This window comes from Crocodylus siamensis, chromosome 5 (genome assembly GCF_052110815.1).
Source record: "Crocodylus siamensis isolate JL-2025a chromosome 5, ASM5211081v1, whole genome shotgun sequence".
Taxonomy (NCBI): Eukaryota; Metazoa; Chordata; order Crocodylia; family Crocodylidae; genus Crocodylus; species Crocodylus siamensis.
Window position 1 is genome coordinate 121,675,431 of NC_143399.1, and position 144,179 is coordinate 121,819,609.

The 144,179-nt window shown below is 41.8% G+C and overlaps 2 protein-coding genes across 7 annotated transcripts; one reads left to right on the forward strand and one right to left on the reverse strand.

Moving 5' to 3' along the window:
- Nucleotides 1–7,401: 7,401 nt before the first annotated feature.
- LOC149864504 (uncharacterized) lies at nucleotides 7,402–39,622 on the forward strand. Its single transcript, XM_090049787.1, has 10 exons — nucleotides 7,402–7,471; nucleotides 7,592–7,939; nucleotides 12,638–12,892; nucleotides 14,443–14,538; nucleotides 23,113–23,121; nucleotides 23,524–23,582; nucleotides 31,198–31,360; nucleotides 37,535–37,840; nucleotides 38,699–38,752; nucleotides 39,106–39,622. Exons 1-10 carry the CDS (start codon nucleotides 7,429–7,431, stop codon nucleotides 39,237–39,239), a joined length of 1,467 nt encoding a protein of 488 aa, XP_089905913.1. The 5' UTR covers nucleotides 7,402–7,428; the 3' UTR covers nucleotides 39,240–39,622.
- An 8,640-nt stretch (nucleotides 39,623–48,262) lies between these two features.
- STARD3NL (STARD3 N-terminal like) lies at nucleotides 48,263–93,803 on the reverse strand. Of its 6 annotated transcripts, none has more exons than XM_090050110.1 (10): nucleotides 93,513–93,803; nucleotides 90,630–90,724; nucleotides 67,514–67,808; nucleotides 63,983–64,060; nucleotides 62,081–62,158; nucleotides 60,090–60,143; nucleotides 59,888–60,005; nucleotides 56,680–56,778; nucleotides 51,091–51,160; nucleotides 48,263–48,680 (listed from the first exon to the last, which is right to left on the reverse strand). In XM_090050110.1, exons 3-9 carry the CDS (start codon nucleotides 67,736–67,738, stop codon nucleotides 51,108–51,110), a joined length of 705 nt encoding a protein of 234 aa, XP_089906236.1. In that variant the 5' UTR covers nucleotides 67,739–67,808; nucleotides 90,630–90,724; nucleotides 93,513–93,803; the 3' UTR covers nucleotides 48,263–48,680; nucleotides 51,091–51,107. The 6 variants fall into 6 exon arrangements, with proteins under 6 accessions (XP_089906236.1, XP_089906232.1, XP_089906231.1 ...); XM_090050106.1 differs by lacking the exon at nucleotides 48,263–48,680 and adding an exon at nucleotides 49,535–50,036 and having other exon boundaries at nucleotides 93,513–93,802; XM_090050105.1 differs by lacking the exon at nucleotides 48,263–48,680 and adding an exon at nucleotides 92,916–93,062 and having other exon boundaries at nucleotides 49,535–51,160; nucleotides 93,513–93,802.
- Nucleotides 93,804–144,179: the final 50,376 nt, after the last annotated feature.

Sequence of the window (144,179 nt, forward strand, 5' to 3'; positions counted from 1 at the left end):
TATCTGTCCCTAGCCAAGCCCTAACGATGGACACATCAGCTTAAAGTTATGCCCGTTATTTTTACTGACGTCATAAAAAATAACATCAACACAAAGGGCATTTCTGTCGTGTTCTTGCATTGTTTCTGAAAGCTACACAAAAGTATGTTTAGCTTAAAAGCACACTTGTTACACTAGACACTGCTGATGTTTCCATTATTACCAGGCAAAGAGGAAAAATCGAAGGCCAGTATTATAAAAAATGTCTATTAATTGTGGTACCTCAAAGAGACTCACTGACCCTTGTCATGACCCCTTCACACTTCTGCCAATCTGAACCAGCTGTGGCCAGCTGTGAATATTTTAAGTGACTTGCTCTTGCTGACTTTGGAACTCTGTATCAGAAGAAAGGTTTTGCTCACACTTCCTCTAAAACAGTTTCTCCAACTCCTGCCTCCCTCCTCTTGTTCCTGTCCCCTCAGTTCCCTCATTTCTTCTAGTCATATCCCCCACATCCTCTAACTGCTGTTCCCCATTCATTTGTATATGTTCTGCTTTCCCGCACTCTTGCATTTCTTCCCATACCACTGGAGGCCATGGCTGTATCCCACGCCTTTTAACAACTCCCTCACTCCTATCCTCTGGGTTCTGCCATGCCCCCAACCCAAACCTTCACTCCCTTGCATTCTGAGACTGATTCTCCTTAACACTGGAGGACTGAAATGTGGTTACCTATGTGGTCCCGTCACTGGGAATGGGGGGGCACCAAGAGCACAGGCGAGAGTGGCTCCCTTCTCTCAGCTCTAGTGCCTGGCACTTCTGCTGTCCCTTGCACCAATTAGAGAGAAATTCCAGATCTATCTTGGCAGCTGCCAGTTGCAAAGAATTGGAAATCAAAATGGCAATTTTGCAGCATATTTTTTATACCCGCTGTGGACATAAGAATACAATACGTTTGTCTGGCTTACTCTTCAGCTATATCATGATCTCCAGAACAATGTATGGGCAGTCTTCTGCTTTTAACAATGGGATTCTGATCTGAAAAACCTCTCTCTATCTTTAACCTCTGATACCAGATCATTGGGAGAAACCTGGTGTGAAAGCAGGTAACACACACATCAGTGAACATTAGGTTACCTCAGAAGAATAACTTAAAAGTTCTTGATTCTATTCTATTAGACAATTATAAGTCTTGCCTATGAGGTGTCTAATTCTGAAAGCCTAATTTCATTTACCCACATGACTCTAAAGAACTGGCAGAAAAAGCTGTGTGGTTGCAAATACTTGAAAGAAGGCAGGAGGCAGAGGCATGGCTAATAGAGTAAAGGCAGAAAAACATGTAAGCAAACTAATACAATACAAAGGAAAATAATGGGACAGAAGTGGAAGAGTTCTCATCACAAAGAAATCAAAAATAACACTAAAGAAAAAGGAAAAAACGTAATTTTGCAAAGCATCTCATTGAATAATTGGTCCTTTTCAGGACAAAATAGCTTAGGTCTATGCTGTTTCAGCAGAGGGCACCAGAACACAGATTTAGACCACTGAGGGCCTTGTCATGTTACTTTTAGATTGGACAGAGAGCTCTTAATAATTGATTATCCACACATTAAAACATGAAAACTAGCTTTAAGCACCCTTTAGTTATCTTAAAGTTATTCAACTCTGGGGTAGGTGTATCTGTGATCTGTGTTACCTGGCTCACGTCATAGTAACATGTGGCCACTATGCAGAGATAAGGTAACCACATTTCAGTCCTCCAGAATCCCAGTGTCCCTTCCTCCTGCCTTCCTGTGGACAAACTTTCCACCCCCTGAACACTATTGCCTAGGGGGTGTTAGCACCAAGCTAACTTCCACTTCCACCCCCAGTGATGTGACCGTCTCACCTCCAGGGATGCAACACTATGCAACCAGTGCAACCAGTCTGCAGAGTACACGGTGCTAGTAGGTTGCCAGCTAGCAACAACTTTTTTACCTCCAACCTAAATACTTTTGCCAAAGAAAGGATGTTTCAACGGATGTCTCCCCTGAACCCCATCTAGTTGCAACTCACAATTGTGGCTCCTGGTCACAACCCTGTACACCATCTTTCTAGTGTCAAATCATACTTGAGCAGGTCAGGGATAGTCAGAGATGGGTTTTAGCCTTAATGCATGTATGACTGCTCTAAATTTGATCTCAGACCAATCAATATTGCACACCACTTAGTATAGCCTAAGGTTAATATGTAACAAGGTACTGAGATCCTTCCATTCCTGTTAATACGTAACAAGGTACGGAGATCCTTCCATTCCTGCCTTTAAAGTATACTTGCCAGATGAGAAACTTGCTAGAAGCTGGTTCTGGTGAGAAGTCACTACTCTGGGTGTCAGTTCTCACATCTACAGCACAGGGAGAATGTTGATAACCTAGAGGAAGTTCAGAGATGAAGGAGCATTGGAAAGCATACCATCCACTGACAGATAGAAAGAACTCAATCCAAGACAGACTAAACAGGGATTTGAGCACAGTCTGAAAGAACATACAGATGACAAAAACTTTAGGAAGACCCTTTAGAGAGACCCTAAAGAGACCCCTTAATGTAGTATGCAGAAGTATACCAACTTCTAATTGCTAGAAGTTGAAATTAAATAACTTTAGACCTGATATAAAGTATAAGATTTTCACAGTAAGGCTCATGAATCACTGGAAAAACATGCCATATCTGGCAGTGCATTCTCCAGAGCTGGCCATTTCCCAATGAATCCAAAGGGTTTCCTTTATTTCCCTCAGGAATTAATTTAGGAAATAATTTAGGAAAACCCTATGGTCTGTGTCATGCAGAAGGTCAGACAACTTGTACGTAATGGTCCCTTCTGGCATTATAATAATGGAATTGGTGAAGTGTCCCTTCCGGCCTTCTGAACTCTTCCTGAAAGGAAGAGTTGCCTTGCAATAGCTTTTGTAAGGCCAGGAAAGTTACCATTGGGTATACGTAGCATGAGTCACTTGTTTCCTTTCCTTGAATGCATTGCTTCTTCCATCTTAGATCAAGAGTCCTCTTCCTCTGGTTCTCAGAAGCAGGTGTGCCATACCATAGTCATCATGTTTTTACTGTTCTTTCTTCTTCTTTCAGTTATTTATTCTTGTAAGTTGGCCCCTGACAAGGGGGAACATTACTAAACAATAATTTGAGATTCTCCAACTTCATTCAGTTTTATACTCATTGTACCTTTTTCTCTTCTTTTTCTAGATGGAGATGCTCAAGTACAATCTCAACCATCCATCATGAAGGTAGTAAGTAGAACAGTACAAATTGAATGCCACACTCTTGTCACAGACTTTAGCAATGTTTATATACACTGGTATAGACAGAAGCCTGATATAACGCTTCAGAGAGAATTCTCTACTTTTTGTCATCAAGATAACCTGCTTTTGACAAAGTGTCTGAGAAAGAAATATGGAGGCAAGAAAGGATCTCACTGAGTCTAGATCTTTTCTGACAGCCTGTAAAATAACCAGGGATGACACAGCTATGTATTATTATGCTCATTGGCATGGCATAGTGTTAACAAAGCACTGAGCAGCTGCCTTCTGTGTATTCTGAACCACAGCCTGTCAAATATTCAACACTATATTAATGTCTCAGAATGAGCCCTCAGCTTGGAACCAGGTGCACAAGCTCCTTCCCAACTTGTCCAATGAGACAGAAAAGCAACAGAAATGTTCTACAGTAAAGGGAATCATGTACAAAGTTTTTATGTGCATCCTTGTACAATTCCCTCTAGTGGACAGATCCAGGTTTGCTCATCTTTTGGGAATGCACCCTTTATGCTGCTAAGAACCAAAGTACAGGCAGTCCTTGACTTACAACATTTCGAGTTATGTTTTGCACTTACAACGTTTATAAATTGACACCCTGTTTCAACTATATGACATCAGTTTCAACTTTATAATGCTTGATCTGATGTGACACCATGCCAGTGAACAAGTTTGCTGTGTCACACATCTCCCTGGAGAACATCTGCCCAAACTTCATTGGATACTTTCTTTAAGAAAGTAGATGAGACTCCAGAAAAACCTGCAGCCAAGACTCCTGAGAAGACTCTAGCCAGGAACCCTGCAAAAAGTCCAATCAAGAGCCCTTCAAAAAGTCTGGCAAAGTCACCTCAAAGAAGTCCTTCCAAATCAATATGATTGCTATTTACAATATAAATACATCAATGTATTATCTTATATATACAATATATATAATGTACAATATAAATATATTACTCATCTATAAATGATTAAGTACAAAATTCTGGGGTATTTTTGGTGAAAATAGGGTATCAGGCCTTGGTTCAGGAACCAATCCCCCATTTATAACATTGTTTCTTATGAGAAAAATGGTTCCAAGTTACAAAGTTTCAACTTAAGACCAGTTTTCAGGAACCAATTGTAAGGTCTTTGTGTGGCACCAAGCAGTTTTATATTGCAACATTACTGTGTTTGCAGCAGGGAAATGCATCATTTGCTTACTACCAGAGTATCTTGGAAAATACAGCACATCTCCTGGTTGGAAACAAAAACTTAAAAGGGAATCTTCCAGGAGCATCTACATGTGCTACTATGGTGCATGACTAAACTGCAGAGCTTACTGCTCCAGAGTTTATTGCTCTCAGGCACACCATTTGAATGTGCTCCTGGGAGCAATTAACTCTGAAGCAACAAGCACCAGTTTATTGATGCGCAGCAGGTGGAGCGGCAGAGAAGGAAGGAAGGGAGAGAAGTGGTGATGGTAGGGGGGAGCACCCCACCTGGCAGAGGGTTCCAGGGGTCAGCCTGCCAGGCAAGAGCTGATCCCCCTGGCTCAATGTGCTGCAGACAAGCTGGGCAGGGCATGAGGGTGCTTCAGTGTGGGTCTAACCAGCAGGCAGCCCCTGCACTGAAGTACGCTGATGCCCCAGCCAGCCCCTTCAGTGTCCACACTTGCGCAGCTGCAGAATTTTTCACTCCACAGCAGGATAGTACTTGTAAATCAGTAAGTAAGTAAATTAGTTTGCACCAGCCTAAAAGGGGCATGTGTTGATGCAAGATGTTTACTGCACAGCTAATTAGTAACTGTGCAGTAAATGTCTCGTATAGATGTGCCTCCCTGTTGCTCAAGTGGAAGCATTATCTGCAATGGGATGTTTCTTGTGAAAAGGCAATGAAGTCTAATATTGAAAAATGCACCAAGAAATTACTTAAAAATATGTTCTACAAAACTCTCCTTGTGTACTCCATATGTAGCCTTTTCAGAGCTGGAACATAATTTAGTGTAAACACCTAATTTTTCAATTTGTTTTTGCATCAGACCTCACCCAAAATCACCTTCATCAGACCAAAGTGCACACATTGCCTCTCCCAAACTTCAAATCTCCTTCTATGCAAGGCCATTCCTCACATTCTTTTCCTGGAAACCAACAAGATAAGAAAGAAGGTCTCTGCTGGGACTTTTACTTGGTCACTAGTTTGTTCATGTTACTGGTTGGCTACTAGTTCTGCATTAGATGGCTTTCTGGTTCCTTAGTCAGTTGAACGTTAAGAATGTCCACTTTTGTTCTTCTTTATATCTCCCATTCTTTTCTCTACAAATGTCATCATACAAATCCTGAAACAAATTTAACTGTCCATCATCAAGGCAGTAAGAATTTTTGAGTTTGATGTGTAAGTAGGATTGGTGTTTTCAAGGGAGGTTCTGGGAGTACAAAAGATGTAGGGTAGACACATCTCCAATCTGCGAATCCCAGCAGCAAAACGTCTTTCTATTACTCCACAGAACATTAAAAAGCATTTCAGATGCAAAAGGGTTATGGGACATTGGAAATCTGTAGATGAGTTCTGGCCACTGCATTAAAATAATTGTGCTTACATCAAAATCCACACAAATGATAATATTCCATTGGTTCCCCACCTCGGGGCATGACCTGAATCAGGGTCGCAGGGGCTCCTCAGTAGGGTCGTGAAGGGTCCACACACACATTCATGCCTGCAGCTTGGGAGCAGAGGTTAGGTGGGCAGGGCAGGGCCACCATGCACAAAGGGGGCAATGGTGACTCCCCTGCCCCCAGGCTACTGCCGTTACCGCACTCCACTCCCAGCAGCTCCCATGACACTGGGTGGGGAGGTCCTGTTGGTGGCCAATTTAGGGTTGCAACAAAAAAATGTTGGGATCCATTGTAATATATGGTACACTATGATTTGTCCACAGATGGATATTGTGATCTAGTGACAAGATTCTTCCTGATCCCTCAGAGACAATATGGCATTCAAGTAGCTAGTGAATGCACAGCCTGTTTTTTGAAAGGGAGAATAAGATCAGTGTGTGCACTGCCCTCAGTACTGCCCTCTTCTGAAATCAGCATTTCAGAAGAGGGCAGTAGTAGTACAGAACGCATCTGCCAACAGGAAGCAGAGTACTTCTGCGCCTGAGACAAGACGGCAGACTCATATCTCTAGTCAGAAACTGAGATCCTGCTTACGTTGCCAGTTGCTCAATGAGAGTGCTTTTGGGGTAGGAAAGTGCTAACAATCAAAAGACATATTCTCCTCATTTCTCTACACCTACAACCAAAACTAAGAGATTCCCTAGTAGAAAAAATATTAGTTTGCAGTCTACCCCCCAGTAGTAGGCACCTATATAAATTTCGCTGCATTTGCTTTTCCCCTAGTTTAAGTGTCTGTGGGTAAAATTTGAGAGGTCTCAAATTGGATTTAGAAAAATATTTTTGTAATCTGTTACATTTCCCCTCTATTTAGCACTAGTGAGGCCACATCTGGAATACTGTGTTCAGTTTTGGGCCCCGCCACTACAGAAAGATGTGGACAAATTGGAGAGAGTTCAACAGAGGGCAACAAAAAATGGTGAGGGTGCTGGGGCACATGACTTATGAGGAAAGACTAAGGGAGCTGGACTTATTTAGTCTAGAGAAGAGAAGACTGATATAAAAGCACCTTCAACTACCTGAAGTGGGGTTCGAAAGAGGATACAACTAAACTGTTCTCAGTGGTGGCAGATGACAGAACAAGGAGCAGTGATCTCAAGTTGCAGCAAGGGATGTTTAGGTTACATATTAGGAAGAATTTTTTCATTGGAAGAGGTTACCTAGAGAGGTGGTGGAAGCTCCATCCTTGGAGGTATTCAAAACATAGATAAAGCTTTGGCTGGGATGATCTAGTTGGGGATGATCCTGCTTTGAGCAGGGGGTTGGACTAGATAACCTCCTGAGGTCCCTTCCAACCATAACTTTCTATGATTGCATGTTTTCTCAAAAACATTTTAATTTGCAATTTTTTCCCAGTTCGCTCAGTGGATTAGCGAAGAACTGTCATTGGATGCTGTTTATATGAGTCACTTCCTCTCTACTACTTTACCACCCTTTCCATTTGACACTTGGTTTCACATTCCTGTTTCTCCCTTACAGATTCAGTTCCATTACTCAAGATGTTACTGCTACAGGTTCTTTTAGTGACTTCAGTTTGGTCTTGTAAGTCATTTTTCCTTTCTGTGTTTTTTTTAACTGGAGCTCATTATTGAGCAGAGAAGGCAAATTTCCAAGTCATTCAGCTTTAGTTTTATGATGCCATTTCTTCTCTTTCTTTTCTAGATGGATCTATAGGAGTAACTCTCACCCAAAGTCCATCATCTACCACCAGAATTGTAGGCACTACTGCACGTATGAAGTGCGTTTTTACTAACTTTACAGGAGCTTTTGCTTCAGCTGCAATTCACTGGTATCAACAAAGCCCTGGTGAAGCTCCAAAGAGAGTTTTGTACTTCATATCAGGAGACGCTGCTGTTGATGACCAATCTCAGAAAAGCAGGTTTACAGTTGAGAAAGATTCTTCAAAGCACACCTGTACTTTCAATATAAATAGTGCAACAAAAACTGATACCGGTGTCTACTACTGTGCTTACTGGGATAGCCACAGTGTTAGAAAACCACGAATAACCTGTACAAATACTCACTTTGCATTTTCAACCACAGCCCTTTAACTGCATGATACCAGACACTTTTCCTCTCAGCCAGGAACCTGCTACAGAAACTCCTCTTGACACCTGACATAAAAGATAACTTAACTTCTGCTTTGCTGCATATATTACTAATAAATTCTAAGGCCCCAAAACAGTAAATGCAGCAGATCTTACATACTTATTTGAATCCATGAATACTGCCCAGTAGGAGTTTATATTTGATTACTGCAACTAGCATTATAAAAACCCAAGTGTGATAGACTGAAATATTCTAGTTTGGGCAAATATTCACTCCTGAAGGCTTTGCAAGCCAGAACAGGGTTCAGAAGATAATGTCATGTTGATATAACTTTCACACTTACCATTTCTTAGTCACATCAAGGAAACATGTCTGTGTCCTCTAAAACAATCCAATCTCCATATTTTCTTTCCAATGAGCAATATTCTAGAGTATTCCTGTAGTCTTCTAACAGCAGTGGTAGCAATACAACAGCATTAAAGCAAAGTTGGGGACCCAGATTCTGGCACACATGGGAACATGGATGTCACAACACCTATTTTGCCAGTAATTCTGTAAGACAGACAAGTAATATTCAGGGGATTCAGAAGAAAAAGTATACATTCAAATTAGAAAAACTCACATGAAAAAATAGCCAAAAGCATTGTAATTCTAAGAAGCCTTTAACAAGAACAATTTTTATGAACGAATTTGTTTAGGAAAGGAATGAAGAAGCACATAGTTGGCCTATTGAGTATGTATGTGTGTGATAACTTAGATGATTATATTTAAAGTGTTAAGTGTATCTATTGTAAAATATAAATAAGGACAAGGTAACACAGAAGGACAAAATCCTAACAGAAGTGATGCACAAGCTTAATGCTATCCCTGTTGATTTTTATTGAGGTAACTGAAAATCCAACACTGTTACTCAAGGATATAAAAGTGAACAACTATATAATTGTCTGCAAGGTTGAGGGCATTTATATTATTGTTACAATACGGCATACAACATTTTACGTAATAATTACGTACAGGAATTACTCCATAAGGACGTTCAGGTTGTAGCACTAAGTTGTAATTGCCCTGCTGTACGTGGATACAATCTGATATTGTTCTTAATTATTTGATCACAGACTACTTTCCACAGAACCTCTATCTCATGCAGTGAATGGTTGTTTATTGACTATTTCTTTATACACCCCAAATTCAGCGCCTTGCTTGAGCCTTTACTGAACTCTCATAATCCAAACCCAACATTGAATACAATAGGCATTTCTGTTGTTCTCTTTCTATAGCATCTGAATGCTTCACAAGCAGTAGTAAATTTATCTTAAAGCACCCCTGTGAAATCAGCCACAAATTTTATCCTCACTGGGCACATCCACACGTCACTGTGCTTTAACACTTCCTTTTGGAAGTACTAAAGCATGGCACTATGTCGCCATGGGGTGCTATGTTGCCATAGGGTGATGCGTAGATGCACCCATTATTACCATAAAAAAACTGAGGCCAAGGAGCAAAATGAAGGACCACATTGTCAAGAATGTCCATGAGTTGTAGCACTTCCAGGACACATATCAACCTTTCTTGTGAGCACTCAGCTCTTCTGTAATCTGAACCAGGAGATAACCCCAGTAAAGAGGAATCTCCAATTGGTGGCTGGCTATAAATATTTTAAGTGACTTGCCCAGCTAACAGAGGAACTCTGTGACAGAGGGAAGGATCTGCCCATACTCCCCATGACATGACTTCCCCAACTCCTGCCTTCCTGCCGTTCAGCTTCTATTTCCTGGTCCTTTGTCTCCCTCTCCATATCCTCTAGTTCCTTCAGTTCCTTTTAGATCACCCCAACCTACCATTTCCTGCCACACCATTCCCTGTCTACAACTGCTTCCCCTAAATTCCAGCGACTGTCCCCCTTCCCATTCTCCCGCCTCTTTCCTTCTGCCTCCTGTAGTACCCCCAGCCGAATGACTCACTGTTTTGCATTCTAAGTCTGTCTCTTTCTTGCTTCTTGGACCCCAGGGCCTGAAATGAGGCCACTGAGAGCACAGAAGACAGAATGGTTCTCTTCTGTTAAATCTGGTGCCTGGTGCTTCTGCAGTCCAGCGTTTACAAAGTCCTGCTCTACCATCACAACTGTGGATACTGGATACTAGAGCACTATAGACTAGAATACCAACTTGACAGCACACTTTTATATGACTGTTAGAGGAAAGATGGGGAACCTAACCATCCCAGCAACACTGCAGCAGGAGAAACGGGTAGTTGCGTCTGGGCAGGACTCCTGTGTTAACCCTTTAACTGCATGTGGCCCATGGGCTGCCAGTTGGACAGCCCTAAACTAGAATATTGAGGATCCTCAGAGTGTCTTACCTATGAGAAGTCTTCAGCGCTTAATTCCATTTATCCATATGGTAATAAAGAACTGGCAGAAGATTTGCGTGGCTACAAATACCTGTAAGAAGGCAGAGTATAGAGACCTGGCTGATTGACTAAAGGCAGAAAAACACATAAGCAAACTAATGACACTGCACTACAGGAAAAAACATGGTAGAGAAAAGGTATTCTCATCACAAAGATATAAAAAATACCACTGAAGAGGAAGGAAAAGAGTAATTTTGCAAAATATCTTGTTGCATAATTGGCCCTTCTGAGGAATAGGATGAAAAAGGATATTTACAAGTTGAGTCTACACTCTTTCAGCAGAGGGCACCACAACACAGAATAGTTAGCCCACTGACATCACTCGATTCATAGAATAAAGAAGTAGACTTGGAAGGGACTTCAGGAGGTCATGTAACCCAGCCCCCTTCTCAAGGCAGCATTGTCCCTATCCAAACCCTCCTAGGCAAGGGTTCTCTAATATATTCGCAAAACCTTCCAAGGGTGGAGATTCCACCACCTTTGTAGGCAACCTATTTTGCTGCTTTACCATTCTTATAGCGAAGAATTTCTTCCCAATATCCAATCTAAAATTCCTTTGCTGTAAGTTGAGGTCATTGCTCTTCATCTTTTCCCCTGTGAACACAAAGAATAAATAGGCTATCACTGTCCTCTTATGAAGATTAGTATTATGCCAAACACATTCAAGCTTTCATCTGAGTTCTACACACCAAGCCAGTTTAGCAAAGTATTTGTCAATGGCTCTTGGGTCCTTGGGGTGAATACAAGGAAGCAGAAGCCTCCCTCTCCCACCACATGCAGGATGTACAATGGCTAATTAGGATGTTCCTGAAAAACAAACAAACAAAAATTCATTATTTTAAGCCATCCAGTATTCCTTTACCAGCTTCTACCCTAGCCTCTCAACTCCCCTGCAGAAGCAACTCTGGTATGTCCTCCTCCCTGAATATATTTCAAGCACACCAGAGACACTTCAGAGTCATTGAATGGGATGTTTCTAAAGTGGCTTCAGTGATGAATCGCCAGCTTTGGCATGCATGAGAGGGAGGAGAAGGGGCCATGTCCCTCTTCCGTCTCTTGAGCAAATCTTAACAATTCTTGGAATAGCAGGACATTGGCCACTGTTGTCCTCTTTTTTTACCTGTGGCAGATTAGGGCACTATGCTTTATGGTTGTGTGGCATGGCTGACTGTGTAATTTTGATCATAGGTTAGATGACAGATTTATATAGCACGATTTGGATAGGGGTGATCCTGCCTCAAGCAGGTGGTTGGACTACATGATCTCTAGAGGTCCCTTCCAGCCCTTCTTCTCTATGATTCTATGATTCTGCTGCAAGTGTGTAGAGTGGAGCGGGGAATTCCTCAGCTTCCAACTATTACTCTTTACAGAACACTTCAGGCATAGCTACTCCTAAATTATCTACGACTAATGATTATCCAATCTCTTCTTGAAAACCTCTAGTGATAGAGATTCTACAAATTCTCTAGGTCTAGGCAATCTAAAACTTACCAGGTATGGCGTGGCATTCTCTAGTGCCGGCCATTTTCCAATCAAGAATGAATGTTTCTTTCCCCAAAAGTTCTGCTTTATTTCCATCAAAAATTAATTCATGGAAATCTTATGGTCATGTAGGAAGTGAGATTAGATGACAAACAACTGTCCCTTGTGGTATTCTAATCATATTTATTTTTATAAAAAATAAAGTAAATCTCTATATATAGTTATTTGGTTGTACAGTTTGACAGTGACCAAACAGTTCCCAAACATTTCACTGAGTTACATTTACAGTCACATTACCACTTGCCACATCCCTTTTTTCCTCCTTCCCCCACATAATTCCCAAATCCACACCTGGACCCTAACCTACAGCCAAACCGTCCCCTTTCCCTTCAAAACATAATTAAATCAATGAAAAGTCCCACCTTCTAAATTCTTACACAGAGCAAGAATACATCTAAATTGCCTTTCAATAGCTCATACAAGGCCAGGAGAGCTACCATTGGCTACTTAGCACATGAGTCACTCACTTCCTCTCTCCAAGTGCACCATTCTGTTTCAGATTAGGAATCCTCTTCTTCTGGGTCTCAGAGCCAGGAGCACCATAATTTAGCTGTCATGTTTCCACTGCAGGTTATTTTTCTTGCTTCGCTAATTTGCTCTTGTAAGTTGGACCTTTGCAGGAGAAACACCAACGGACAGTAATTTGAAATCCTTCAACTTCATTCAGTTTCATACTCATGACATCTTTGTTTCTTCCTCTTTTTGTAGATGGAGATGCTCTGGAGCTGACACAATCAGAACCCTTCAAAACCAGGGGAAAGACTAGATCTGCTTCTATTAAATGCCAGGTTACTGGGACTACCGCTGTTATACACTGGTATCGACACAAGCCTGGGGAAGGTCCAGAGCGGATTCTGTACTGGTCAGCAGGAAAAGTTGTCTATGACAAGGAGTATGATAAAAAGTTTTCAGCAAGACAGGAGTCTAATAAGAACTTTTATTTTCTGACAATAAATGACATAAGTACAGATGATGCAGCTATGTATTATTGTGCCGCTTGGGACGATGCACATTGTTAGCAAAGCATTGAGCAGCTGTACAAAAACCTTCTTTGTATTCTAAACCATGGGCTGTCAAATATTTGAAACCATGCCTGCATCCCTTATTAAGCTCTTCAGCTTGGAATCAGCTCCACATATTCCTCCCTAGCTTGTCCCATCAGACAGGAAAAGACAACATCCCATATAGCTCCTTTGGCAGACAATTACTAAATAAACAATGGGATCCCACCTGCCTACACCATAAAAGGAGAATAATAGTTCAATTGGGCAGCAATGTTCAGTTACTCTGTCTGGGGAACTGAGGCTTGCTACGTGTGCACACTTACCAGTTTATCAACAGACAAGAACCTCTAGGGCTGATAATAGTGGATGTGTGCTCAGAAAAGCAGTCACAGGAAGAAAACTAAAGAAAGTTCTTCCATTTTGCTCAAGTAGAAAAATTCTCTGCAGTGAGTAGTTCTGACTAGAACACAATAAAAGATCACATTGACATTTCTAATACAAAAGTGTTGTGGGATCCTGTCAATCTACAGATGAATTCTGGACATGGCATTATAATCATTCTTACAAAGACCAATATGTACTTATACCAAACCTTACCTTAAGTGATAACAATATATTATATGATGATATGATGTGTTTGATGGATGGAAACTGCAATCTGGTGACAATGTTTTACCTGACCCAATTGAAGCAATATGTTGTGCAATGAGTTAGCAAATAGATGGCGTTTATAGAAAGGCAAAATAAGATCAGTGCACAGCGTATCATTAGGGGGCTATACTAGCACAGGGTACACTAGACACTTGGCAGCAGACCTGTTCTAGATCTGAGACAGGGCAGTGGAATCAGATCTGTCATCTATACAGTTTAACCTTGCCGCAAATGTACCCTACATGCTTGCAGCCAGAACCACCATTGGATGCTGCTTAAAGGAGTCACTTCCTTCCTCTTTCTGTCTAAGGCTTTGTTTCACATTCCTGTTTCTCCCTTATAGATTCTACCCAATTACTCAAGATGTTACTGCTGCAGGCTCTTTTAGTGACTACAGTTTGGTCTTGTAAGTCATTTTTTCCATTCTGCCCTTTTCAACTGGTGCTCATTACTGAGCAAAGAAGTTCTCGTTCCAGTCTAGAATGAAATCAGTGCTAGACTCCTGCAGCAGGGACTGCGGTGGTAATAGTGATTGAGGGAATATTAGCCTGATGACCCAGTTTGGCTGGATGGAGCACTAGCCTGGGACTCAAAAACCTGTGCTCTGTTCCCAGTTTTGCCCCTGTGGAAGTGGGGGTCACTTGCTTCTCTTTGTGCAATGCTTTCCTTTTTGCAGTGCCAGCAATCTATTTTCCCCACTGTAAAAGGGGGATAAGGATCCTTTTCCTTTATTAAGGGCTTTGGAAACCTCTGCTTGGAAAGCACTAAGTACCCCTGTTGTTACACAGGCTATGTATCACAGTGCCTCACTCATTCTCTTTCAGTTTTGTGGTGTAATCTCTGTTCTCTTGTTTCTAGATAAACATGCAGAAGTTACTGTCACCCAAAGTCCAGAGTTCAGAGGAGAAGGCAAGAGTGCATGTATGAACTGTGATATTACTGGCAACTCTCGAGGTATTGACAATACTATACACTGGTATCATTAGAGCCCTACTGGAACTCCAAAGCTCTGTACTTCACATTGGGAGAAACTTCTGTGGAGGCCCTATCTCTGCAAAACAGGTCTGCCCTTAGGGAAAGATTCTCAAAAGTCCTGATATATTTTCCAAACAGTGCAAAGAAAATGGATGCCAGCATTACTGCTGTGCATACTGGGACATGCATAGTAACAGAGTGAGAAAATCATAGGCAATTTGCACACACACGCAAAAAATCACATTGCAATAGGTGCTTGAAACCACAATCACCTCTCTAATCCTTCCTCTCAGATGGGAAACTGCTACAGAAACTCTGTATTGTTTTTTGCCACCTGAGAAGAACAATATTTTAAAACTGATGTTCTGACATACGATTTGCTAATAATATCTAAAGCCATGATAGCATAAACACTGACTTCAGTATGTGAATGGTCAACCCCCTGAGATCAGTTGTGCACTCCTGGAAGTGCCAGCTGTGAAACTGGAAGTGCACTTCTGGTTTTGCCAGTTTTGCTGCTGGCTCAGCAATCAGCCACTGGGGGGGATCTCAGGGGCTACCCCCACCCCATCAGCAATCTGGTGCCCCCCCAGACTTGGGAGGCACCAGTCACCCATGGCAACCAGGGTGACCAAGGGAATAGAAAGGCTTCCATACAAGGAGAGATTAAATAGGCGAGAGACATTTTTTAGAGAAAATACAACTGAGAGGGAAGTAGATATAACAGAAGTTTACAAACTAATGAATGGTGAGAAGAATCACAGAATTGAAGGACTGGAAGGGACCTGTAAGATCATCAAGCCCTGTCCCCTGCCATGGGCAGGAGGTAATTGGGCTCAAATGAGCTCAATGAAGTGGTTGTCCAGCCTCCTCTTGAACACCGCCTGGGATGGCGACTGCACCACCTCTGTTGGAAGTGTGTTCAAGTTTCAAGTTACCTTTACAGAAAAGAAGTTTTTCTTATGTTCAGCCTAAATTTTTCCTTGACTAGCTTGTGCCTATTGGACCTCATCCTCCCCAGGGGTGCTTTTCTGAAAAGTTGCTCTCCTAGATCCTGGTGTTCTCCCCTGACATATTTGTAGGTGGCTATCAAGTCACCCCTCAGCCTTCTTTTACTCAGACTGAACAAACCCAGGTCCTGAAGTCTCTCCTCATTGGGCCTATCCCTCAGGCCTTTGATTATGTGGGTGCCCCTTCTTTGCACCCTTTCAAGCTTGTCTACATCCTTTTTGAAGTGCAGTGCCCAGAACTGGACACAGTACTCCAGCTGTGCCCTCACCAATGCTGAATAGAGGGGAAGGAGCACCTCTCTGGATCTGTTAGCAACACATCGGCTGATGCACACCAGAGTTCTGTTTGTCCTGCTGGAAGCTTAATTGCACTGTTGGCTCGTGTTCATCTTGTGGTCAATTGTCACCCCCAGGTCCCATTCAGATGCAGTGCCAGCCAATGCACCATCATCATTATATAGACATAATGAGAGTTCTTCCTACCCAGATGAAGGACCTGGCACTTGTTCCTGTTGATCCTCATCTGATTGTGTTCAGTGCAGAGGACCAGTCTGTCAAGGTTGTCCTGGATCCTTGTTCTGTCTTCAGATGTGCCTGCTTGTCCCCACAGCTTGGGGTCAACCGCAAACTTAATCACTGCACTTTTCACTCCCTCATCCAGGTCACTGATAAAGATGTTAAAGAGCACGGGCCCAAGCACTGATCCCTGGGAGACGCCCTGGAGATGGCCCTCCAGAATGAGGCCACCCCATCAATTACCACTCACTGGGATCGGCTGCTGAGCCAGTTGCCAACCTACCTCACTGTAGCCTGATCTAGGCCTGTACTCTCCAACTTAACTGAGAGGATTTCATGGGAAACAGTATCAAAGGCCTTGCTGAAATCTAGGTAGAAGACATCCACCTCCTGTCTCATGGCTAGCTGGTTAGTTACTTGGTCATAAAAGGACATCAGGTTTGTTAGGCATGACCTCCCCTTGACAAAGTCATGCTGGTTGTTTCTCAGTACTCCACCAGTTGTGAGCTTGTGGTTGATGCCCTCCTTAACAATTTTTTCAAATATTTTTCCTAAGACCAAAATCAGACTACTGGTCTATAGTTAGCAGGCTCATCCCTCTTTCCTTTCTTAAAGATGGGCACTCTGTTAACCTTCTTCCAGTCATTCGAGACTACTCCTGAATTCCATGACTCTTCGACCAGCCTCTCCAGAGGCACTGCTATGAGCTTGGCCAGTTCTTTCAGCACTCTTGGATGCAGGTTTTCTGGCCCAGCCAACTTGAAAACACCCAAATGATCTAAGAGTATCTTCACCTGTTTGGGCCTGATTTTCTGTAGAATGCTGTAGAATCACCATATTCTCTGCACCTCTGGATAGGTGACAAGTTCTTGCTTGGTTTCAGGAATACTGATGCAAAGTAAGAATTAAAGGGCTCTGCCTTTTCACATGGGGCAACTGTGGGCTTCTCCTCCATATTCAGTAGGGGGACCACAGTAGAGCTTGATTTTTTTCTTGCTCCCTATGTACCTATAGAAGGATTTCTTGTCTTTAATTTCAGTTGCCAGCTTGACTTCCATGCATGCCTTGGCTTTCATAGAATCATATGAGTCAGAAGGAACCTAGACAGATCATCTAGTCTGACCCCCTGTCATGGACAGGAAGGAACACTGGGGGTGGCAGAGGTCATAAGACCCCAACCAGGTGCCTATCCAGTCTCCTCTTGAAGATTTCCAGGGAAGGTGAGAGCACCACCTCTATGGGAAGCCTATTCTAGGCTCTGGCCACCCTTACAGTGAAGTAGTTCTTCCTAATATCCAACCTAAACCTATCCTCCCTCAGCTTGTGGCCATTGTTCCTGGTGAATCCAAGGGGGGCCCTGGTGAACAGACTTTCCCTGAGTCCCTGCTGGTGGCCCCTGATAAAGTTGTAGGCAGTGACAAGATCCCCCTAGTCTCCTCTTGTGGAGACTGAAGAGATTCAGGTCCCTCAGCCTCTCTTCATAGGGCTGGCCACAGAGGCCCTCAACCATACGAGTGGCCCTCCTCTGGACCCTCTCCAGGTTCTCCACGTCCTTCTTGAAGTGCAGCGCCCAGAACTGGACAAAGTACTCCAGCACCACATAGAGGGGGAGCAAGACCTCTCTGGACCTGTTAGTGATGCCCCTGTTGATGCATGACAGGGTGTGGTTGGCACTACCTATTGCTTTGTCACATTGGCGACTCATATTGATCCTGGAGTCACTCCTGACTCCAAGATCCCTCTCTGCCTCTGTGCTGCCGAGAGGGTCAGCCCCTAACCTATAACCATAATGCTGGTTCCCTCTCCTCGGGTGCAGCACTCTACACTTGTCCCTGTTGAACCGCATCCTGTTCAGATCCACCCACTTCTCTAACCTATCCAGGTCTGCCTGGATGCGGTCCCTGACTGCTGGTGTATTCACTTTACCCCACAGCTTGGTGTCATCAGCAAACTTGAACAGGGTGCTCTCTACACCCTCGTCCAGGTCGCTAATGAAGATGTTGAACAGCACCGGCCCAAGGACCGAGCCCTGGGGGACTCCGCTGCCCACACCCTCCCAGGTCGACATCGACCCATCCATCACCAGCCTCTGGGTTCACCCCTGGAGCCAGTTTGCCACCCATGTGACCGTGCATTTGGCAATGCCGCAGTCCCTCAGCTTGCCCACCAGAATTGGGCGGGACACTGTATCGAAGGCCTTCTGGAAGTCCAAGAAGATGACATCGACTTCCTCCTTCACATCTAAGCTCTTTGTTACCTGGTCATAGAAAGAGACCAGGTTTCTAGGCCAGGTTAGTCAGGCAGGATCGGCCTGACACAAACCCATGTTGGTTACCCCTCAACATCACTTCCCCTAAAGGGCTCTCACAAATGTGGCCCTTGATAATTTTTTCAAAGACCTTCCCCAGGATAGAAGTGAGGCTGACTGGCCTGTAGTTGCCAGGCTTTTCCTTCCTCCCCTTCTTGAAAATAGGGACCACATTGGCCCTTTTGCAGTCCTCGGGGACTTGGCCCGAGCACCAGGAGTCCTCGAACAGCCGTGCCAATGGCTCCACAATGACACCAGCCAATTCCCTCAGCACCCGTGGATGAAGGTCATCCTGGCCCACTGACTTGGACACATCTAAGCCCTCCAGGTAATCCTTAACTAGGTCTGAACTAACAGTCGGGGGACTCGCATCCTTCCTGGGCCTCTCTACACTATCACCCAAGAGCACCCCATTGTCAGCAGACAGGAACACGGAAGCAAGAACTTGTTGAAGAGTTCTGCCTTCTCTCGCGCATCCATCACCTACTGCCCTGCAACTGCCCTTTCTTTGTCTCATGTCTGCAGGGATTTACTATTTACTTTCTCTCACAATACCAGATCTAGAACACATGAGGAAATTATTAAGAAGTGGGTTTCAAACTAAAAGGAAGGGTTTTTTTGTGGGGGGAGGGAGGGAGTTGTTTTTTTTCCTCCCAGACAGCCTGTAAAAAACCTGTGGGACTACTTTCCGTAAGACATTGTGGAGGCTGACAGTATAACTGGGTTCAAAAGAGGATTAGATAAATTCATGCAGGATAGGTCCTTCAGTGAGGATTAAACATTATAGTAATACATGCAAGTTCCAAATTAGGACTTCCTGGGTCTCTAAATGCCGAAAGCTGTAAGGAAAAAGGAGCAGAGGACAGATCAGTTTAGATAAGCCCTATCTAAATATTTTCTCCTGAGCATTCACTTTGTGACACTGTAAGATACAGAATACAGGCCAGATGAACCTGTGATCTGACCCAGGTAGCACCTCTTGTTCTTATGATTTATAGTCTATCTAGATAAATTGGGTAAATTATTATCATATGGCTTTTTCACTTCATTTAATCATTTCATTCAACAACTTCTGTAAAAGATCTTCACATAAGTGAGGAGGCCTAATGCATAAAAGAACACTAAGTTTCTGGATGAGACTGTTATACACTGATGATTACTATAATAGTAGTATTATAGTGAATTTATAAGGTATATATATACACATGTGTGTAGTGGTGAATATATACAGTGTGCTTGCTGCTTATTACAGGACAGCATGCAAAGGAAACAATTTTGTTTCTTTCCCAGCTACCAAATGAAACGATGCCAGTAAATTAGTATTACTTAACTTGGAAAAATCCCAAGACAGCTACTTAGCAAAATATTATTTAAGAAGAGAAAAAAAATGTTATTTGCTAAGTAGCAGCTCTGCAGAAAAGAATCTGGGGCTTACAGTGGACAATAAGGTTAATATGACCCAACACTGTGCCCTTGTTGCTGAAGGCTAACAGCATCCTGGGCTGCATTAGTAGGAGTGTTGGCAGCAGATCAAGGGAAGTGATTATTGCCTTCTATTCAGCCCTTGTGAGGCCACATCTGGAGTACTGTATCCAGTTTTGGGCTCCCCACTACAGAAAGGATGTAGACAAATTGAAGAGAGACCAGCGGAAGACAATAAAAATGGTTCAGGAACTGGGGCACATGACTTGTGAGGAGAGGCTGAGGGAACTGGGCTTATTCAGTTTAGAGAAGAGAAGACTGAGGGAGGATTTAATAGCAGCTTTCAACTACATGAAGGGTGGTTCTGAAGAGGATGGAGCTAAACTGTTCTCAATAGTGGCAGAAGACAGAACAAGGAACAGTGGTCTGAAGTTGCACCAAGGGAAGTTTAGGTTTAGATATTAGGACAAACGTTCTCATTAGGGGGATAGTAAAACACTGGAACAGGTTAGCTAGAGAGTTTGTGAAATCTCCATCCTTGGAAGTTTTTAAGACCCAGCTAGACAAAGCCTTGGCTGGGATGATTTAGTTGGGGATCGTCCTGCTTTGACCAGGAGGTTGGACTAGATGATCTCTTGAGGTCACTTTCAACCTGGATATCTTCAAGAGGAGACTAGACAGTCACTTTGCTGGGGTCACCTGACCCCCAGTTATCTAGGTGCAGCGGGCTGGACTTAATGATCTTCTGAGGTCTCTTCCAGCCTTACAATCTATGAACGCTAATAATATTCTCTGATTTCATTATCCTAAGAGACAGCCAAAATATGCTGCCTATAGGACTCTTTGTAGTGGTCTGTACAGAACTGGCTTTTTTCCAGAATGCTGCTTCATTTCCTTCTGCTTAACTGTAGTAAGACAACTAAAAACAAATCATTCTTTTACAATTATTTTCCCATGTAAACAGTTGCTACAGCTGCAACAGAGAATTTATCTGATTGCCAACTGCAGGAAAGGTGGCCATGCTATTGTGCCTGAAAAGGCTTGTGATCCAAGTCAAATTCTCTTTTAATAGGTGATCACATGTTGAAAACACATTAAATCCATCTGACCTACCAGTCTCATAAAAATTCAAAACAGCAGTCCCCACCTGGTTCCCATTTGAGGAAAATAGGTTGATGGGTTATTTAATGGAAAAGTCACAAAGATCTCAAAATAGATCTGAATGAAGGCATGAAAAATCAGAAGTTAATTTTTAAAACCCCAAGGAACCAACATTATTTCTTGTGAAGTATTCTCCCAGTGATTGGCTGGAGGGCTCAGTTTTTTCAAGCATGAACCACCAGCTTCAATAAAGTATGGTAACTTCTTGTACAAAGAAAAACCACTGTGATACTACAACGTGGATCAAATACTTTGGCACGGGAACCAAACTCGTGGTTTCTGGTAAGTATTTTGATTCTTGTTTTGTTTAGTTGAGGGTTTTGGGGTAAACTGTAGCAAGGGCAATTATTAGAAAGATAGACATAAATCAACTGAAGAAAATGAATTTGCAAGATAAACCCAATATTATCAATGATTAGTGCATGGAGTTCCCATTGCCATTAGAGGATGAACTTAAGGAAATACATTATCCTAATGAGCATTATAGGGAAATATATTACCTTAATCTTAATAATATAATTTCTGGGATGTTTATTGAAAACTTAATAAGGACTGAGGATGTGGGCAATGAAGACATTGAAAATAGTGGTCCCAATTCATCCCTGGTGCAATGATGTTGATAAGATAAAAACACCTGAATATTTACAGAATAAGTTACAAGTGAAAAAGCAGATGGAAAACAGAAAAGTTTATTATAGGCAAGGTGGTAGCAGGTCTGCATCCCATAATGACTGGGATTGAAATTAGCTAGGAAGTGAAATGTCCCATAGTTCGTGTTATACTGAAAGGACCATTTCCCTCTTGCGTATATAAGTATGTTTACAGTATATAAAAATGTTAGAAACAATAATATAGGCTGTAATTTCAAGGTTGATTACATATAATGATGTTCATATTATATTCTTTAGAAAATATGCACTACTATCAAAATAATATCTCATAAGCAAATAAAATAAAGTGACACTGTGAATTTTTACGTTGTCACAAGTTGAAGTTAATGAAAGGACTTGATTGAACTTTGGGTGAATTGCTGGTCATTCTTTTGAAACATTCTACACACTTGTATTGCCGTGAAGTCATGTAAGTCAAGGAGTTGAAAGCATTTTAGCAGAAAGAACTACATTAAAATGTAAAAAGTGCTTGAATTCAGTTGAATATGCAATGGCGTTTCTAGTGACTCTTGTCTAGATTGTGTTTTTTTAAAATATTGATCTCAGATGTTGGTTAGTTGAAATTCATACCTTGAAGATTCATTAGTTTTTGTAGACATTACAATAATGTGCATCAGAAGTAAAGCACTTTGGCAAAGGCACCAAATTGATGGTTTCAAGTAAGTCTCAAAAGATGTTTCTCCTTAAAGCCTGCTCTTGCTGTCTGATAAAAATGTCAGATTCAAGCACTGTGGGCCCTTATTTTATTCACAAGCCAGTTTAGCCCTGTGAGAAGTATTCAAAAAATTTTAAGGTACCTTTAAAGATCTATTTCTAAATATTAGGTTGAGATTCTGTAATGAGTTGCTCATTCATTTTACCTTTTAAGAAAGGTAGAGGCAGTGTTAGTAAACAAATCTATTCTGAACCAATAATACTGGAAATTAGTTAAAAAATTCCAAAGGCTAAAAGCTTTAGACCATGTTTATAAAACAAATATAACACAGTCTTTTTTTTTCTCAAACTCACTGTAGTTAACCATCCGTATAAATTATCCACAGCAAAATTGTGATGTCAGTGACAAAACTCCCAGTGATTCTGTTAAAACTCTAGGATTACACTTATAGTGGGATACTATACTAATAAAAACCTTGGTTCAGGAAGGCCTTTAAGTATGTGTTTAAAAGCTACTTATATTAAGCAAAATACTTAAGCATGTGCTTAAATGTAAGGTCAGATCAGAACTAAACTGAGTAAGATCTTACAGATTCCATACAGCAACAGGGGAAAATAAGATGGTTACTTAGCTGATAACTTATTCCTGTTAGGGTAACTAATTCCTGAAGATATTTGTAAGGAAAACATATTTTCTACCTGGAACTTATCTGTTTATATAAATGGAAGAAATAACCTAAAATTATTTCCAAAATCAATCCCATTGTAGCAGCTATATTTTACTCTTAATCTTTATAACAATCTTCTTTAGATTCTTTAGGTGAGTGGTTATTCATTATGGAATTAAAGCAGAACAGACTAATTTTTTAACCACAGCCTTGGGACCCCAATTTAAAAAGAAACGTATTCCTTTCTATGAATATTTAAAATTAAATATTTATAATATTAATCGTGCTGGGTCCAGATTAGGGAGAGATTTAACAAGGCATTGTGACATTTAAACTATGATTGAAATTCAATTATTAGGTATCATTTATATTCTTGAAAATCTCCCCCCACTGGTTTTTCACCTTACAAGTATTCTCTTTACTTAATATTTTTGAAGGTGGGAAAGAAATGTAAATAGTAATTTTTTTTCTTTTAAAAGTGATCCCTACTAGTTATCACCATAAAAAAGATTAGGCTGTATAGATATTTGTAAAGGATTTACCCACTGTGACAGATCTAGGGATGGCTATTCTTTCAAAGTATTTGGCTCCGGTACAAGACTTGTTGTATCAGGTAAGTTGCCTGCTAATTACTGTCTTCCACAGATAAAAAAGATTTTTGTGATCATAGAATAATGTTTTGATCCACAGTATTTTTAAAAATTTAAATCACAATCTTTTCTGTGGGGCTGGGCAAAATCATTTCTTGTTGACTTCAATGGGCACTGAGGGCTAGCTGTACAATTTTGAATCTGAAACCAGATGTGGCCATTTATACTAATACAAAGTTGAAGGAAAATGCTTTCACCCCACCACATGCTGGTGTAAAAGAGTGCACAAATACAGGTCACATCAGGTTGTTCCTCTTTAAAAATCACTCTAGGCACATTTATAAAATAAAAAAGACTAGAAATGTCACAGTCAAGTACTCTAAAATGTATTCATTTCATAGGCAAGATATCTTAGTTCATTACTGATTTCAAGACAAGGTAACATTTTGTAATGCTGCCTGTTAAAAACAAAATATCAATATAATTAATTCTCAATATATCAGATCATCATGTTGCTTTAAGTCACTAATCTCTGAGATAAAGTATATATATAAAGTTTATATACTGTACTGCTAATCTATGTAATTTACAAAAAAAATTTTTCATAAGTCTTTTTCTTATTTTGTAGAAAAACTCTTGTTAATTTTTCAAGAACTTTGACTGAGTAAAGAACACAGAATTGGACCCACATTGTCAGTCAACACGACACTGTTTATAAGATTTCCTTGTATATTGAAAGTATAGGATACAATAAAACAATTAAGATAAATATCAAATACAGGCTAAAATTGCTCCCCCAGAAAAAAACAGAGAGAACAGTGCAAGTGAACATAACATGAATTCATTAGGAATTATGTCTGGTCTGAATTTGACTGCAGATCTTATGGATCTTATATAGGAGCTTTCATCTTTTCAGTGTGCATGAAATGAAATCTAGGCTCTGTTGAGGTCAATGTAGAACTCCCATTGAGATCAAGGGGGCCAGGACTGCACCTATGTTGTATAACTTTATATTTCAGTTAGAATAATGTTATCCACACGTGTGCAGAACAAGCAAAAACTGCTTTTGAGGTCAAATGTAGTTAATGTACCTGCTTTTATTCTCAGTTGAGAAATCCTTGTTTAAAATTGGCCTTATTCAATTGATTAGCATGGACTGTTTTGAGAAGAAATAGATTACTGGTGTTGCATATATTCATGATAACAAAGGTTGAAAAATAAATTGGGATTTTCTTCATGCATTTGGTTGGGTGTACTAGGTCTCCCTTGTGTCTGTTCATACTAGGTGGGTTAAGATCCAAGCCTTTTTAGTAGAAATATCTGGTGTGGTTTTTATAGTAATATGCAACACTGTGGACACTGGAAAAGTCTTCGGTACAGGCACAAAACTTGTTATATCTGGTAAGTTTTTAGAACAATTATTTCAGCATTTTCGTAGGGGCAAAATCTATTATATGAAGCTTGATAATTCATTTTATAAGTCAAGAGTAGACTGGGAGCAATATGTATCCCATTATAACTTCATATGGATGAGACAGGGGTCTGGGACAGATATTGCATAAACCAGTTTGACGCAAATCAGGTAAGTCTGATATTAGATTCAAACAGGTTCATCTCAAACCAGTTTCAGCCATTTTGAAATTAGTTTATGTGCACTGAATTTATGTTCTGTTACAGGTTTAAACCAGTTTCTGATCACTTCAACCACTTTGTGTGTAATGTCTGTTCCTAGCCTTAAAGATTACTTTTCTAACTCTCTTCTTAAAGGTGCTAACCAGTTTGGTGCTCACCAATAAAGAGTATATACAATTGCAATTGATCAGGAGGTAAATTTGCCCCAAACTATACTAGAGAATTTTAGAGACAAAGCTCTTAAAAGAAATAATTTCAAGCTTTATTCTTCTTCCCCTCCTCCTCCCTTCCACCCCCTGCCCCATCCCTTTCCTTACTATTTAAAACCCTAGCTTTATGCCAGTCCCTTCATAGCATTTGACAAAGTAGGCTGTTGCCTACAAAAACACATGCCTCTCTGAACCAGTTAGTTAATAAAGTAACACCTTGCCATACCTTTTGCCTGGTTTCAGGCTAATGTGGCTAACCATCTAACATGCACATTTTTATTCATGAAAATACAGCCCTACCTGTTTGTGACTAAATACTTTCAGTATATGTCTAAAAGGTTCCAAACGGTGAATTTCTCTCTTAAATCAATGCCACCTATTCCTCAAAGCAGTAGAATTTGCTGACATTAGACCTTAGACTCTTTTCCATCTCTAAGCTCTGCAAGTCATTCTTGTGACTAATAGTTCTGATTTTCTGGTGAATACTGATCTGTTGGAAAAAACAAATCCAGCTCCAGTGTGGGGCAACTTGTGCACAAGTACAAGTGAGCTAAGTCCAAAGCACTTGCAGTAACTTATACAAAAATTCTATTGAATATTAGCAGCATACTAGACACAAGCATACAATTGGCAATTATATTTCTTAGTCTGAGAGACCGAGCTCTTAGTATTTCCATACCCTGTGGTATGTATTTCCATACCCTGATAAGCTAACGGGACAAGATCCACATCTTTGTAGTGTCTTCAAGACATCAAAAAGCTGTAAAAGCTATCAAGGTTGTGTTATTTTGCACATTACCCACAGGATATATTTTCCTGCTAATTAGGTTACAAAACCAGTTTATTAAAAGCATTTCTTGCTGTGCAGGTAAACTGAAACAAAGAAACAAACATTGCCACTAGTATATGACTAGTTTTAAAGGTCTTACATATTGAGGGACAGCTACAGGCTATGTTCTAATGTTTCCTCTGCTATGTAGGAGTAATTTTCTCCAGGAACAAACTAAATATAACCACATCCAGAGTAGGTTTCATCCACTCAAGGCAAGTGAGGGTCTAAAGCCTAAGCATTATTCACAAGGCAACATCTTAGTTACCTTCTTTTCAAAGGTACCAGAGTTTAAACTGGTTAGCTTCCCTATCAGCTATTGGGTAATTAAAAAAATAACTCTCTTATCATTATTTTACATATAAGCAGTTGCTACAGCTGCCTCAGAGAATTTCTCTGAGTAAAGACTATAGGAAAGGGTACCCATGGTATTGTGACTGAGAGGGCCTGTGGTCCATAAAACAAATTCTCTTTTGATCTGTGGATCACACAAAGAAAAAAATTGAAAGTGTCTGACCAATCAATTTCCTTACTCCATTAAAATAAAACAGGAGCTCCAACTGGTTCTCATGTTTGGAAAATACGTTGATGGTTATTTAATGGAAAAGTTGCAAGGATCTAAAAACAGAATAACATTGAATAGAGGTTCACTAAAATGAAGGCACAAAACCCAGACATTCATTCAGTTTTTTAAACACTCAAAAACCAAGAGTATATCTTTTGAAGTATTTTTCCAGTGATTGGTTGGAAAGCTCAGTTTTTTAAGCCATGGATGACCAGCTGCTGTAGAGGAAGTTCTTGTACAAAGAAAAAACACCGTGCTGCTGCAACACTGATAAAATACTTTGGCACAGGAACTAAACTGGTGATTTCTCGTAAGTATTCTGATTCCCAATTAGTTTTTTTCTGGAAAATGGTAGCAAGGGCAATTACTAAAAAAAGTACATAAATCAATAGAGGAAAATGAATTTGAACAGATGCATATGATCAATGATCAGTGTATGCCATTCCCATTGATATCAGGGGATAGACTGAGGGAAATATATGAATCCAAAGGACATGATGGGCACAAAATAATATCTCTGGAACATTGATTCAACTGAGGAGATGGGTAATGAAGACATTGAAAATACTGGCCCCAGTTCATTCTTGGTGAAATGATATTGAAGGAAGGAAAACATTTGAAAGTTTAGAGAATAAGCTTCAGGTGCGAAAGCAGATGCAAAACTGAAAAGCTTGTATGGACAGGGCTGTAACAGGATTGTATCATTTTAAAATTGGGAAGGATGTTTGCCAGGAAGTGAAACATCCCTAGTGCCCTTTCCCCCCTTGTGTATGTAATAGTATTTATAATATATAAATGATAAATGCAGTACTGTATAGGATCTGATTTCAAGGTTAGGTACATATAATAGTGTTTATATAGTGCTGTCTAAGAAACACACACTATTACCTAGATAATATATTATAAGCATATTAAAATATCAAATGAAGCAGTGAGACTGTGAATTCCCAAGATGTCACGAGTTGTAGTTGACAGAATTTATGGTGAATTTCTGGTCAGCCTAGCAGAACGTTCTGTGGCAACCACTTTGCCATGAAGACATGGAGGTCAAAGTGCAGAAAGCACTGGCAGAGAAAAAAAAAATACAGAAACATTTTTAAAAATGCATAAACTCACTTCAATGCACTATGTAGTTTCTAGTATGTCTTGTTTAGATTGCACCTTTTTTAAAATGTGGACTTCAGATTCTTAGCTGGTTGAAATTCATGCCTTGAAGAATCATTAATTTTTGTAGAGGTTTAAAGCAATGTGCATCAGGAGTAAAGCATTTTGGCACAGGCACCCAGCTGGTGGTTTCAAGTAAGTCTCTCAATTTTTTCTTAAAGGTTTTTTTGCTGTCTGATACAAATCCAGAAATGTCAGAATCAAGTACTGGCAACCATTACTTTATTTCTCAACCTGTTTAGCCCTGCTAATTATTGGTAGGTAAAAAATATTTATTAAAAAAACTGTTTTAAAGCCACTCTTAAAGCTCCCTTTGTAAAGAATATAAATCCATACCCTGAATTTGATTTTGTAAGGAAATAAGCATTCAATTACCTTTTAAGAATAGTAAAGCAGTAGCATAGTGGTGTTTTTAATAATAACTCATCTGAAATATTAGTATTGGACATTGGTAATAGAAAATCTATTTAAAAGCCTTGGACCATCTATATAAACTGGCACTACAAAGGATTTCTTTTCTCAGAGCACAATGTATTTAACAAGTGATGTCTGCCATCTATGGCAAAAATCAAATTGTATTTAGATCTCAAAATCCTGATGCCAGTGAAGTAAATAAAAAAAGTCTCAATGATTACTCTAAACCTTGGGTTTCACCTGCAGCAGTCTCCAATTCAAAATTAAGTAGTTACCTCTAACTAGCAAGAATGAGGTCAAGTGCCTGGAGATATTGTTAAGCCTTACCACACTGTGGACGATACAAAAATATTTGGAAGTGGCACCAAGCTTGTTGTTACTGGTAAGTATGAAATATTCAATTTATGAAGTGTTATATACCATCCATTTAGTTCCCAGGCATAGGATGAAGTGAGGTTGTACTTTTAGTAACCCCAGTGAAAACTGAGGGTGCTGAACCTGTTGTGGCTGCTTAGCTGTACAGGATATATTTCTAATAATAAAAGCATAACAAAATTGTCTTTTCCTTCCTAATGAATGTCCCAATCAAAGAAGGCTTTTAAGCATGTGTTTAAAAGCCATCTCAACTCAGCAAAGTATTTATTGTTATTCTTGCTGGTTTTGGATATTAGGGGATTGAATGAGACTTCTCTGCCTTAAATGAAGCATATACTACCATCTGGATACTGCTAAATTGTCCTTGTTAGGACAACTATTCCTTAAAAAAAAATTATCTGGCTACATCAAGTGGAAGAAATGACCCCAAATTATTCCTAAGATTATTCTCACTGTAAGGGCTATATTTTACTCTTATCTATATGAAAGTATACTTTGATTAGCAAGTGTTTTTTCATGATGGAATTAAGGCAGTATACAAAAAAATATTTGTTAACCATAGCCTGTGGGCCCTAATTGGAAAAATACCTTGTTCCTCTTTTATGGATATTCAAGACCAAATATGTAAAATGAAACTCATGTTGTTTAGAGGGAGATTTTAAAAGGCAGTGCAGCATTTAAAATGTGATTGAATGTTCAGTCCTTAGATACCATTTGTATCAGTGAAAATCTCCCCCCACAAGTTTCTTTATCTTATGAGCATGTTCCTTATTTGATAATTTATTTGAAGGTAGGAAAGAATGGTAAATAGTAAACCTGTTTTTCTTTAAAAAGCTGTCTCTGTTATTCATCCACCTAAATAGAATAAATTTGTATAAATATTTGTAAAGGGCTCATTCATAGTGATTCATATAGTGGCTTCTTAATCAAAGTATTTGGCTCTGGTACAAGGCTTATTATATCAGGTAAGTTGCCTGTTAACTATTGTCACCTGAAGATAAAAATGCTTATTGTTATCTTAGGAAAATTGTGTTATCAAACGTAAGGCTAAAAATGCAGCATATATATAGCATTATTTTATGAGAAACTAAGCGCTCTCTTTGTGATGAAATTTGCTCCTCCGATGAAAAACAAAGTTAATAGTGCAAACTGATAACGTTTTAATGATTTGAAATCATTATTATTTCAGGCTTGAATTTCATGACAGATTTAGTTTTCTCTTAATAGTTGGAACAAAGGGAAATTAAGGTTCTATTGAGATCAGTAGCAGAATTCACATTGTCATCAATGCAGCCAGGATTTCTATATAACTGTATATTTTTGTGGGGACAGGGTCATGCACAGGTATATAGAACAAACATACACTGCTTTTCAGGTCATAGGTAGTAAATTAATCTGATTATATTCTCAAGCAATCACTCCTTTTTTCAAAAAACTGGCTTTACTCCACTGATTATAAAATAATTGCTCCAGACTTGCAGCAAAGTAAGTGAGAGCTGAGTCAGGGCTTCTTTAGAGTTCTTGATTTGTGAAACAGCAAAGTAAAAAAATAGGAAGTAGAATCAAATGTATTGGTGTCAGCAATTTGATAAAAAAGGTCTTTTCGTGTAACTTTCTCTTTTGTGGTACTAGTCATCATTATTAAATCAAATTAAAGGCGGTTGATTAAATCAGCCCAACTTAAAACCAGAGACTTCTGAAGGCAACTTTTTGGAAAAACTTCTCAGGGGATTAGCCAAGGACTAAATTATCTTTCAGTATCTAGGGAGTTTTTAATTCAGGACAGAAATGTAGTGGTTTGGTGGGATAGCATGAGGAAGCTTTGCCACTACTGTGTCTGTTCTGGGGAAAAGAAAAGAAGACTATAATCTACAATGCAGTCTATCTAATAATGCTGAAGAGCACTTTGCTACTGTTTTCAAACAATAAGAAAAACCCCCAAACTACTCTCCAAAACCTAATGTCAGTTTTTTCATAGCGCAAATAAAGGCAAATATATCTGGCTGGCTTTTTAAAGGTACACCTCACGTTATACTGCAGAGGCAAAGTTACCTGAATTCCATAAAATAAATAGCATTAAGAATACATTGATCAGTACAAATCATTAATTACAAGTATAATGTACCCACAATTGGCAATTGATATTTTAAGTCTTCTGTTGTCTAACGTTGTTGAAAACTGCTTTTCTGCTTTTTCAAATTTGACTCTAAATACTGATTTTCTACATTACTGCAGAAAAACAAAATACATTGTTTCTTGAGAAGCATTTAAGCACCAAATCCAATGCCTATTGGCCACAAAAGAAAAGAAATGCAAATTAATGGCAGAATGTAACATGAAATTGCTAACGAAGTATATTAGCAAGCTGGACAGGTATACCCATTAAAAAAAAGAAAAGAAAATTCATTACAATTGTTACTACCTTGAATCCTGGCTGACAGCTTTAACAGCAATACCAAGGATTTATCAAACAATTATTTTACCATTTCACTCTTTTTATATCATCTTTGGAAACTGGTTCCAAACTTTATACATGTTTTTGCAAAGCATTCAGACACAGTGAGAGTACTTATAATAAAATCTTTGGCTCCGGCACAAAGCTTGTTGTAACAAGTAAGTATCTGATTTGTGATTACATAAAGTTTGCAGATGGGAGCTTGGGGAATGGAAAAGCAGCATAATGAATCTGTTTAGTATGTATATATGACACTTACATAGGGAATTCATGGTAAAACAGGTGATATATCAGACTTCTGACTGTTCTCAAAAAGTTTCTTCTATTCATCTTGGGTCAAACCCAATGGCTCTCACCTCAGAGCAGAAGACCATTCAGAGGTCTGTCCTCTTTATGGGGGGTAGAAGGCTGGGAAAGCCACAGACACTGTGCTAATTAATCCCAGGGCACCAAAGGGTAGTGGGGAATTGGAGGCAAGGGACTAGAGTGAGGGGAGGACATGGTCAGTCAGTTTGTAGAAAGAAGATTGAATATTTCCAGTGATTATGCAGAAGTCCTGTGCACAACCTGTTAATTCAGGTTTAGTACAACTAGATCAGTATTTATCATATATCTTGTGATCATATATCACAAGATGATTACAAGGATATAATGAATACTTGGGGGACATAAGAAATTATGGCCCAAATCCTAGCCCGCTGAACTCAAGCAGAGTTTTGCCACTGATTTCAGTGGAGACAGGATTTTACCTGTTTCCTTTCCATCTTTCTCTTGTGGCAGTGGGCAGCTGGAAGTTCTGGTGGAGCATGTACAAATAAATGAGTAAATACTACATATGTTCATGTTCATGGGCATTTGCGCATTCACTCCAAAATCACCACTACCAGCACTAGAGTACAGGTGGATGGGAATTCCAAGTGTTATCCAACATCCGTGCAAGTTAATATCAAGACGCCCAATTACTGCAACAAGGGTATAATTAAGCTCATAATGTAGCTGTGATCCCAATCCTGAAGGTGCAGATTTAAAACTGACTTCCAATGGGAGTGGAGGCTGCCTAGTGCCATCAGTACAGCTCTCTCAAGAGCTCTTCATCCATTCTATTCAATGGCATAGCAGAGGCAGTTTCCTCACATCACAAAAAATTTTTGTCAAAGAAAATTCTAAATTGCAAAGCAGTGAAATGGACATTATAGTTCTCAATGAAATTCCTTACATTGGTACCATTGAGAACTATCACATTCATATATATGCATGGCTACTGCATTTAGAAAAAACACTTAAACCCATCCATACAGACATTTTAAGGGGTTAGGAAGAAGCAATGAAAACACGAAATAGATCACTTGATGTTATATAATATACTTAGCATTGTAGAAATTATATTTTTGGTTTATACTGACATTTTAAACATGTAGTCAGTATATAGACAATCATACTAGACAACACATCCAAGCTGAATTTAAATGAAATGTCCTTCTTTCTCAATTCAATCAGGCCAAAACCAGAAAATATAGGCATCTAACATTATGCCCTAAGCAACAGATTCTTCCTTGGTTGGATAAGTGAAAGATTTGTCTAAAAGAGAATTGAAAAGCTCCAAAATGAATAGTAATAGCATCGAATAAAGGGGTTCAATATATTTGCGTCAACTAAGACTAAAAAATACATTGACATTTTCTACATGTAATTTGGTTGGATGAACTGACTCTCCTTTCTGCCTGCTCACCCCATGTTGGTTAAGATCTGATCCTTCTTTAGTACAAAAGTCTCCTCCATTTTTCTGTAATGATGTGCAGCGCTGTGGGAGCTTGGAAACTCTTCAGTTCAGGCACAAAATTAGTTGTATCCAGTAAGTTCTCACAATAAATAATTTAAAAGTTTCATAGTGGTAAAATCTATTATGTGACGGTTGATCATTTATCTAGTAAGTTAAGAGACGGAGAGAGATAAAGCCATATTAGAAGTGTACTAGTTTATTAACAATGATAATATCTTAAGTTGTTGGCCAATGGCAAAAGTAGCAATAATACTTTATTTTAGGGGATTCAGTAATGTTAGATGCTAGGTAACTTGAATGCCTATTGCCTGCAGTACGGATGTAGCAGGAATACTTTACTTTTTGCCATTTGCACTATGTGCTCAATCCAATTTTCAGTTTTAAAAACTAGCGTTTACCTTTTTAAATTTTAAATGCAGAGTGAATTTTGTTCTCAAACGGTAAATCAGTATGATAGCTTACTACAAGTAGAAAGCACATTGTAAACCCAAAGATACAAGTTGTAGAGCATTACGTACAACCTAACTGAGCAATTCTAACTTTTGAAAATTGGAAATAGACTACTTAGAAATGAAAGCAGAAGCATAGGGTTCAAATTTCCTCAGAGGTGTATATAAAAATTAATTTATCATTTAAAGCATTTATTAGAAATTTCCACTTCAGCTGAGCAACAAGGCAGTTTGAAAAGTTAAGTGGGACCAAAACAACAGGTGGTTCAACAGCAAAAATAGCTTCAAAATTAAAGGTCTGTTCTCTATAATGCGTCAAACTCAAAGTCAGTGGAAAGAGTCCCATTGACTTTGGTTAATTCTGGATTAGATTAAAACGTTCTACACGTACGTTGGCACATCTGTTTTTGTAAACAATTACTGTGTGTATGCATGCAAAATTCAGAATTTATTTTAGATATACTTAGAGGTATGTGCCTACAAGTATCCCCAATTTAGACTCATGCATGCTGTAAAACAAGACATTTGACAGTGACTTTACCCTCGAAAGCTCAGAGCCGTAATGTCTAAGAAATGCCCAAAAAATCATGAGGTTTTGCAAAGAGCAGTGTCACTAGGCAGTGTAAAAATTTTTGCGAACCATCCATACAACTTGAGGGAGTATATAATTTTGAAACCTACTGTATGGACAAGGTCTGTTTTCCTGGGGGGTTTTCAGCACATTTGAAATGTAAAATAGCACCAAAACAAGTATGTAGTGTTGAATAACTATGCTTGTAATCTCAAAGAACAAGAAACACAACAACAAATAAATCAATCCACTTTTTTAACAATCCGTGAAGTGAGGACAAAGTAATTGAGAAAACTTACAGATTCTTTTTTTGTTGTTGTTAGAAAGTCTTGTGTGATGGTCAGCTTAATTTGTTTCTAAACAAAAAATCATCCAAAAAAATGTGCTTAACACAACCCTAAGTACAAGGTTTATAGTTTGATTCAGTCCAAAACTGTTTCAGGGAACTGTAGAATAACCTGTATAAAAATAACGTGAATACAGTAAAAGAGGTTTAGTTTTTACCACTTTAGTAAAAGAAGCTTTTAAATGTTGACACTAGTTAGGCTTTCCACAGTGCACATTTCTGCAAGGTGAGTGCTGTATAGTCTTAATTTATTTCTATATAGTTGACCAAACAAAGGCTAGAATGCCAGCCATTTTGTTTGATGAAGTATAGATACATTTTTTAAATGAACACTAACTTTTGCTTGCAATTAAGATTAGGTACAAACAGAAAATACAAAGGAAATAAGCATTTAGTTTCAAATGAAAATCCGATATTTAATAAAAGCAACCTCTGCTTTGTTGTACATGCATACTGTCAGAATGCTGCTGTTCAGGGGACAGTAGACTAGCATTTTGCTGAGTTGTGAACCTCATATTCTTTGGGTTTTATCACAGGGAACAAACAAGGGACAGATATATTAGGTACACTGAAATATGTTCTCTATTTGTCATAATGAGTATGTTAAGTATACTCTTGAGTATTTTTTTTTTTTAGTTGCCAACACTGTAGCAAAGAGCTGACCCTTTGGATGCACACCTTTTTCTTTTTGGCATGGTTCACCATAACCAGTTCATATGCTTACATAAAACTAATTATGAAATGACAGTACGTGTATCTCTTCCAGTTCAAAATCTCCATGGGTTTGGTTTGGTTTGGTTTTTTACTCAGGTCTGTAATTCGGCAGGAATTCTGAAATGCCCAAAAGAAAGTGATGTTTTTTGTATTTGTTTCCAAAGTGACAATTCTATGGCAGAATTATCTGAAAATAATGTGTGAGGTAGTGTAGAACTTAATTGATTGCATCAGCCACTCAAATTAATTTTGGCATTTAAAAACAGCACATCTGAAATTTGGCACACTTGAAATATAAGACTGAGCACCAAATGGAATAAGTTAAGTAGGGCAGCAAAACCATAGTTTAATTTTCAAATAACGCCAGATACAGCAACACAACCAAACAAAATCAATCCGCCTCTACTGGAAATCCCTGAATTCTGGGTTAGAAATCTGATATGATGGCTGTCTTCATTTGCCTCTTAAACAAAAATCAAACAAACAAGGATCTTAAGTACAAGGTTTAAAGTTTGATTCAGTCCAAAACTGCTTCAGGAAACTCTAAAATAACCTGTATAGAATAAGGGGAAAGCATTTTAGTAAAAGAAGCTTTAAAAACAACGTTGACACTAACTGGGCTTTTCATAGTGAATGACTTTACATGCAGGTGTAAGTCTCTGCAGGATTTAATGCCATACCTTCTATTAATCTAGATCATTGTAATTGACCAAACACAAAGTCTAACATTTTTAAAGGGAGCCAGAGAAATTTAAATCTCAGAGGTAGGTGGACACCTAAATCTCTCAGCCACCTTTCAGAATGCCAGCCAACCTGCTTCAAGTACAGACCATTTTTTAAAGCAGCCTCTAACTTTTCCTTATATAATTAAGCAGAAATTTTGAAATGCCCACAGTAACACTGATGCTTTTTGCCATTTTCTGATCTGTGTTATTTTCCTAAGTGACAATTTTGGGGCAGGATTATTTGAAATTCCATTAGTTTGTATCACACACTCAGGTCCATCATTTGTCCATAAAACAACTAGGATGTGACAGTTTAGTGGCCCATTATTAACAGTGTTTCATAACTAGGCTTGTCAAAATGGTTGTCCCTAGTCTAAATACCTAGAGGCCATTAAGTATTTATTTGCCTTGTTTTTCAGAAGTGTTAAGCATTACATAACATTAAATTTCATGTGCCAGTGGTATATCTTAAATTATTTTGTTTGTCTGTCTGGCAGAGGGAATTCAATGTTATGAAATGCTAATTCCTCAATTAATCAAACTCTTGATAATTCCTCAATATTTACCATTAATAAGACACACTGATATATTTTCTGAAACTGCTGCAAACAGCTTGCAAAAACAATTCCTACTGAAATAGTTGGAACTGATGTGTATTAGAATGCAGGTTATTCCCTATATTCATCAAGTTTTCTGCAGTGTGTGTCAACTAGAATAGAGAAGACTTAAAGACAGCTTTTCTAACTTTCTTCTTAAAGTTGCAAACCTGTTTGTCAATAAAGAACAAACACAGTTTTTCAGGAGATAAATTTGTCCCGGACCATCCTAGAGAATTCTGGAAAGAAACCTTTCAGATCTTGCTATCAAAAATCATTTTTATTTAAGTATTAGTTACATTTAAAAAAATCTCAAGGGTACATTTATGCCTTCCAAAATGTTCCTTTAAGTTATTGAATTTTCCCTGGCAAAGGCATAAGAATTGAAGATAGTCTGGGATGTTAATGCTATCTTAACTGATTTTCTCACCGTTTATTACCTTGTTAGAAAATACAATTAAGCACCCTCAACTGTTAATTAGTGTTTTGTTTTGGTTTTGTGCAGTAGATAGTATCAACATGTAATCTGAACACTCTCAAGACTACCAAACTGTCTGCTTGTTCTATAAATCAAAGACATGCATTTTAAGAAAGTCTGAGCAAACCCTTTTCACAAGTTTGCAGGTGTGACCAAGCCAATGAAAAGTGTCTGTTCTTTTCCATCTTCTCCATGTTCAGCTGTTTTAGGCAATCATGCATCTGCTTTGAAATGAAGCAGAAATGACAACTAAACCATCAAAAAGTGTTTAATATACTATGAGTTTCAAAACCAAGTTAAGACGTACTATTTCTTGACTTCCACAAGAAATTACTTTCAACTCAAACATATGAATCATTACAATTCATATATCCAAATCCTTAGTTAGTCATACATGAACAATTTATTCCTATCGGCAGTGCTGAATAAATGATTATAACATTTATAAACTCCATATAATTAAAATGTATTTTTGACAGATAAAATGAAAGATAGGATAAACCTATTCTGCTGATGCTAAGTATTGAGGGCTATGTGTTTTAAAGTAATTTGGGGAAACTAGATGCGAGATGTTGCTTCTCAGTGAATTCTATATGTATTATTTTCAAAAGCACAGCAACCTATTTTGAATATGCATAATTTACAAACAACTTCTCTCTCCCTCCAAAACCAGATAAACAAGTAACACTTACAGCACAAGACGAGATGCTGCATCACGTGGATGGCTCAAAGGAAACATATGTTTGCCTCGTTCATAATTTTTTCCCGAATGTTATTCGGATGTATTGGGAAGATAAAGAGGGAAAGAAAATATCAGATAATGTAGTACAGGGAGAAGTTTGGCCACCTCGGGAGGATGCAGACTCATACTCAGTCAGCAGCTGGCTGACTGTAAATAAGGACAGCAACAAGGAATATATTTGCCAGTATGAACGCGAAGGATCTGTGAAACAATCCGTCCGTGCTCAACAACTAACAGGTATATCCTACATTGCTAAAACTGTCTATATAGTTTAAAGATTTCAATTTTTCTTTACAATAATTTTGTATGTGTGTAATATATTATTGTTCCTAAAAGATAATGGAGTTATGCCAAGTTTTACCAATTGGAAAATTGTCCCTAAAGCACTTTACACAACAGAGCAGTTTGGCACATCCAGAAGCAGTTTCTCTAGCAGATTGCTAGTAGTCACTTATGTGACTTACAAAGGCCTAAGACATGGGCACAGAGGACTACACTGGTGGATTTGATACAATAGGGCCTAAAAGAACACATAAGGCTTACATGTACCCATTTGCATGTGTATTTTCTACATTTACCTCTGCATGTGAATACTTTCTAGGATAAATATATACACTGGAGAGGAAATACGGTGGGGTGGGGAGAGGTGGGGGCAGAAAGGGGAAAGTGCAATTTTACCTGTTTATATTGTGGTCACTGTTTTACTTTTTTATTCCATCTCTGAATTCCTATTAAGGAAAAAAGTGTTGTTAACTTTAGGGGAGTGTTGCATGTCGAAATTAAAAGTGGACAGAAACCAGCTAGGGGGTTGTTACACATTTTCAAGCAGTAACTTTGCAGCTGGTTGCTTTTTATAGCTGGATAGTCATTTTTAGGGTGTGATAACTACTTTGGATATGTGGCTGGTCTAAATTTATTGCACAATTAATCAGTCAATTGTGTGATAATTACTTTGCACTTGTGGCTAGTATAAATGTATTGAATGATTAACCAGTTAATTGCACAATATATATAACATGCAGCAAAGGCCTTAGACAGAACAAGCATTTGAACAGGTAATTCTTCCTTTACATGTTATAACTTTGATTCTTTCAGCAACAGCTACGACTCAAGCAGACAACTGTACTGCCAGTCAAGCAAGTGGCAAAGGTAACTTAAAAGTGTCCGGTTCTCGATTTTTAATACAGTATGTGCAAGAATTAAGCACCATGTTGTGTATTCAATATATATAAAACCTAATCACTGAAACTAGTCTACATGCAATACTTTAAGATGTAGGAAGCTGCTCTCAGTTATTTCATAAAAAGCTTCCAAAACCTAATGCCATCTCTTTAGTTCAGATCAAACACTACCCAGCTTAGTGTTGCATATTCACTGGGGTGGGGGAGTTTAATACCATCACAGCCTTAACTCAATTATATGAAGTTTGATTCACATGCATAAATTACAGCCATCAAATATTGTATAGGCATTATATTTATATTTTGTTTTTGATGTTGCAGAGAATTTCACGCACAGGACTGCATCTTTAATATACATAGTTCTTCTTCTGAAAAGCAGCATGTACTATGTCGTCGTACTCTTCTTCATATACAGAATGAGAAGCCCAACCAAGGATCCACCCAGAAAACATTAAACTATTCCTTCCAGCTTGCAAAGTCAGTATTTGTATCTTAATTTTGCTTAATAAAGCTGCTCACATAACTATAACTATAATATACATCGCTTTAAATGTGGAAAAAAAGTGGAAAAAAATCAGCTCGAGACCTTTCAACACTTAGGCATGCAAGTAATGTCACGAACACTGAAAGTTCTGCTATATCCAGTGAGCTCAATGAAACAACCTGCATTTGTGAATGCGTTTGGTGGCAGTGCTAAAACTTAAAACTAATTTACTGTTTCATTTTTAGTTTCATGGGAAAATTTCTTTTTCTTCAATTCCATTTATTTCCTTCATAAAAGAAATGTGTAATTATTGTATCAGAACTATGAAAAGTTGAGATATTTAAATAAAATGGAGAATTATAATATATTGTTTACTTTGCTTTTTTTAAAGAAATGTAAATTGAGGTTTTTTTCTTAAAGTCCTTTAGGACTTTGCCTTAGATAGACACAAAACCCATTTAAGTTTAACAGAATGATGAAGCCAAACATTTGTATTTTATATACATTGCAAACTTCTTTTAACATATAAATTGTAATGAATGAAAATACAACCCCATCTAGTTCTGTCTATACCTTCCAACAGATGCCTAAAAGCTTTTCAAAGATGGGAAGATAGGATGGAATGCACTCTTCGCAAGTTTGCAGATGACACCAAGCTGGGGGGAATAACATTGGTGTATATGACTAGGATTCATAAAAACCTTGACAAACTGGAGGACTGGACCAAAAGAAATCTCATGGAGCACGTCCACACATGCAAGTGTGTGTGCTTGCAGCAACTGAAATAGAAGCGGTGCAAATTTGAGCCAGGGCTTTTTGCCTCATCACACATGCTGGGACATGCACTTTGTTGTGGAGAAAATAGTTCTACTTGGGGCAAAATAACCTTGCCTGGCTCCTCCTGGATCTGCAGCCGGGGGGGAGATAGAGCCTGGGGCCCAAGTATAAAAACCTGCCCTGGCCAGCAGCTCAGGGCTACCTGCCCTCAGGAGCTTCTTGAGGTATTTATTTGAATGTTACAAATAGATAGGAGCTTTTGAGGCCCTGCCACTTGGTATCTGCGGACACTAGCTCCTTAGGTCAGCTACACTGCTGAAGCAACATACCAAATTCACTTTTTAAAATACCCCAAAATCCATGTTCTTCCACAATTAGAACAAAAGAGAGGGATTGATCAGATAGGGAATGTTTTATTGCTATATTTACAACGTTAAAGCTATTGGGAAGCCTGCCAGTGACTCTAGCATCATAATAAATCCTAAGTATCTGTTTTGTTTGCTTTTGGTTTCCTTACCACGTGGTGGGTATGTGATGGGGAGATGCGGGGTTTGCAGGAACAGGGGTGGGGGGATGTGGGTTGGTGTGTGGGTGGGTGTGGAGGGAGCTGGGGGGATGCAGGTGTCTGGGTAGGTGTGAGAAGACTGTGGGTGTGGGGTGCTGCTTAGGAGGGGTGGATCCCCTGGCTCCAACAAGGTGAGCCCCCCCCACAGCACATGGATTGCCCTGCTTCCCCCCGACCTGCCAGGGGCTACAGCCCCATCCCCAACCCCCTTGCTGGTCTCCATCGCCCTGCTTGTTCCCCTGTTTGTCTCCAGCCTTGGGAGGCCTGAGACCAGCAGGAGGCTGGAGACAGCAGGGGAAGTCTCAAGCTTGTCACCAAGGACTTGTCTCCAATCTCCTGCTTGTTCTTCTACATGTCTCCAGCCCCCTGCTTCTTCCCCTGCTTATTTCCAGCCTCCCGAGCAGGGGAACGAGCAGGAGGCTGGAGACGAGCAGAGAAACATTTCCAGCTCATCTCCAGGGGTTCATCTCCAGCCCCCGCACTTGTTCTCTTGCTGTCTCCAGTCCTCCGGAGGCTGGAGACAAGCAGAAGAATGAGCAGGAGGCAGGAGATGAGGGGGAGGGGAGGGGAAGTGATTAGGAGGCTGGAGACGATTCAGGGGTTCCCCTGGTCAATTCCAGTTCTGAACTGAACAGTTCCCTTCTGGCTCCTATCCCCCCCATCGCTCCCCTGCCGGGCTCCAGCCTCCTGAACTGCCCGCAGCATACCAGCAGCAGAGGTGCCATACAATTGGGGCCAAGCCCCACTGCCCCCTGTGCAGGGAGGCTCTGCCATGAAGCCCCTAGTGGACCCAACTGCTGCTGCTACTGCTAGTAAGTGTGTGTGGGGGCGGGGTTGAGACCAGGCAGGAGAGTGAGCAGGGACAGGGGGAAGAAGTGGGGGCTGGGCAGCCCCCCCATGGTCCTCATCCCCTCCCTCCAGATCCCCAACCCTCTACTTACCTGGCATGAAGCCAGGTCCAGGTTCCTGCAGCCTGCACCACTGCTTCCCCTGCATATGTAGGCAGCGTGCTTAAGCACTGAGGCAAGGGCCAGCCATAGAGACACTCTGACTGGCTACCACAGCATCTCTGTGGAGGACCGAGCCTCTAGTTACCTGCCCAGCTTTTTTCCCCCAGGGTAATTTTTGACCCCTGAATATCCAGAGGTCTAATTTTGCCCCCGTGCCGTAAATTTGCAGGATGGAACAATCCTATGCACTGGTACAGGCTGGGGACCAACTGGCTAAGCAGCAGCTCTGCAGAAAAGTGCTTGGGGGGTTACAGCAGACAATAAGTTGAAGATGAGCCAACAGTGTGCCCTTGTTGCCAAAATGGCTAATGGCATACTGGGCTGCATCAGTAAAAGTGTTGCCAGCAGATCAAGGGAAGTGATTATTTCCCTCTATTCCACACTGGTGAGGTCACGTCTGGAGTATTGTGTCCAATTTTGGGATCCCCATTACAGAAAGGATGTAGGCAAACAGGAGAGAATCTAATGGAGGGCAACTCAAATGATGAGGGGGCTGGGGGACATGACTTCTGAGGACAGGCTGAGGGAACTGGGCTTATTTAGTAGTTTACAGAATGAAAGACAGAGGGGATTTAATAGCAGCCTTCAAATTCATGAAGGGTGGTTACAAAGAGTATCAGGGGTGGGAAAAATCCATCCTGCAGGCCAAATCCAGCTCACCAGGCCATTCTATCTGGTCCATGGGGCCAGTCCTGGCACTACAGCTGGGAACTGCTAGCAGGTGAGCAGTGTGGGGGATTGGGGAACTGGCTGCAGCAGATGGGAGGAAGGGGAAGCAAGCAGGCAGGCAGAGCACAGTGACAGCCAGGTGGGAGCACCAGGGACAGTGTCAGCGGGACCCAGAGCGGGGTGGCAGGAGCACAGGGCAGGGCTGCCTGGGGCTCTATAGAGCCAGGCTGTGCTGTTGAAGCAGGGGGCAGAGGGAACCAGCCTGGCTCCATAGAGCCCCAAGCAGTTCCTGCCCAGCGCTCCTACTGCCTCACTCTGGGCCCTGCATGAGCTGACCCTAATGCACCAGTGTGGGCCCTGCCATTTGCTGCCCCTTCCTCCTGCCTGCCACAGCCATTTCTCTGCTTCCCCCATGCTGGCTGTTTGGCATGATGTGGTTCCCAGCTACAGTGCCAGGGCTGCAGGAGCAGTTGGGACACAGCAGGAGAAGGGCAGCAGCGGCAGATAGGGTAGAAGAGGCAGTGAGTAGAAGCACGGGGCCCAGGGCCAGGACCAACAGGAGCCCAGAGCCTGGGTTTGCAGGAGCACTGGCAGGGGAGCTCAAACCCTCCCCCTTCACAAGCCACAATCATCCCCAGCCACCCCCTCTACACACTCACAGCCCCCCACAAAACCCATACCTACCCACAGGCCACACACCCACACCTATCCTCCTCAATACCTGCAAACCTATACCCACCTTCCTACCCACACCCTCCCACAATACACAAGAGACTTCATTTTAAGCTATTATACTATCACCTCTATGTACACTACACAAACACATGTAAATCAGGAGAAAAATATTTCTTTAAATGAAATTAATGAATGTTGTAGTACATGTCTGATTTTTAGAATATAATCTAGTATTTTTCTGGTTCAGAGATGGCAAAACCCCCTATTGAAAGGAGTCATTCATGGGAGCAAGGGGAGGAACTTCTGGTGGCAAAGGTCAGGGGTTAAGAGGCAGGACTTCCAGTCCTAAGATGGCGACCAGGAGGTGGGGTACCTGTAAAGGGGTGGAGCTACCCATGCTGCCCTCGATGGTTTCCAAAACTCAGTAAGCAGCCCTCCACCCAAAATAATTGACCACTCCACAATCTATACCATTCTCAGTAGTGAACAGAACAAGAAGCAATGGCCTCAAGTCACAGCAAGTAAAGTTTATGTTTGATATTAGGAAAAACTCTTGTTAGAAGGGTAGTAAAGCACTTGAACAGATAAGCCATAGAGGTTGTAGAACCTCCATCCTAAGACACAGCTAGATAAATCCTTGGCTGGGATGATTTGGCTGGGATGATCTAGCTGGGGATGGTCTTGCTTTGTGTAGGCAGTTGGACTGGATGATCTTCCAACCCTAATTTTCTATGATTCTATTAAAATGTTTTGGTTTAATCCACAATCAGCAGCAGAGTTCTCTGGCACCTTAAACTCTTCTCCATCTCTCAGCTTTATAAATCTTTCATGTGCTTAATGTTCCACCTAAAATCAGAACTATCAATCTGTTGTTTTAAGGTAAAAAAGGGCACAGATCTAACTTCGGGCATGTTATGTGTATGGGTACAGGCAAGTTGAGCCTAAAGCACTTGTAAGATAAGAAAAAAAATCTGTTTGGCGTACACTTGAGACAGATACAGTTGGTAATTATTTTTCAGAATTTCAGAGACTGAACTCTTAGTATCGCCACACCCTGTGTGAAGACTGCTAAGACATGGTCTACATCTTCGTAAGTTCTTCAAGAAGTCCAAAAGCTTTGAAGCTAAGAATTTTCTTCTTTGCACATTACCATAGAAGATTGTTTTTCTTGCTGATTAAGTTACAAAACAGGTTTACTGAAAGTGTTTCTTACTGAGTAGTTAAACTGGAAAAAAATAGTATCGCTAGTACAGGACTGTTTTAAAAGGCTTTGGCTAGGTTCCAACATCTTGTTCATACAAAGTATTTAGCTCCAGGAACAGGCCTTCTGAAACCGAGAGCAATTCAGAATCACTTCTACTTGCTTTTCAAGATGAATAGGAGTTGAGAGCTTAACTGTAATTCAGAAGGCAGAATCTTAGCTATAGAAATACACACACACACACACACACACACACACACACACACTTAAACTGGTTCATCGGATCATAGAAAAAGGGCTGGAAGATCATCTAGTCCAGTCCACTGCTCAAGGCAAGATCATCCCTGACTAAACCCATCCCAGCCAAGTGTCCTTCTATTTTCTCTCAGAAGTTTCCAAGCACGGAAGTTCCACAACTTACCAAGGTAGCTTGTTTCAATGCATGACCACTCTCATACTCCAAGTTCCTCCTAATCTCCAGCCTAAATTTTCCCTGATGCTGCTTGAGACCATTGCACCTAGTCCTGCCCTTCAGTCACAGAAAAAAGCCCATCTCTATTCTCTCTATAATCAACCTTCAGATATTTGAAGACTGTTGTCAAATCCCCCACTTTCCCCATTCAGTCTTCTCTTCTGAATAAGCCTTTCCTCTTTCAGCATTCCCTCATAAGTCTTGCCTAAAAGCCCTAATGATTATCGTTGTCCTGCACTGGTCTCCAAACTCTCCATGTCCTTCCTGAAGCATGGGGCTCAAAACTGGACACAGTACTCCAAAAGAGGCGTCATCAGTGCTGAACAGAGGAAGAATCACTTCCCTTGATTTGCAAGTAACATGCCTGTTAATACAAGTATGCAGTTTGTTTTTTGGGCAACAAGAGCACACTGTTGGCTTATATTCATTTGTAGTCCGCTGTAACCCCTATATCCTTCTCTGCTGTACTGGATCCAAGCCATTTATTCACCAGTCTGTATTTGTACTTGAGATTCAGCAAGGACAAGTGCAAAGTCTTGCACTTGTCACAATAACTGCATCTCATTGATTGCAGACTACTTCTCTGCAATCTGGTCCCTAGCTCTATCTTTCAGAGTGTCTGCAATTCCATCCAATTTGGTGTCATCCACAAATTTGCCAAGTGTGCACTCCATCCCATCAAATCATTAATGAATGATGTTGAACAATACCAGACTGAGGACAGATCCCTGGGAAACACCACTTGATACCTCCTTCTAGCTAGACATTGAACCACTGAGGACTAGGTGTTGAGCACAATGATCCAAACACTTATGTATCCACCTAACAGTACTTTAGTCTGGTCTGCAGTTCCTTGCTTGTTAATGAGGATGTTGTAGGAGACAGTGTCAACAAACAGCATTGCTAAAATCAGCATATACCATAACCACTGCTCTCCCCTCATCCACAGACTGTGTCATTTTATCATAGGACATCAGATTGGTCAGGCATAACTTGCTCCTGGTGAATCCATGTGGCTCTTCCTGATCACCATGTTCTTCTCCAAGTGTTTCACCACAGATTCTCTGAGCACTCACTCCATGATATTTCTGGGTATCATTTTCAGGCTGACTGGTCTGTAGTTCTCTGGATCCTCATTCTTCCCTTTTTTTTTTTTTTTTTTTTTCATAATTTGCCCTCTTCCAGTCTTCTGGGACCTCACTCGACCTCCAAAAGTTCTCAAAAAGCCAAGTCTGCAATTAATCTCAGCCAATTCCTTCAGTACCCTTGGGTTCATCCTGTCTGGCTCTGCCAATTCAAAAGCATCCAGCTTTTGTAAGTAATCCCTAACCTGGTCTGCCATAATCTAGGCTGCTCATCTCCTTCCCTACCTCTGCTTCCAACCACACTTAGGAAGTGGTAGCTGTCCCTATTTGTGAAAGCTGAAGTAAAAAAAAAAAAAATTTAAATAAAGCCTTCTCAGCACCACCTGTGACTAGATTGCCTTCTGCATTCTGTAAGGAACCCCTGCAATCTCTGGTCCTCCTTTTGCTCTTGACATACTGTACTTGCAGAATCCTTTTTCTGGTATTTTATGTCCCTTACCTGCTATATCTCAAAAGTGCTTTGGCCTTCCCAATTTCCTCCCTGCATGCCTGTGCAATAGTTTTATACTCTTCCCTGGTACTATGACCAAGTTTCCACTTTTCATAGGATTCCTTTTTGAGATTCAACTCCTTGAAGAGATCACTGTCTAGCAAGGCTAGCTTCCTGTTGCACTTTCCATTCTTCTGTATCATTGAGATAGCTTGTTCCTGTGCCATTAAGAGGGCCTCCTTGAAGTACAGCCAGCTCTCCTGGACTCCTTTTCCCCTAAGACTTGCCCTCCAAGGAACCCTGTCCATCAGGTCCCCACAGTTTGCTAAAGTCTCCTTTTTTGAAGTCCAGTGTCCTTATTCTGGTGCTCTCCTTCCCTCCTCACCCCTTGGATTTTGAACTCTTATCATTTCATGGTCACTGTCACTCAGGTTACTTTTGACTTTCACAGCCTCAACCAATCCCTCCCTGTTTGTGAGCAGCAAGTCAAGAAGAGCATCCCCCTTACCTCTCTACCACCTGAATCAAAAGTTGGTTAGCTTGGTTTTCCAGTAAATGAAAATAAAATACTTGTGAGTAAATCTCTGAAATAACGATACTGCATTCAGTTATAATGGGCTTTAATAACCTTGACACTTGGGGGGAAAAGTCACAACAGAATCTCCACTGCTGCTGCTGTAGTCTAACCCCTGTAAGAACCGAACAATCCATTATTACAAAGCTTTCATTAGGCCAGGTTAGGGCTTATAAACTCGTAACTCCACACCATTAAGAATTTGGGCAAAAGTCTTCCCTGCATTTTAGAGAGAAAAATGTATGTTCAATATTGTATGGAAGCATTTGAGCTATTTTGCCAATTTAACGATTCTATATTGTTGCTTGTAAATTATCCCAAACACTTAAGCAAAAAGAGTGGAAAAGGTTTTATATAACATTAGATTGCAACATTTGAGATTTAAGTGTGAAATTGTGACCCTCTGGGTATTTTTCATATAGTCTAGAGCAAATATGGCTTAACTTTTCAACTTTAGCATAAAAAAGAGCTGCCTATATCCTGTTCTGCACCAGTTGCTACATAGCAAGAACTGAGGTTTATCAAGTTTGTGGTAGAAAATTTCACAGTTGCAAGAGCTCATGAGCCCCAGGGTGACCTGTACTTAAACATGCTAAACATGGGTAGCCTGTAGATGTTTGTGTTATTTTGTTGTTGAATGGTGTGGTTACTTAGTGGAAATTTTTATACACTGAACCAGTTACTGCTAGTTCAGAAAAGGCAGGTTGTGGTCAGGGTTTGTGATAAAAACAAGGACAGTTAAACCGCAGCCTGCTGCATATTCCACCACAATATAGTTAAAAATGATAGCTAATGGAAATACCAACCAAATAAAACTGCCTGAATAACATGTACACAGTACAGTAGTACTTTATATTCTACAAACAGTACCTTAATTTACAGTGTGCTGAGGTACATTAGTAAAGAGAATAAATCTTTACAGCAAGGATAGAGGGACTGTCTGAAGCCTACAGGCAGGCATACTCCTGCTTCAACATCATAGTGTTATTATATAAGGTTTATACCCTTTCAGACTTTAGATTACTTAATTGTGAAGGCAAATATCCTCAAATGAACATTTTACATCCAAACAGATACATGCAGTGCTATAGAAAATATGATGTGCCCAACCTGTTATGACCTCAGGTCTAACAACAGAAAAACTATTAGCTACATTGAAGTAAAAGGCAAACAGTTATTCAGAAATGATCATGTACATATTTCACCCACTGCATACTCATTATAGAACAGAAAATATTGATTGTAATACTATGAAAAATGAGGTCAGATTGTCCGAAGGGAAGCCTGTGGTATTTCTGATACAATTCTTGAGAAACAGCATTAGGATTCATGTTTGCCATTAAAACACAGTGGAGTTGCTCACATAGAAAAGAAACTCTTTGGGACCCACAATGTCTTTTTGCTCTGTATTTGTACAGCACCAGGTGCAATTGATCCATTTTTAGGTATTACTGTATTATAAACAAACTAGAAAGCCATAATAAATTCAAATTTTATTGTCAAAACATTATTTCAAAGTACATATTATGAGTAACAATCCCAAGAACTCCACCACCCAAAGAAATGCCTTGTGCAAACTCTGGATGAAAAATATTCTGAAAAAATAAAATATTCTGACGGTTGAGAATTGGGGGAAAAGATGCTCTTTTTCACTTCAATTTTTCTTTCTAGCTAGTGACATGAGTCTATTGAAACTAGTTCTACCACCTCGTAAGCCACTTCAGAGTAAAGCAGTGCCATCTACAGCCATAGGAGGCTGGATGTTGTGCACTTGTTAAAATTAACAAATAGGGCAAGATATAAAGCGAGTATTGAAGGGTTAATTCAATTTTGGGGTAACCCATTAGAGAGCTCTTAAGGGTAGGTGTTCCACATTAAGTCCCAAGCTGATCACCTGAAAAAAAAAAAAATCACAGCAATGGCTTTAGTCTTCTTGATTTCTCTAGCTAAGACACTGAAGAAGAGAATAAAAACTGCCACATTTACAGTGAAGAATAGTACCAGTCCCTCAACTTTTTTTTTTGAAATCTCGGCTTACTGTAATATCTGATGAACAACTGCAACAGATGGACTTAAAAAGAATGTGATCCATAGTGTTTTGGTATTAATGCCAACATTTTCATCAATGGTGTTAAATTTACACTGGAAAATGATGCAGGGCAACATTAACAGTGATTTATACAAAATGTTGAGAATAAACAGCATAGAAAAGATTAAGAAGAAATGACTGAAAATATAAGGTGTTTTCTGTTCTTTGTACTAGACTGAAAATATTACTTGTGAATGTTAACTGTATTTAATGACTGGTTTATAAATGTGACCACCAGAAAGCAGGGCTTGGGTTCACAAATCTTTCCAACATGTTACTTTATTTTTCATTCCCTCCTGCCCATGTAAACCCCATAATTTGTGAATAAACCTAACTTATGCAACGCCCCCCTTACCAAAACTGAGTCATGTCTATCCTCTGCAATGAAAACAAACCTGAACCAAAAAGTTTATCAGAATAAATACTTCAAACACCTTCTATGTAAACAAACGGGATTCTCCTGTAGCGCAGGCTGCTACACAAAGAATTATATTAACCTAACACTAGACTGTATCACAGTGGGAAAAATTAAACCGACTTTTACATCTTTCCTATCAAATCTATGCAAGAACAAAAGTCAGCGTTAACTATTTGTTGCCAAACAAGTGGGAAGAGACAGCCTTCATCCAATAAGGGGGCAAACATATTAGAACAGGACATTGTCTTATCAATGTTTTGCTTTATTTTAGAAACAGTGCATATATCCATTTAAAAAAAGAAAAATGAATGGAGTTAAAAAAGCAAAATGTAAAATTAGTGACAAAACTTTTAACAAAGTAAAATAATTTCATCTAGTGAATTCAATCATTAAATATATTTTCATCATATAGAAGTTTTACTTCAATATATTACAGATCTACTGATTAGGTACACAAGCACAACACTTTCCATTAACTATCTAGTCATTAGAAGATCAACTTCAATAATCATTTGAATACATTATGGACGAGTAGTTTTTTCATATCAGCCGTGAGGCAGCCTAATATACATGTGTGAACAAGACACAGGTTTGTGAGGTAACAGTACATGGGAATCACTCCCATTACTTTCTAATTAATAAGTTCTTTTGTTAGCAGTTCCATCAGTAAGTTAATTACAGACACAGTCATTACAGTTTCAACATAATCACATTCCTGGCAACTTCTCATTTAGATTTTCACTCTGTAACAGATTAAACAAATCAAGATGAACAAATGGATAATTTGATCCAAGATGGCATCAGAGAAGGAACAGACTCAAAAGAAAAGAGCAACAACTATTATTAGTAACATAAGCAGAAATAAGCTATGAAAAGAATCTCAAACTTCTAAGATGCATTCCTCACCAGTTTGAAATAATGTAGTCATTTTTGGTACAAACAGTGCACAGGGCAGGACATGTCTAAAAACCAGAGAAATAACTCTGTTTCTCTAACAGGCAATTAACAAAAAAGGACCCTTGATATACAAATGAAATAACTTACACTGAATTTTAAAGACAGGATGACAAACACAGATTACAAACTGCAAAAATCAAACCCTCTCCAAACAGTATTTTGCCTCTCTATTCTTCTATTAAAAAACCCCAACCTTTTGACTCTTCTTTTGAGATTCTAAACCCAACTAATGTCTCATCTTCTATCTTACCCCTCCCATCATAGGGCTCTCTCCCTTTTTTCCCCCCCAAAAGAGATCTTTTAACTCTGTGCCCATTTCCAACCTTCCTGGTGAGCAGCAGAAGGAATACCAGGGGTTCAACAGGTTTGCACACAGAGCTAACTCACTTCCCTTTACACTGCTCTATAAACAGTTAGTTCTTAGACCACAATCCAGTTAACTAATATGCCTTGACCTCATGAGTAACTGGCTCCAAGGCAGAAGACAGGCCTAGTCGGAGCTAATAGGAAGGTCATAATTGAGACCCTGAATAGCCTAAAAAAATTGCTGAACAGCATTTGCTAGCAGAGAGCGCAACAAATAAAAACAGGACAGTTTCAAAATTGTTAACCCAGTGGAATTTTCAAGCTGTTTCTGGTCATAAGGCCAACTTTCATCAGGCTGACAACCTCAGTGCTAGCACAAACAACTGACTTTCTGCTGGATATACAACCCCTAGTTTGGGAACTGCCATATTAACTATTCACATAATGGCCAATTCCCAGTGTGCAAAGGGAATGAAATTAAAATGAAAAAAGAATGTTACATGCAGGATGCATTTTCCCTAAAGCAGCACTTGCCTGCTCTCTCATATTTGCTATACAACTGGTTTTTCACTATCCTGTTTTTCTTCAGATTCTTCATCAGATCCTGAATAGGAAGGAAAAAAAAGGGAAATTATTTATTTTGTGAAAGTAGTATCCAGGACCTTAAAATAAAGATGCTATTCAAACTGCATAGGCATTTTTTCCCATTTTACTTTAGAATATGTAGCTTGTTATTAACCTTTACATTTTTAATAGTTCATAAAACATTAGCTGATTAATAATCACTACCTCCCATCCTCACCATGTCATGTTGAACACTAATAGTGTTTTAGACCAGGGGTGTCAACCAGGGGTACACGTACCCCTGTTTTATACTATCAGACCAAGCAAAAATGTAGTATGATCAGAACACAGTTGTGTCCACTGTTGGGAATTTGACAATTTTTATACAAAAGTTAAATGATTTAACCAAGGCCAAAGGAGGAGTCACTATCGACAGCAAGACTGGAATTCAGAACACAGTCACATACTCAACTGACTGCATCATACACATCGATAATTACAGCATCTCAATCTACCAGACATTATCAGAAGAAGCATTCATGAAGAATCTAGCTCCTTGCCTCAATAGCACAAATTCACTTGGCAGAAGCTTCTTTTGCCAGCACCACATAACTGCTCGGTATGTCTCTAAAGAAGAATTTTCCAGGGGCTAAGAATTTATTCTAAATCCATTCCAAACTGAGATTAGCAACAGTTCTAAATTTATGCATGATTAAGGAGATTTTTTTTTGTCACCTCAAATTAATGCTCATGAGTTTTTTGCAGGATACTTCTTTAATCACCTTCAAGTTAATTTGAAAAAAAAAAAAATAGTTAACAACATGAATGTTGGTGCCCACTGCTGGAAGCAGAAGACACAAGGCAATTTAAAATCTCTAACATTTGCTTTCTTGGACATCTAGACTCTGCAGTCTAGTATGCACATCAGACCTTTTACATTTCACTTCAAGAAGTTTAAAATGAGAGAATGAGATCAATTCTAGAAGCTAATTAACTGGAGGTCTTCCTCACAATTAGTCTCGTTTCAACATCCCCCACATAAACTTTTCATTAGTGATCTTCTGCCTCCATTTCTGGATCTCATCTTTTTGCCTTTACTGTCAAGACATGGCACACAACTGAGTAATTGTAAGGTAAAGACTCACAATGCATCAGCTGCTCTGTAGCAACTCCTGATGTACATGCTCTTACCCAGCAGTGTAACTTACTGTGAGCTGGCTTTCTTTTATGGTTATATGAGCAAACAGACAGGCAGCTGCAATACAGCAGATGACATACTAGAACTGTGAGCCGTCAGCATTGCTTGCATGTCCCTGCCCTAATATTCTGGCATGTACAAGTGAAATGATTCAGCTGGACATAGCACCTGAAGCTGAGGTAGTGATGCCCCTCAGCTCCCATGGGATGTCTCCCATGCCAATTAGTAAAAAGAAGTCCAGTCTGGGGCAGAGTTTCTCAACCCACAGGTCACAACCCTAAAGTGGGCCGCAAGATATATGAAAGGATCATGAATAACTTTATAAATGGATCAACAAACTTTAAAAATGGATTCTCCTTTAAAGAACAAAAACATGGGAAATAGTGGCTTTTCCTTGCAGGCTGGCAGTTCCAGCCTGCAAGGGGCTGCTTGGAGCTCCCCAGGCCTCACACCCCTCTCTGCCCCCCACACTGGGGGCAGCAGGTCAGGAGTGGGAGACACTGGGTCAGGACTGGCCATCAACATTTATAAATGGGTCCTGGTACAAAAAAGGTTGAGATCTACTGATCTAGGGATTTGAGTAGCTCAGCCAATGCCATAGTATCAGGAGAGGTAAATCTATTAGTGAAGTGAAGGTACCATCTAAGTCAGGTAAGGATCAGCATAGGAATCACTCATCTAAATGAGGATTTCTTTGCCTCTCCTTCATCCCTACACATCTGGCAATGCCCGTAGCTAGAAAGAAATTTCTCTCAGCCTCCGATCCAGCCCATGGGAGCATGCATCTTAGTTTTATTTTTTCCTGTGAGAACCTCACTTGATCGCAGCAACGAAAAAGCTGTTTATGATGAGAAGTGCCTGGGAATCTTACTTTGGTTTTGTGCCAACCAGTTTAAAGCCAAGCTGCAGACCTGGGACAAGAGTAGTGCTACATATTTTCACATGAAATCTGTAGTAAAAAGTAAAACCCACAGGGTCTGGAGGATTTTGTTTCTTACCAAACTACCAAAAAACCATGAGATTTTCTTGTTGCGTGGTGTAGCTTAACTGCCTCCTGAATGTTGAGGTTTAAATTATAAAATAACTGTAAAAAAAAAAATCTAACTGTTATCAGGCTGGTTTTGCACCTGCTACAACCGTAATGGTTATGCAGCAATCTTTAGCCACTTACTGGAGATCGAAATACCGTAAATGAAGCTGGCCCGTTCTACTCAAACTGGGCATTTTTTTTCTTTTTCTTTTTTATAAATACACTAGTTTAAATCAAATTCCATCTTCCAATAAAGCACCTTCTAAATAATATTTCCTATTTTTTAAATGCATTTATAAATGTTTTTCTGATCGCCTCTGGATGTTTAAGTTCATTTTGGCATGCGAGAAATTGACTGCACACGGAGAGGGTGAAGTGACTATACACAAAGCTGTAAAAAATGCACAGAGCAAACCAATAGGAAAAGACCCCCCACCTCACATACCTCTAGAGAGGTATTTATTCAAAACCTCCCTAGAGTGCTGTAGCTAAATATAAAAACGATGTTTTGCATGACCCTTGAATGGCATTTCTAAACTATACTGTATGGCTTCTCTATGAATTTACAATATGTATCTAAGGATTTTAATTAAAATGTTTTCTTTTCTATATCTACAATCTCCCTTCTCTCTTTGTAGTCTTAAATGCAAATGATCAGAAATACGGTAAATCACCTAATGTTAACACTGGTGCTGCCTCTATTATTTCTGGATACACATCTATCTTAAATTCATGGCATCACTACAGGATGGATTATCATCATCATTCATCATGGAACACATTTGAATCCTGGTCTCTGATTCAGTTTTCTTTCTTCACAACACAGAATTTGACGTTATATCCCTAACGTAGTTTCTATTCTACTTGTGTTTTTTGCCAAAGATTAGGTTATATCTAGCAAATGACTTCTGCTAATATTCTTCAAAATCTGCTGAAAGCAAGATTAGACAAAAGATCACACTTAAAATATTTTCCAGTTTAAATTGCTCAGAAAGTACATTTTCAATCAATACGTCTTCCAGTGACCATACTGTTATTTATAGTTTACAGCTACCCATGGGAAATATTACAAGTTTATTTCAAAGCCAAGGAAGTTGCAAAGGTACGGTAGCAGAAAACTGGTTTGTTCATGTTTTGAACTGTTATGATGCCTCTTATCACCACTTGACGGCAGTATAGGCAGACACATTTTTATTCTGCTATGACATTTTAGCAGACGCCTTTGCTTTACTTATTCTATTTATTACATTTGTAGTGTAACAGCATGTCTTCTTAATTATCTCTGCACTCTCGTTCCTCAGTGATAGTATAAGCTCATCTCCATATGATACATAAACAGCACTGTTGCTAACAGCCACATGGAAGAAAAAAAAACTAAGTAATCACCAATACTGAGTAACAATGAAAACAGATTTGACCCTGTTTTTAAGTTGTCGCTTTATAAAGGGATTGCAATTTTGGCATTAAGATTGCTGTTTTTTACTACAGGTATTTTCACTGCACAAAAGGTTATTTGGTTTGTGTTGCCTAGCTGATTCTCTACATACAGACCTCTCTCAGGAGCTGTAGTATCTAAGAACTTGGAAGCTAAAAGGAACACATATTAACAGCTAGGTGGAGCTGTTCAACTGGAGATGTCTTTTGAAGACTGTTTAGAAAGATGAAACAAAATCTTCTTTTCAGTGAGGAATCCAATCTAACCTGGACTATATACTATTATCTCCAGGGATCCATAGCCAGAATTAAGATAGGTCAAAATGTCCCCACTTCTACCATTTCTAATGGCAGATTTTAAGGTGTCATAAATGTGGACTGACTGTCAAAATACCTCTAGAGTTGTAGACTCCTTACCATGCCAAGAGAACCCTTGGACCCTTTCATTCAAAGAACAGATGCAGCTTTCCTTACTTCAGGAATACACCCACTGTACTACAACCAGATACGAGACCTTCCCCCATTATTGTTTCTCTACATTCAGATACCCTGTCTAATTTAATAGTCTGGAATATACCCAGAGAACCACAAGAGATCCCAAGGGACAAGCATGGAAGAAGAGGACTGCCACAGAAAGGACCAGTAGGTAGCAAAGAGCAGGGCTGAGACGTTGCTAGCAAGTCTTAACTAGCTATTTGCACTTGTTAACAGTTAAAAGTGATCCAAATCCCCGGTTGACGAGCTCCTCTCAAGAAGCTAAGTGAGATAATTCTGGGTTTTTTTCTTCTGTAAGTGAACACCCCTAAGGACAAAGCTATGAAGGGTCCCTAAACTAACTGTAAAGTCAGGAGCTGAATTAGTCTATAAAAAAAATATTGCCAACGTGAGTCTTTAAAAGACAAACTAACAAGACATGACCTTATCTCTAGTATTCTGCATATTATGTCAGCACTTTACCTGCCATCCTCTATATCCCTTTTTAAAATATGAAAATCTCAGCTGTATTAAGAGTAGTTCTCTTCTCCTAAAGTGACTAATCTGACATGTAGGGTTCAACATCTGTGTCTCAGTACTCCAAATGAAGCTGTCTGGGGCAAGCAAACTCATCTTTTGATATGACTGTATAGCTATTTGTTTCTGGTTTGTGTCTTCCTACCTTGACCTGACCATGGTTTACTGAAGATAAAATTGACATTAGCCTCAACAGAACTCAATTCCTTATATGCATCTGCAAAACTTTGAACAGCACTAAGTTTTCTAGCAACTGAAAAGCAAGAAAGGCCACAGTCTCAAGTTATGATTTATGTTAAACTTGCTGTCCTTTGTTTCATCAATAGAAATGATGCCTTATGAGGTTCCATGACACTATGGATACAAGAACCAAGGGCCTCAGCTCTACCACTAATTATTTTATACGGTTCTGTTGAGTTTCCTATCTGAATGCTAAGCTTGTGTAACTAAACATATTTAAGAATCATATCTATATAAAAGATTTTATTTCCGTCTCTTCACAAGATGAGGGAATCCCATAATTAATGTCCAACTGACTTGAGAAGTATTTTAAAATGTATTTTCATATGGTGAAAAATATATTTAAAAGGTGATTTTGGGGGGCAATGGATAAGTCTCAGATTTCTGCAGTGTTACACTACCGTACAGGTTTTCACTTGCAGATATCTTTTTAGGTATTACATAAGTAGGATTAAGAAAGAAGTCTGAGTTACAAATGAGTGAAACACATCAAAAGACAGATAAAGACTATGTTCTCTGCAGCAAAAGCAAAAAAAAAAATCTTTCTTGACATACAGGGTTAAATACCATCCGTGTTAAGAACAAGCCAAAGGAAATTAATACCAGTAGACAGTACTACCAGCATAAAAATTCAGAGCATAATTACCTGCTACAGATTCAGGTGGTGAATAAAATTGCCCATCAGGCAGAAGTCCAGGCTGAAGAAGAGCTGCTCGCTCAGAGGCATCTTGGGCCAACAACAGCCCTAAAAAAAAAAAAAAAAAAAAAAAAGCCTCAATAAAAAATGAACATCACTATTACCTCTTAGTGTCTTAAATTCAGATTGACATTACCAAGATATTTCTATGCCAATCTCTGTAAACTGGGCTACTATAACAGTTAACCCTCTACAAAACACTTCATGATAACTAATACCACAATGAAAGACATCAAGCTAAAAACCAGAACTCTCCAGTCATATATATTATTTGAGCACTTTTCTTTTTCTATGGTATAAAATGTTCACTCCATTTGGTGATACCATAACTCTCCTAAGCAATGCCTAGTTTGGGGAACAAATTTAAGTCTTAGTGTAGGAAGTACCAATGGGCTTGTTACTGAAGCAACACTGCTACTTGTTTCACATACACTTACACAAGCCTCAAATCACAAGCTCTCGAAAAGATAATAGGACTTTAAATCCATTACTGTAGCAAAGCAGGGATGCTCCGTATGGTTGTATTTGATACTTAGATTCTCATGTCCATACTTTATCCCGTCCCAAAGAAACTGTCCGGGATTTCTCTCTTTTTTTTTTTTTTAAATTTTGCCGTCACTGAAACTATACAACATATGGAAGTGACTAACACAGACTGTAATAATGGGAAACTGTGTAATCAGAGTTGTTGAATCACCTAATTTTCCATCTCAGCCACCCATTTCCAGACAGCAATTTTGCCTTGCTACTCAGCGCTCTAGAAGGCGACAATCAGAAGACACCAAACATTAGTGGTAAGAGGATAAATTGCAACTGTAATAAATTTTCACAAGGGAAATCTACAGGAAAATAAAAACAAAGATGGAGAGGAATTACAAATGAGGCAAGGAATGTTTAAAGCTCCTTCAGTGTGTAAACCTCCAAAAGTAAGCAACTCTGCATCTGGAAGGACCTAGTACATGGGCTCTGCCTGTACTCAGACATATGACTGATCTGAAAGCCTTACAAGGACGCAGCTTGCATTAAATGTTTCAGGATTTTTCTCCAATGGGGTGGAGGGGAGGAGGGAAGACATGTCTCTGAATTGGATCAAACCAATTTTATCTAAGTGGTTAGTTCACTGGTGCATACACATGTATGTACATGTTCCTAAGGAAAAAAAAATGAGAAAAGCTTTGCTTTAAGTTAAAAAACTATTTCTCCATGCAACACATTATATATAAAAAGAAATCACATTACTAGATCTGGAATTATGGAGATTTAATCTACACAGTCACAAACAGCTGCTATTATAGCTAGATAATATCAACAATGAGTTATTGTAACTATAAATATTGGAATAAAGACTGAGGGAGCATCCTTAATTGGATGCCATTACGCATCCAATAAGAGAGCCTGTTGAACTGTCTCAAGTAACTGCAAAACTGTGCGCTACATGACAGCAGGCAGTCTTTTCTCTGAAAAATACCAGTAGCTCAAATAACAGCCCATTGGACTTTGAAGCAAGCGAGTCCTTTAGAAACCTATATAAACTTCATTACTTAACAACACGAAACATTTCTACACCTCCCTGCCTGTCATCTGACACCACTGAGAAAGAAATCCTGTTTGAGCTACACAACAAAACGCAAGCTCACAAAAAAATCTCATGGACCTAGGGGACAGTTTGCCAGCTTCTGCTTCCTCTGTGCAAAAATGAAGTTTATTTCCTACATAGGACTTTTTCCCATCTTGAACTTCCCCTTCGCCTGATGAAGGGCACATGAGCCTGAAAGCTGGCAGAAAAAGATTTTTGGGTTTGGGGGTTTTTTTGCAATTTCCCAGTTGGTCTAATAAAAAAGGTGGTATTTTGGAACCAAGAGTTCTAGATTTTTGCATTTCTTTAGAAATCTAGGCATTAACTAGATGTTTCAACCCACCAATACTGAAAATAAAATCTTTTGTTTTTACAATAATTTTTAACCACCTGATATGTGAAACCTACATGGTTTTCAGGTCAAGTTTTTTCCTGACCTATGAATATTCAACGTAAAAATGTACTAAAAAGAATTGGGCTGCTAATGTAAAAGTTTCTGGTTTTGAGTTCAGTGGATTGTTTCCTTGCTGATACTTTTTGCAGCTTCAAAAATAAGCAACTCATATACAAAACTTTCTTTTTATAACAAATGTCTTGTCCCTTCCTCATATAGAATAAATGGAAAGTTATGAAAAATTGTGTTAAAATTTCTTCTTAAAAAAGCAAAACCAAAACCAAAATCAGATCCACTAATTTAATAATAACGTTTTGGATAAGATTTCTACATACAAAAAGGTAGCGGGGGGGGAAAAAAAAGTGTCAGATTTGGTGTTCCAGAGTGACGTCATTTGGTAAGCAGTACCCAGGTTCCATTGATGCCATTATTAGGATTTATTGATCTAGCAAGCAAACGTTCCCTTAAGATATTAAATGTTTTAGACCAAACTATCTTCTGATGCAAACATGGAAGACTCAATATAACCTGCCTCAACCCCATAAAAATTAAAACCACAAAAGTTCCCTAGCAAAAACATCTACTCACTCCCCACCCTATCTTATGCAATCAATTAGTGTTTTGCTTCATCAAAACAATCAGTACAACTCTTCTGCCAGTGAAGGTACAAGAGAAAATGAAGGCAACAGTAGTAACTACAGGTTTCCCTCGTTTTATGCGGGTTCTGTAGGTGCAAATTTGCTCTTATGCAATGACCCTTTTTATACCAAAAGTGTCTTATACGCAAGTTAAATTCATTCTTATATGACTGGTGTGGTAGAAGCCCGCAGTCAGCTGCTTTATGTGGTGCACTGTGCGAGTGATGCACACCAAAATATAGTCTGTGTGGATCTGTACTCTTCACTCATTATCTGAGACACGCATTTCTGTAGTTGCCATCCCCATTCTGGTAACATTCACCACCATCCTGTGCTTGTGTGTACTGTTGGCTGTTGTAGAATATCAAAACCGTCTTGTAAAAGTGGTAGAAATGGGTCTGGGGGTCAGTACAGTTGAGGTCTTGGAATATCCCTATTTGTTACATTATAAAGTGGGTTCCCTTTATGCGAATTCAAATTATGCGCTGTTTTCCAGAAACACATGTACAGCATAAAGCAAGAGAAACCTGTATTAGAAATTAAACTTACTGTTTTCTTCTTCTGCTTCTTGTGGCAATACTTTAAAATCCAGGAACCACGTTTCTATCCAGGCAAGTATGAAGGATATGATGGGCAGCACATAGCCAAAAGCACCTTGAGAGAACAGCTTGGGAAAAAACAAACACAATTTTACAGAATCCCATTATAAAAAAAAAAAGAATGTCTCATCAATTTAGATCTGAATATATACCTTTGAGAGAATTACTTTTGCTAGTAAAAAGGCACTGGTCACTGCTGTTGTAAACTGAAAGAAAAAAAGAGAGAACATTAAAACTGAAATATCAACTGGAGATTTACTTTTTCAGCTATGACATGTTATAATTATTGACTGATCGATCAACAGAGGTACAGAATCCAAATCTCATTAAAATTTGCCCAACACTTAGGAAAAACATAGTTTTTCTCTTCATCCCAGCCTTACTAATGGTATTAACTCAAATTTGATCGTCTAGTGAGGACAATTCCCCTGAATTTGGATACCTTCAAACCTGAGAGTACTTGATTGCTTTCACAGAGCAGAGAACAAAGTTTAGAAACCGCACATACAGTGATCGTTTATATGTTCAGATATAATTCCCTATTTGTCATGCAATTTTTACACACACACACACTTCAGAACAAAAATGCAATCCTTTCATTGACTTTCCAAAACGCATTTTAACGAGATACTATGTACTATGTTTAAAATTAAAAGCTTTATTTTAGAAGGTGAGAGGGCTGATAGTTGAAATTGGAAGAGAAAACATTTTTGTAAAAAATTAGCGATCATGAAAGTGATGTGTTAACAGCATTCATTTGAGCTGGGCATATTGCAAGAGATGTTTTGCCTGCAGATGACCAAGTATTTCTTTCCTGCAAATGACCAAGTGATACTAAATTGTCTAAACCTGTGGTTTTCTGAAACACACAAGTGGGATATAAGATACAATTAATATTTGTTTTGGAAAAGCTCCCAAATGATTTTTTTGGTCCCCAATGAGGAACGAAACCTTGGTACCACATAGCCCCATAAATAAAGTTAGCTATATTTCATTTGCTTGACATATTCTAACACTACACATAATTAGAAGCAGCAAGAGGATTTTGAGATGCACTCATTTTAGGACAGGGGGTCGGCAGGCAGGGAAAACAACCAGTCTCTCAAACGTAGCTACATTTGCTATTGGGTTTATGGGGTAAGCTGGCAATACACCCTTACTGAGCCAAGGTACTGTGTAGGGCTCAGAGTCAGCTTACTGTAAAACACTGCACATTCATGGTTTGAAAACATTTTATGTAGAACAGCCACATTTGCTTCACTCTAATCCTAGCACAATGCAAGGGAAAAATCATTTCTTGGATACGCAGCACAGTGGGCCAGCAGTATGCGCATTATTATATTATAGCCTGCAGTATCAACTGTAATCCACCATGTGGGTGGAAGAATGAGTCAGAGCAATTAAACAGTGTTAAACTTCCCCCCTCCTATCCAGCTACAGAAATAGTTACAGTAGAGATTACTGCTCCAAACCACTGGGGAAAAAAAAATCACTGTCTTATGACTGTCAAGCATAAAGCAAGATGGGTACAGCTGCAGATATCTAAAATCTGAGTAAGGCAGTAGCGAAAACAATAGGTGATTTCTGGAGTTTATTACTGTCATTTGTAATTTGCAGGTATAAGTACTAACTTTTGTCTTGATAAACTGTTTTCTTTCCTCCTTCATACTTCCTATTTTCAACTGCCAAGTTGGGGAGCAGGGTTTTCAAAAGCTTGTTTTACAGGAAACAAATCTGGTGTAATAAGGGGCTATGAAGTGACAGGGCTGGCACAACAGCAACTGGTGATAGCAATGTAAGGGGGGAAAAAGTCAACCTACTCCTTTCATTTGCATATCAAGAAGGAATTTGGAGTTACAATTCTGCAAAAAGCATAAATGGTTCTTCTGAAACCATCACTGTACTCCTACTAGTGTGCTCCCAACAAGAACAATACCCTACTGCCCCCATAACACTTGTCTGTGTACCTGAAAAATCTTCCAGACTCAGACACCTTTGTTTGGCAAGTGACCATTGTGTATTGACTTAATTATAGCAGAGCATCCAGCTGATTCGTAACAAACAAACATTTGGAGGCATCTAGAATTTGTCTATATTTGACCCACGTCTGGTTAAAACTCAGTTATGCTTGTCTACTACTCACAGCTATTGCCCACCAATGGCGCAGTCTGCACATTGCATATGCAAGTATTAACACCTTAAACCGAAAGACCGCCAGTAGCTATAGAGAAAGGAAAAAATATTGGTTGGTTAATTCAGAACATGTAGAAAACACACAAGATTCAGCTGTCTAAATATACTGAATAGACTACAACCTGGTAAGTTAATTTTTAGGAAAAATATTGAACAGTATGGCTTTGCAAATGGCAAAACACAGCATTGAATGGATCTATTCATATGCTTAAATGCTTATGTAAGTATATGAAACATCGCTCATATAAATTAAATCAGAGCACTATACAGGTAGACTTACGCTTACATATGTCTCTGCAAGTTGGGGACCACAATGGTAGCCGTATGTAGTTAACTTACCCAGTAATGTTAGATTTTGAGTAAGTACAATTTAAAACTGCTAACAGTACAGATGGCAAAGGAAGGAAGAAACATGTTTATACAAATATTTCTGCACTTACAAAGAACGTAAGAAGTTTGCTGAAATATTCATGTCTTATAAGTATGCATATACTGCACTGTCATTGATCACCCCTTTATGAGTATATGTGCAAATATGATTCAATATATTCTTGCTGTCAGAAAGAGCATTGTACCCATTTGAAGAATGGTAAGTAATTCTTCCAGCACTCCTTGAAGGTAGATAGTTATGCACAGTTCATAACTAAAAATTTGAGGCAGAGAGTTTACAGGACTTGCCCATAGCCAAAGAATGAGCCAGGGGCAAAGGAATGGTTAGAATTCTAAATTAAGAGAGTCATTGCATTCATTTCTGTACTCATTCCCCAGAACAACTATGCTAGGTCTGGCATCTTCTGTTAAAATGAGTTCACAAAAGAAAAATGCACAAAATGGGAAATAAGCAAATAGTTAAGTTCAACTATAAGCTAGACTAATTTAAGCTGAACAAAGAGGTCTTTTAGTTTTCTGGAACTAAAGATATTGCAATGAGTTGTTGAAAGAAGTATGATAGAACAATGTGGCTTTCTGGCAAAAAACTTGTCACCCCTCCCTGAAGGCATAGAAACCAGCTACAGTGTGGAAAAGGTGGCAAATTTCTATACCAGTTCCACATCAGGCAATTCAATCTGTATCAAAGGATTGCTGCATCAGCAATTTCTCTCTCCAGGCTAGCAAGACATAAAAGCTCCATAAAAGGATTAGGGGCCAGGGAAAAGGACGAGCACATCCTGCAAAGAACACAGGCCCCAAACCACAAAACAACACATTCACATACTGAGATCTGCAAAATTCTTGCAATGAAGAATGTCATCTCCATTGTCCCCCTCTAACCTGGCCACAAAGCTACAATCTCATGAAAAAAAATCAGAGAAAAATAAGTTTCCCCACTTAATACATGTACGCCAATTTTAGAATAGCAATTTTGCTGGGAAAAGATGCATGTGGTACATAAGATAACATGTTAAGTATCGGAACTGCTGCTTTACCTTCCACTCTGTTCAATGGGCCTGTATGCAAGTATGTAGGTGGAAGCAGGATCATTATACTTTAAGTAATCCATATTTTAATGCATCATGAATCTAATTTTTTAGGAAAGTTTAGAGAGACCCATTTATGCTGAAATGGGTAAATTTACAGCAAACTTTACCTCTGCAGATATACATTATTCTGCACGCCACCTACCCCTCACTATCAACCATCTATTTCACTGGCATGTACCAATATAAGAATATAAAACCTAACTGAAATTACTGGAGCACATGTTCCTCTGGCTTAAATTATAAGAGAATCTAACGCTTACACAGTACCCAGATTAGGGTATAACAAATGCTAAAATGTCTTGGGGGCAGGGGAGGGGAATATCCACACTTTTGTTATTTTTCAATAAACTGTGAAACAACAAAACACTTACAAATATATCAAAATATGAAGAATAGTAGTCATATTGCAGGACTTCCTTCTCTAAAGTAGTCTCAATGCCCCCATTTACCTAGAAAGGAAAAAAAATACATCGTTTATAACTTTAAATTGGAAAATTACTGAAATTCAAACGCTTGCATAAAGTTACTGACAGGATCAGACTCCTCAGAATAGATTGAAAACAGCCAACTGGCTGAGCAGGAAGCAGCCTAACATCAGTATGTAACAACCAAGAGCTAGGTCAACAGGAAACAATAAGGGGGCAGGGATGAGTCTGAAATTCTACCTCTCCTGGGACCTCAGTGATCTTTACTCAAGGCTTCAAAACAAATATCCCCATGCATTCAGGACCCATAACATGAGCAGTACTCAATTTTTTCTTCTAAAAGATAGAGGAGATGATGGCTGCGGTTGTCTGCCTCTTTATGAAAAGAACGACTGGTTAGAGCACTCACCTGGGATATGGAACATCAAGCTGACATTCTCTTTTCTGCTCAAGGAGAAACCCACATGTTACAATTCCCAGGAGAGTGCCTTAACCATCAGACTAATAAGCTATTCTGGGTAGGGGCACTATCCACTCCTAATGAAGCGGTATTACCCCGCAGAAAATTATCTGGGATACACTGGGTAAGTGTTTCTGTACTGTATTGTAGCTAAGCAGCTAAGGCATTCACTAGGAGTAGGAGTCTTGTTTTCCGTACCCTGTTTCCAGGATTATTTTTCGATTTTGACTTTCAACTGTGTAAAAAAAGCCAACATAATGCCTTAAGAAACTATGGGAACAAGTGTGATAAATAAAATGAGCGTTTCTGAATGGGTTGCTTTTGCCAATTGAACATAAAATATCAGTTATTTAACATACCTGCTCACTGATGGCACAAAAAAAATTCAAAAGATATTTTTGTGGAATTTGTAAAAGCATTTACATGGTACTAGAAGCAATGAAACCATGCAAGCCCCCTTCGTTAGCAGCTTGTTCCACATCTTCTGTACTGCTATATAATTACCAAGCACAAAATTTTAAAATTATGTTTATCCACCATTTTACAAGACTGAAATCCAGAATCTAGGTTTCTATATTCTAATTATTTCACACTATACCCTGAATGGCACCATAGCTACGAAGAGAGACGCTTCAGATTGTATTACTGATGGATTTTTTTTCCTTTAAAAACCATGGTAGGATTAACCATGCAGTTGTTGCATTTCCAACATGAGCACTGGAATAGTATTAAATAAAAAAAACAACCAAACAAAAACACATTCCTGAAGAAAGTCTAAAAGCCTGCACTATTTATCTTTCTCCAATTAGAACAGTATTTTAGTTCCATTAACTGAGTGGCTTCCTCGCCTTGGTCTGATAATATTTCCATCCAAAATCCAGTATAAGCCTTTTTAGTTAATGATTTCTTTCTCCAAACTCAGCCTAAGAAAGTGTCACTTCTCTTTAGAGATGTACTCTTACAAACCTCTACAAGTGATTTGTATACCCAAGCTGTAATGCGTGTAAAAAAAGATTCTTCTGAAACAAGTTGAATCACTGAACAGGATAAGATGTTTAGACAGCCACAGTCAGTTTATCATGGCTACTGTTGTATCAAATACTTTAGTTGTTTATATTTGCAAAGGGAAGAACAACTTGATAGGAATTAAACCATGTGATTTTAGCATACACCCTTATAAAACTTCATTGGAAACCAAAGTAACAAATGAAGATTCAAACGTGATCTGATTCCAGTATATATATTTAGAACCTTTAGCTTCAGTCTGATGGGCAAGAGAAAAAAAAAACTGTATTTACGCAATATCAGTCACACAATCCTTATTAGAATTAATATGAGAGTTAGTCCATTTAAAGAAAAGAACATGCATCAAAACTGCAAAGTTTGGATAGACCTGCAAAAATGTGCTGCATGCATTCAAGAATCCAACACAAGCTTACAAATGGCCATTATTTGTTGTTACAAATCTGAATTAGCTGTCACATTGAGATATACCTGTATAACTTGCACGATTACTTCAGTTTCATGCCATCAAAAATAGAAATAGGCAACATGGCTTTAAAAATTCAACACTGGACTAGATTTCACATTCTCCATAGTGAAAAACACCAATTTCTGATCATCTAAATGGACCCTGTGATGGCCTTTGGGGGAATAAGAGTTTTTCATAAGACCAAAATGACACGGCTGCTGAATCCTGAATACTTGATGACTGGAAACTGACCAGTTTGGATTCTTACCTGAACTATTCAGCAGCCACAGTAATGTTGTCACAAAGCCAAAGTGAAGTTCAATGAAAAGGCATTTCTGTTGTAACTCCTTAACCCTTAAGTGGTACAGTTTGAATCACAAAGATGGTGGCAGATTGATATGAACACGGGACACAGGCACAGAATCAGAATTAAGGTGGAAAAAGTATACAGAGAACAAGCAGCAGCAGAAGGTGAAGGCCAGAACTAAGAACAATGGACATTTTAAACAGTCCCTGATAATATAATCAAGAACAAACCCTCCTAAAGCATATACAATCATTTCCACGTCAAGGACTAACTATGCACCGACACAATATACTCTGGCATCTCTGCTTCTTTCTCCTAACTCTACCTTCGAAATATTCCACTAACCTCAAAAATAAACTGTCAAAAATCCTTCTGCCCTCTCCTTTTACCTACCTGCTAGGTCTGCAAAACAAATAGCTTTTAAAGTGTCACCCTGCCCTACTTTCTGCCTGACTGCTAACACAGCAAATCACTTTTACCAAAGCATGCTGATATACAAATGTCAATGCATGGTCAATACTTGAGACTTCACATCTAAGATCAACTCCATATCTTTAAAAAGCAGTCCTGAAAACATTGTCATTTTTTTTAATGAATCTTAATTTTAATATATTTTCAGACTGTAATTTAACATCCATGTCTGTGGATACCTACAAATCCCAGATTAGCCAGAACTTCAATTACATCATCACATTACTTTTGTTTATGCTTTCTCATAGACATTTCTGAAAGATCTTTTTCCAAATTACAAAAAGCCAGACCCCCAAAATGTTAGAAACATATGGCAATCTTATAACTACAAGCTGTTGCTTAATCCAACCCACCAGACTGCATATTAATATATCTATTCAAAAGCATTCTTAAGTTTACAGAATAAAACTTGGAACAAGGGGAAAAAAAATACTACCTGAAAAGCAAAACTGACAGGAAGACAACCTTCACAAGATGCTATTCCCATTAGAGAAACAAAGTAAGTATTGAGTTTTCTTAGCTACGTGGTAACAAAACTGAAGTGTTGTTAGAAATGAGCTAACAGTATGAACAAAACGTTCACTCTTGCAATCAAGGACAGTAGTCACTGCTAAACTAAATGGATAGCAATTTTCACAAAAAACTAAGACAAGATGATGTTTATGGTTTAGGCACACATCGAGGTAGATTGGGATTGAGCCCAATATCAGTTCTGACTCTAAATTTTATCTACTGAGTAATCTTGAAAAGTTTGAAAGCCAGACTCACGTTTAACTCTATTATCCACAGTAAGGTTACGAACAAGAGGTCAAATGTAACAAACAAACAGAAAGTCCTTCTGACATCAGATATGCCTTTCTTCTCTCTGCCTTCGTACGACTCGATCCTTGCCATCAGCTGCGTTGGGTTGATAGTATGCACATCCCGCAAAGAAGGACAAGAGCCCAGACTGCTACTATGGGCATTTTCTGCATCACCTGGCAGTCTATTCATCCTGGGTTTGGTTAGAGTAGCCTTCTTCCAGCTTCACCATCACTAGAAGGCCGATCCATATAGGAAGATTCTTTAAAAAGAAAAAAAAAAAGTCACAAAATGTTAGGTCACAGCAAACTCAATGCTACTATGCAAACTTCATCTAGTCCAATTTGAATTATTTTTTATAATCCAACAGTTGAGTGTCTTTGGCAGATGGATGTTGAAAAGTGCATCTAAGGTATTGCACAGACATTCCCTCTTCTCCCTGTTCTCCTAAAATTTCACTATAAAACAGAAGATCAATAAATAACTAGCCTCAGCTGTATCTCAAGGAACATGAGTCTGTAGGTTCCCAACTCAAAGCCACTGGGCAAGTCACTGCACCGTCTTGGCATCCCTGATTGCAAAACTGGACTTACCACCTGCTGTTTCAAGAACACTCCATAGATTACTTAACTTACATCTGTACAGTACTTAAAATTCAGAAAGCACTCCAATAATGAAGAGTAGATTTTCCTTGCTGGGCCTTTCATCATTTTCATTGTTGTGTTGCAGAAATAATTATTTGATTTTCAGCAAATACTGTGTAATACTTTTTTTTTACTGGTAAGACAAAGAGCTCAGGATACTAGGAAACAAAAGACGGCCTCACCTGGCAATCTGGTCTACACAGGAAGTTTCATTGGTTCAAATTAAGGTGTGATATTGAACTAAACTAGCGAAACAAGCATAGACATGCACACAAGCTTAGCTAAATTGCAGCAAAATTAAAGTTTAATTTATATCAGTGTGACAAGTCCTAGAAGAGAAGAGGTCCCCTTATTCAGCGTTTTAAAGGTGGCAAAGTATCTGGGTCCGCTCATCAGGAATTACATTGATAGAAGCCTGCCTCAGTTGGGACTGGTATAAGAATTGGCTGAAAAGTCACAAAACTACTGAATAGCACACTAATAAGTAATCTATTCCACAAAGTGAATATATTAATAAGATAAACAAGACCTGTAGTTTATGCCAGCTCGTGTTGCTATCAAGGGGTACATCCAGACAAGCATGCATGTGTAGTATGTGGCACAACAGACTGCCACCTGCACGCACCGCACATGCAGACGTTCACCATGTTGTTGCATGTGTGGCGCGTGCAGGCTGCAGTCTGTTTGCAGTCTTAATTTACACCATGGCAAAGGTTTTTTGTTACCAGGAGATCTCAGTGTAAAAAAACCAAACAAACCCATGCCTAAAACACACATGTGCTTGTCCAGACACACCCACAGCATCTTTGTGAAAATACAATACACAGAACTCAGGGATAAAGTGCAGATGCCGACAGTGGCCCAAATGTAAGGCTGTTAGCTGTTACGTTTGAGTACTGAGTGAGCTCAAGTGACAGTACTTCCCATTCTCACTTGCTACGGCTCAACAGCCTCTTTCCAGTAAAGCTCCCACAAGTGCAGAAAGTCATACAGGTATCAGATGAGTTGTAAAATTATTTTAATTTTGTCCCATTACATTTATACAAAAGCATTATATTTATACCCAAACAACTTTTGCAACTGAACATTCACAGATTCATAGATGTTAGGGGCTAGAAGGGACCATACAAGATCATCAGGTCAAGCCCAACCTTGGGCAGCAAAGACTGCTGGGGTCAGATGACCCCAGCAAGGTGGGCATCAAGATTTTTTTTTTTTTACCTAACTTTAAAATAAAAACTTGTAGCATCCTTGCCCAATACTAAGTATATACTCTTTAACAAAACCTTAGGTTTTTTTTTGTTTTTTTTGTTTTACTGTCCAGACCAAGTAAGTTTTACTTTCATAGAGCTAAATCTTTGCACACCTCAGGTCTAAGACAACTGCAACATCAATCCCAACAAAGTAAAAAATAAAAAAAAATTAACAGGTCAAGGAAAAAAGTGGGAGATGGGGAGGGAATAATCCACGATCCCCATGAGAATTTCTCACCAGCTACACAAAAGCAAAGCAAAACTGGGAATTACAACATGTTATTATACCAACTTTTAAATATAAGGATGGGGAGAAAGAAGGGCAGATATTAACAATATCTAAAAGCTCATAAGACACCTAGACTCTCACTGCATTTAAGAAGATTTCTAAAACATGTGCTGAGGTCTAGGATAGAAGGAGTTTAAAAAACAGACAAAATGGAGAATCAGGAGAGGAAAGAGAGCTTAATTCAGTCAGTTTCATCTCCAGAAAAAATGAGACAAGTCCAATACATTCTCCGTCCTATTAATGTTTATAGGAATTTAAAAATCAATGTTTATTCACTACCTCCTCTACTTACCCACCTATTCATGTAACTTTCAGGGGTCAGAATTCATACATCACTATCTTCCCAATTAAGTACAACTCTTTAAGTACAATAATATTTGCTTCTTACCCTTCCTCATCCAATTCATGCTCAAATTATTAGAGAGTTTATAAGCTCTTCAAGCTAAGCAGTCAGGCTCAAAGACTTAATACAAGTAAAGAAAATCTACACCAGGCTTCTTTATCAACATTTTAAAGTATTTTCTAAAGCAGGGCTGTGTCCAGCTGGCAGCCCATGAAGGGTTAACATGTAACCAACCAACCCCCCCCCCCACCCTCCCCCTGGGCTCCCACTCAGTTATCACTGCCACTTCTTCTGCAAGAGCAGCCAGAAGTTCAGGGCTCTCCCTCCTTCCTTAGGCACCTGCCATATGCTCCTGCCCAGACATAGCACATGGCTAAGGAACTGAAAGTGAGACCCAAGGGGATAGGAGGCACATGTATGTGAGAGGCAGTTTGCACATCTGCATGTGCAAGCTTGCAGACTGGCAGGCCCACAGCACCCTGCTGGTCCAGTCCCTGGCTGCTCAGAAGTTGGACTGCCCTGTTATGGAGAAACAATGAAATTTCCTGTCATTTGTTTATTTAATTTTGAGTTATGATTTTAAACATCTAGCTCATGAATTGCTACATTTAAACATTTTTTAAAAATAACCGGGCCCTCATTCATATACAGCAGTTACAGAAATTGGAAACTACAAAGATTCACATTACAATTGTGAAAAATAAATTTCACATGTCAATGCACATTTCCTACCCATCTACCAGGAGGTCCCATACATTTGTCACCACACTATTTCTAGCATAAAACACAAAACATCCTTTTGCATTCAATTCAGTCAAATTTAAGTACCACTTCCTTTGCACTTCACCCCAATACCTCACATTCTCCACAACACCTGGGCACTCAGGACAAACCATATCGCTTCATCTGTTATTTCTGTTCATCATCAGAAGCATGCTTAGTAAAGGTAGAGGTTAGGAGGCATGTTTTTCTCTTCACTCCTATCCCAGTCCACCTCATGCAGACCTTTTTGCCAAGTGAGTGATGCTGGGTCAATCCGCAACCCAAATCAGACCCCGAGCCCCAGGATCAGGCCCACATGTCCAGTCAGACCACACCACCTTCCACGTCACCCTACATGCCAGATTTAGCTGTTCAGAGCCACATCCCATGAGGCTCCCCACGGACCTGTGGGGAACCCTGCAGGCCAGATAGTAAGGCGCTAGAGGCCAGGAAAGGAGATTGAGCACCTCTGATTTAGCAGATATGTGATTTAGTGATTTAACAGGGAGTCGCACCACTCTTGCACAAGGTATAGCTTTTAAATTCTATAAAACATGCATAAAGCAGCCTACAGAAAAGGAGAGGAGAGGACATAAATAAAAATATTACCAGTAACATCTTTGTATACATTTCCACTCTTTAAGTTTATATGACTACCATTTCCTAATTTGCAAAACAAAAACCCTGATGCTTGAAAGAGTTAAAAGAGAAAGGATAAGAGCAGTTGAAAAGCTTAATTTATTACTGAGATGGCAGCTTGATATTTCTAGCACCCCAAAATGTTAAGAAATATTTCATGTTAAAAGGTAGGTTTATTATATTGATTCTGCCATCTCTATTTCCCTACAGCAATAAAAAAAAAAAGGACTGCTTTAAATATAAATAAAACTGGAAAAAACTGAATGTCCTGAAGGGGTTAAAGATCATGATTCTCAAACACTACAAGCCAACCAACAGATAATGAAAAGTTAGCAGAGTCAGGATTGCAGTGTTTTTTCACAAGTCAAAAACATGGTTGTCAAATGATCTGTAATACACTTTATTAACTGTCATTCAAATGTTTTCAGTAAATCAAATTGTACACTTTCTTCAAACTTGTCCTAACGACTTGTATTCAGATATTCAGTAAAATCCACACAACAAATCATAGTTAGGCAAATCAATCAAAAAACTAAAAGGCCAATCAACAGACTAATCAAAGAGAAAGAAAATACTTGGGGCAACAACTACCTACCTCTTTCCCTACTAGTTACAATTCCCTTTCTTCGTCCTTATTTCACCAGTTTTAAGTCTTATTTGCTGTACATGAGCTTTCTCTTAACTGGGATCCTAATTATAACCAATCATTTTTTTTTTTTAATTTCTATGCCTTATACACCGTGAAGGACAAAGCATGGAACAAAACAAAACAGAAATCAGAAAAAAAAACCCCTGCCTAAATGGTTTTAATTCAAAGAGTGAAAAACTTCTGTATTTTAAAAAAAGTAGACAGGAAACATACCAGCAGTTCAGCTAACTGAAAGTGAAACAAAATAAAAATGCTATTTTGCAAAAAGAAGGATCTTGTTTAAGAACAACATTAACAATAAGGTTTAAGTTAAAAATATAAAAAAGGAAGCAGAAGTGCCTAAAAACAGCACATAAACAAAGTATCTAGTCTTACTTACATTATGAAAACTGGACCATACAGGTTCTTACATCCAAATCCCTGTAGCATTTCATGTCATAAAAACCAACTTCAGGATACTGTCAAAGAATAACAGTGCTTCCGAGGAAGTCCGCAAGGCATTTTTAAATCAAAATTCCATGACCAAAAAGGAAACTGTAACAATGTCTAAAGCTCTGATGAATTCACCTCCTCTCTAAGCACTGCCCAATCATCACTGTCAGAAATGGCTTATTTTGGTGGGGCTCAGAACAAGCAAAAATATTACAAGAGCAATTTTTATCTTTTTAATGCACAAAAAAAAAATCACAGTCCATTTTCAGTACGGAAAATAAGAAAAACTGCTCTACAAGATTTTTTTTTATATTAAACCCCGATTTCCAAATGAGAAACGTCAAATGCTGCAGTATAATGCTCATTCACAAATTTGAACAAAAACACACTTCCAAATGGACTTACTTAGGTGCCTGTCAAGAGATGCAATCTCTGGTTATGAGAAAACAAGGAAGGGAGAATGAAATACACAAACACAGATTAATGCAGTGCTTCACCCCTTTTTGGCTCCCAACCATGCAAATCAGCACCCAGGATAGTTGCCCTTAATCATCTCACTTAGTTATGCCACTGCATACAAGTTTTGTTGGTTCCAATGTGCCTGTGAGAATGATGTTATTATTAAATTGTCTGTTTAATTTGCTACAGGAACTGTTTAAATAAACTAGAGTACAGTAATCCCCAATTTAGCAGCAGAGTGAGCCCTAAACTACATCACAACTGGTAAGTCACTCCCCCAGGCAGTCCAGCAGTTTCCAACTTGACCATCTGAGCAACTTTAGCAAGACAGTATTGTATAAAATGGAACAATCTAATGTGGCACAATTATTGATTTTTTGTTAAGTTGACTCACAACAGAGGAAGGAAGCACATTTCATTTCCATTGCTTTCAGCAGTCACTGACGGAACTCATATCATTGTTCAGCTTTTCAAACTCTCAAACTCTGCTAACAGTTACTTGGTGAAAAATCAAATACAGTTGGTAATAACACCAAGTATTGATGGAATCCAGTCTTCCAAAATCTTTTTGTTTTGTGGCCCAGAGTTCTGGGAAAGTGTCTTACACTTGGAAGAGCTAATCCGTGTATGAAGAACTCTTGACATCCTGCATAGCAATTAGTGAGCTAGATGGGCTACCACGAGTTCAAGGAGGGCAACTTTATTCTCCCCTACTCTTGAATCCATTTTCAATGCACATAGTGTTGGCTACATGAGTGCTTTGGTCAAAAACCTGCCAGATCACCACTCCAGAGATATTCTGTCACTGCTTTAAATGTGTTGAATTAGCCAAACTAATAGTTACAGCTCAGAAGTGATACTGGCTTCGCTCTATGTACTACTTAACCACATTCCAAAAAAAGTTATTAGGCACTTCTACATAAAAATGAGATATGAAGAAAAAGCAATACGGGATGTCCATCTTTCGAGGATATACAAGAATTAGTGATGACACATTGCCAATCTGACCCTTCCCTATTTTCAATTCCCCACAGAAAGGTTGGTAGATTGAGTGATACAGATTTACTGAATAGGTCCTACTCTTTTTTGACCGAGTCCTCAAAAACGTCACCTTTGCAGCGTTCACCAAGAACGTAGCAACAATACTCGGATAAACTTTTGTTGCCATAGAATGGTGGGTTTTGTAGCACACCAAGTTTCCTGATAAGCAAGGATCCTGGTTTTCTCCATTTAAAAATCCAAAATGTTCTGATAAAAAAACCCCAAATCCACATATTTTCCATGATTAAAATGAAACACCACTATATACATAATTATCAATTAAACACAATGCTTTGTAGATATAATAACAATTTTAAAGCAATTTGGAAGCCTACCAGTGCCTCAAGCATTATAATAAAACTAGCCAATTGCCCATCAAGAATGATGGCAGGGGAAGCGGACAGGGATGGAGCCCTGTGCCCCTCCCCCCCGTCCAGGGCCACTCCCCCTTACCTGCCGCAGTAACGGGGAGAGGGGAGTCGGTCCAGGCCCAATGCGGGGGAGGGCTGGCCCGAGGGTGGGGAGAAGTGTTTGGTGGGGGGGAGCAGAGCAGAGCAGTGGAACCAGGACAATGCAGTGGGGGCAGAGGGGCAGGAGGAGTGCCTTGGGGCTGATGCGGGGGAGAAATGGGCCTGGGCCTGGGCGGGAGGCCAACTCCTCCTCACCCCCTGCTGTTGCCGAGTCGGGTCAGGCCCACTGCACGCCCCCCTGTCACGGTGAGCCAGCTTCTCTCCCCCACACCGTGTTGGGCCCAGGCCCACTCCTCCTCTCCCCCCACCGCTGCTGCTGTATCAGCCTAGGTCCACTCTTCTCCCCACCCCATCACTGCCGCATTAGCCCTGCAGTGCCGGTGGCCTCACTCCCCCTTCCCCCATGGCATCCCAACTCCACTCCCCACCCCCACAGAGCAAGGAGTTGGCCTCATCACCATCCCCCACTGCTCCATTGTAGGGAGCTGGGCTGGTGGGGGGCGAAGCCAGTGCTGTTGTCCTTGTCCACCACCCTGTTCCGTCCACTCAGTTGCCACCACCGCCAGGGAGTAGGGCGAGGGGGCCTCGTTCCCCAACACTCTGTCCCAGGTCCCTGCCATCATGGTGGTGCTCCGCCGTGCCACCACCTCCTGTCCCAACACTATTTGTACTCCAACTGGTTGTTTCCATAAGCCAAATGGGAGTGTGAATAAAGCATTATGGACAGACGGATACAAACGGATAAATTAAAGCTTTTATAATATTATAATACAATTAAAATACTTATATATTTTGCCATTTTATTTTGGTTTTTTTATTAGAGAAAAATCAGAGTATCCCTTGCCCCCTTCACCAGGATACGGGTTCAGCTGCAGCTGTCCTCCCTGCTGTTTTGTGGTGCTGACCAGCCCTGATATTCCAGTGCCCTCATTCCCAGACCACAGCCCCCCCTGCCACCCCTGCTTATCACCCTCACTCCCAACCTGCTGCCCCTGAACCCAGGTCCCAGCCCAGCAGTGTGTGGGGCAGGGAGGTGGGTGTGTGGGGCAGGGCAGGGGTGTGTGGGGTGGGGTGCTGCCTGACCATAGGTGACACATCAGGTCATATGGGGGGGGCATGTGACTTCCTGCCAGATTTGTGTGCCCACAGTGGGGCACAGGGCTGCAGACTGGCTGGACTTGCACTGGACAGGAGCCACTTCCATGGCCTAGTGGATAAGACCTGGCACAGGACAGCAGAGAGGGGCAACAAGACTTGTTGTTGCTGCCAATGCCAGGACCCTTGTGCTAGCTATGCAGCCAGCAGTGTGAGGAATAACAGATGAGGAGAGGGGAGAAGTGGGGGGAGAGTCTGTGTTGCCCTCACCTCCTCCTGCCATTAGCCATTTGCACACTGGGCCCTGTCTCTACCCCAGAGGGGAGGGGAGGTGGGGGGCAGCACGGATGACCCAAGGGGAGGTGGCAGCAGCCAGGCCATGCCAGCAGGGTAGAACACAGCTCAGTCTGTGAGCGGCTGGCAGCAGGAGACAGCGAGGGCAGCACAGCTTCCTCACCCACCCTATATGTTAGTTACTTTTGGCAGTGTGGTGATCCCAGTGACATCAGTGAGTTTTGCTGTCCCACTCCACCCTCCTATGCTGGGTCCCACTCACTGAGCTACAGAGGCAGCTCCTGCCCATGCTGGTTTGGCCAGGCTGCAGCCCCATGCCCCACTGTGGGCACACAAATCCGGGGCGGGGGGGGGGGGGGGGGGAAGAAACACATATACCACCCAGCTCCCCGAGCACATTGGCTATGATACCTGACCCCTTGCTGGGAGTGTGTACAGCAGTGGGGAGCCAACCCCCCCCTACCAGGTCCCTCTCCCTTTTAAAAGGAGAAAAACTGTGTTTTTCTGCAGCAAATGGAAAACCCAGATCCCTGCTGATGAGCATCAATGGCTTCTCGGTAGATTTTGACAGATCTATTCTTGAGGTTCCTTCTTCCCTGAATACTCTTGACTGCATTGAGGCTCCCTTGAAGGTGGCTGATTATTTCTCCATTGCAGGTCATGAAGAACTCCTTAAATATTCTTCATCTAGAAGAATATATGCATACATTTTTTTTTTTTTTTTTAGGCAACCACGTAGGACGGAGTAGGAGGTAGAAGAGACTGTTCTCTGGCAAACTCTAAGCATGCTTACTTTATTGGGAAGTAAGGATAGGATTCAGATTTTATGCTGTGTAGGATTCAGATTTTATGCTAGTCAGGGATCTTAGCTTAATTATCCTAGGCTACTTTTTTTTAAACATAGCCTTGGGCTTGTGGTCACCGTAGGTATGTTAACCCAAATTTAGATGAAGCAGGAACTAATGATCTTGGGGCTGTCTGGTAGAGAGTGGTCTCCAACAGAGATGACTCAATTTTCAAGAGAGTAACCATAGTTCCAGCAGACAGAGTAAAAAACTGCTGGTTACTTGGAGTTTGGTAGATTTAGGGGGTTAGTGGACAAGAAGCTCAATGAGCCAACCGTGTGCACTTGTTGCAACGAAAGCCAATGGCATCTTGGGCTGCATTAGTAGAAGTGCTACCAGCAGATCAAGGGAAGTAATCTGCCTCTATTCAGCACTGAGTATCCCTTGCCACATCTGGAGTACTGTGTCCGTTTGAGGCTCCCCACTACAGAGAGCATGCAGACACATTGGAAAGAGTCCAGTCCAATGAAAATGGTTAGGGGGCAGTGGTCCACAATTTCTGAAGAGACGTTAAGGGAACTGGGCTTTTTTAGTCTGGAGAAGAGAAGACTGAGGGGGGTGGGAATCTGATACTAGCCCTCAACTACCTGAAGGGAGGTTTCAGAGAGGATGAAGCTAAAACGTTCTCAGTTGTGGCAGATGACAGAACACGGAGCAATGATTTCAAGTTGCAGCAAAGGAAGCTTAAGTTAGCTATTAGGACAAACTTTCTCACTACGAGTAAAACACTGAAACAAGGTTACCTGGACAGGTGGTAGAATCTCCATCCTTGAAGGTTTTTAAGACCTAGCTAAATAAAGCTTTCCCTGGCATAATATAGTTAGAGCTGGTCCTGCTTTGAGCAGGGGGGTGGACCTCCTGAGGTCCCTTTTAACTCTATTTTTTTTTATTATTCCAGGATTCTATATTCAATGGAGAGGAGCAAAGTTTGTAAGTTTTATCCCACTGTGAAGAAATTCTCTACAGTCCCAAGTGGTGTGCTGGCACAGTAGTGGGTGACTACAAATCATGAGAAGGCTTGCAAATTTTAGCCCCCTTAACCTGACTGATGCTTATATCATCAGAGGAGTCAGTAGAAAGAAACTATCAATATTAGTTAACTTAGACATTACATAAGTTATTTGGCTACATTGCTCATGAAGATTACAGTTATAAGCTGAAACCAGAGACTATGACAACTGGCAATCCTTCCCTTGAATCACTATGGGTTTCCTGAAGCCAGTTGATATTAATGTAATACTGGGAGACAATGTCTTCAAAAACAGCCTGTTTGCAGCATGTAAAACTGTAACATCATGAGAGAAGAGCCAATATTTATAGCATTTTCTTGTCCTTACCCAGATCTGCTATATCTAGGACCCAATGGATCTGGTTCATTGGTTGCAGCTTTGATTTCTCTAGCAAGATAATCATTGGGTATACGAAATCAGAGCAGGTGGGTAATGTTAACTTAGCCGTGCATTTATGACGTTCATATACTACTCCATATTCAGTCACTGAATACAAGAGGAATGTAGAAAGAAATTACACGCAAAAGCCATAAATATCATTTACATCTCAATAATAAGATAGCATTTTGCAATAAACAGCTAGTACCTTACTGATGACAATATAGCCACATCTATAAAACAGCTTAAACAAGCAGCTGAATTTATGCAAAGTTAACCTAATATGCAGTTAGTTCCCAAAAGTGAAAGTGAAAATTTGGACCTACATAAAGGAATATGCTAAATCATTTCTCAACCTAAACAAATGTTCTCTCCCAACCTTATTCCATCCATCACAGTATTAAATCCCTTGATTTCATAATCCTTGCTTTTTTTCACCTGTGAGCTTAATATAAAAGATAGCTAGCCTGCTTAATTAAGAAGGTCATAAGTTTAAGTAGACCATAGGCTTATAAGTTCATAAGTTCAAGTATTCTAAGTGTTGGTTTAACAGATTGTTTAGTAAGCAGTTTAACCTATGCATAAATGACTAGATGTGTACTACTAAAATATAATTTTAGGAAATATAAGTACTAATACAGAAAAGTCTAATCCGAGGATGGCATGACCCAACTGGAAAGAGGAAGATGCCCTTATGATTCCCAACGCAAGAGTTAATTATAACTAACAGAAAAATATGTTATGTATAACAAAAAGACTAATCTTATCGCACACGCAACTAACTATACCATATGTAAAGCAAACATATAAATATGGAAGGTGAAACCCCTCTTGTAGTAGCTCTCCGCCCATAAGGCGGGAGTCTACCCTTCTGCAGAAGTAATAAAAACAATTATTGCTGGCACTCTCATGTCTCTTGAGTAATATTATCACAACTAGTGCCCACAACGCAAGCCAGGTTGCCCTTTCCTGTCTGGGCAGCTAACTCAGGTTTTGCTGACAAGCTCAATCCTCAACAGCTCAAACTAAATCTTGATCCAACTAAATTCTGCTTCTCTGAACTGCTGCAAAATTATTAATAGAAAAATCTGAAGTAGACAAAAGCAAAAATATTATGAGTTATTCCATTATTTGTTCTGAAACAGTATATATTTACCAGCTGATGCCATGATGCCAGAAATACAGGTGATGTAAAATAAGACAAATTTCAGCACGCTAAAGATTCAGTCTCACAAATCATAAAAAGGTACTACCTTTGTTTCTCCGTGACATGTCCAAGACTATATAATCCAGTAACATTAGCTTATTTTGCTGTTATACTGTATTATACAGATATTAAAACTGTTTCTATTCCATTAGCACCCCTGAAGGTTGAATAGCATTACTGTTATTTCTCCATCACTAAATCTGTATTCCATCCTATTTTTCCTATGCAAATTAGGCTGCATTGTTTCAACCTGAATTTCACTTGGGTTGTTTCATTCCCATATTTACACCTCTAACGTCCTCTGTATCTTCTCTTCCTTATCAGTTCACAGCTCCTTTCATTTAAGTAAAGAATAGTAACATTTATTATTAATTTGCTGCTCTGTACTTTCAATTTCATAACTTACTGAAGATGTCAAGACTGAGTCTATGTCCAAATGCAACAATTGCAACCTTACTTCCCAGAAGACCTGAAGCACAGGACCGCGTGTCAAAAGTCTGTCTAACATCTCTCCCAACTATAGAGTTGGTTCAATAAAAGGTAACCAGACACAGACCATTAGAAGTGTAAGACTGGCTTGCTTTTCATGTAATAATTTTGTCTGCATGCATCAGCAAGGACTGATAGGGAAAACTTCAAACATTGATGTGAACCAGAAATTTGTGAGTCACAGTTTTAATATATTTTCTCTGTTCACCAGAGTACTACCCAACACACATTGCTTGAAATGTATAAGAAAAAGTATTAAATATACATTTCATTGTGTAGACTGTTTAATAATATGAACAAGATTCAGAACCTCCACACAGTCCCCACTGCCTGGGAGATTTACAGCAACGAATATGGGTAGTCAATAACTAAATACACCTCTTGTGTCCACACACTTATTACATATGTAGCTACTTAGGAAAAAAATGTTCTAACTGCCAATGCCCAGAAAGACTCTGCGTACTTAAAATAAAACAAATATGCATGTGCACACACAGGTAACATTAGATCTTACTAAAATGACTCTGAAAGCAGAGGCAGAAACAATGGATTGAATACATGAAGCAATGCAGGATACTACATTACATACATCACTGTGCACTGAAAATATTATTTCAATCCTTTATAACTGTTCATTTAAGAGAAAAAAACACAAGGAAAATTGCACACAAGAAAGACAGCACATTTTAATGAGGGGTTTTGAAGATTCAGAGATGCTAGTGTTGGAAGGGACCTCAACAGATCATTGAGTCCAACCCCCTGCCTAGGCAGGAAAGAGTGCTGGAGTCAGGTGACCCCAGCCAGATGCCTATCTAGCCTTCTCTAAAAGACTCCCAAGACAGGGGAGAGCCCTACCTCCCTTGGAAACCCATTCCCAATTTTGGCCAACCTTACCGTGAAGTTTTTCCTGATAGCTAGCCTAAATTTGCTATTTGTTGGTTTGTGACCATTGTTCCTTGTTACCCCAAGAGGGGCCCTGGTGAACAGAGCATCTCCAATTCCTTGCTGTGTCCCCTTAATGAATTTGTAAGCAGCCACACGATCACCTCTCAGTCGTCTTTTGAGGAGGCTGAAGAGATCCAGGGTCCTCAGTCTCTCCTCATAAGGCTTGTCCTGCAAGTCCCTAACTGTATAAGTCGCCCTCCTCTGGTCCCTCTCGAGTCTATCAACATCCTACTTGAAGTACGGCACCCAAAACTGGATGCAGTACTCCAACTGTAGTCTGACCAATGCCACATGGGGGAGAAGTATCACCTCCTTGGATCTATTTGTTATGCATCTGCTGATACATGATAAAAAGCGTGGTTAGCTTTGCTGATGATTTCGTCACACTGATGACTCATGTTCATCTTGGAGTCCACGATGACTCCCAGATCCCTTTCTGCTTCTGTGCTGCTGAGAGGGTCACTTCCCAGCCAGTAGGTGTGCTAGATATTTTTGGGCCCTAGGTGCAGTACTTGTCCTTGTCTGCACTTGTCCTTGTTGTACTGCACCCTATTGTGTACTATCCACTTTTCTAACCTGTCCAGGTCTGCCTGCAATCATTCCCCACCCTGTCTGTGGAGAATGATTGCTTTTAAAATCTGTGGATTATTTCTTGCTCTGCTATTTCCTGTTCTAATCAGTTTTTAAAAGTTTGCTGTTGCAAACAACCACCCTAAGGTCAGCGATGAAGTGCCCAGCCAAATTAAAGTGCTTTGTCACAGACTTGCATATCTTTCTGCAGCTGATGTCAGAGCAGTGTTCATTCATTCTGTCATATAGGGGTTGCCCAGTCTATCCAAAGTAGACAGCAGAGGAGCACTGTAAACAGGAGATGGTGTATCTGACATTGGCAAGTTGCAACTGAATGAACCTCAGATGTTATAATCAGTGTTGCTCAGTCCGGTGATAATGCGGTCCTTATTAAAGTCAGGGCACAGAACAGAGGGCACCTTATTCTGAGTATTTTATTCTGCTAGTGTTCCATACAGAATATTCTTTTGTTTGGCAGGAAGTGTGACGTATATGATGTTAAAGATGGAAAAGATGATTCAAAGAACTTCTCTTACCCAACATAAAAGATCAGTACACAACATACTGTGCGAACAATGCATATGAGTATGCATATTTTAAAGTGTTAAAATTTGTATGTCAACAGGTTTCACCCCAATACGCTTTTTAGTAACTTCCTAACCATAACTTCAAAAAAAATAAGCTGTCCAATCAATAGCCCACTTCCAAAAGTTATTAACTCATTTGCAAGAAAAACTAAAAAGTCTGTTTTTAGCTGGAGCTGATTAAACTCCGACTTAAAAGACAGGCAGGCAAGATTCTTTGGGTAGATGTGGTATCTTTTATTAGACCAACTAAATAGATGGAAAAAATGTTTTTTGCAAGCTCTGGGGCACAAATGCCCTTCTTCAGGCATACGAAGACTCTGCTGGTTGGTGTTGTGTGTTCTCCAAGGTAAAAAAAGAGCTATTTTATTTTCATTTTGCAAATGAATGAATGCTGAGCAACTGTTTTTGTTGCGCCAGAACTTTTCTTAGTAGTTATTTTATGGGGGTTTTACATTGCATTTGGCAGAAACTAGCAACAAAACCTCTTAAAAACATGCCAGCTTCATCAAAAATGCTCATATGCGTCTGCACCTTTGGTAAACTTGGAGTCATGCACAGACTTTTGGATATAAAAAACACACCGTTTTTTTAAAATTACTGCCTTAAGCAACTAATACTCATGAGTGTTGACCTAATTTAAACTTGACTGGACTGCTATGGGGCTCTATAGTCTTGCACCAGACTGATCTGAAGATCTTGGACAGAGGTGCTGCTGGGGAGAACAAATGAAATTTGTAGCCAGATACTACTGAGAAGTGTACTTTTTGGGATCATTAAGTTTTCTGAATGAAGGCTGATGTTCCAGAGTCTCCAAAACTTACCAGTCTGGGGAGTGGAAGTCAGATCAAACAACCATGCTGCTCTAGCTTTCAGTTAGTCTCTCTCTGCCCCCAAAGGTGGCCTGTTAGCAACACGTATTCTGCCAACAGAACATCATTGTCTGGCTCCTCCAAGAGTGTGAACAGGAACTACAAACTAGCAACCTGAGCTGAAGAGTCCAGAAGCAAGACGAGGTGAAGAGCTGCAAACAAAGCATCTTGAATAGCGTATTTTTCCGTTTTTTCTATTTTTTTTAAAATTAAAGTTGTAGATATCCAAGCCTTTGTTTTAGCATTTGAAACCAAGACTTTTGCACATGTGCATGAGCACATCCACACAGGAAAGGGCCTGCAAGAATCCCCAAGATTTAAACCCAGGGTGTCAAGGCCATGGTGTTGCTTATGTAGACCAGCTCTAACACCACCACATGCAGCACACGCAGGCCCCAGCCTCACACACGGCATGAGGTGAGGCTCAGACTGCCACATGCTGTATAGCGCACCCTCACCAGATCAGCCCTACACACTGAATTCAGAGCCAGTCCAGATGTAATCCACAGACCAGACCTACATGCCAGAGCCAATGTACAAAGCCAGGCCAGCATGGGTGCCGCATGCAGTACTCAAGGCTAGAGCCATTATATATGTGGGGTTGGTCCAGGGTGCTTGCTGCATATGAAAACTGTGAAAGCTTGGACAGCGTCTCTTGTACAGTAATGCAAGATAATGGCTGGGGCAAGACTGGATTGCAGTAACAAGACTGCCACAAGAAAATCAATCTCTGCTAATGGCTTGCAACCCATTAGGCATCAAGACAGCAGAGTGCTTGCAGTACCCAATACCAGACCCATGCTGTAAAATAATAAAATTGGTTGTTGGCAGAGACCTGACACACTCATCACATGTGTATTTCCAAGCTAAGAAAGCCAAAGGAAAGGCTGAGCCAGTGAAGGCAAGGTAACTACATATGCATTTCAACTGAACATGCAACAAAAGACTAAATATACATTTCAAGCAAAACCTGTAAAAGTTGCATTGAATACTGAAAAAATGTCCTGTACGTGACATGCTAACATTTATCCAAACAGGCATCCAACGTCTAAGGTGTTACAAATGTCTCAACTATTCAGTCTCTCTCTGGAGTTCAGTAAACAGACCATCACTGGTACAAGCTACTGCAAATCTGCCCCACTGATATACAAATACCCCAAAGCAGGTCTAGTAACACCTGTGATCATCCTGTTTAACCACTCAGGCCCATCACCTGTAGTTAACCTACTTGCAGGGGCTGCAGAGAAACACAAGTCTTTACACCTAAACAACTCCAAAACAGGAGCTAGGCAATTTAATAGTTGTGATATGATGGTCATCCTTTTCTTCCCTGTTTTGTCCAGACTTTAATCAGCCAACTATCAAGGAAAAATGTTTGGAAGCTATACAATTAAACAGTATAAAGCAAGACAGAACTGCCAGCAAGGTGTGTGCAGTCCAGGGAAGACCAAGAAACCATCCTGCCACCAAGCTGATTGGCGAAAGATCCACACTGTGAGGCTGAACAAGAACTTCTTCATGCCTGCATTGGGTAAAGATCTCTTTTGCAGCTAAGATAATACAAGGACTACCGGTTCCTTTTATATTGGGAAAGAGTCTTTTTCTGTCATTTAGTTTTGTAGCTTTTTGGTAGTTATTAAAGCAAGCCTTTCTGCTATTTATCAACTGAGTGTTATGTCAATTCTTGGGGCACTAGGTTTAAAAACCCGCTTCCTAAATGCAGTACAGGGCGCATACTGCACACAGCACACGGGATAGTTCATAGGCTCAATCCAGTGTTACACATCCCTTGATACCCTTGATTTAAACAAACCTAAATACAGTTTTCTAGAAAACTGTATTTAAGTGTGCTCTGTTCTTAGGAGTCAAAAGGCACTTAAGGCCATTTGTAATTCAGGTAAATAAGAAACTATTAGCAAGAACGCTTGCGAACACAAGTTTAAGTCTATTCTCTGTAGGTGCATCTACATGAGACATTTACTGTGGAGCTGCCCAATTAAAGACTGAATGTCTAATTAACTCTGCCACAGGTTAGCTCTTATAAATACAAGTACTACCCTATGACAGAGTTTTTAAGGGTGCAGCAACTCATGTGTAGATGCTGAGGGGGTGGTTGGGGCATGAGGGTGCTACAGTGCAGGGGCTGCTTGCCAGCTAGCTCCACACTGAAGCACCCTTGTGCTCCAGCCAGCCCTTCCACAGTATGCTGAGCCAGGTCGGAGCAGCCCAGGTCCCCTGACAGCTGGAGCTGCTGCAACCTGGCTCAATATGCTGCAGTCCCAGGCACACATTCAAATGTGGCACCTGGGAGCAATAAACTCAGAGCAATATGCAATATGTGCTACAGTTTATTCCTCTGTGCTAATTAGCAGGTGTAGATACACCCTGTTGGAGGAAAGACTTAGTTATTACATAAAACTGAAGTAAAACAAAAGGATAGTTCAAGACCTTTGAAAGGCAAAGAATACCACAAATTTACTCTTCTTAATAAAAGTAAAATCCTAGGTTATCCACAGGCCCCATCTCCTGCTCCTTTCAAAATCTACTTCATGGTCCATCAGATCTCAGCTTATACACAGTTGGCACCTTTGGGAAAAACAATCCTTTAATGTTTTACAATATTAGATAATAAGTAGCGAGATCTTGAAATGTACTTGCTGAATCTGCAGAAATTAAGAAAGCCTTAATCACAGAGAAGAAAAGTTACAACTATCATTACCATATACTGATTAGAGAAATTGTGTTCCTCAAAATACAGGTCACCCCTAATGAGCCAAATAAATACAGTCTCCCTTTCAGACGTTCCTTACACTTAAATCATAGTTTTTTAATACCACACAATTCTGACTTCCTTATCCTTTTGATATGCATCCCACGATGGATGTGTTTTATGGAGGTGATGGGTGAAAGCTAATGAAAACTAAATCACCATTTAACTTTATATTTAAAACAGACTGGGAATCTCTTGCCATTGCCCTTTTCTTATTTATTTTTGGCAGAAAAAAATTGCCTGATCTTTCAATGCTTCTAAGATGGTTCTACACTGCCAGCATATCCCCAAATAACGAAACAGGCTATTTTTCCACTGCTTACTGAAAAAAAATCATTCTTGTCCTCTGCAAATCACCAGCTAATACCCAGTAGAATTTGGCATCATGATTTAAAAATAAACAAATAATTAAATTAAAAAAAAAAAAAAAGATAACAAAGATTGATCATAAAAATAATCCTCTGTAAAATGAGCTGGAACATTTCTTATAGTGTTTTCCAAACCCAGTGTTTTCATTCTTATTACTAGCTAAATTTGATACATCAAGGCAGAAAGGGTTCTTAAGCTACCAGAGAATAAGAAGGGAAGGTTTGGGTTTGTTTTTTTTTTAAAGAAAATGTTTAAATTAACCAACCAAACCTAATTTAAAACTTAAATTAATAAAATCTAAAGTTATCATCCTATATGGAAAACTATATTCAAGTAAATATTTACTGCCAGGGCTTTAGACAAAGTGAAATCACTGGATGGTGACAATGATCAGCTAGAGCCATTTTAAGTACTAGATCTGCTTCTGAAAACCATGGTCTCTTCTGCAGAAGCAGAAACAACATCCTCCTTCTTTTCAGTTCCTTCACCTACTTTAGTTCAATGACCAACTGGAAAGCAAAAATGCAAGCAAGTTTTTTCCTTTTCTAATCTAAGTGTGAGGGCTTATAAGGATGAGATCTAGAAGTGCTAACACTCTGGGTACAGTGATCAGAAACAAATCACTTCAATTCAGTAATTACTGATAATTCTCCTAAGTAACTAATCAACTTTAAATGCAAAACATGTTTAGTTAACCTTACATTAAATTTTAAAAATAGTATCCAACTGACAACATAGAAGTGTTTTTATGCATTTTAACAGAATGCAAATTTCCATCCATATGCAGCTTGACAGAAATGACAACTAAAAATCACCATCATCATCTAGTACAGTGGTTCCCAAACTGACAGAGTACTCCCACCGATTTAAAACAATACTACCTTCAGTACCACCAGCAAATTTTTCAGTTCAACATTAAGTACCTCCAGCAAATTTTTGTCATATAAAGTAATTATAATAAATGTGTTAACACGTACCACTGACAGATTATCTGCATATCACTGGTGATACATGTACCACAGATTGGGATCTAGTGCAAAAAAAACCACATCATTCACCATTCAGTAACACATACAGGTTTTCTTCACTTTATGTTGTACATGCGTTCCTGGAAAATGGCGCACAGCTTGAATTTGCATAAACAGAAAAATACTTTACAATGTAACAAATAGGGATACATTCCAAGACCTCAACTGTACTGACCTCCAGACCCATTTCTACCACTTTTACAAGACAATTTTGATACTTACAGAAACACATGTCACAGACAGCAAATGAAGAGCACAGATCCACACAGGAGACTATATTTTGGTGCGTGTCACTGCCACAATGCACTGCACAAAGCAGCTGACTGCAGGCTTCCACCACACCAATCACATAATAGTAACAAATATAACAAATGTTTGGTACAAAAAGGGTCATCGCATAAGAGCAAATACACACATAAAGAACTGGCAAAAAGGGAGGGAAACCTATAAAAGGTGAAAAGTATTAAACTGAACATGTATATATATTAACCTATATCAAACTTTAAAGTAATATGCACAGGCATGACACACCTTTTGATTGGCAAGACCGGAATAATAGCAACCAGTGTAAATCAACCTTTCTTTAGGAAAATCAAAAGTACATGTGCAAAATAAATAAGTAAACAACTAGCAGTATCTACTGCTTGACCTAAGGTTTCTTGTTTCCTAATTTAAAATCATACTCATTATCAATTATAGCCAGCTGAGCAGAACATTACAAGGAAGCTATTAATGTATGTCCCAGTCATCATGAGAGACCATCATTACAATTTAACCAGGAAAAATTAAGCCTAAAAATAATACATCACATAAGAGATCATGGCACCAGATAACAGTGTAAACTGGATTCCAGAAAACTACAGAAGAGCACTTTTGTGAGAATTTAGTCAAACAGGAGCAGTGTGCTCCACTTGCATGCATTGTAGGTAAGTGCATAATTTGCTTAACTGCATTATACAAATGCCAGTCCCAGTTTGTTTCCTACTGTTTACATTGTAACAAACTGGGTTTATTTGCATATCAGTTAAGTGCCTAGCATCTTTCAGCCCTACTGTCTATTTGGTACCTTAATTATACTTACGTTAACTGCATATCTGTACTTGTAATTGTAACTGTTTCTACTTGGACTCATCAGCGACTTGGACGAGAGGGTAAAAAGCACCCTGTTCAAATCTGCTGATGACACCAAGATGTGGGGGGATGTGGGCATGCTAGAAGGGAGGAACAGGCTCCAGTCGGACCTAGACAGGCTACAGGGGTGGCCGGATGAGAACAGGATGGGATTCAACACTGTTCCTGGGGAGGAACAACCGGCACCATACCTACAGGCTGGGGAACTCCCCTCTTGTCAGTAGAGGCAGAAAAGGATCTTGGAGTCATCACTGACTCCAAGATGAACTTGGGCCAGCAGTGTGGGGATGCAGTCAAGAAGGCCAATCGTACCTTGTCATGCATCCCCAGATGCATCTCAAGCAGGTCCAAGGAAGTGATCCTCCCCATCTATGCGGCACTGGTCAGGCCACAGCTAGAGTACTGCATCCAGTTATGGGCGCCGCACTTCAAGAGGGTCCAGAGGCGGGCCACTTGCATGATCAGGGGGCAGCAGGGCAGGCCCTACGAAGAGAGGCTCCGGGACCTGAACCTGTTCAGCCTCCATAAGAGAAGGCTGAGGGGGGATCTAGTGGCCTGTTATAAACTGATCGGGGGAATCAGCAGGCAGTGGGGAAGTCCCTGTTCCCCTGAGCACTGCCAGGAGTGACCAGGAATGACGGTCACAAGCTGGCAGAGGGTAGGTTTAGGCTAGATATCAGGAGGCGCTACTTCACAGTCAGGGTGGCTAGGGTCTGGAACCAACTTCCAAGAGAAGTGGTGCTGGCTCCTACCCTGGGAGTCTTTAAGAGGAGGTTAGATGAACACCTTGCTGGGGTCATTTGACCCCAGTAATCTTTCCTGCCATGGTGGGGGTCAGACTAGATGATCTACTCAGGTCCCTTCTGACCCTAGAAACTATGAAACTACTTTGTAACTGTACTCCCATTAACCACACCAGACAAAATGAAGAGGAAAGAATTACCAAAGGGCTGCTATTAGAGGCCTTAAAATGACAGGAACTAGTTAGCATCACAGCTTCTACCTCCCATCATTTTCACATCTTCTCCTAGCAGGCTCAAAACAGAAACCCTAAAAATAAGGGGAATTAGTTAATTGTGGGGCTGACAGAACAATAGCAATGGGAACACTAGGTACTGAAAGAGAACTGATAGTTTACAGTAAATATGGATAATGACATACTCCAGGCAAGTAAAAGCCTTTTTTCAATCCTGAATCTTTGTGCTTGCATGCAATACACCGTACATCTAAGTCAAGGAGATAACATTCCAACTCCAAAGCACCAAAATTAAATCCATGTCCATCTGAACCTACAGAAAACAACCACAGCACACTTAAATATTTTTTACAAGTCAATATGGGCACAATTTTCCAAGCTATTATTCCATGAGGAAAAAAAAACAACTAACCAATTGGATCAAAATGATATGGAAGATGTTACAAACTCAACCACTGACACTTTAACCTACCAGAAAATTAAGGAGCTGAAATACCAAACTCACTATTGGTTCTGCTTCAACATTCATTCTATTTTTTGCATTATCTGAACATACTGCATCACACACCTTCTGGCCAAGTTCATGCTGACCTGGGAAAGGTGACCAATTTCTGCTACAAAGAATGAGAACTGACATCCTTAAACCAGACACTGAGGACACAAAATACACAGCCTTCCTCTTAAACATCAAGCTAGTAATCTAAATAAACCAAGTTACTTAATTTTGTTTTAGGAAGAGCAATAGAGCTTTCACTATGATTAAGCTTTCATCACTCCTGATCCTCACCACCACAGTGAAGAAATCAATTATCTAGCAAGATTTATGACAAAAAGAAAGAATTAATACATTAAATAATAAAATTCATGGTTAATCAAATACTTAAATGATTTTTTTACGTGCAGAAATACTGCATTAGTACAGGCTTCTGGTTTAGCAATACAAACTTGTTTGCTTTTTCTTGAGGTTAAGCACTATCAGTCAGTGCATTCACCTAGGCCTGGTTATCACAAAACTGGAAGTTGACTGGACATTCCCGGCAGAGAAATCGAACATACAGGTTCTCTTTGCTGTATGTGTTTGGCTAAAATATGTGCAGTATTTAACTTGCAAAAAAGTAACCTCGCTGATAAACATCTTGCTTTGGAATCAGTTAAAACTTTGCTGATATACAGATGAGAAAACACCTCTCAGCAATTCATGCAAATATTATTTACTTATTCAATGTATATGCTGTCCTTCCAACAAGGCTCAGAGAAGCTTACAATAACAGAACAGAAAAACTTATAAAATAGAAGAATGAACAAGAGAATAAAACAACTTAAGAAGGAACAAAAATATCAGCATAAAAACAAAACCTCCCAAGAGTATCCCAGCTTAGCTTTGTCAATGCCCACCCAAACAGGAAATTCTTACTATTACATGCATCTAGGAGAATGAATATGAGAATGAATATATGAGAATCAATCCCTATAGATATAATATCTCTATCAAGCTATAATTAATATTATAATTATATTATAAGATTCAAAAGTCCCCACCTTAATTTGTTTGGATGTTACCAGTAAGAAACAAAATATCTCAGTATATTGTCTTATGAAGCTTACTGGTCAGGTCATTTGTTTAAACTGACAACCTGTTGGGGGGAGAAAAAGAAAAATCTTAAGTTTTGTAAACAGCAACAAAATAAACATCGACTGATCTGTATACCTAATGAAAGCTGCACAAAATGCAGGCTACAGAGCTTACACTAGAGCTTTCCAGACCAATTCCTGCACTAAGAATCACAGAAAAGTAGGGTTGGAAGGGATTCCAGGAGGTGCCTATAGTCCGAGCCCAGGGAATGATCATCTATTTCTAAACCAGGGTTTCCCAACTTTTTTCACCCCGTGGCACACTTACATGGCCTCCCCCACCCCACGGCACATTGGCTGAGTGAGGCTGGGAGGAAAGTAGCATGTGGCCAAACGCTGCAGCAGGGGTGGGGGTGAGCGGCCAAACGCTGCAGAGCAGGGGGACTAGGGTGGCAAGCGGCTGAATGCCGAAGACAGGGGGGTAGCAAGCAACAGGAAGCAGGTGGATTGGTGTTTGAATCACTGGCTGATGCCCCCCCAGTCTGGCTGCCCAGAGCAGCAGCAGGTGGGGGGCATGGCTCCAGCCCAAAATGCCATGGCACAGCTGGACATGCCTAATGGCACACCAATTGGGAAACACTGTTCTAAATCATCCCCCTCAACCTGCTCTTAAAAAAACCTCCCAATAATAAAGATCCCACATCCTCTCTAGATGACCTGCTCCAATACTCAGCCCACCTTCACAGTTCCGCCTAATGTCTAGTCTAAGTTTCACTGACTGTAATTTAAGACCATTTTGTCTTATCCTGCCTCCTGCAGTCACAGAAAGCAGTCAAATGTCATCTCCCTTAGAAGCCACCCTTTATATATTTGACCACTGTTACCATATTGTCACTCAATCTTCTCTTCTCCAGGCCACATAATCCCAGTTCTTTCAACCTTTGCTCATAAACCCTATTTGTTTATGGCCTCTAATCAGTCTTGTTGCTCACTCCCTGGGCTCTTTCCAATCTTCCTACATTTTCCCTGATGGAGTTATGGATAACTAACTCCTCCTTCAGTTCTGACTCCAACTCCTCCTACAGCTCTTCCCTAGAAAGACATTGGTCCACACGTAAGAGGACCACTGGCTGGCAAATAACACGCCCTTACTGCCGTTGCCCCTCCACTATCATGGTTTTGAACGGAAACATACATAGGAAAATTAGGCTGAAAACCCCTACAAAAGGCCAGCTAGGGCAACCCTTCCTCAAGGCAGGATCAGCTCTGTCTAAAGCAGTGGCCCTCAACCATTTTAGACTCAAGCACTCCTCCTTAGGCTTGAAGCACCTCTTAGGGAATGCCAGCTCTTAGCATTCACTCATTTTTTGACTGCAGAAAAACACCAGAGCCATTCTTCTGTTGCAAAGGGCTCAGAAAGCCCACAACAGGGCAGCATGTTTTAACACTGTGGATCACTACTTGAAAACTTTGGGCACATCCAAACGAACGCAGACGTGTGGGATGTGACGCTGCAGACCCACCTGCGGTGCCACACATCTCACATGCAGGCATTTCCTGTGCTGCTACTTTGCAGCATGGTGGGGTTTCTTGAAAAAAATACTACATCAGAAAGAGCAGGGAAGCGCATGTGGCAGTAACGCGTACTACCCAAAGTCAGAGCCTGGCCAGCCAGAGCCACAGTCTGGTGGCCAGCCAGCCTTCCCTGCCACAGCTGCAGCCCAGGAAGCCCCCAAGTAAGGCTGCTGGGGCCAGTATAGTTTCTGGCCCCCAGCCTCCCCTATCCTACCCAGCATAACCTGCTGTGTGCCATAGCACATGCGACACAGGTGTTCCCTCACGGAAAAGGAGCAGTGGCATAAGGTGTGCAGCTACTACTTGTCCCCAGGGAAATGCATATTCCTGCTGCTGGAGATGCACCCTTCAGGTCTCTCTCACAGCAGTAACACTGCATGTCCTCCTGTAGCACCTGTGAAGGGATCTCAAAGCATCCCAGGTTTCCTAGCACCTTGGTTAAGAACTGGTGCTCTGAAACCATCTTACACATAGGTTCATCTAAGCTGACCTTAAAAGCTTCCAGCCACAGAGATTCGGTCTATTTCAAGCCCCTCTGGAGCTAGGAAGGGCTTCCCACTACATAACGCAGCGGCTCTCAACTGTTTCAGACCCGAGGCACCCCTGGACAAGCACAGAAAACGCCACCTCTTTCACATTTTTTTTTCCTGAACACTGAAAGATATGGGAGCAGCTGACCTGCCACAGAGAATGCAGGAAGGCCACAACCACAGATTCCTGTTCCAGACCTCGGGGTTTCTCTTGCCATGTAGCATTAGCACCCGCAGTTGGCACCTGGAGGGGCTCCCAGGGCACGCCTGGGAGGTGGGAGGAGGGTACAGCAGGCTGGTGGGGAATCAGGCATCAAACAGGACCAGAATTTGAACCCTCGGGTCTGATCTCCATCTGCACCCCCCTTCCCACCACCCCTGTTGGCACGGCCCTATTCCCCGCTCCCCCTCCGGCCCCTCCCCTACGATTGCCCCCTCAGCTAAGCCCCACCCCCACTCCGTGCCCACTCCGAGGGCTGGGGCGGAGCCACGGCGCATGCGCAGCCGGACCCCCGCCCCCGCCTGCCCACTGCGGACCTGTCAGCCGCGCTTAACCCCTCCCGCATCGCACCCCCACGCGCAGGCGGCAGCCAACTGGTGGCGCTCAGCCTCGCTCTGGCCCTGCGGGGAGTGACGCACCCTCCAGCCCGGCGATGCCGGCGCCTACGGAGGGGGGGAGGAGAGGGGCGGTGACGTAGCGCTTAAGAACCCCCACCGGGCGCTTCCTGGTGCGGCGGTACCTTACCCAAAACGCGTGGCTCCGGACCGGGACGGGCACCGTCTGCAGCAAGCCGTGCACAGCCGCAGGCTGCGCCAGGGCGGGCAGAGGGCTGGGCTACGGCGCGGCGCAACCCCGCCCCCCGGCCCTCTGCTCTGCGGCGCTGTTCCAGCTGTGGGGGGCGGGGCCTGGGGCGTGGTGCTGACCCTAAGGTCTCCTGCGCCGCGGCGCGCTCTGGGGCCGAGGCGGGGGCCAGGCACGTGCTGCTGCGCGTCCTGGGACACGTGACCCCCTTACGTCAACCGCTTTTCCCCTCCCGCCGGGTTTGGGACACCCTAGGTCCACCTCGCGCGCTGAGGCATGGCGCATGAGCAAATGCCGCTTTACTGAATACAAGGGGGCGGGGCCTTACTGCTGCCCAAACCCGCGGTGATTGGTTGTGGCGCAGGCACGCGGCTTCCCTCCGTAATGCCTCCCTCCAGTCCCCCAGTCGTTCCTGCCGTGAGCCTGACAGTTCTCGGCGGAGGACGTTTGTGTCCCTGTTGAAGGCTCACGGATGGGAGCCTTCAACAGGCTTTCATGAGCATAGGCACATCAGAGAGATCAGACCAGCGGTCCAGGCTTGTCCAGTGCCTGGTGCCTCGTGGGGCAGAGAGCAGGTGCTGCCAGGGAGAGTCTGAATAGCCGTGTGTCAAGCAGGTCCCACGTGTGACATGCAGGCTCCTGGCATTTCCTTGCTTTGTAAAACAGCGCTGCTGCCCAAGTGCTATTTTACCTGTCTCCCCAAGCTGCCTACTGAGGGAGACTTACAGTTCTTCCCTAATAGGCCCAAGTCCATGATCCATGAGGCTGGGGTGGGCAGGTGTGTGCAGGCAGCGGATCCCAGGCCTTCACTGGCTCTGGACCAAGCTAGCACCACTGCAAGATCCCAGCCCGGGCCCACTGGCCACGGAAACCCTGGCCTCATGCTGTTACGGCCCAGCCCCTGCCAGGGTCTCACGGAAACCGGCCGCAGGGACACAGGGAAATGGAGCTGATCCATTCTGCACACCCCTGCACTAGGCCAACTTTTTTGTCCTATAACTGGACAGGTAGTGCCTCATCCCTCCATGGGCCGGATCCAGACCATGGATGCAGTCCCGCACCTGGGGTGAGCACGCAAAGGGGAATAGCCCAACCCCAGTCCTGATCCATCCACTTGGGGGAAAGGGGCTTGGCCCAGCCTTGACCCAGTTGCACAGCGGCTTGGCCTGGCTTTATTCTGAGGGGTAAAACTTAATGCCCCACAAGTATTGGAGTGGGCCAGGGAGGATTGCACCATGGCACATCTATTCAATTAAAAGATCAAGCAAAGCTTGATCATAGCCAATGTTAACCATGGCTAATCTCAATATTCAAATGAGGCCAATTAAGATGCTAATCTGTTAAGTGTTCAAAACCAAATATGGAAAAATAGCTACATTTGATTTAAGGCAGGCTCCAATTAATAATGTCTCTGTGAGATTAGGAAAGGGGTGGCTGGATAATTTAAAGGTTTGGCCAGCTAATTTTCCTAAATGAATGACAAGGGTGGAAGGGCCCAGCAAGCCTTATAGAGGTGTTTTTGCATAAAACAAGTGACTCAAGAGGCAAGCACAACAATTATATTGTAAAGAACCAAATATCAAACATTCATAACAACACAGAATAGTATATAAAGGTTTAAGCTTTTTTTTTAAAAAACACAGATTGTTATATATATTTGTATATAAAGTCTACTAACAGATCTCATCCAGCAAGTCACTTCGAAGGCACTTCACAAGCTAGGAGACTTGAGAGCTGACTGGCTCCCTGCCTTAGAGAGCAGCAGCTAGGTGGTTGCTTAGCAATTGCACAGCTTACAGACTCTCTCCAAGGTTTGCTTTCTCATTAACTCTTTCAGAACCACAAATAGCAATAACAAGAGAAACAAACAAACAAAAAAAAGTGAGAATACCACTAACACCCAAACACCAAGTAACACACATGCAAAAACAAAACAAGGACCACTCATTCACTGGTCTGAGAACTGTCAGCATTCACTCCACTCACTAACAATACCACACTCTCGACTCTCCTCCCAACATGTACACAAGAGACCTCTTGGCCTACTGCTCCCAGGACTCCTGTACCTAGCAGCAGCCAAGTTAGTCCCTCAGGTACACAAGGGAGGACGATACTTTACCCAGTTCTTTAGCACTTCTCTGCCTTAGGAAGAAATGTTCTTCAATTACTCCAGCTGTATTCAGGCGAGTAACCCACTCAGGAGCTAGGGTCAGATGCCCTCTGGTCAGCTTATTAGATGACCACGATCACCCACAATGATGAATGAGAGATTAAAGGCCAAATGCCCAAGATAAACCGCTTGCTTTGGACCCACAATGGTGGCATGTACTCCTGGACTGGTCCCTCAGAATGGACCACAACAACAGACACTCCTCTCTGTGCACACAATGACTTTCTTATAGTAAAAAGCTCAGACCTCTGGTCAGCTAGGCTTAAGATATCCCTGCTAGGACTGACCAATCATCTTCCAAAAACAAATGTCAATCATGCATCTGGATACAAAGTTCATACATTCATGCCCATCAATCAAAATCCCAATCACCTCAGAAGTGGAAAAAAAACCTGAACTGTCAATCATCCAGACATTCCCACCACTTCTGAGACACTAACCACCCTGCTCACTTACGCAAGTTATAGTATCACTTCATCACGGTGAGAAGTTTAAGATCTTGAACCTTCTCAGTTCTGCTTTACAGGGCATGCACAATTCCACTCAAACAACCCACTAAACACAAGGGGAGGGTACAGACACAACATACCAGAAACTTGTGCCAACAATCCCTTCATTGATGGCACTGGGTCTTGACACAATTGCCATCACAAACTAACCTGATTGAGTTCTGGTACCAAGTGGCCGCAGACACCTCTACTCTGCACCTGAAAATGCAGCATCAGTAGGATGATGACACGAGGCAGTGCTGTCCACTGGTCCAGTTTTACACTCATCAAGTTTTAACCTCCACATTTTTTAAGGTCAATCTGATAATAATCAAATGAACAACCATCACACTCATTCTGGCATACATTCTCATCCATGCACACCATATATCAATTGTACAAACAATCATAATCAACTGAATCACCATTAAAATTACAACTTGTTGAAGTTCACAGTTCCATATACTGGAAGCTGTAGGAGGCCATCCAAAAAACCTCTCCCACTTTGAATGAGTCCCTGTTTGAGCACCAGTTTCCAAAGTCTTGATAATCTGTTGATTATCATTTTCTTCCAACAGTCGCTCGAAGTCTTCATGAAGTGTGGTCAGACAGTTACTGTTAAAGTCCATGCCAATGTGTATTGGCTGTAGATGATCATACAGCACAAAGTCCTTCATTTACAACAATATAATTCTTGGAACCTTATATTCAAAGTCACATCCTTTCAATATCAATACATTGCATAAACAAAAAGTGCCATTATGCCATTCAATTGAGAATCTGAATTAATTAACAACAATAACTTCCTTACCCAAAGTGTTAATACAAATGCAATGATAACCTATATTACAAACTATAGATGAGTTAAGCAAGTCATTTCTCTTTATCATGGGGTAGCATCTGGCAAGATTTTGATTCAAACACATGTCCCCTAGGTCAAGGGCATGATCTTCACAAACCATTCCTAAGCGGTTCTCAGAAACACATGCAAAAATATTAATCAACTTCCAGAAGAGTATTATTTACACACATTCCGAAGGTGATAATAGGAAAGATACGCTTAATTTGAGCAGACGCTTTTGGTAGAGCTAAAGCATTTGTGGTGCTTTGCTCTGCATTATTAATCAGTATCCACCAATCTGCAAGTTCTTTCTCCATATCCATTGCCTTGCTTAGTGTCAATTGTCTTAATTCTAGGGGAAGGATCCTGGCATATCTTTGTCTCAGTATGCCTATAATTATATTTTGGATCCATGCTTAAGCCTGAAAACAGAACAAAGCAATAGAGGTATCATTGTCTAATTGACAATTGCCTTTTGGACTCACGCTCTACTCATTGTTAATTCTAGTTGGTCTTCTGACAAATCAAATTCACATTTAACACTAATAGTATTACCTCAATCTCTACATATCATTAGGATACCTTCTTTGGTGATGTTGGCTCCCATCATGTGAATCAGTGACCATGGGTTCAATCTCCATTCAACTCTGGTCATGATACTTGGTCCCTCTGGGATGCTTTCCTGGCTCACTGGAAGGATGGCTGTAGTCATGTATCTTTCAATATCAGTGACAGGCTCCTACAGCTCATGCTCTTGAGGTATCTAGACATGTGTTTCAGAGGTGAGGGAGTGCTTAATTAGAGCAGCTCTGAGAGCCACTCTAATTAAAATGCCTAGAGCATCTCATGTATCAGCATCCCTATACTTCAAAATGGTGGCAGGGGCACTTTATCTAAAGCTCATTTGACGAGCTTTAGATAAGTGCCTCCACTGCCATTTTGAAGCGCGGGGATGATGATACACAAGACGCAGAGGCTGGCTGGAGCGCATTATTACCATGCTCCAGGAGACTAGATTCATAAAGTCTGCTCTGACACACCATAATTACGGTGCATCGGAGCAGCCTCTACTTTTATGTATAGTCACCCTTGCAGTTCAGACTCCTGCAGCTCAGGCTTTTTCCTGATGCTCAACCATTTCCAGCGACCTCTTCTTTGCACCAGTGCCAGATAACATTGTGTCAGCAGTATTAACCATATTATCATCACCTGCAATCACAATACATAATTGCTAAGATATAGCAGCACCTTATTGTGAATCTTTGCCACCTTTCCACACTTCTAATGGCAAATTGTGAAACCACTTGTATATCTCCTTTTGTTCTTCCTGATTTTGACACAATATACTGTGGGAGTAGCTTTATTGACTATGTATACTAGCCCTGACCACACAGGGGAGAATATATGCTTTCTCTCTGAAAACATGTGATCCAGTACTTTATCCCCCATTTCCCACTCAACTGGATTCTTCGTCTAATCAGAATATCTATCCATACATATAGCATTCAGCTGAACTGCCCTGTTTATATGGGCAGCCCGATTCCAAAATGGCTGCCTTTATCAGGCACCTGGCAGCTGCCAGCTCCAGGCCCTTAAAGGGGCAGGCACCTACAGTGCCCTGCCACAATCCTCATCCTTGTCATCATCAGGATGATGACACTGTACAACCTGCTGGCACTGAGACACTTGTGACACTGTACAACCTGCTGCTGCATCTGTGCTACTTCTGCAGACAATGCCTTACATACCATTAACAATCCCTGCAAAGCAGGTCTCTTAGGTTTCTTATCTGTTTCAAGCTTTTAAGCTTTACTCTTGTCACTGGGACAGTCCATTGCTGTTTCAACTTTTCATATGCATCCTGGCATACAAATGCCTTAGAGTCCTAAGGACCATTTCCATGCTCTGGGTAAAGGCTGAACCTTTTTAACGTGTTAATCATCAGAGGGTATTCAGTTAGATTGTCATTCATACTCTCCCATGCTCCATTCAGAAATAATGGTGCCTCAATAACAGTCTTGAAACGGGAATAATAAACACCCATTTCAGTACGAAAAGTCATTTCTCTCTTTTTTTGGGAGGGGGGTGTTGCTGTAGCATAGCTGCTAACTGTTACTATTTTTGCAGCCTGAGTAGAATGTGACTTACATTTGCCCATTACTTCTTCACCTGTTCTTACAGTAAGCCTTGCTTTTGGGGTTCCTTTCTTATAGTAACTAGGACTGCTTACCGACATGAAAAAAAACAGTGTTTTACTTTTGGCTTGGTGTGCCCCCATGCTGAATGCAACACATGCTCAAAAGAAGCATCACCTTAGTTTGACTCAGCTTGCCAAATGTCTGTATAGATCGCACACTTCAATGGGGCTTTTTGGCACTTTTATCTAACAGATGTTTGAATTAGCTGTCAGCACCCTAGATCTATTAACAAACCACATACTATCTTTTGGGAACCCTGTCAGTCTTAAAAAGGACTTCAAAGTCACAATGTCTGTGGGAACAGCCAATTTATTGATAAGACCCATTTTCTTTTTTGGTCAGGACCTCTCCTTTTATTTAAAATAACTTCTAAGAAAACCCCCCCCACCCTTTCTTTATACCACTCTACTCTGAGTTTCTGTAAGCTTCTTTTATATCAACATTTTGTTCATTGTTATTACTAAGTTTTGCTCTACTTTAGAGGATATCCACACTGTTCTTGGGGGTAGTGGGGGTGGGGGAGGAGACCAGGTCACAATATATTAACACAAGCATTAATTCAAGCACTAATTAAACCACAATCTTGTTTACTTTTAGCAAAGATATCCCTCACCTCTATTACCAATGAAAAAAATCACATTTTCTTCCAACAGTAGCATTTACAAAGAAAACTGGGAGTGGTTCCAATTATGGTAGCCTCTTTGCCTTGTAGACATATTCCAATTCACAAACACATTAGCACAATGAACCAAAACTTACAACTTTTTCAGGATCTGTGACCTCAAAATGCCACAATGGTCAGCTAACATCTTTCCAAACTTAGCTGAACAATGAGTAATTCTTGCTCCATTTCAATCTTACAAGCATTCTTCAAAGACATTTCCTGCAAAGTGCCATTTGTGTCTTTAAATTCTCTATGTCCTGAATCTGTTTCTGCCCTTTCTCTATCTTTCATTGATGGCATTTATCCTGCCAACTCTGCACTTTTCCCTTATCTTGAACCAGTTCCTTGTGTGATGGGCTAGCTGGCAGTGACCTGGCCCAGGGGTTTTGAAAAGGCAAAAGATGATTGGAGAACTTGGGATTCCCTTTCTGCACCAATCAGGCCCCAGAGACTCACCTCCTGCCCCCCCCCATGTCCCAATTGGCCCCTTGGGTCACCTGGAGGGGGATAAAAGGGGAAGCGTGAGCTGACTCAGGGGAGAGACCAGTGAGGGACAACAAGGAAGGAGCTGAGCCTAGAAGAGCCTGAAAGAGCAGGACCTGCAGGCAGCAGTGGGACCCTCAGCAGTGCGGCATGTGGCTGGCAGGAGAGGCTCCCCACTGGGCTCTAGGATCCCCTGGGAGAGGCTGCAGCCAGCAGGAGAGGCTCTCCCTGCTCCAGCAAGGATCTGAGCAGTGATGTGAGGGGTTCCCAGCTCTGCTTCCAGCTCCTCCAATCAGAGGCCAGGCAGCTTGATGTGAGGCCAGGGCTCCAGGAAGGTCAAGACCCCTAGCAGGCTGGAACAGTGCTACTAGCAGTGGCAGTGTTCCTGCTTACCACATGTCAGATCTGGGTTCAAGTCGCAGCTGAGGTGACTTGGGGTGAGTGAGATAACAAGAAGCAAATCCTTTTGCAGTTGAAAGGGGCCATTGTGTTTTCCCCCCTTTCTGCCCCCTCCAGGTACCCTATGTTTCCTTGTCATTTGCCATTTTGCATTTTGTGCCCTTTGTGTATTTCACCAACCCGTATTGTTTGTTCTGCTGTTCAAATTTTATATTTTGTTAACCCTATTTTGTTAGTGATTGTAAGTGTCTAACCTTTGTTGAATCTTGCCCCCTTGGGTGTTGTAGTGTCCACTATACCTTCTGATTTATGCCTATTATGTTCCCAGTATTAAAAAGTATATGGTTAAGTCCCCATTGGTGGTCTGGCTCTGCTCTATAGGGGAGGAGAGTCCCTACACCTCCCACAGCGCTTGTGCACCTGCTTTGATCCCTTCAACTGGAGGGGGGGTACCTCTTGGAGTACCGCCCAGGTTACACTTGGTCAGTCCTCTAAGGTGCAGACAGAAGTGCAGCTCCCATATCTAGCATATGGAGCTTCACAGAAAGAGCTATGAGTTAGACTGATCCTCCCAACTCAATAGTTAGCTTTGTGTTGGGGGGGTGGGAGATCAGACTCCAATTTGGAGCCCATCCAGGGAGAAAGGGGAAGAGGTGCAGACACACAGTCTAACTCCTCCCCTTCTCTCCCAGCTGCCATGCTGACTCAAGATGGGAAGAGAAGAAGACCAGGAAGGGAGGTCAGTTGGGGTTTCTCCAGCCGTCTGGAGTGGGGAGAAAGGGAGGATTTGGGAAGGGGTCCTGTCCACCTGTCCCTGCTGGAGGCAGCGCCAACTGGGCAACCCCGAGAACAAGCTCCCTTGTTTTCCATCCTCCCCTGCCATTCTGAAAACAGATCCAGGAGCAGTGCTGGGATGCATCACCTGAGCCCTGCTCCTAGCAAGTGCAGACAGAAATTAATAAGGCAGTCCACTTGGGAGCACCTTCAACCACACCCTTATGTAATGAGGGTTCAGATTTTTGCAAGACGAGGTCCTTTTTAAGACGCTCTGCAGGCATGCATTTGTGTTTGGTCATGGCTGTAGAGTGCTTTCAGGGGCCAGATTGAGTGAAAAGTGTCATTTCTGTCTGTGCCTTCAGCTACCATGAACAGACCCTATGAGGCTACCTGCTTTAGGTCTTTTATCTGGGTGTGGATTGTTCCCAGAGGCCACCTACGAGGATAACTGCTTACAAAATACCCTCCAAAGCATTCCCCTTATTCTCAAATGCCCCCTTGTCCCAAAACAGGGGTGCAATAGCCTCTACCACCCATTTCTCAAACTCCTCTACTTCTCTTGCCATGGTATTCCTTTTGGAAGGAGGAACATCCCTAATGGGACATTCCCAGCTTTTCCTAACAACATATATTTAACCAGAATCTTTATTACTAAGGGGATAATCCTTACACCAATAGCATGCACCCACAACCACTCCTGCCTCTGCTTCATCTTCCACATTACACATCTTTACTTCTGAGTTGGCCAGATCCACTATTACTTCTATTACCTTGAGAACATCACCCCCTAAAATTCCTACACCTCCCAAATGTTATCTGACTCTCCTTTACACATCTCTATATCCAAAACCTTAGACAATTGATGAACACAGCCTTAGCAGTCCATTGAGCCCCTCTAATACCCTAGTTAATTTCCTTTCAAATTTAACTTTTCATTTCTAAGCAATTAAAAGGATGCACTGGTATCCAATAGCATTATTTGTTTTCCCTGTGTCCCCTCCTGGTTCTCTCAACACACTAGGATGATCAGACACCACCGCAGGTCAAATTTTAATGACACTGTCTGTTTGCCGAGGTACACCGGTATCAAGGGGGAACCCTATTTCATGTTCCTCATCCCCAGTCTCAAGGTTAGGCTGGATCCTTCATTTAATCCTTGAGCTGTGGCTGAGCTCTCTGGGGCTACATTGCCTGGTTAATATTCTGACCTGCACCTGTAACTTCCTGCACCTGTAACTTCCAATTTTCAGTTTCAAGGATACACACATGACTGCTCCTGACACTGCACAACCTGCTGCTGCATCTGTGCCACCTCTGTGGACAATGCCTTACATATCATTAAAAATCCCTGAAAAGTTTTCTTACCTACTTCAGGCTTTACTCCTGTCACCAGCACAGTCCACTGCTGTTTTAACTTTTCATATGCATCCTTTTCTACAAACACCTCACCCTTTCCGTGTTCATTCACAAGGTCCTCCAACATGAAGGTTGATTTTTCCGGTTCCTGGCTTCCTATCATACCCATGATAGGAGGTTTCTTAACCCAAGTGGGATTCAACCTGTACCACTGCCCAAAACATGGACCTTAGGTAATCTCCGAGACCAGATTGTGACACTGTCTACCTCAGACTTACTGTTCCTATGCACCACTTCGCTTGATCTGGTCAATCAGCTTTCCTCTTCGAGTCCCATGTTGGGCACCAAATCAGTGGGGTGAAAATTAATGCCCTACAAGTGTTGGAGTGGGCCAGGCAGGTTATACAGATTGCACCACTGTCTGATTAAAAGATCAAGGAAAGATTTATTAACTACACACACACACAACTAGAGCAGCAATGTTACATGTATTCAAATGAACCTCACTATGCTGCAACAATCTTGGGTGGATGTAATGAGAATTCTTAATCAGCCAGCCATGCTGGGGTGATGTTCCCAGGTCACCATGTCGGCACTGGTCATGTGACATTCTTCAGACGCAGTCCAAGTGGAGAGACAACTAACTGTTTCTTTGTTGTCTTCTTTTATTCCCTGGTGTGATGTCACTGTTGCTAGGCAGTTACTACTCTATTTTACCTTACTAAGCAGCCTCTACTCTCTGTACCGACTTAGACACTACAAACCTGTTTGCTTTTTGGGTATTTATAGACATGCTCTAGGAAGTGGGGCACTTTAATTAGCACAGCTCTGAGAGCCACGCTAGTTAGAGCAGCTGAAGAGTCACGTGTATTAGCATCCCTGCACTAAAAACTAAAGTGGGGCACTTTAGCTAAAGTTAATTGAACAAGCTTTAGTTTAAAGCGCCCCACCACCATTTTTCAGCGCAGAGACATTGATACATGTGATGCTGGAGTCTGCTGGAGTGCATTAATTACAGCGCATCGGAGCAGCCTCCCTGCACATATATAGGACCCCTTTATTTCCCACGGTTGGTTGGTTTCTTGTTTATTACTGGGCCTTCCTGATATGGCTTTCTTACTATCTGTTGTTGTTCTGCTAAGTCTCCAAGTCTAAGTGCAAAACTGCACATCAGCTATGTGAACCAATCTCAAACTCTTATTTGTCCAGAGGATCTTGGGAGTCTTGCCACTTACGTCAAGTAGCTACAATGAACCTTTGTTTTCCTCTCTACACTGTGGGGTGCAGGGGGGATGACCCAGCTATTATCCAGCCCTGTGGGGGAAGGAGACATGGCCCAACCCCATGAAAGGAGGGGGGCATGTCCCAGCCCCAAACTGGCCAGGTGGAATGAAGGGGCCATGAGCTGGCCCTGAACCAGGTGCCCCAGAGGAGGGAGCATGGTCCAGCCCTGCAGTGAGAAGAGGGTGCAACCCAGTGGATCTGGCCATGTGGAGGAGCGTTGTGGCCCAGTTACTACCCACCCCATGGGAATTAGGATTTTGGCAGCAGGAAGGGATGGCAGTACTACCGCTGTTCCACCACTGCCAAATTTCCTTACCTGTGGGGAGCCCTGTGGGTCAGATTCCCAGGCTGCACAGGCCTCATTTGATCTGAGGGCCAGAGGTTAAGCATCCCTGCAGTAGGCACATCAAAAAGGCCTGTGTCACACAGTGGCAGAATTCAGGAAGATCAGTCTGGAAAGAACCTCTTGCACTGTTTGAGTCTAGATTGCTGCTATCACAGGCTATACCTACAACCGTGAGCTACTCTAGTAGAAGGCTTTTCCAAAGCCTCGCTCCTATTTCAGTTAGAAATTGTCTCATTTTCTGCCTAAAGCATTCTTAATCTGTTTACACCCATTTATTTTTGTGCCATCGTTCTCCTGCTGGCACAAGAGAACTGATTAAGATTGTGTGTGGGATGCTATTTGAACTTCATCAATATCAAGTGGTTTTAGTTTAGATAGTTTTTTGCCCTCTCTGGCATCTAGTGTATTTATAAAGAGCAGAAGGCAGGGTAAATATGCACCTCATAGACTAACTAAATAAGATATACTGTATATACTTGCATCCAAGACACCTTTGAATTTAAGATGACCCCCCAATAATTAGATTCCATATACAGAATCAATTATTGGAGGGTTGACTTATATTCAAAGTTGGTCTTCTCTCACAAGATGAGACCTCTGTTCCCTTGATCAATCCAGGAGCATCTTTCTTCATTTGTTCAAATTTCAATTGATCTCTCTTGAAAATGTATAAGCAAAATTTTTGCAGGCTTGCAGACAAGGTCTCAGCAGTGCTTTGTAAAATGACACAAATATTTTCCTATCTCTACCAAGAATACCTCACTCAATACACCCTAGAATCATATTTGCCCCTTTTTCACAGCTGTATCATATGGGTGAGTCAGTCATCTTGTGATCAACCAGCACAGCTAGATCTTTCTTCTCTTCTGCCACTTCCAACTGATGAGCTCTCAATTTAGAACAGAAATTCCTGTTGCTAGGCCCTAAGTGCAAAAGCGTTGTGTTATAATATGCAATTTTTAGATAGCTCAATCCTAGTATACAATGACAGAGTTGACACAGGGTTGCTGTATAAATGAAAGAGCAGGTTAACCCCTACATTTATCCACCAGACATGGGTAATCCAGCACCATGGGTTCTAATCCTGACCTGGTGCTTTAGAAACAATGGTATTATTATAAATATCTACTACTGCTGTAAAACCCAGTTTCAGTAACTGGGCACACTGTTACAGCGACATAGCTGCTAGTCACATATAGATGCCCATGGACACTACGTCACTGTACTGTGTTGCTGTGGTGATATAGCATCACATGTAGATGTGCCCACAAACTCATAAATATTGTCTACAACTCTTGACACATAAAAATGTATTCCAACAGAGAAAGATGGTTCCTAGACTATTTTCTTTTTATAATATTTTGTTTTTGATGTTTACTAGAATTTGATTTCTTGGCTGCAGGTTTCTCACTGCAAGTTTTCCAGGACTTAATACGTTTATTAATCTTTATATTCCCCAAAGATTCTTTGAGTAACAGCGAGTTGGCATTTATAGTTGGTAAGTAAATTCTGAAAAGACCCCTCTTAATGTTAGAACAATTTCACCATCCTTTCCTTCTGCATTTCTGATGTTCTCCTAGAAAACCTAATTTTCATTGTAACTCTGCTTATAGAACCATTCAAAATCATTTCCAGCAATACAAATTTAGCTTTATGCCTGTAAAGAATATTTAAAAATAAGGTATGACAACATAAAAGTGTTTTAATAATTTATAATGAATTTTATTCCAACTATGGAAAGCAAAGTATATATGTAATCATTATCTATTTGTAGTTTTTCCAATGTATTTCAGATTAAGAATTATTCTGCTACAGCATCATTGAGATGATGTTTCCCAGTCAAATTACTACTACTACTACAACTAAAATCAGCCCCTTTTCCGTTAGGGTGAGACCAAGAGCAACCTTAGATACTCTTGGGTCTACTTTTCCAGCCTTTTATTTTTCAATCAAGGACTTTTACCTGTCTGCTACTTGTTCAATGTCAACTTTGCTCTGGTTAATAGTCGACATACTCTTCCACTGCTTAATGTAGAACGTGTAAGTCAGATCTGTACAGAGCTGGAAGTATTACTGACCACCAACCAAATAGTGGCACTGACTATATGCACTGTGCAAAATTCTAGCCCTATTGAAGTCAAAGGGCACTTTGCCGCTGATTCCGACAGACCCTGAATTTTACCCCAAGTAATACTGAATGTATGAAGTGAACTGAAAAAACTGGAAATTGTTTTTCTTTTTTTATTTTCAATGGTAATCATTTTAGAGTTTGTTTGTAATAATGCTAAGTGTACAGTTTTGAAATGAGAGTGTGTTCTCTCAATTACTACTTTTAAATGCAAAAGGAACAGGGGATGCAATAGGTGAAAGGCTTTTGACAGCTGGGGTGGGAAGACATTTCTGTAATTAGGAAACTAAATTGTTTGAAAGGGACTTTTCCCTAATAGTTCATCATTTTAAAATAACAAAAATGTATTTTCTAGGTTTTTTGTTCCCTATTTATTTGCTGACACAATATACTGAAGCACAACTTACTTACAACAAGATCTAGCACACTTATTCCCCCTGGTTCTGAAGCTGCAGAACAGGTACCACAAAGGGTCAGATTTCAGAGATGAATATAAGCAGTAGGCTCAATCTTGTATGAAGTACATAGGAAAACTCAGCCCTGGGCCTGAGCAACTTACAATGTACTAATGAGCTGCCCTACCAATAAAGGCATGAGTAGATGCTGAATATTCAAAATCTTCATTATCCATAGCTTTTTATAAATTTGGAAAATTACTATGTTTTCAGTTTCTTACCCTGTGGTGTGTTATTGCTAGAAAAAAAGAGATACAAGTACACAAGTAACATGATTAACTAGAGTACAGTTTGGTGCAGAATTATAGACTCTATCCTTCTGCAAACAACATGATATTATATCATTGACATTTCTATTGGTTAGCAGCCAAGACTGAATATAGTTGGAAAGTTATTTGATCCTTATCTATATCAAAGAATTTCCATGCTCACAAATACAGGTTTCCCTCACTTTATGCCGTATATGCATTTCTGGAAAATGGTGTATAACTTGAATTTGCATAAAGGGAACCCACTTTACAATGTAATAAATAGGGATACATTCCAAGACCTTGACTGTACTGACCCCCAGGCTAGGGTGGCCATTTGTCTAGTTTTATAGAGGACAGCCCGGTTTTGTGTTACTCTGTCCTCTGTCCTATTAATATGAAACTGGATGCCTTTATGTCCTCTATTTTCCTCCATGGACTTCCACCAGTTTGACAAAGGTGTCCAGTTTTGTGTCAATAGGACAGAGAAGCAGAAAACCGGGCTGTCCTCTATAAAGCCAGATGAATGACTACCCTACCCCAGACCCATTTTTACCACTTTTACAAGAGTGCTCGTACTCACCAGCAGCAGACAGAACACACAAGCACAGGGCGTTATCATAATGGGGATGGCTGCTACAGAAACACATGTTGCAGACAACAAGCAAGGAGAACAGATCCACATAGGAGACTATATTTTGGTGTGCATCACTCCCACAATGCACAACACAAAGCAGCTGACTGTGGGCTTCCACCACACTGATTGTATAAGACTGAATTTACCTCACGTATAATGAATTTATGGTATAAAAAGGGTCATTGCATAAGAGCAAATTTGCACATACAGAACCTGCATAAAGCAAGGGAAACCTGTATGCAGAATTAATCATTTAGACTCCAGTAGTAGTAAAAAATTAATATTGAAATAGATTTTCAAGTCATGAATAAGCCTGAAAAACACATTATAATGGTGGGAGAGCATGACAAAATAGACATTATGATGTAATAATTTCGTAAGCTGTTAACACATAATAGTCTTCACACTCACTCAGTTGCAATGCCCTTCAGTAATTCCTAGCCATGTTTTTTTCTAATTAATTGAGTATCTAATTATTATCTCTTTAATTACTTGTTATTCTACTAGTTATGACTGTAGAAGAAAATGGTGATAAACCTGCTAGTTCATCTTCCTTCTTTTTTTGTGTGCTTGTGACAAGGTATTTAGCAGAATTCACAGATGCGTTGGAATTTGCTGGTGCTGCGCCATGAACATTTCTGCCATTGCCTCCAAACAGTGACCTCTGGGCTGCGATCCATGCACCTTGTGTCTGTGCCATCCTAGCCCCTGTTAGTTCATCTGAACCAGATTATGAGAATTTTCACCCCCTAGGAGCTTCTGTAGGCAAAGCAAATTCTTTGAAATGCTCCTTGTGCTTTGTGAAAACTGATGCCCTCCATAAATTTAAGTTTAGTTTCATTATTTTAATGTTTAAAAAAACAACAATAACAAATTTTGCAGCAATATTGCAAATTAAAGTGCACATGCTTCCTCTCATTTAAACCTATCAGGGGTAGGCCTCTGCATTTCCTTTATTCTCAATAGCTGCATCTTTAAAAAAACATAGGTACAAAAAAGTATTTGTTTTTAAAGGACACAGCATCCGTTTCACGCCCGATTCACCGGTGAACTGTTTTACTTTTATCCTCATGCATCTGTATTTAAAGCAATGCAGTTTTACTAACATACAGGTGGAGCAGTACAGTGGTAAATCAGGTCCATTATTCAATTCTTGTTTGTGGTTGGTTATGAAGGGTGTATGTTTTAGGGAATGCTATTTGTTTCCTTTCATTATAGCTGACTTGTCTCAGAGAGAACAGAATACATAGTTTCTTTATCTGTTCTTTAAAAGTCTGAATTACTTACCCATGCTACATCACTTTACAGAGCCCATATAGTTCATCCTCACAACAGCCCTGTGAGGATCCGGATGCATATATTATTCCACTTAACTGATGACAAGAATGAGTCAGGGAATTTAAGTGATTTACCCGGGCAACTCAGCAAATCCATTCCAGAAACAGAATTCAGAAATACCCCTTTGTTAGCTGAAGCCATTCAAGTATGCAAACATGACTTGCTTTTCACTAGTTAGAAATGGTTATTTATTCCAGCTGTTCCCTGGATTAAAATGGTATAGAACACTATCTTTCCAAAGTCTGCATCCTTTCTGCACACTTCACAAATTATATGTTTCAAGGAATATTCACAGCATCTTGTTTCTGGCTATGTGTTACTTCTTTATTTATTTAGACTGAAATAATAAAAAAGACCCATACACAAATGGCTTTAGGCACCTAAACATATTTACTCGTACAATAACAGGACCACTAAAATATTCATTCCAACAGAAATTTAGGCAACTAACCATCTATAAAAAACCATCATTGTGGGAAGAACAGCCTCAGATCTTTCCCAAACCCTAACAAATAGGTGTCCTTTGCAGCTTGTTTGGAAGGTCAATGAATTCAGGTTAATTCTACAGTCCTGCAGTTGTCACAGAAAATGCCCAGGCAGTCACTCCCTCCCTGTTATGAGGGAACAGAATTAATCTAGCAAAGAGGAAAAGGCCATCCAAAGTGAAATTACTGAAATTCTTTGATTTTTCTAAAAATGGTAGGTTACGCCGTGCATTTGATAGGCCCTGTGTTGACAAAATATTATAATGTTGGTACTCTGCCTCAGTTACCTTTCTTACACCAAGCTAAAAATGCACAAACATGAATCAGATTTCAACAGTGTAAAATATGCCTGCACAACATCCTTAAGGCAAAAACCAATAGGATTATAACTTTTTCCATGATTGGCTCCCATATGAATTAAGGTTGAATTAGCAGAGGAAGAGCTGAAAGAGAAAAGTAGAATGGGAAGTCCCTTTCTCCCTTGGCAGAGGGGCTAATTAGTTTGCTACCTCTCAAATTAGTTCATTTCTCCCACATCCTGGCCCAAATTCAATCAAGCACTTCAGAAAGCTTATGCCCAGTCTGAAAAGTATGAATAGTTCCACTGACTTTAAATGGATCAGTGTGCTGCTTACGCCAGAACAGTTCCCACTCTTGTACCTGCACCACCCAAATTGTAATTTCCCCTTTCCCCCATGCAGTTCCTCCTCTGTCCCTTTGTTTGACCCCAGTTCTGTTGCAAGCTTATCTTCCCAGCATTTAACTCTCTATCTACCCTAGCGTTTCACATTTTTTTGTGCTGTACACCCCAGTTCTTCCACTCTGGAATGTCATTGAAATGCTTTTTTCTCCATTCCATCAACAAACTAATTCCACTCCAGAATTTTTCAAGCCTCAGAGCCTCACAATTCACACCTCTTTTGCAGGAATTAATCATTAACCTAAATACACAGCCTACCCTCCCATGTAGTCTAGACACAGACATTTCAAAATCCCAAGGTAGAATTGATCTCAGTTATGCAGTTTTCTGTAAGTGGCATAGTTTAGATTAATAGGAACAGAACACACATTCACCCTTTGGTGAGGAGGGGCAAATCTTAGACTGGGTTCCACCTGTCCATGTGCACCAAACTTCTGTTCTGTTATGGGAATAGACTGGTTTCCAATCACTTATACCAGTAAAAGTGTAACGTCTGGACCTGGCCATAATGATTAGTTTCTCTCACAGCCACCCTTACTTTAAGAAGTCTCTTGATCACCTTCCTACAGGTTCAAGAAGTTTTCTTTTTGGGTAGGGCTCCATATTTTTACCCGACATTCTATGCCTAGTGTATAGGAGTTGTGCGTGTGATTTCCAGTTTCACTCGAGTACTCCCTTGATGGTAATCATATTTCAGCCTCTTTTCCCCATTACTAGGGTCACTAAACTAGCTGATAACTACTCTACCTTGGCTATGATTTAAGGACATTTATCACTGGGGTCAGATATTCAAACTGACATTCAAATTGCCAAACATTTGCATCCTAAAATGCCAGAATAAAGGCTGCCAAAGAACAGCATTGCGTGCAGAAATCCTGTACCTCAGCAACCAACAGTGTCATTGCATCATTTTCTAAGGGTGCCCTTGGTGTATTTCTTGGGGTGACTCGAACTTTATTTTGTCACGAAGACATGCTTGAAATCCTCCCTTCCAAATATGCTTCCCTCCAAGAGGACTCACTGTTATCACTGCAAACAATGATAACTCTTTAATCTTTAATGATGAAGTTGAGCAGTGTTGCTCAGCATGTTTTATAATAATGCAATGTTTCAACAGACAGATAACAGGCTATTTGTGGAAGATATTAGGATTTTATCTTGGTGCCACAAAATCAGGTACCTTCTTTGTCAAAAAATGAGGTTATCTTCTGGCATCTTGATCAGTGACAAACTGAGTTGAACAAGCCTAATGCAGGATTTTTCAAGAACTGATTAACGTTAACACTTTTCTCATTGAGTGCCTTTTGGAGCCATGCTTTCTGTGAAGCCCACATGTATACAGTGATTTGTCCAGGCAGCTGGAGACGTGCTGGGTTGATCCTGGGAAAGAAATGGTTCAATAATATTCTTCCCTATGGAATCATCTATCAGGAACACTGTGTGACACAAACATGACAGTTGTTACAAGCCTCAAACTGCTGCTCCTTATGTCCTGAATGTATCTTATTTTCACAGATGCATGTGGTAGCTACTATAAATAGGCTACATACATCATGCTCTTTTGCCACGTCACATTATTTTGAATTAGTATTTTAAGTGCATGTTAGAAGATATTAGATAAAGAAACTGAATGTATAACTCAAAACAGAAGCTCTTGGGTAACTAAACTTAAGAGTAGTTTATTTTTCTTCCAAAAGGGGTTTCTATTAGAGCTCTTTTGCTGAACAATGCTTTTGACTATGGTACTTTGAGAACACAGTGGGTGCATCTACACAAGATGCTACTGCATAGTGGTAAACTACCAGTTATAGACGAGCCGTGATAATACTTGATTATACAAGTACTGAATAAATGCTCAGTAACCAGAATTACTAAGCAGTAGTGCTGGGGAACGTTAAGTTATGCTATTGCTCAGTAGGTCAATAATACTGTGTAATAGCATATTAGCACTGTCAGTGCTGTGACAAACTCTGCTCAGTATTATTAGGCTACTGCAGTCAACATCTTGTGTAAATGCACCCAGTAAATAGTATATAAGAGCACTTCAAAGGCACAAATAACACTCAGATGTTTTAACATCTTCCCCTACAATTCTACAAACTCCACACTGGGAAGGGGTCCTCATTCCCCACAACTTGCTGGCCCCAGCTAGAGCAGATGCACTTCCTCAGAAGAGGTTTATTTAATATCTAATCTTTTTACTTAAAATGTTAATTCAAAATAACATAGTGCATGTAGCAAAAGCTTCTAAATTTATGGCAGAAGAAAGTGATTCTGTACAGAGCTGGTTAAAACTCTTTACATCTTAAAAAAATATTTAAGACAGTGTCTCATAATCTGGTAGAATTTTAATTCTATTGGTCCCTCATTTGCCTTCCCCCAAGTAACTGGCAGTGTTACTTACTCATCCCTTCCACCTACACATCCAAAACTATTTCTCAGAATTCACACTCTTCACCAGAAGACCTTTCCTTTGTATTTATTTCTAATTTAAAGGTCATTGCTTTGGTAACTTTTGATTTCATTTGGAATATGTCACCCACTCATAATAAAATTGTTTCTTCCTTTTAAATGATTTAGAGAAATGTTATTCACCATGAGAAGCAAGAGGAATAAAAAGCTTTAAATCTTGTATTTCTTTGCAGGTCACTTTTTTTTCTGTCTCTGAGACTGTCCAAGTAGGTGGATGGAGTGCCTGAAGTGGCCAAGTCAGACATAGCAGACTATGGGGGTTGGATCTGAAGATCTGTTCAGGTCCCTTCCGACCCTAAGTATTATGATATTATTATGAAATAATGTTAATACAATCCTGCTGCCTCTTTGGTAAGAGCTAGCATATTTGGGGCACCCTTAAAGGTCAACTTCAGATTTAGAAAAGAAGCATGAAAGAGTTGGGTATTTTTACTTTTTTTTAAAAAATCTATAACTATGTGTACATCTGTGCTTTTAGCTTCAACAGTGGTGGGTAATGGTCTGCCCAAGCCAGCTCAGGTCAAATACCACCACCCTGCCTTGATCTGTCTCCAGGATCTCATTGCATTGCCCAGCTCCTGAAATTTAGCTTTGGAAAACCCTTAGTCCTGGGTTCCTCTAAACTGCAGGTTCTGGGTAGGTAGTTTCGCTATTAACCCTTTTTTTTTTTCAATTGCTTTGGAATGCAAAGGAAACGCAGAACTATTTATTTGTTCAGATGAAAAAGACTGCTTTCTCACACTTCATATGTCAGCCATGATATCTTCATTTTTTTCTAGGAGGAGTTTCCTCCTATTTAGAGCTACTTGGAAATTTGTGGGCCAAATTATCTTCTTTCAAAAAATGACACTTTCTATGAACCAAAAATGTTCAAGAAAAATGACAGGTTGGAAAAACATTTTATTCAGAAAGATTTCTCAGGTCCCCAATGGAACTGCTGGACAAACAAAGAAACCTACTCTGACCAAGCAGTCAAGGTTGGTAGATTGGTATTTTTGGCACTCATGTGACTTGTAGAAGATCCATATTCAACATATCACTGGACTGGCTTGTTTGGACTTGAACAAATCCCCCAGGCATGTACCCTAATGTCTAAGCAGTAGTCCTTAGTGGGACAGGTCCAAGAGAAGAGACTGAGAAAGAAACAGATTGACTCTATAGCCTGTTGATTTTTGTCAGGAAACTTTAGAAGGTCTCAGGTTCATCCTGATGTGGAATGGGAAACTCAAACATATTTTGAAAACCTCAGAAATATCCAGAAGTCTGGAAGGCTGCCCAGCCCTATGCCCGGTGTGTTTATACTTCTGTGTCTTCTAATGTGCAAGCCATTGCACCTTCCATCATATCCATTATAAAAGGTATTATGGGCACTGCTAAGCAAGAAGTACATCAGAGGGCAAGAATTACATTCTAATTTCATAGATTTCATAGATATTAGGGCTGGAAGGGACCTCAGGAGATCATCGAGTCCAGCCCCCTGCCCAAAGGGCAGGAAGTCAGCTCGGGTCATAGGATCCCAGCAAGATAAGCATCCAATTTACTCTTGAAGGTGTTCAATGTAGGTGCTTGAACCACCTCTGGTGGCAGGCTATTCCAGACCTTGGGGGCTCAGACAGTAAAGAAATTCTTCCTTATGTCCAGCCTGAAACGGTCTTGCAGGAGTTTGTGACTGTTCGACCTCGTCATCCCTTGGAGCGCTCTGGTGAACAAATGTTCCCCCAGATCCTGGTGGTCACCCTTGACAAACTTATAGGTGGCCATCAGATCACCCCTGAGCCTGCGCTTTTCCAGGCTAAAGAGTCCCATGGCTCTCAGCCTGTCATCATAAGATCTGTTTTCCTGACCTCTGATCATGCGCGTGGCTCTCCTCTGGACTCTCTCAAGCTTCTCCACATCCTTTTTGAATTGTGGAGCCCAAAACTGGACGCAGTACTCCAGCTGCGGCCTCACCAAGGCCGAGTACAAGGGGAGAATGACGTCCCGGGATTTGCTCGAGAAGCATCTATGGATGCAAGCCAGCGTTTTGGTCGCTTTACTAGCCGCAGCATCGCATTGGAGGCTCATGTTCATCTTGTGGTCAATGATGACCCCCAAGTCTCTTTCTTCTGTAGTGCTATCCAACGTAGCACTGCCGAGCCTATAAGGTTGCTGCAGGTTTTTCCTCCCAAGGTGGAGAACCTTGCATTTTCCGGTGTTAAACACCATCAGGTTCTCGTCTGCCCATTTGCTGAGCTTGTCCAGGTCAGCCTGGATCACCCGCCTATCTTCTGGCGTGGATGCTTTGCCCCAAAGTTTGGTGTCATCGGCGAACTTGGCCAGTCCACTCCTGGCTCCAATGTCCACATCATTAATGAACATGTTGAACAGTATGGGTCCCAGGACAGAGCCTTGAGGGACCCCACTGGTCACAGGGCACCACGATGAGTGACTGCCATCAATTACAACCCTCTGGGTCTGACCACGGAGCCAGTTTCCCAGCCAGCGGATCGTGGTGGAGCCAAGGCCACAACTGGCCAGTTTGGCCAAGAGGTGATCATGGGATACCAGTTCAAAAGCTTTTTTGAAGTCAAGATATATGACATCAATCTCTTCTCCCTTGTCCAGGTGATAGGTCACCTGGTCATAGAAGGAAATGAGATTGGTCAAACAAGACCTACCCGCAACAAACCTGTGCTGGCTATCCCTTAGAATGTTAGCCTGTGCCAGTCCATCAAGGATGGCCTCCTTAATAAACTTTTCTAATATCTTCCCCAGGATAGAAGTCAGGCTAATGGGCCTGTAGTTAGCCGGATCCACTCTCCTCCCTTTCTTGAAGATCGGCACCACACTGGCCTTCTTCCAGTCTTTGGGCACTACACCAGAGCACCAGGAGTTTTCAAAGATCTGTGCCAGGGGCTGGGCTATGACGCTCGCCAGCTCCTTGAGTACCCTGGGGTGCAGATTGTCAGGGCCGGCTGACTTGAAGATATCCAGCTTCTCAAGGTGTTCCTTCACGAGGTCAGCATTTATGGAGGGTAGGGGATCCCCATCACCCGGATCTCCCTGTCCCATAGTAGGCATGGGCGTCCCATAGGACTGATGAAAGACTGACGCAAAGTACCTATTTAATAGGTTGGCTTTTTCCTGGGTGTCAGTTGTCAGTTGCCCCATCTGGTTTAGCAGGGGTCCAACATTGCCCTTGCTTTTCCTCCAGCTCCCCACATATCTGAAAAAGGACTTTTTGTTGTCCTTGATGCTTGAAGCTAGTTGGAGTTCAGTTGCAGCCTTGGCTTTCCTGGTTTGCTCCCTGCAGGACCGGACCAGCGCAGAATAATCCTCCTTGGAGGTGAATCCCGTCCTCCATCCTTTGTAGGCTTTCCTTTTTAGCTGCAGGAGGTCCGCTAGGTCCCTGGGGAGCCAGGAGGGCTGCTGTGCATTCTTGCTGCCTTTCCTCTGTGTTGGAATAGATTTAGCTTGTGCATTGAGGATCGGTTCCTTGAGAAGCAACCATTCTTCTTGAACTCCCATCTCCCTGGGGTCACGGTCCCTGAGGGCCTGACCGACAAACCTCTTGAGCTTGTCAAAGTCGGCTTTTCTGAAGTCAAGGACTTCTGTGTTGCTGACTGACTTGCCAGCTTTACGGCGGATGGTGAAGGTGATCAGCTCGTGGTCACTGTCACCCAGCTTCCCATCAATCACTAGGTCGCCGATTAGGTTGTCCCCCATAGCCAGTACCAGGTCAAGCAGCGCTTTGCCTCTCGTTGGTCCATAGACCTCTTGGGTCAGGTAGAGGTCATCCACGCACGAGAGAAAGCTTTGCGACCGCTCGGATTTTGCTGAGTGATCTTGCCACGAGATGTCCGGGTAATTGAAGTCCCCCATGACAACCAAGGTCCTGGAGCAAGCGGCCTCAGTCAGTTCTCGGGCGAACTCCTGGTCAAGCTCAGGACTTTGAGTGGGAGGTCTGTAGTAGACTCCCACTGTTGTGTCCCCTGTGCCGTATTCCCCATGAACTTTTACCCAGAGGGTCTCTAGCTGTCCATGCTGGTCGCCAACATCAGCTTGCAGGGACATGTAGCTTTCCTTCACATAGAGAGCTACATCCCCGCCCCTTTTGTCAACACGATCCCTCCTCTACAGGGTATAGCCCTCTATACCCGTGGTCCAGTCATGGGTGGAGTCCCACCAGGTCTCCGTTATCCCAATGACGTCATAATTCTTTGCACTGAGCAGGAGGACGAGCTCGTCCTGCTTGTTGCCCAGGCTCCTGGCATTAGTGTACAGGCAGGCAAGTGTCCCCTTGGGGGCTCTTGCCTTGCCCACAGATTGTGCCAGGGCTGGGGCAGGGGTGGGCTCCCTTAAGTGCCTTGGTCTGCTGGCTTTGCAAGGGTCGTTCAGCGGGCCAGCAGTGGCAGTAGTCCCCCCATCCCCCAGCAGGCTTAGTTTAAAGCCTGGTGGAGCAGGTCAGCCCGCCTGGCTGAGAAGAGCCTCGTCCCCAGGGGAGAGAGGTGGAGGCCATCTCTTCCCAGCAGCTCGCTGCCTCTCTCGCCAAAGAGTGGGCTGTGGTCATGGAAGCCAAAGCCTTCCCGATAACACCAGCCCCGCAGTCTTTGGTTCACTGCGTGGATCCTCCTCTCCCTCCTCAGCCCATAGCCTGAGACTGGGAGGATTGAGGAAAACACCACCTGAGCTCCCAGACCCCTAAGCCCCGCTCCCAAATCCCTGTAGCGCCTCATGACCTGCCTGGGGGTGCTCTGAGCCGTGTCATTGGTTCCCACGTGAATAAGGAGCATGGGATAGTGGTCTGTGGGCCGGAGGAGCTGTGGGATCCTCTCCGCAATGTCTCGAATGCAGGCCCCCGGAAAGTAGCAGACTTCCCGGCCTAAGGGGTCGGGGCGGCATATTGCCTCCTCAGTCCCCCGCAGGATGGAGTCTCCCACAACAAACACCTTACGCTTTGACTTGGGGAGAGCGGGGGCAGTAGCTGTGGTTGAGCCTGGTTTGCCTGCGGGAGCCGGCAACTGAGCAGGCTCTGCTGGGGCTGCAAGAGGTGCGAACCTGTTGCTAAGCTCCGGCGAGGGAGGGGCCTTGGTGCGGCGGGCCTTGAGGCCCTTGACCACCTTGGTCCATGCCCCTGACTGGGCAGAGCGGGAGGTCCCAGAGTCCTCCTTAGTCATGGAGGGAGACGGAGCTCTCCCCTGCGGCTCCCGGGGGAGAAGGGCCTGGCAGTAGGAGTCTTTCTCCTGCTCACAGTCCCTGATGGCACGCAGTCTCTGGACTGTGGCCTGGAGCTCCTCCAGCTGGCGCGCCAGAGACCCCAGTAGGGAGCAGACCCCGCAAGGGCTTATTACAATCTCAGATAAAACATGTACTAAGTGCCCTGTGTGACGAGGCCTTTAGCAAGGGACTTGACGGAAGCATGTGATATGGAGCTTGTTTTTAGTTTCAGTTCTGATTTAAGCTTGGAGCAAGGGGGTTGATTTGGGTCACTTACTTTTTTTAGTCTTTATGTGTTAAGAGGGGTTGTTCTGGATTCTAAGGAAATAAAGTACTGTTCTGTGCTGCTTCTTCAGAAAAAGGATTAGTATTTTTGTTCTACCTTCTTTGTCGATGGAAAAAAACCTTGCAGTTTTAATATTAGAAGTAGCTTGACAGGGTATGAACTGCTGGAGATGAAAGCAGCCTTGATTCTTAGGGGTGAGCACAGACATTCAAAAAGCCCGTGCCTAAATTGATTCAATCTTTGCAGGTTAGTCTAACTTGCATAGACTGAACCCTTTTCCTTGTAACCAATAGTGACTCAAAACTCTGATTTTGTTGGCAAGGAGGTGGGAAGGTTAGTGGCAGTGGTTTTCAGGCTGTATGTTTTACATAGCTGCTCTAAGGCAATGGGTTGTTGATCTTACAGCCAAAAACAAGATCCCTTGAGCAGCCTTATAGGACAACTGTTCTTCCAGCATGCCCCACATTGTCACCCCACAGACTATTTCATTCCTGCTTCTGTGCTGGGAAAATCCTAGTCAGGTTTAGTAATTGCCTGCTAGATGACACAGGTCACATTTCATGCAGTGGGGTGATTCAGGACCATGATTCAGTGGTCCTACTGGAATTTGAATACATTTTGCATGTACCAAGCAAATGAAGAGACATTGACTTTTGATTCTGGAAATGCAGCCACATGCCTGCAATGACTCAGGCTAGAAGCCAGGGTGGGGGATGGGAAACTAGAGTGAGCCACCCTTCCCTTCAGGCTGGAGAGTAGCTGAGCTGAGGAGAGGTGTGGCCAGGGCCCAGCTGGCACCCAATTTCAAAAAGTGATAAATATATTACTGTGCTTACCTCCTTGCAGAGGGGCCAGGCATTAGAGGTGGGAGACTGACCAGGCAGGGACAATCCTGAGCCAGTTTATCTGTTTATATTCTCACACCTCGTAGCACCTTTCAAAAGACCTGGCAGCACTCCAGGGTGTCACAGCACTCTGATTGAGAGTCGCTGCTGTAGGAAGTCCCTGCCTTCTTATTTCAGTAGCCGTAATTGCACATTTTACTGGATGTGAGCCAAATTTCTCAGCCCTTTGTCAGAAAACTCCCCTCTTTGAAGTCAGTGGGAGCTTTGCTTGACTGAAGTTCATACAATTTGACCAAAAAACTCAGTAATAGAAATGTCATCCTCTGAACACACTTGCTCCTCACAACAATGAAATGAACATCATCTTCAGACAAGTATTTATTCAGTGAGGAGGAGGAGGAAAAGGAGAGGAATACTTTCATGTTGTCGCGTATCACCCTATCCTTCTGGGACTTTTGGGTTCCAACATTCCTTCCCTTGTCCTGGTATATGGGTCACAATTGGAGATGGTTGGAAATTTTGGGCCAAAATAATTTTAAAGAATAATTTCAGGTAGTTTATTAAATGTTTGTTATTTCAGTTCCAAGAATTAGAGTCAGGAATCTGATGGAAAAGGAAACAAACTTCTGTTTCTGCCAAGTTTTCTTAACTGCTCTACTCAAGACCTCTACCTCATACCGGGAGAGATTATTTCATACTTACCACACTTGTAGCTAGATTTAGATCTGTACTTAATTTTTAGTGAAACTGGTTCATATTTGATTGCATGGTAGTCTGCAAATATTTTGTTCTGAGCATTAAGTATTTTTGGTGTTAGTTGTATATCAACTGCTCTCTGAAAGAGAGCCTTTTTTCCCCCCCCACAGGGCAGAAAATTCCCTAATTAATGCTGATGTCAGTCATACAGACATACATGCTTAGGACAAAAAAGGCAACGTAATTTGCAGTTATGTGATGTTTCGAATGAAATTGTTTTTGTCATATTTGAGACTAATTAAAATATGAATGATTCAAATTCAAACTCAAATATTTACAAGAAAATGGTAACACACAATGAGAGCAAGAGAGAGAAACAAGACTTAAACCATGTTTAAAGATGACAGTTCAGGATATTTTGTTTTGCTAAAAGGGGAAAGAATCACAGACTGCTGCACAGAAACTGCTCTTTAAGTGCTCTGAGGGGGTTTTCATCCAAACGGATGTTACACAAGAAGCATCTATAATACTGACTCTGCAAAGATTGAAACAGCAGAACAACAGGGTTCATCAGCAGTACAGCTGCAGCCCTGTGTAAACAACCTCACAGATGTGGAATAATTAGGATGGGTTTGATCCCCTCAAAATGTTGTGTGCCTTTAATAAGCACAGAGAGCTCAAGCCCTCATTAGAGACATGCAGCACCTCCCAGGGTTGGACTTTAGCTGACTGCCAATGTACTACACAATAGTAATTAATTCTGATTAATTACACCCAAATATTCTGTGACTTCATGTAGGCTTTTATCTTTGTTTTATTTTTTTAACTTTAATAATAGTTACATTTGCTCAGGAAACAAACAAGCTTGCTAAGATATTTTCTTTCTTCAGGAACATTCAGGAGGAAGGAGAGTTACTTCCACATTATCCTTACTGTACAAATGTTTTTAATAACCAACATTTAGGTTTTGTTTGAAGCATTCAAGGTCAGTTTGCAGTTTTTAAATGTTGGGGTTTTTTTTAATAAAAAGTATTGAACATGGGAAATGGTATTGAAATACGAAATGAAGTTTTCCCATTTACCAAAAACAAGAGGGTTGGGTAAACAGAACAAAGACTGATTTTAATAACATTTTAGCTGATATATCTCCTACTCCCTATATATGTTCACAAATGTATGTACATGTGTGTGTGCATGCAAGTGAATCTATTTTAAAGAACATCAGGACATTCTTATGAAAAGGAAACATCAACAGCCCTGGCAATTCATTTTTCAAATGATAGGGCATTTTGCCAAAAAACATTTTGATCAATACTATTCAAAGATATGTAAATTTATCTAGCGCATTTGCATCGTACCAAATGTCCTACACAGCACATTCCTCTAAACTTCTGTAACCTATTTTTATAAGACTATCATCAGACTTTTGACCTGAAAGTTTTCTAAGTTCCTTAGTTCATTCTGAGTAGCTTAGCTGGTTAACAAACATTGATTGCCTTTTCTATTATGAATGCTCTCTAGTCATGATTGTCTAGGAATTTATTGTGGAAATAGATTTCAACCTCTGGTTTATTCATCTGATGCTCTCTGGGAGCATTTTGAGTGAATTTGATGCTGACTGTGCATGATTAAAGATTTATGTCAGAGTTCTTTTCTGTTCCCTGATTGAATGAGACCCTACACTTGAACAAATTGGTGGTGTTTGATTCTCTCAATAAGAGACAGACAAGCACTGTCATGTGTGGATGAGAGAAAGCGAGAGAGAGCATACTTTTGAGCAGGCCTAGGGCATTTACAACCTTCTTAGTCTTTCTTTTTCTCTTTTCCTGGGGTTAGAACAATTGGCAATATAAACAGAACTCATGTTTTAAAGATGTGCTTGATCCTAAATGAGCTTTTTGCCTCAGTGCATGTGCTCGGACATGCACTTTGTTGTGGAGCAAATTGTGCCACTTGGGGCAAAGTAACCCTGCCTGACTCCTCCTGGATCTCCAGCCAGGGGGAGCTAGAGCCTGGGGCCAGCACCTGTGCTGTCTCCAGCCATATAAAAAACTGCCCTGTCCTAGCCCCATCAGTACAAACAGCTTTCCTGGCAAGCAGCTCAGGGCTACTTGCTCTCAGGAGCTTCTGGGGGAGGAGTCTCTGGAAGGATGTTGACCATGCCCCTTCCTGTCCCAGGCTGCTGCTGCAGTGGCTCGTTGCTGCAAGCTTGGTCTCAGGAGCTTCTGGAGAGAAGGTGGCTCAGCCCTTTCCTGCCTCTGGCTACTATTAGCTGCTGGCTTTGTCTCAGAGCTTTTGGAGTAAGTTGGCCACAGCCCTTCTTGCCTTGGGCAGCTGCTGCTGTTACTGTTGCTACCATTGCTGCTGCTGCCGCCGCTGCCACTGCCACCTCTCAGGAGAGAGGGAGATTCTCTGCTGTACCATCTGACACCACAACTGCACTGTGGCCCACTCCCTCTGACCTGGTGTTTGTTGTGTGGCTGAGTAAGACAGCTTGAGTTTCCTCAGCCCTTGTGTGTGTGTTCCCCCTCCCCCCCGCAGCATCTTCTCCAAACATAGGCCTCTTGGTTCTTCTTTTTTTCCTGTGGGGCTGTGCCTCAGTGACCTTCAGCTCCCTTCCTCCCGTGCCCTCTCTGCCCCACACCCCTAGCCTGCTCCTACTAGATTCATCAGTATGGACCGCATGTGCAGTGAGATGGCCTTCGCTACCACCTTGTAGTCCATGCAGAGGAGGGACATGGGACACCGATTCCTTAGGTTGCGGGGATCTCCCTTCTTTGGCAGGAGGGTCTGCATGGCCCTCTGACATGACAGGGCGAGCTCCCCACTTCCCTTGGATTCAGCTCAGACCCATACTGACCAGATATGCACAGTGCCTGATGGACATTCCATCTTTGACAACCTGTACCTGGTTTGGGCCCTCCTGGAGCTAGCATGCTGGGAGGGCCTGACTTTTGCCCTCCTATCCCTGGACCAGGAGAAGGTGTTTGGGAGAGTGGATCACGGGTACCTCACAGGCACGCCACAGGTCTTTGGCTTTGGCCCCCCCTTCGTGAGGGCTCTCCAGGTATGTACGCCTCTGCAGAATGTTTGGTTAAGCACAACTGGACCCTGATGGAGTGCATCCCATTCAGGAGAGAGGTGTGTCAAGGCTGGCCACTGTCAGGCCAGCTGCACACCTTGGCCCTGGAGCCCTTCCTCATTCTCCTGCGGAAGCGGGTGGCGGGGTCGATGCTCTGGGAGCCGGCAGTGCAGCTGGTCCTGTCAGTGTATGCTAACGATGTATTCCTCATGGTTTCAGGTGACCTGGCATGTGTGGAGGCCTGTCGGGCATTGTACTTGGCGGCCTCCTCTGCCCCCATCAACCAAGTCAAGAGCTTTGGCTTGGCAGTGGGTGGCAGGTAGGCTCACTCCCACCCGCGCTCTGCGGAATCTGCTGGGGCATGGGCTCGCTGCTGTACTTGGGGGTCTACCTATCCCCTACAGACCCCTCCCTGCCATCTGGCAAGCTGGAGGCAAGGGTGGTAGAGTGGCTCTGGGCATGGGCAGGGCTCCTGCAATGTCTCTCCCTGCATAGGACAGTGCTGGTGCTGAACCAGCTGGTCCTTTCCATGCTCTGGCACTGCTTACACAAACTACCTGTGCCCCTTGAGGTCCTGGCAGGAGTACAGAGATGGGCGCTGGAGTTTTTCTGGCTGGATGGCATTGGGTCGCTGAGAGGTTCTGAGCCTCCCCTTGTGGGAGGGCAGCCAAGGCCTGGTTCGCCTGCACAGCCAGGTCTTGGCATTCCACCTTCAGGCCCTGCAGCAACTGCTGTACTGTGTTGGCAGCCAAGCGACACCTGAGGCACGCTTTCCTCCACCACTTCTGGGGGCTCGGATATGACTGGCAGCTCCTCAGCCTGTGGGGCTTCTCCCTGCAGGACCTGTGAGGGCTGCCAGATTTCTACCAGGACCTCTTCCAGGCCTGGAGGCTGGTCTCTACCTCCAGGTCCCCTGCAACAGTCGCCCAGGGTGCCATCCTTCTTGTCAAGCCACTCCTCTGGAACCCCCAGCTGGAGGTGCTGACTGCAGAGGCACCTGGTTGTGACAGGTTGATGCTGGCTGGTGTCACCTATATTGGAGACCTCCTGGACTACAATAAGGCAGGACTGGGTGGGCCCCTCTGTGCTGGTCCAGCACATGGGTCTACCCATGACACGTGCAACCTGCCATCTGGTCCAGGAGGTGAAATCTTCCCTACCTCCTGATACCCTTGCCTTCATTGACCAGGTTCTGCATGGCAGCAGTCCCTGCCCCCCCCACCCCTGTCCTCCAGCCCACTAGAATTTGTCGTTGGGCTGGCATCTTGCCTGGCTTCACGGAGCTCCCCTCTCCACCACTTGAGCCGGCTGGAGGACACCAGACTGTCTGCTTTTCCACCATCCATCGCCATCACCTCTACACACTTGTGCACTGCACTGTCCATCATGCCGCCCTCGCGTCCCACCCAGACAAGTGGCAGGATCTGCTTGGTGAGGGTGTGGCTGGGGCACCTCAGTGGCAAACTGAGTCTGTACTCCACCCTCATCCCACGAGTCACTGGGGACCTCAGCTGGAGGCTCCTCCATGGAGCTGTCGCCACGGGTGTGCATATGGTGAGCTTCATGGACACCCCATTCTCTTGCCCCTTCTGTGGGCAGAGGGAGACCCTAGTCCACATGACCCTTGAGTGTGCTAGGCTGAAGTCCCTCTTTTGACCAGGAAGGATGCTCTGGCTGGGAAGGTGCCTGGAGACTGCAGGGCCGCTTTCCTCTCACTTGTCCATGCATGTCTCTGGGCGGAGCACCAGAGGGCAGCGTCCACCAGCTCCTTGGATGCCTTTTGAGGACTGGTGGGTGCAGCCTGGGGGCCTCTGCTCAGTGTCCCCCTCAGGTGGACGTATTTTCATGTTGTGACCCTTAGACCCACACAACACTCCTATCCTGTTTTTTTGCCTTTTTTATTCCAAGAATTCTGTTGTATCTTTCACCCATTGGCCCCACACAGTAGGGACTATTAGTTATCTAGGTGGGCCTTAGACCCCATGATACGTGAAGGATACAAATGACTGGAGCTTCTGGGCCCCAGCTAATTGGTACCTGAGGACACTATCCCTTCTGCCAGCTGGACTGCTACAGCAACATCCAAAATCCATTTTTAAAAATACCCCAAAAGCCATGTTTTTCCACAGTTAAAACAAAAAACTGCATGTATGCACAGATCGATTAGCTGGGCAATGCTTTATTGGTATATTTACAATGGTAAAGCATTTGGAAGCTTATCAGTGTCTCTATCATCATGCTAAAATAAATTCTAAATACCTATATGTGTTGATGTGTGCTTTTGGTTTTCTTCACACATGATGGGGGGATGTGGTGTTTGCAGGAAGGAGGTCCGAGGTGTGTGTGGGGAGGGATGTGGGTTGGTGGAGGGACTGTGGGTGTGGGGGACTTTGTGGGAGGACTGTTTAGGAAGGGTGGGTCCCCTGGCCCCCCACAAGGTGCAGCCCCCCCAACACAGCACATGGAATGCCCCCCGCCCACAGGGCGCCAGCTCCCTGCTGAAGGGTCACAACCCCAATCTCCCATAGGGCTGCAGCCCCCCTGCCCAGGGTCCCAGGTACCCTGCAGGGCCACAGCCACCCTGCACAGGGCCCATAACTTACCTTCTGCAGCAGCAGTGCTGTGGGACTAGACCAGCCAGGAATGGTGAGCGGCCCCAGGGCCGGGAGGACCTGGCTGGGCTTGGCATACGGTCCCCGCATGCCACACCAAGTCCCACTTCTGCCCTGCTGTGCCCGCAGGGAGGTGATGTGTAGCAGGACCCAGCCCAGCCCTCTGCAGTTTGCTAGTCCGGCTTTGCACTGGAGTGGGTCACACAGCTCCAGGAGGCACGGCTCCTGTGTGAGCCTCCCAGAGCCGTGCAACCCACTCTGGTGCAAAGCTGGACTTGCGAACCACACCAGTCTGGACCAGGTCCCTCTACACACCACCAGCTTTACCACAGCTGCTTTGGCCACTCACCCCCTGCAGCCCTGAGGACATCCCCCCTGCCACTCCCCAAGCCCCCTTGACATCCCCCTGCCACTCCTCGCATCCACCCACACTCATAAACCCCCTCCCCCATTCCCTAACTCACTTTGGACAGTGCTGGGGGCAGCAGGAGCACCAAAGAGATGCTCTGGCCAAAACTGGAGCATCTGTTCTGGAGGACTGACTCCTGCGCTGGCTCCGTGCCTTGCTCTGCTGTTCTCCGGGGCATTTTTTTGTTACCCCTGAATATCCAGGGGTCTAATTTTGTCCTTGTGCTGCAAGTTTGCAGCGCGGGGAACATTTTTTTGTTCCCGTATGTGCCTCTTGTCCCGTCTCAGCGGGATTTGAGACGATGCAAGAGCCACGTGTGCACTCATCTGGATGTGCCCAGTGTTTTCTAAAATCCTTTGTGCTCACTTGGTCCTGCTCTCTCACTTTTCTTTTCTTTTTTGAAGTACTGTATTAAAACCTTAGTTTTAAATCTGTCATGAATTGTGCCCAAATTAATAGTTTTCTTCAGACAGTTCCCTAGCAAAAATCTAGTAGCTGGACCCAGAAATCAATCCATTACAACAACATAAAATGCATACAGCTAGGATCTCCCATGATAGGTAAAAAAGACATGGACACTATCCCTGGGTCAAAATAAGCATAAGAATATTGATCTAATATGCCAGCACACCAAGGACAATTCTACTAATCAACTGGAGCCTGAGACTCATCCTTCTATGAATGATTTCTTGCCAGATGCTGGATTTTGTTCTTATATCTGATAGAGGTGCACCAATGTAGAAGTGCATATCAGACTGGCACCGATAAAAGAAAATAAATATTATTGGTAATCAGCTTTTTTTGGTCGGTATAGTCAATAAGTACACCAATAAATGCCACATGCATGCACGCAGGGTGTGAATGCAATACCAAGAGTGGGATGGAGCTGGGGACTGCTTGTCCATGCTGGTGGAGGGGAGGGTGGCTTTCCACTGCTGTGCGCACCCCCAAGGGAAGCATGGGGAGCATGTGCCCCCTGGATTTGTGTGTGCGGTGAGGGTGGGTGGGTGGTGGCAGTGCTAGGTGGGGCGGCTATGGGGAATTTTGGGGTGGCTATAGCCCACCGCATAGCCACCTCTCCAGCACCACTGCTACCTGCCCCCACCAACCCCGAGAACAGCAAATGACCAGCCTCCCTGCAAGGAAGAGGCCAGTGAAGTTTCTGGCCCTGAGCCCGTGACAGGCAGTGCACCCTCACCTCGAGCACAAATCTGAGGGTCAGATGCCCCCCATGCCTCCCGATACGGCTGATTAATAATCGGCCTTTGGTATCAGCCAAGAAAATCTTTATCAGTGCACCCCTAATATCTGTAGACTCATACCAAAGGGGCCAAATCTTTGAAATGGAACATATTAGGTCTAGAAAACCATAACCACAAAAGATGACCTTTTAGGACATGGCAGCTACCAGTTGCAATTTGGGATAAACAGTTCCTCAGCTCACATTGTCTCATTTGTCTTCCTTAAAATCTACTCTCTTTCCTCATTTCAATACGTCATGCCAATAAAAAGTAACAAATATCTTTTCCAACCTACTTCTGTTTTGTAATTTAAGGTCAGCAGGTCATAGTACTGTGGATTTAAACAGAGGTATTTAATATTGCTCTATTGAACATTTCTAGCAGTGACTATTTGAAGTAGGAAGATGACTCCCTCTTCTGGCCATTTCATATTTTACACACACTATTTCCCTGTGCTGTCTAGGGACACAAGGCCTACATCCTGGAAAAAAATAAATTACATACAGACTTTTAGGTGACTCAAGTAATAGGATAATAGTATGAAAATACACCTAAGTATATGTCAGAAAATAGTTTTCATCTTATTATAACAAAATACTTTGGATTATGGTTAAATTTCCCCAATAATTAGAAGAGGCCAGAAAAGTCACTTGGGGTCCAGGCTGAAAATAACCTTTACTCTCAGGAAAATCTAACCTCTCTAAAATGTATTCATATATAAAAAAAAGTTTGAAAAGAAAGACTTCAGAATTTCTGGACAGTGAGACCTGCTAGAGGGGGCAAATACTACAAAGGACACAATGGCTGCTGACAGACATAAAAAAATCTAACACTTTACCAGAAGAAGGAGTACATTAAATCAACCCAGCTCTGCAGTGCTTGTATAGACTGTATGCTTCAGCAGGGCTTTTTGGCACTTTTATCTTAAAGCAATCTATTCAGACATGGGGCAAGCCAGGTCAAACTAATGCAATGCCTCTTCTGGGCATGCACTAGGCTTGGCAAGGGGCATGCCAAGTTTAGAATAAAGCACCAACGGGGTGGGGGGGGGTCTGTAAGCATCCAGTAATACTTAAAAAGCTGAATGGGCTGAAAAGTTGCCTTCAGTCCAAGGAGAGCTTCTCTTCTTTGCACCCCTGTGACTGCTAGTAAAATGAATATATTTCTGGTCTGTATTTTTCCTTCATGTTCTACACAGGCAGGAGAGGGAGCTCAGTTTAATATAACCCTTTGATATGCACAGTTATCATAAAAGTGTGTTTTCATTGGTGCTATTTGATTGTGACATGTATTAGATCCCTTGATAATCTCAACTAAAATACTTTACTTCAGCTGCATTGCCTCATCTGATGGACATTGAATGCATTATCTTTCTTACCCTGCATATGGATTAAAGGAGGATAATATTGGTTCTGCTCCAAAAGGCCTGATTTTCACTTCCTTTTCTGAGTCACGATGTGCCGTAATTTCATTTAAGTCAATAGTTTTTTATCTTTATTAACAGTCAGGATGAGCAAGGGAGAATTTCACTGGGAGCAGAGCTAGGGCAAGGCTAAACAGCTGTGAAAGTCTGTCCTTAGTTTACAAGGTTTTCTTTAAAGAAGCAATTAGTTTATAGTTTGAGCAACTTAGAGATTATTAGTTCAACTTTACGTTAAATATCTGAAATGAGGAGCCCTTGTCACTAATGGTTAAGGTTCCTATAAAACTTTCTAATGTTTGAGGTCACTGCCTCTATAAACATAAATCTGTAAGTGCTGAAATAAGTCTTATGTTAAATATTGGAGTTTCAGTTTCCAAGTTCTTCATCAGGCACAGGTGCTTAAAGTGTAGGGGGGACAAGTCGTCCTCCTTATGCCAACCTTTCACTACTGAACTGGAGAAAGAAACATGTTTTCAAACCACAAAAAGGAAGTTTGATATAAAAATCTTTTATTATCCTGAGAAATGCCTTCCAATCATGTGCAGAGAATGCCAGTACTCGGGGCTTGTAACCAAGTCCTTTGAAACTCAGGAGCTTGTGGATGCTTTGGGTTTTTTTGATGGACAGCTTGGTTGGGCAATATAATTAGTATTTCTCCTGTCACTCAGGAGAGACTGTAACAGTGGTTACTTCAGAACAATAAGCTCACAACACTGCATGTTCCTGTAGGTTTTGAGATGGCTTTTGAACGGTCTCTATTATCACTATTGATTATTAATTATTATCACTATTGTTGTGATAATAATTAATACAGAAAGTAGGGTAAACCTTTTAAAACTAATTAAGATGTGTATAGAGAGCACAAGCTTTTCTTAACTCAAGTTCACTTCATCAGATGCTGTGAACACCAGCTCCTTACAGAACCTTTCCTTGAAACATTTCTTGCGTTGTACAATGTTACATTTCACTGCACCCAGAAAGCAGGCAAGGAACTGACCCCTGGACTGCTCCAGGAACAAAAGATGATGAAAAAGATCCCGCTGCCCATTTCTTTGCTACTGTTTGCAGCAGGGCTGTACTGTACTGGTAATGAGTTTCCCAGGTGCTTGTAACAAGTATATGTTGTTGTTCCTTACTGGGAGGTATTTTTCCTTTGTTCCCATTCCCTGACTGCACACATGAGAGTGACTCTGCACTCATTTAGTTCAGCATAACTCTATTAGGAGCTAGCATCTGCTGCACAATAACGTTTCTAGTTTAAGCCTTTCCCACACTGTGCAACCACTCTACCAAAATCTAATATCTGATCTCAACCAGCAGCAGATGCCATCTGAAACATCTGGGCGCTCACTCCCTGTTATGACCAAGTCCTTTGAGATCCTATACAGGTACTGGCCAGTGGAGTAACATGGAGTGGAATTAACTTCATGTTGACATTTAGTTTTGGCCATATTACTCTAGTAGTTCTCCATATGAGTCAGGAACACTTCAATGACACTGGATATGGATATAGGACCATCAGGATGAAAGGCTACCCTAGGATAATGTTGCAGAGTAAATTACTGCTAGCTGAGGAAGGTAGCTGCGTTTCAAAAGGGTTGAAACATTTGTGTTCAAAGGAGTTGGAGTCTGGAACGAAGATGGTCATGCTTAAATGGCCAAATGTAGGCAGAAAGCATAAGCAGAAATTTAGAACTTATTATTTCTGTTACTAGCAGTATCTGGTCCTAAGAAAAGGGAAAAGTTTTTGGAGTTGTAGCAATTTTTCAGAGGGTGTGGGGATGTTACCTGCTTGCCCTACTTCCCCTTCATCCAGAGATTCCAAGCCTGAAATCTGACTTTTGGACTATTGACAATTAAACCGGATTCCCCCTCATTCTGCAGTATGAACAAATATCCCTTCTTGTCCTCTGGCTGTGGTCAGCCTTTCAACAGAACATCAGGATTTATCTCGGATCCATCCTTAAGCTCTGTTGATATTGTGGACCTGGCAATCAGTTGGGGAAAGGGAGGAGAGCTTCCTATTCATATCAATGCCTATGGAGCAGTGACAGAATCACAAATGTGTGTGTGGTTTTAACGTGGCAGCTGCTAGCTGAAACTCAGAGTGAATAAGACACACTTCCTCCATGCTTCAATTCTCTTTTTTTCCCCGCCATTTACACTGCTCAGTGGATAAACAAGGTATGTGCAAACTGCCATGGCACAACAGATGTGTAACAGTGAACCCAGATGAGCAAGAGCAGCATTGTGTGTAAAACTGAACCTTCCCAGGAACAACTGGTTATAGAAGGAAATCATCTCCCTCTTCTGCCTTTTTAGCACTCTTTGCATGTAGATATAGCTCAATACATCATCAGTTGCAGTCCTTGCCAGTTATCTTTAATTTTATAAATCTAATTCTCAGTCTTTCCTTTATTTGAAGGAATGTCAGTACCATTGGCAGAGGAGATGAAACATGAAAAGGGAACATGCTGTCCTCCTCTACTTACGTTGATAGCTACTGGTGTAAAGGAAGTTTAGGGCCACATTTATGAGGGGACATAGGCACCTACTTTCTACCTACCCCAATAGTGAAAAATTCTGCTGGCCAATAACTCACTTAGGGCATTGAGCAATCCAGTACAAAGCAAGGCAGCACCCATTTCCCCCTTCATCTCATGGAGACTGAGGAACACACTTATTGATTGGATTTCGAGCTTCCCCATCTAAATAGACATTTTCTTCCCATCTCATGTGGTCCATGGAAAGCACCGGGCATTAAGCTTAATATGAATATGCCTGCAGTGAATTAGAGGTGCCCCACCTCATTTTAAAAGGTCATGTAGGAGCTTAGGAAATTCTGTGTGAACAAGGTGGGTAGGAAATGATAGACATATTGCTGGGTGAGTCACAGTGTTCCTAAGTAGGAGTCCCAGTTCCCATGGCTAGTACTGTGCCATAGGGTAGCTGCATGTCTCACAACACTCATTTCTGGCACAAATGAATGGGAAAGCAAGTCCTTGTGGGTTAGGTGGTAGACTAAAAAACGTCTGGCCCTGGCCAGGTAAAAAAAGCATATAAGCAGATAATTGCCTTAAATAACTGATTCAAACTAACTAACTGATAAATGTAAAAAAATAACTGTATAGTATATCATCATCTAGGAGAGTTTTTGTCTTTGCCCAGCTCTCTGGGGTCCCTGAACCTTTCTGGACGCCTATGCTGGGTGCCCCTCAGGCACTGCTACGGCTTCCATATCACTCCCATAGCCACAAGCTGGTCCCCCAATCTCAAACTTAAACACAACATAAATACAAGCAAACTGCTTCCCAGCTAAGATTCACCCCATCTTGGGTCTATGCCATACCACAAGCCATATTTGCCCCTTAGCTATCTCTCAGGTAGCTTGGGTGCCTGTGGACCTCTCTTCCCAGAAGCGACTCTTCTTACAGCATGCAGAGCCAGACTGCCCAGTTTGCTTTAGGCACTGGGCTTATATGCCCCAAAACACTACCATATCTAGTCATGTGTCTTTCCAGCCTCACACAGGGGTTTCTCCTTTTGCTAAAGGTAAGCTTGCTTCCTCTGTTACTACCTAACCCAGACGCCTGCAGCCTTTCCTTCCTGGCTGCCTGGAGATCCTTCTCTTGGATTCTTATTGCAATGCAACTAGTTTTTGCACAGCTGCCTGCCCACACTACAAGGCTGGCTGCTGCACTTCCCCTTAAAGCTTCCGGCTTCCTGTTATATCAGGGGCAGGCAATTATTTTGGTCAGAGGGCTGCTTACTGAGTTTCAGCAAGCTATCAAGGGCCACATGACAGGCAGCCTAGGGCAGATTAACATTAATTTTCTAAATTTTTTAGGGGCCCCACAAGTCAGATAGAATGGCCCAGGGCCTCATTTTGCCCACTCCTGTGTTACATCCTGGTCTCCACTGTATGCTCTCTAACTGCATCTGAATAGAGATAGAAGTAGAGCCCATTAACTCAGGAAGTCCATTAGCATACAAGAGCTTTGGTCAGGTCATTCTGTCAGTCTGGTGGCACATTAGGATATAGTCCCAAAGAGGTTAATGTATTTTTTGCATTCATTATAGAATGTGAAAAATACAGAAAGTAACACTTCAAACAAGAATACAATTAAATTCACCAGAAAAGGGGAGGAGTTTCACTAAAAATTAGCACTCAGAAAACTCAGAAAAAGAGATTTAATACATAAATTGGTCAAGAACACAAGATCCAAGATGTTAAATATTCAAATTATGGACCCAATTCAGCCAGTTTGATGTAATTATGCCATTTAAAATCTGAATAATTTAAACTTCCATTTAATCTGCTGCTGGGAAGAGATGGCCTCCACCTCTCTCCCCTGGGGAGGAGGCTCTTCTCAGCCAGGCTGGCTGACCTGCTCCACCGGGCTTTAAACTAAGCCCGCTGGGGGATGGGGGGACTACTGCCCCTGCTGGCCCGCTGAGCGGCCCTTCCAAAGCCAGCAGACCAAGGCACTTAAGGGAGCCCACCCCTGCCCCAGCCCTGGCACAATCTGTGGGTAAGGCAAGAGCCCCCAAGGGCACACTTGCCTGCCTGTACACTAATGCCAGGAGCCTGGGTAACAAGCAGGACAAGCTCGTCCTGCTCAGTGCAAAGAATTATGACGTCATTGGGATAACGGAGACCTGGTGGGACTCCACCCATGACTGGACCACGGGGATAGAGGGCTATACCCTGTAGAGGAGGGATCGTGTTGACAAAAGGGGCGGGGGTGTAGCTCTCTATGTGAAGGAAAGCTACATGTCCCTGCAAGCTGATGTTGGCAACCAGCATGGACAGCTAGAGACCCTCTGGGTAAAAATTCGTGGGGAATACGGCACAGGGGACACAACGGTGGGAGTCTACTACAGACCTCCCACTCAAAGTCCTGAGCTTGACCAGGAGTTCGCCCGAGAACTGACTGAGGCCGCTTGCTCCAGGACCTTGGTTGTCATGGGGGACTTCAGTTACCCGGACATCTCGTGGGAAGATCACTCAGCAAAATCCGAGCGGTTGCAAAGCTTTCTCTCGTGCGTGGATGACCTCTATCTGACTCAAGAAGTCTAACGCCCAATGAGAGGCAAAGCACTGCTTGACCTGGTACTGGCTACGGGGGATGACCTGATTGGTGACCTAGTGATCGATGGGAAGCTGGGTGACAGTGACCACGAGCTGATCACCTTCACCATCTGCCGTAAAGCTGGCAAGTCAGTCAGCAACACAGAAGTCCTTGACTTCAGAAAAGCCGACTTTGACAAGCTCAAGAGGCTTGTCGGTCAGGCCCTCAGGGACCATGACCCCAGGGAGATGGGAGTTCAAGAAGAGTGGTTGCTTCTTAAGGAAGCGATCCTCAATGCACAAGCTAAATCTATTCCAACACGGAGGAAAGGCAGCAAGAATGCACAGCAGACCTCCTCGCTCTCCAGGGACCTAGCGGACCTCCTGCGGCTAAAAAGGAAAGCCTACAAAGGATGGAGGACGGGATTCACCTCCAAGGAGGATTATTCTGTGCTGGTCCGGTCCTGCAGGGAGCAAACCAGGAAAGCCAAGGCTGCAACTGAACTCCAACTAGCTTCAAGCATCGAGGACAACAAAAAGTCCTTTTTCAGATATGTGGGGAGCTGGAGGAAAAGCAAGGGCAATGTTGGACCCCTGCTAAACCAGATGGGGCAACTGACAACTGACGCCCAGGAAAAAGCCAACCTATTAAATAGGTACTTTGCGTCAGTCTTTCATCAGTCCTATGGGACGCCCATGCCTACTATGGGACAGGGAGATCCGGGTGATGGGGATCCCCTACCCTCCATAAATGCTGACCTCGTGAAGGAACACCTTGAGAAGCTGGATACCTTCAAGTCAGCCGGCCCTGACAATCTGCACCCCAGGGTACTCAAGGAGCTGGCGAGCATCATAGCCCAGCCCCTGGCATGGATCTTTGAAAACTCCTGGCGCTCTGGTGTAGTGCCTGAAGACTGGAAGAAGGCCAATGTGGTGCCAATCTTCAAGAAAGGGAGGAGAGTGGATCCGGCTAACTACAGGCCCATTAGCCTGACTTCTATCCTGGTGAAGATCTTAGAAAAGTTTATTAAGGAGGCCATCCTTGAGGGACTGGCCCAGGCTAACATTCTAAGGGATAGCCAGCACGGGTTTGTTGCGGGTAGGTCTTGTTTGACCAATCTCATTTCCTTCTATGACCAGGTGACCTATCACCTGGACAAGGGAGAAGAGATTGATGTCATATATCTTGAATTCAAAAAAGCTTTTGAACTGGTATCCCATGATCACCTCTTGGCCAAACTGGCCAGTTGTGGCCTTGGCTCCACCACGATCTGCTGGCTGGGAAACTGGCTCCGTGGTCAGACCCAGAGGGTTGTAATCGATGGCAGTCACTCATTGTGGTGCCCTGTGACCAGTGGGGTCCCTCAAGGCTCTGTCCTGGGACCCATACTGTTCAACATGTTCATTAATGATGTGGACATTGGAGTCAGGAGTGGACTGGCCAAGTTCGCCGATGACACCAAACTTTGGGGCAAAGCATCCACGCCAGAAGATAGGCGGGTGATCCAGGCTGACCTGGACAAGCTCAGCAAATGGGCAGACGAGAACCTCATGGTGTTTAACACCGAAAAATGCAAGGTTCTCCACTTTGGGAGGAAAAACCTGCAGCTTCCTTATAGGCTTGGCAGTGCTACGTTGGATAGCACTACAGAAGAAAGAGACTTGGGGGTCATCGTTGACCACAAGATGAACATGAGCCTCCAATGCGATGCTGCGGCTAGTAAAGCGACCAAAACGCTGGCTTGCATCCATAGATGCTTCTCGAGCAAATCCCAGGACGTCGTTCTCCCCTTGTACTCGGCCTTGGTGAGGCCGCAGCTGGAGTACTGCATCCAGTTTTGGGCTCCACAATTGAAAAAGGATGTGGAGAAGCTTGAGAGAGTCCAGAGGAGAGCCACGCGCATGATCAGAGGTCAGGAAAACAGATCTTACGATGACAGGCTGAGAGCCATGGGAGTCTTTAGCCTGGAAAAGCACAGGCTCAGGGGTGATCTGATGGCCACCTATAAGTTTATCAGGAGTGACCACCAGGATCTGGGGGAAGGTTTGTTCACCAGAGCGCCCCAAGGGATGACGAGGTCAAACGGTCACAAACTCCTGCAAGACCGTTTCAGGCTGAATATAAGGAAGAATTTCTTTACTGTCCGAGCCTCCAAGGTCTGGAACAGTCTGCCAGCGGAGGTGGTTCAAGCACCTACATTGAACACCTTCAGGAGTAAATTGGATGCTTATCTTGCTGGGATCCTATGACCCCAGCTGACTTCCTGCCCTTTGGACAGGGGGCTGGACTCGATGATCTCCCGAGGTCCCTTCCAGCCCTAATGTCTATGAAATCTATGAAACCCTGGCTCTCAGAAGCATGCAAGACAACCTTTTGCATGCAAAAGAGATCAAGTCTTTTCTTTCTGAGTTTCCAAACATCCAGAAACAGGAAAGTGTGCCTTTACCACCCCCAAGTATGAGCTTCATTTGTTGGTAATGCTAAACTCCAAAGACAGCATTTCAGCATGAACTGTAGTTGCTGATCATGTTAGAAGCCTTTGCTCTGGAAGAATAAATGGAAGGAAGAACAAGGAATTAAGGAAAGGAGAGCACAAAATGTTACGGTCCTAAAAGAAAGTATGTACAGGGGCGGATCCAGGGGAGTGCAGTGGTGCAATAGCACACCCTTTGATTCCTGCTTCACCCAAACTTTAACCTTTGACTCCCTTAAAGAATTCAGGCAGTGCTGAGAGAGTCAATTGACTTTACAGCTCATTGTCAACTCCCTGACTCAGATTAATCTCTCTCCACTCAACAGATGTTGATCAACTTCTATCCTTTTGAATGGTCTTGATGTTCCACTATTTAAATTATCTTTTCTTCTGCAATTTTCCTGTCTGTTAGTCATTCCTAGTAATGTCTTTCTTCTATTTCACAGTTCTGCAGACTATTTGTAGCTCTAGCTAAAATACTTAACTCAGATATGATCATATTAATCAAGTGTAGAAATGACTGACAGTGAAGTATTGGAGGTGCTGTCAAGACACTCAAAGCTAGATTTTGTTGCATGAATCTGAATAAGGTGTACATTTAACTATCATGACTACAGGACTAATGACTAATCTTTTGACTATTTTTTGCCTAGTTTATTTGTCTCTTGAAGGCTCAGATCAAGCGTAACCTAGCAAATTAGTGTACGTTCCACTAACGATATTTGTTTTTGCTTTGCTCCTAAGCTGAATAATATAGTACTTGCCCCTAGCATTAACTAGAGAAGAATGAATATGTGTTGTGTTATATGTAATGATGTGCTACCCTTCTCTTCAAAATCCTGGATCCACTCAAAAGTATATATACTTCAAAGGAGTGTACAGTGAAGCAGAAGGCATATCAAGGAGGGGGAAAAGACAGCATGCATCACTAGAAAGTTAAAAAAAATATTTGAACCCCATAGGTATAAATAAAATAAAATAAAATAAAATAAAATAATGGAGGCTAAAATACAAGATTAGGGAGGCTAAGCATACAGCCAAGTACCAAATTATACATATGTAAGGTTATACAAATAGATCAGGATCAAGGATTAGGATAACCAAAGGAAGATAATGCCAAATATTAATTGTTGAGAAAGACCAGTTATATTCCTAGAATTATAACACTTTTATACAAACTGTTCTTCTTGGTACTAAAATGAGGTCTATGTAAATCAGCCTAATAATGGTGATAGAAAGGCAAAAAATAATTGTTTTTACCAAAAGCATTCTCTATATTGGACAGTAGTTCTTAGCTACAGTAAGCCTGAACTTTTCACATCTCATGCACAAGTGATGGGAGAGAATAGTGCTAATGTTTCACTTGTGGCTTGGGTCTACTCTATTGTATTTTATTATAATTGCTTTGGTTAGAGAGCAAAGTTACTGATGAAGTGGCACATGATTCCCATGTCAACATAAAACCTCTACAAACAGGGGTTTGGTCTCTTAAATACACACATCACAGCATAGTATCCTATCATTTACATCTGACAAGACATATCCACTATTTTCATTGGCCATTGACTACAGAAGAGTAGCCAAGTTTCCAATATCTTCACTTCCCAAACTCCAGATGAGACTTCAAAAACTGTAGAAATGTAATACAGGAGTACAGAATACTATACATGCAATAGCAAATCTTTATAGAAAGAACAACTGTGGGAGCAATTATTGCTAAGCTATCTTTGACATATGTTTTGGAAATTACTTAGTATTTCATTGGAGGCACTGAAATTTTTTCCATCTGTTCTTGTTGTCCATTATTTTGAGGTGCATGCAGGGCACATCATTATGTAGGGAGAGTGTGGCAATACTTAATGGGCAACCTTTTAAGGGTTACTATTTTCTCAGTGTTGCATATGCATATATTCGGCGCTTCCAGACAAATGCGCACATGCCTTTTGCAGATTCAGGCAGAGGCAGGCAGGGTTATTTTGTCCCAAGTGGCACAATTTGCTCCACAACAAAGTGCATGTCCGAGCATGTGCGCTGAGGCAGCAACCCCCGGCTCCAATTTGCACCGCTTCTACTTGAGCTGCTGCAAGCGCATTTGCTTGCGTGTGTGGACACGCCCATTGAGCTCTGATGAATTCATGTGAAAATGTATGTCCTCCTAAAGCAAGTCCAAAAAAAATGCTAGGACTTGGGTTGGTTGAAGTACCCCACAATAAGAGCTCCAACCTGGAAGTTCTTATGTACTGCCTCAGTCTTGGAATGGAAAAATTCTCTCCAGCATTGGTTTTACCAAAGTGAAATCTGTCTGTCTTTCTGTTCGTTACTTATCTTATGCCCCCAAAAGAGTTGAGCCCCTTCACTTGACATCTTCACATGGGCAGGCTCCAGTAAAATGGAATCCAATCCACGGCACTTCCATCCTCTGAAGAAATATGAATAAATAGGCCAAACATTTTACTTTAATAATAGAGCCAGGCTACCTCAGCCAATGCACAGATGCCACAAACATTCTCGCTACATTAACATTTAACAGTAGACAAATAACAGACATCCCTCAATACATGCTTTGCTCATACTGAGTTGTTTAAATGAGAAGCTTGGCACATCCGACCATTTTCTCAGTTGCTTTTCCTAACTCTAGTTGCTTATATATAATGGAGAGTTACTAGAGTTAAAGTAATATGTATAAGGACCAGTTATATAATAATTAACTACTAGAGCTAAGACCTGAGAAAATTTTGTCAGAGCAGATATGGCAAGTATCATGTGGCATTTTCACCCATGACATCTGCTTGCTGAATCCTTAGGTGGTTTTCTGACTGCACAATGATCATGTCTCACAGCATATTTTATACCAGTGACTATGGTTTGGCACACGCTCAGGAATCCTCTAATGATGGTGCATGCCAAGTTTATTGATTGGTGAGCAGAGTTCAAACAAAAACTTGGAGCAGGTGATTTACTCCAGACTATGCCACTGAGAGAGGGCAGTTTATACAAATACGGTACATTCCTACTTTAAATTTGGCAGAACCAAGCAGCTGATAGCCTGAAGGACCAGCTCCAATGAGGAGTGGTCCTAACAAGGAGAACTGCCTGAGGGAGAGTTAAGTGAGACTCAGAAATCATCAAAGATGATTTCCAGGGGAAAGTCTGCTTAGTGTTTGGCATATGTACTATAATAAAGGAGCAGTGAGAAGTCACATTGCTATCTATACAAAAATGGCTCATCCAAAGGATTTTGTCAAATTTTCTAGGAACAAGATGGCTGGGCTGTCACATGAAAATGTATCATCATCTCACCAGAGTCAATGGAACACAATCCATGTTGTGCCAACATGGACAGTTTACAAGGAAATAAAATGAAACATCTATGCTATTAATCTATTTATGCTTGAGCTTGCTCCTGACCTTACCACCAACAAACAGAAACACATCTTCACTCCTGAGTATGACAAGGAAAAAGGGGAGTTGTGCTTTAGGATGAAGGTGGCATACAACCACAAAGGAGGAATAGAGGATGTTAAAAAAGAAAAGGAAGGTTATCCATGACATAGCAAAGATGCTGACTAGAATGGCTCTACCCCTTCTATGACTACAAGTTGCAGGTGATGGATACCTATCTGAGAAAGCCAGCATGTGGGTTGGGGGCCCTGGACACCTTAGAGGTGTGAGAGGAAGTTAAAATAGTTAGTTTCCCTTTGTCCCCCTCATGCATAGATCACAATGAATATCTGTAATCCAAGCCAATAGCTTTGATCCAGTGACCTTTGAGAGCCCAGCCCTATAGTTTACAAGCAGTGGAGGAAACAGTTGATTCACAAACCAAGGCTAAGCACAGATACTAAACAATCCACTAGCACCTAATACAGCTGGGCAGTCTGCCCACCTTGCCCAGGTACAGGCCGCCAAAGGACATAGTCCATCCACCCCTATTCCAACTACTTCCCCCAAAGTTAACAATTTGCAAATCCACATCTCAAATTGTAAAACAAATAATTTTCCTAAGGAGTAGAGCTATGGGAATCTATTCTGATGCCTAGATTATGGGACACTTAAGCTAAAACCAAGCAGATCATCTATATATGTAAAGCCAAAGGGTTTCTTTCTGCAACATTTTACCCATGGAGATGAGATACTAAGTATTCAGGCATTGCTAAACAAAGGATTATTTAGGGAACAAATAACTCAAAAAGCTATCATACTCTTATTATCAGGCAGAAGGCCAGGAAGTTTTTAACTGGTAAAGGAGTAGGAGTAGACCCCCAGTTGGAAACTCTGATCCTCCTGTTTTCCACATAGGGCTGCTGTCAGTGGGCCCTCACAGGCTTCTTGCCTAAAAGAAGTTAATTTTAAGACACCTGGTAAAAGTGAAAGATTTCAGATTTGAAATAGATTCTGGGTTGCTACAGAGAAAGATTATTTCTGGACATATAGAGACTAGTGTCCTCTCAGACATATGTTTACTAAGATTCCCACAGATTGCAGTGTCCAGCCAAACATGAGATGATACCTATGCTCTGTCTAGAAAACAAGATAATCTCATTTGGATATTATCTGGACTTTATGAAAATATAAATCCATTCTTTATCTTGTGTGTTTATGGGAGCAAATGGCTTGTTCCTTAGCCACATTGTTATTGAAAGAAGGTGAGTGAATAGAGAGCACCTGTATTATTGTCCAACACTTTCCTGGCTTGCATTTATCGAAAGAAAATGGAAGCCCTTTCTGTACCTTATAAAGTCAGCCATCATTCCTGTTCTTGACTCCACACCTGGCAAACTCTGTGAGGCATTCCTGATTGTATGGTCAGCTCTTTGAGAGCCCACCAAAAAAAATATGGAAATGAGAAGATTTGGGACAGTGGAGGCTCATACCGGTCAGACCAGAGAATGGAGTACAGCCTGCTTCAGAAAGTGTTACTCAGTGAAGATCTCCTCTGGGCAAGGATCAGAAAACAAAGCTTCCACAGCAGTTGAAGACCTGCCTCTGCCCTCTTGCTTTAGCCAGTGCCTTTGATCCAGTGGCTGAGTTGTGAGCCAGTGATCCTCTTAACAAGATGCAATTTCCAGCTGGCTCCTGTAGACAGGTCATCAATCATCTAAGAGACACTATTACATCAGGTCTTATCTTACTAGGCAGACACTATTCAAACAATTTCTTGTAGCCTGTTCGGCATTTTTCAAAAATTTTCATTTGGCCCAAATGCTCAAGCTTTCCAGAAGTTTAAAGCAATGATTCAATCCATTAGCACATTATCTAAACTACCAGGGGGATCATTGTAAATGCTTTAAATATTGACCCATCACTTTGGCTAGTGTTGTAACCCATCTTGTATTTGATTCAACTTACCAATCATGAATTCATTTACTAGCAGGCATTAAAAAGATCTAACTCTGAATGAGGTCACCTGTTTAAAAATGCACACCCTTGAAAAGGATTAAGTATCAATACAATAGATTTGTTACTCCCCTGTTAGAATACTCAGTGTTGCTAATTTGAGTGTGGTGCCCAAATAAAAATCCTGATTTATAAAGGACAATAATTTAAAGACTTGAAGAAAAACAGGTAAATCTGGAACATTACGAATGAAGTTAATAAGTGAAATGTCTGGACACTAACATAGCCAAGACTAGTTTTAAAAAAAAATAATTTATTTTTGACTCTCCCGTGAAAGTTATCAACTATCTACTCACTCCTTCCAAAAATTTGTTTTCAGGATGTAGTATTAAATAAGCAGTATTCCGTATAATTAAATGTCCTGGAATACAGCAGGACAAATTATATGGAACCAAATTTAAGTTGGCTGAAGGGAAATACGGGGGTCTTTTTTTCCAAGTATTATACTTCTCTATTTTAAGAAAAGCTACAAGCTTCAGGATTCAAAAGTTACCTCTTCATAGTCTGTCCTTGGCTGCCCCCTTCATCTGAAGATCGCCAACTGCTTTACAAAGAAGAATGAACTAAACCTTCAGGTATCTGCTATGAGGGAGGCATTTTCTCTAGCTGCAAAGTGGGATGATAAGTGGTTACCAAAGCAGATAGTTCATTATCTTGCCAGAGATGGCAATGACATGGCAAGGAATAGACCTAAAGCTTCCTGGTTCCCAGTCCTGCTTGTTAATCTCCAAATCATAACTCAAAGAGTTAAGGTATAACTAGGATACTCCTTTTACTTTTATGATACTGAACAATTGTGGTCCAGGGTTTTGCTTAAGAGGACTTTGGCTTGCTTTTGCCAATCCAGCCACACCACAGATATCCTGTCCAACTTTTTGTATAGTTAAAAGGAAAAGAGCAAACCAGATAACAGAACACTTGAATCCAAAAGTTACTTTGTTGTCAGTTCTGGGAAACTTGCCTTTTCTTTCTTCCACTTATCTTCAGTCAGGTTCTTCCAAAGGATTTTTTGTCTGAACAAGGCTTTCACAATTTGGCAGAGGGTCAACTATAGATAAAGGTGCAACGAGATGTGCATTGCGGAGACCAACTGGAGGCTACAGGAATGGTGCTTCGAGGCGGGCTTTGGCTTCCTCAGCCATGACCGGCACATCGTGATGAGAGACATGCTGGGATGGGATGGGCTCCACCTTTCCCCTAAAGGTAAGCGTGTGTTCTCTTCCAGGTTGGTGAACCTCCTTCGGCGGGCTTTAAACTAGGCTCGTCGGGGGAGGGGGAAGATGAGGGCGGAGGAGACGATGAGATACCAGGCCCAGCAACAGCCAGCGAGCCCAGACCAATGGTCAAAACGGAGAAACAGGTAAGCGATAGGGGACGGGGCATTGCTGTGACTAGGGGGTCAGTGGGCACAACCGCTGAAGGCCTCAAATGCCTCTACACGAATGCTCGAAGTATGGGGAAGAAGCAGGAGGAACTCGCCCTCCTCCTAGCTGTCACCAGCCCTGACATAGTAGGGATCACAGAAACGTGGTGGGACTCATCGCATGACTGGGCGGTGAGTGTCAAGGGCTATAGGCTATACAGGAAGGACAGGATAGGAAGGAAAGGTGGAGGAGTAGCACTCTACATCAAGGAGGAATATACTTCCTCGTTAATTAGCATGGGGGTAGAGGGGGGGCACTCTGAGGTGCTCTGGGTTAGAGTAAAAGGCAGTCCAGGGGAGAGAGACTTAACGGTGGGAGTCTATTATAGACCTCCCAACCAGGGAGAAGAGCTCGACCTGGAATTCTTAGGTCAGCTTACAGAGGCAGTGAGGGCTAAGGATGTGGTCATCATGGGGGACCTAAACTTCCCAGACATCTGCTGGGAGGAGCAGTCAGCCAAGTCTGATCGCTCACGTCGGTTCTTAGCCAGACTGCAGGACCTCCATCTAACCCAGGAGGTGCACAGTCCCACCAGGGGAGACGCCTTGTTGGACCTAGTGCTGGCCACGGGTGATGACCTGGTGAGGGGGCTGCGGGTGATGGGCCACCTGGGAGACAGTGATCATCGCTTGCTGGAATTCACCATCCAGCGTAAGGTGGCAAAGGGCTGCAGCAAGGCAACAGCCCTAGACTTTAGGAGGGCTGACTTCAACAAGCTAAGGAGGATAGTTGGGGAAGCGCTGAGGACCCAGAGGGGAAGGGAATCAGATGTCGAAGGTGAGTGGTTGCTCCTTAAGGAGACGATCCTCCATGCCCAAAGGGAGGTAATCCCAACAAGGGTCAAAGGGAGCAGGAGGGCACATAAACCCCCATGGCTCACTAAGAGCATCCGGGAATGTCTCCTTGCTAAAAGGGAGGCATATACCCAATGGAGAGATGGGGTCATCGCCAAGAAGGACTATGTTATAGTCGCCCGAGGATGTAG

Coding starts and splice junctions, on each gene's coding strand:
- LOC149864504 (XM_090049787.1), top strand. CDS start 7,429: ATGTTACTGCTACAGGTTCTTTTAGTGACTTCAGTTTGGTCTT. Junction 23,583..31,197: donor TACAAGACTTGTTGTATCAG/GTAAGTTGCCTG, acceptor CAGCTTTAACAG/CAATACCAAGGATTTATCAA. Junction 31,361..37,534: donor CACAAAGCTTGTTGTAACAA/GTAAGTATCTGA, acceptor CTCCAAAACCAG/ATAAACAAGTAACACTTACA.
- STARD3NL (XM_090050110.1), bottom strand. CDS start 67,738: ATGAATAGACTGCCAGGTGATGCAGAAAATGCCCATAGTAGCAGTCTG. Junction 64,061..67,513: donor TGTGGATAATAGAGTTAAAC/GTGAGTCTGGCT, acceptor TTTCCTTTCTAG/GTAAATGGGGGCATTGAGAC. Junction 51,161..56,679: donor ACCACCTGAATCTGTAGCAG/GTAATTATGCTC, acceptor CTTCCTATTCAG/GATCTGATGAAGAATCTGAA.